Here is a 136693-nt window from a genome sequence, read left to right on the forward strand (position 1 = left end):
CCTGCAGCCTCATCTCCCCCGTTCCTTCTAAGGGGGTTGGGGGTGGGGCGTAGGAGCTGGAGTTGATGGCCGGGTGGCTCCCCTCCCCCTACCTCCAGGGGCCCTGACCTGATTATAGTCCCTCACGGGACCCCCTTCCTCAACCCCCTAAGTCCCTGCCTCACCCCCACCTAGCCTATTTTCGACCTCCTCATACCCTTCCCTCCCGAGGTGCTGACCCTACAGAAGCCCCTCTTAGAGAAGTGAGAGAGCCCTTTTTGCGGGGGGGGGGGGGTGCTCGGTTCCCCGGCCGCTGCGGACACTGCCCCCTCCTCTTCCCCTCCAGGTTTCAGGCCAGCCCCCTAGGCTCCGCCCCCTCCCTGGCCCTACGCAAGGCGGGACCCACTTGGGATGGGCGGGCATTCAGGCCAATGGGCGGACAGGGCGGTGGAGTGCAGGGGGCGGGGCGGAGTAGCGGCGGAGGGCTGGATGGGGGTCGAGGGCGGAGCTCGAGTTAAGGTGGACTGGGAGAGATAGGGGCTAGAAAGAGAGAGAGAAAGAGAAGAGGGAGGGGGAAAGGGACCGCGGCAGGTGAAGGGAGAAAGAGAGAGACAAGGAAAGAAGGAGGGAAAAGAGGAGGGTGGGAAAAGCTCAGAGTGCAAAGTAAGAGCTTGGAAGAACAGAGCGAAAAAGGAGGGAGGGATCCATCTGCGCCCTGCAGAGACTGGCTGGACCAAGGGGTTGAAGTTTATGTCCTTATTGGGCGGAGGGAGGGGGGCCTGGGGGGGGCGGGTGAAAAACCAGGAAGTGACAGAGGGTGTTGCTAAGGGTTGGGAGGGGGAGTTTGGGGGGTGGCAGGGGGCGGGGGGAGGGAGGGGAGGGATGGGGGGAAAGCAAGCAGGAGGACAGGTGAGACAGCAGGACAGGTGAGGCGGGCCCTGAGCGGGGGGGGGCGGGTGGGAGCCAGGTGAATGTACGGTTCTCGGCGGCCGAGGGGGGGGCGGGCGGCAGGAGGAGGCAGAGGGCTGCGGAGGAGGAGCCCCCCAGCAGAGAGCGGCGAGCCACTGACCGCGGCCTTCTGACCAGGACCGGAGCAGGGCCCCAAGCCCCCGGGCCTGGCGGGGGACGCGCTTCTCCCCACACCCGGAGCCTCAGCAGCTCCAGCCAGCGGACCCAAAGGCGGAGAGGTGAGTGTACCCCACTTTTGCCTCCTGGCTAGGGGTCCCCCATACTCGAGATTACTGCAGTGTCCTTCGTCTGTCCTGTAAGTGGGACCCCCCCACACACGCGCGCATGCAGACCAGATTCCCACCACTCCCCTTTCCTGTGCCTTCCCAACACTCCGGGTCTTGGGAATTGATTTTAACAGGGAGGAAAGGTAGAGAAGGAACCACAGCCTCCCCCAACCCAGGGCGGAGGGTCCCCAGAAACTTTCTATGCACTTCTGGGATCAGACGGATTGGCGGCTCCGGGATGGAGAGAGGGCGAGGCGGCGCTCAGCGCTCCCCTAGTCGCCTTCGTGACTTTAGAGGTAGACCCCCGACCCGACCGAGTTGAGGGAATGGAAACGCTGACGGACTCTAACTAGGACAACGCTCCCCCAACCTCCTCCGCGCCCCCTGGCGCGGTGGGTTGGACTCAGGCCAGTTGCATGGGGGGTGGGGGGAGCACAGGAGGAGCCGCGGCTTGGGGGAAAGTTACCGGCTGGACTATTTGGTTTCTTGCGCTTCCACAGCCGCGCTCTCTCGCCGGTAGTGGGGCTCAGCGACAACCTCCGAGCGATACAGAACGACCCCTCTCTCCGCCGCCCCTCAGTCCCACTCTCTTCGTTCGGGCTCCAGTACCGCCGCCACCTTTTCAAAGCCAGCTCCTGCCCCTAGAACCCAAGAGCGAGTGTGGGCGACTAGGAAGAATTCTACCTATCGTCCGTCCCCCACCGGCGCTGGCGCACCTGCCCCTACCCGGAGTGGGGGTCGCTACTGTGTTGTTGTAGGACCTAGTCTGAACGCGGCTGGCAGGGGGCTGCCATTCAAAGGGGTGGGGGGCGCTGCTTTCAATTTCCAGTTTTCCCTCTCTCCTCCCACCCCACCCGAAGTAAGAGAGCGACGTGTCCCGGCCAGAGCGAGGGGGGGCCGGGAGTGGGGGGGCGGCGTGGGCAGCGGGTTGTGCCCGGACACGTGCCTGCCCAGGCGCCCCGGCCCTGCTGGTGTTTGGAGAGAGGGCGGGTCCCCTGCCCCCCGCCCCGCACAACCCCCACGTATCAAAGGGCGGCTGAGACGTGGTGAGACCTCGGGGCGCCCTGGGGGGCGGGGGGCAGGGAGCCTGGGTCCGGAGCAGGGGAGGGGCAGAGGCGCGGGTGCTAGCTGACCCACAGGAAACGAGCGCTGCTGACCTAGTTTGGGACACCGGAAGTGGGTGCTGGGGAGAGGGGGAGACCAGCAGGCTGTCCTGGCTTCCGGGCCAGGTGGAAGGCGTTCTTGAATTGACCCCCACCCGAATGCAGTGAAGACCCCGAGCTGCAGCTGAGAAAGAGAATGAGTCAGCGCAGCTATTCCCGCTTCCCTCAACTTATTCCTGGAGGAGAGAGACAGTTTATCAAGGCGCAGGGGGAGCCAGATTGGGCAGTGAGGGGTTAAACTGGGATGGGAACTCTCTCTTTCCTGAGGGTGCATGTGTGTAGGGGGAATGAGGCCTGGAGGATTATGGGGTTGCCTCCTGCTGCCCCCACACACACCAACTGGTTTGGTCACCCCTGTACCCGTCTGGCACTGCTGGGAGAGCTGGCATGGAGTGGGCATCAGGTTGGGCAGAGACAGTGGGCATATGGAGTGTTGTGCTGGGCTGGAAAGGGACATATTTGTGACTGAATTTGGGTAGCAGTTAGTATTCCTCCTTAGTGGTGACTGGGGAGAAGGGCAGGGGGCTCCCCCTGGAGCAGCTGATGAAACAAGAAGAAATCTCTGTCAGTGCTGCCTGTCCTGGCCCCCGGGACCCCGGCTCCCCCAGCGTGCCTCTGTTACATGGTTGCTGTGGGCACGATGCAGCCTGCTCGCACCCCCAGACACCGTCCCCTCCCTTGGGTACCACACCCCTCAACCTTAGTACAGGGGTCGGGAAGGGGTTAATACCACCCAAAAGGGGCTCTAGGGAAGAAAGCAGGCAATGCCCACTAGGCTCAGGTGTCAAGGAGGCCTGCTCCACTGGGGCACTCTCATCCCTGCTCAGCTCTGGCTGACATGGACCCCAGTGACTGGGAGACAGGTGCTGACCTCTTCCCCCTTCCCCATGGTGCCCCCTGGCACCCAGGGCCCCCAGCTCCTCCTTGGCCTAGTGCCCGTCCTGGGAGGGCGCGGCGGGCAGCGGGGGCTGGGCTAACAATGCACCATCGGGCCCTTTGTGTGCTTGCACTTGGCACCCTGGGGAAGGGTGGGGGAGGGGGGCCCAGCGGGCATGGGGGGCGGAGCGCCTCTGGGGTGGGGACAGTGAAGGCTGGGGGAGAGAAGCAGAGAATGAAAGCAGGTGGGGAGGAAAGGGAAGTAGGTCAGCTAGGGTGCTGGCCCCCCATCCCAAGCCAGGGCAGAGAGAACCAGCCCCTGATCCTATGGCTGCCCAGATGGCATCATGCTGCCTGGGGCACAGCCTAGGACTGGGCATTTGGAGTCAGAAGTCACTGCCCAGGGGACTGCTCAGATAGAGGAGGCCTGGCCTGTACTGCCTCCTTCTTGGTGGCTAAGAGACCCAGTTCTGGCCCAAAGCCCAGGTCCCAAGACGGGTAGTGACTGGGCTCCAGGCAGGGCACTGCCCTCTGATAGAAGCCTCTGGGACTGCTTCGGGGCTTCCTGCCTCCAGCCTGCTTGGCTCCCTGACCTTCAGAGAGTTAAGACTGCCCTGCTACCAGGCCTTAGGGCCTATGCCTGTTTTGGCCTAGGGCTGAAGAGGAGGGTGGGGGAGGAAGGTGGGGACAGGCAGACGGATAGGACCCTGGCATGGGGTGTGCCCGCCCTGGCCTCTTCCCCCTCCTTCTGCTGAGTAAACTCGTGAGTAAACTTGACGTTTTGCCCGGACAGTTTGAAGTTGCCTCGCCGCCCCCCCACCACCACCAGTCCTGCCAACACATAGGCGGCCAGGCGCCAAGGCTGGCCTGGGGGACTAGGGGGAAGGGGTTAGAGCTACCGTTGTCCACCATCACGGACCCTGGAGAGGCAAAAATGATCCCCCACCCAGGCAGACCCAGGTCTTGGCAAGAGTCTTGGCTGGGACCTCTAAACATCTGTCCCAGAACCTTGGGGAGCCTACGGAAACTGGCCTGGAAGCAGGGCCTCTGCCCATTTCTGACTTCCACCCCCACTAAGTAAAGGCACCCAGCTGCCCTCTGGTCCCCTGAGTTGCCACTTTTAATGTTCACAGGCTACCGGACACAAGGGGAAAAGCTACCTTTAGCAAATTCCACAGGGACACCAGAAAATGGTTCCCTCTTCATTCTGTCCCACAGCCTGGGGTGGGTGGGAGGCTAGTGGCCTTCCTTGGCATCTTAGCCTTCTCTTCACTGAGGCCTCCCAGTTGCCATGGCCTCAGCCCTAGAGGGTGGAATCCACATTTACCAGCACAATTTCTTGACCTCACCCCTGGGCCTAACCCTATATATATCTCTCTCCACCATACTACCCAGCAGGCCCTGGCCCTAATCTTCCCCAACCCCTTCCTCTGCTTGCTAGCATCACAGAGCCGAGTCAGCTTTCAGAGCTCTCCAGCCAGAAATACTCGTGCCAGATCCAGGGGCTGACGGTGCCCCAGACAAAAGAGGGCTAGTGGCAGGTAAATGGAGCCAGTGACCCCCACAAACATGCCAACTGACTTTTTACTTGACATCACTAATTCCTCTTAGGCCTCCCCTAGGCCACCAGAATAGTCCCGAGGCCCGGCAGGGGGAAACGCCTTCCCAGTCCCTGCCGGCTTCGGAGTGGGGCTCCACCAGGCCCTTACTTTCGACCTCATGTCTCTGGCTTCAGTTTCCTTCCTGTTTCCACCGCCCCCCCACCCAGCTCCTCCCCACCCATATGCCCCTTTCAACAGACATCCTCTCCTCCTTCCTTCCTCCTTTCCTCCCGCTTTGCCTGGGAGCAGGGGTCCTCTCCCTCAGCCATAGACCTCCTGCCTTTTACCTCTTCTAAACACAGTCCCCCTGGAGATTCACGACCACCTCCCATCCCCTGCTCTGCTCTCCCCACCCCATCAGCAGCGAGGCTCTGGGGAAGGCAAGAGCACAGGGCTTCTCAAGGGAACTACAACTCCCAAGGTACATGCAAAGCAATTGTGGTGCATACTGGGAGTTGTAGTCCTCCTTGATCTCACAGTTTGGTTAGGTTGGAATTTTTCTGGATGGGACTAAAAGTGGACCGGGATGACTTGGAACCTGGGGATCCTCTGGATCCCCCCAGCTTGTCCTCATCACCTTGTTCCCCCATGACACCACGTATCCATGATTGTCATCCACCCCCCCTCACCCCCAGCTGAGATATGCTACCCATTCTCACCTTAGGGCTCCACCCAAGAGATGCCCACACCCTGCCCTGCTGCCCCTGGCAGGGGTGGAATGGAGGGGCCCCATGAACTCCCTCCCTGCCCTGTGCCCTCTAGGCTGGTTCCCTCCCTTTACAGGGATCAAAGGGCAGAGAGCAGCCCCACCCCACTCCCTGGCAGGCTGCGGGCACTAGGGCGATCAGGAATTGCAGGGACTCTGGTGCCCAAGCAAATGCTTGGGCAAGGGGTTGCCGGGAGGCCAGCACCTGGCGGCAGGAAGACACTGGCCCGCATCCTGGGGAGTGGAACCTTCGATAACTGTTCATCAAGCTGTCCGTAGCCCCCTTGGACTCTTTGTATAGGCCCTAACCCGTGTACTGCCTCTTGAGGAGATGGCTTGAGAACAGGGTCTCAGGCCTTATCTGTAGTACCTAGGGGCCTGGGCCCGCCTAGCTGGCACCAAGGCACAGGGGTGACCCTCCCCCACCCCAGGCCCACAGTTGGCATGGGTGCTGGGAGCCAGGGGGGTAGGAGGGAGAGGAGGGCAGGACTGCCAGCATCCTGGTGGGTAGGTGCCAACCGGGCCGGGAGCTGGTGAGGGGCAGCAGGCCAGCGGCATTGAGCCAGCAGCTGTTGGGGGGAAAGGGGAGGGGATATTTTAGGGGGCATTTCTGTGGTCCCCCCTCCCAGCCCAGCAGGACCTGGGATGGCCTAGTGGCTGGGGGACCTAGGGCCCGCCTCGTTACAGGAATAAGAGACCCCCAGAGTTGTTTAAGTGGAACTTTGTGGCCCACCCTCCTCTGGGCTCAGAGCCCTCCTGAGTTGCCCCTCAGGCCCAGGCGGGTCCCACCCAACCGGCCAGGGTGGCAGCAGCTTACGCAAGGGGTGGGGCTAGGCGCTTCCCAGCAGATGCCCCCTCCCGGCTCCTTCCTCTTTCGGTGCCCACAGCTCCCCCCATCTGTCCACCCCACCTCAGGCCAGCTCTATCCCCCTGATCCCCCTGGCCACTGGGGGCTGGCACAAGTGCTGCCCCCTGGCCTGGTTGGCAGGGGCTGGCACCCGGGCAAGGAACTGTGGTATGTGAGTGGGTTTGGGGTGAGGCATGGGGAGGGCGGGGTGCTGCCTTGCCCAGCCCCTGAGGGCCCCAGCCCAGTACGGGGTGGGGAGAATTCGGCCAGCTCCCAAGGGTGCTGAGGGCCCCACTGGGGGTCTGAAGTGCCTCCCTGTGGTCCCCTGTTAGTCCACATGCCCTGAGGGGCTGGGACCTGGGCACCTGTCACCCCTGGCACTGACTGTCCAGGCTTCCCCTCCTCCCTCTTCTGGCCACTGCCGCCTCCTGTCCCCTCCCCTCCCTTCTTCCTTCTCCTGGTCCCACCTCCAGCAGCCTCTCCCATTGCTCCTCCTCACCTCTGTCCTCCTGGACTGTCCCAGCTCCTACCTTTCCTACCGCTCACCTTTTTCCCCTTTTAGGACTGAGTCAGGACAGGCGGGGGTGGGTATAGCTGGAGGTTCGGGCACCACAGGCAGAGACTCTAGGCCCTCTCCCACGCTGCCAGGCCTCTGGTAACCCCTCCCTCCATCTGGGGGGAGGGGGGACAGCACCCAGAGGGTTAAGGCTGTAGGGGGGAGGGGCTGGGCCAAGTCGTGGGCGGCCCCTTTGAAGGAGGGAGCTGGAGCGGGGAACAGCCACCCTGCCTGCCCCCCAGCCAGGCCCTCCCCCACCCCTCCCAACCTGTTCCCCCCAGGGGCCAGGAGGAGTTGCCGGCAAGGCCCCTCAGCGTTCAGGTGAGTAGGCCCCGCTCTGGCTTGGGAGATCAGGCCCCAGGGGAGGCTCGGGAGGCCTAGAATTGGCCAAGGGTCAGAGAGGGGCTGAAAAACAGGCTAGGAAGAGGGTGTCCAAATTTTCACAGGGGTGGTTTAGGGACCTGAGGGCCCGAGGGGCTGGAGTGTGGGGGAGCCTGTGTGTCCAAGGGACGTAGGAGGGCAGGAGAGCAGAAGAAGGGGCCTACGGGAGCCGAGGGGCTGCTGGGCCAGGACAGGAGGTTGGACAGGCTGGCAGGGAGCCGGGCTCCGGGGATTGGGCTGGGGTGTCCTCTGGGGCTGGGGGGCTCAGGTTTCTGCCGGCGGCTTGGCGGGTGTGGGGTTACCAGCCGGCTCGGTTACGCAGCCGGGGACGCTAGGCTGGGGGGGAGGGGGTGGGCACAGGGCAGACCCTGGCACCTTGTGGGTCTCCTCAGGTCCTAAGGGGATCTGGCGCTGCTCCGGCAGACCCCTGCTGGGAGCACTGATGGCCAGGGTCTGTCCAGGCGCATGGTTGCCTGGCCTTGGGTGGGCAGCCTCTGGGGAAACTCCAGCTGCTCCAGGGCTGGAAACTCTGACGGGCAGAGAGGCCTAGGCTGTCCCCCCACCCTACCCCACATCCGCTCTCACTGTACACCCCCCACCCATCTTCGCCGAATGTTCCCCCCGATTTTGATCCTGTGCTTCATCCAGAATGGGGTCGTGGGTGCCTAAATGCAACCATCTCATCGCAAGACCAGGCCTTGGAGGGCAGGCCCGGTTTCTTAATTTAATTCCTCTGCCCCTCTCCACCCGCATCCATCCATCGGCCTGGGGAGAAGAGAAGAGATGCTTGGAGTAGGGCGAAATGGAGGAAGTGGGAGAGGCCTGAGTGAAAGAACCAAAAGCCAAAAGAAAGGAGAGGTAGGGATGGTTCCTTGGAGACCTAGGGACTTAAGGACGCAGTAGAGAGAGAGGAAGCAGGAGGCTTGCAAGGGCTGAAGGGAGGAAAGCAAAGGATGAGTCGCGGAGAGGGGAGACAAGGGTCCGAGAAGGCAGGAAGGAGACAGGAAGAGGCCAAGGCAAGGGGCCAAGAGTGGAGAGGGGCTGAGGGCAGGGGTCCCCAAAGGAAAAGAGGGGAAGACTAGGGAAGGTGGAGTTGCCCCATTCCTTCCCCCGCCATCTTTTATCTTCCTCAGATTTCCCCTGATGCGATCTCAGAGGCTGTGGACTAGGGCAGGTGTCATGGAAAGAAAGTGTAGGGGAGCACTGAGGTCTCCCTCCTGTCAAGAGCTGAAGCACCAGGAATTGGAGATTTTGAGGGAGGAGAGGCTTAACCCCCACAGCACCGGGAAGCAACCAACTCCCCTTGCCTCCTTCCCCCTTCGTGGCTTGCGGTCTCTCTTCCCCGCCTCGGCCCCCAGGAAGTGTGAGTGCTGGGGGTGGTGAGGTTAGGAGGGGGAAGCGACATATGGGGGATGGGGAAGGCATGTACTAGCTTGGAGGGGCTGGGTGGGGAGCGAAAGGCTCCATGCATGTCTGGGGCATCCTGGGCCAAGGGCCTCTCCTTCGAAGCCCTTCCAGTCCTCCAGGGGATTCACCTCCACCTCTCACCCCGCCTTTCCAACTGGGCAGCCCAGATGGCTTCAGCCCCTGGGCCCCAGAGGCCCTAAGAAAGGGTGGAAGAAGCTGGGGAGCTAGGATTCCTGGGTCCCTGAGGACTTTGGACTGGCTGTCCTATTTCCCCACCCCCACCCTTGGTCCAGCCACAGGCCAAAGCCCTGGCTTCGTGCAAACTTCGCTCCAAAAAAACAGGAAGAGAACCTGAGGCTGGAGTTGGGGTGGGGGTTGGGGGGGAGAAAGGAGAAAGAAGTAAGGGGGAAGGGTGGCCAGCCAAGGTGGGAAGAGCGTCAGGCCTCTCCATCACCCTGGCAGGAGGCATCACAGCCTGGCCCTCATCCTCACCCCAAGCTGCTACACCTGGAGAAGCTGGCCAGGTCCCTCTCGGGCTCTCTGGCAGAGCCCGGAGGTGGGGGCCTCTGAGCCTAAGGAGGGGGGGCTCTGTGTGCCTGAGTCTCAGGCCCATATCTATTTTCTCCGCCGCTAATCCTGTTTCCGCCTGCTGCCCCCCACACTAAGCCTCACTCCCCTAATCCCCAGGGTGTGGGGAAGGGGGGCCAGCTTTACTCAGCTGCCCCATTCAGGGCCTCGTATCCCAGCTCTTCAGCTGGCTCAAGCCGGCAGTGTTGGCCCTGGTATTCCCCTAGCCCTTCACTGGACACTGCCTGAGGTCAGCACCTGGAAAGACTTTCAGCCTCCTTTTCCTTCCCGTGCCAGGGCCAGTGCCCTCTACCTTTTGGTTTCTTGGTGGTGGACACACCTTGGGAGGTGCCTTCGGGCACTGAGGGGTAGGTGATAGGGGCTCCCACCTTTGCCCCCTCCCATACTGTTCTATCCCCAAAGTCTTCCCCCCACCAAAGATGGGGCAAGCTTGACTCAGGGCCCAGTTTCAAGAGAGCTGCCCACCGGCTTGGCCGGTCTAGCCGGCCTGACAGTGAGGGGAGCCTGGGGGGGGTGACGGGAAAGGGGGGAGAGATGGGGCGGGGCCCCTAGTTCTTCCCCCTACCAGGCAAACAGACCTTGCCTGGCTCCCTGGCACAGCTGCCCCCCCACCAACCACCACACACACCCATGCCCACAAGGTCTTAGCAAGAGGGGGCATGCCAGGCTGGGTGGGGATGGGCTGTCCTCATGGGCGTCGGGGGGCTGGGCCCTCTGGGATACAGAGGTGGGAAGGGTGCCCAAGTTGGGGTGGGCACCCTGGCATCAGTGCCCCACCCTGGCAGAAAGAAGGGGGGAGTTCCTCCCCATCAATCCCTCCCAGATGATGGGGCCTGGAGTGCCCCCTTGGCCTGGTTGGCACCAGCCTAGCTCCAGGTGGCACCTAAGTCAGCATGGGTGCCAGAGCCCTGGGTAAGGGCTAGGGGAGTTTCCCAGAAGCTAGAGACCCATAGGAACACCTCCCCTTCCCAAATGGGTCCTCTGCCTCTCTCTCCCTTCATTGCTACCGCATGGCGGTGGGCTTTGGAGTTAGGCCCTACGGGTTAAACACCTACCCTTGCCCAAGCCCCTTGTGATCTGCATCGTGAACCAGCCTGAGCCTGTGACCTGACAGCAGGGTCAGCCAATCAGCAACCCCACCACACCAAGTTGCCACGGAGATGGCCCTGGGGTGGGAGAAGGGAGGCGGGCTTAAGCAGCGGGAATGGGTGGGGTGTGGAGGGAAGAAGGGAGAGGGACAGGGTGAGCCACGTGCCTGTGGGTGCACAGCTCCGGGCCAATGGACAGCGAGGACAGCCCCACCCATCCCCCTCAGGAGGGACAGGATTCACTTGGGCTCGGGAGGGTGCCCACTGCTACTTGAGTGGCCACTGCTGCTGCCCACCTGGTTTTGTTTGTTCCTAAGTCCTGGGGCCATTTGCCACTTGTACTATTTGTAAAGTACAGGTAGGAAAACCCAAGGAAACTGGGAGTGCTCCCAGACTGCTTGGCCCCCAGGGAGAGAAGTGATTTGGGGACTTAAGGTGGGAAGGGGTGGGCTATCTGAGGGTGTCTGACTGTAGCTTATGAGCCAGCACATGGGTGCTGCTCACTCAAGGCTTCCACGCAGGCATCCGAATGCTATAGGGAAGACTGGGAGGCAGGCAGAGACGATGCAGTTCTTCGTGTCCTCAGAAGGAAACCTGTAGCCCTCGACTCCTCCGACCCCCTCAAAACCCTTCCCCATCAGTGGCCGAGACTGAGCGGTTGTTGGGAATGACAGAGAAGACACTGGCAAACTGTCAGTGAGACTTGCCCTACGGATCATCCGGGTCAGCCTTTAATTTTGCAGATGAGGAAACGGGAAAGAAAGTGACTGGTTCAAGGTCATGTAGCTAGTAGTAACCAGACTCCCCCTGGGTGATTTGACGGAGGGAGACAGACCTTTCTCCCAGCAGAGACCATCTGTCTAGTGCAGTCTGCCTCCGGGTGAGGCTTGGTTTCTCCCTCCCAAGGCCAAAACTTTTATTGAGCCCCTACTATGTGTTAGGCGTTGTGCCACCCACGGGCTCATTTAACCTTCACCACAGCCCTAGGAGTCAGGTGGAGTTATCCCATGTTATAGACAGAAAAGAAGGTTCAGAGATTAAACAACTTGTTTAAGGATCACAGAGCTAATCAGCCGCAGAGTGAGGATTCAAACTCAAGCCTGGACGACTCCAGAGCCCAGCTCTTTCCAGGCCTCAACTCTGTCTCCAGTTGCTCTAGACCACCAGATGTCAGGGTGGAAGGGCTGAGCCCCTGCAGCTTTCATCCCCACCCGCTCCTTGTGTACCATGAGGAGACAGAAGCATAGAGAGAAATGACTTGGCCAAGGTCATTCAGCAAGATAGTAGCAGAGCCAGGATTAGAAGCTGATCCCCTCACTTCCAGGCCAGACTCACTCTGCTAGCCGCCTCCCTTCACCAGCCTTGGGACTGCCGAAGTGCTGTGCCTTCTGTGGCTGTGTCTTGGAAAGGCTAGCACAGAGGGTGGAAGAAGGTCTTCCGGAGAAGGGGGCTCTCCTGCCTGGCCAGGAATGGAGAGGGAGAGCTGGCGGTGGCAGCCCGGTGGAGGAGGGGTAGGGCTGGAACTTGGCCTATTGGCAGGGGGAGGGGCGGGGACGATGCTTATCGGTGCGGGGCAGGAAGCACCCGCGCCAGCGCCAGCGACACCCCAGCAAAGGGTGGCTGCTCCTTGGCCCCATGGGGGAGGGGAGGATGTGGGGGAAGGTATGCTGGGAGCTGTGTTTCCCTTTTGGCCTCTACAAGGGGGAGATCTAGAAGGGGAGATGAACTTTTAGTGGGTGGGGAAGAAAGTCGGGTCCTGGGGAGCCACCTCCCAGGTTTGCATAGTGTTTTATAGTACACCAAATGTTTTAGGGAGATAATGTGAGCTAAAGCACCTGACCTTGCCTTGAACAGACCTTGGCCCAATGTGAATCTGAACTCTCTCATTGGCCTCTGGGCTGAGAAGAGGTTCCATCACAGAGACTGTCACCCCACTTTTCAGATGCCTGAGGCTGGCTGCGAGAGGCACCCGGAGTCCTTCAGCCAGTTCTTCATGAAGCCTGAACCAAAACACAGGCATCCTTTCTCCCAGACCAGTGCTTCTTCCAAAGGGATGGGAACGGGGCAGGTGAAGCAGATGGGTCTCCAGGAAAGGCCAGAAAGGCAGAGCGCCCGCGCTCACTGAGGCAGAACACTGCACAGTGGTTAGGACCAGGGCTCGGCCCGCCGCCTGGCTTTGAACCTGTTCCACACTTCACATAGAAAGTCACATCACAGGTTCCTGCCTGTGAAATGGATAATTGTTACTTTAGAAGGTCATGGAAGATGAAATGGGTGTAAAGTACTTGAAGGGCCTATGCTCATGGCCAGTGCTGGTATTTTGTCTCTGGGCGCCCTGGCAGGGCTGAGCGCTCCTAACCTCCCCTTCTCCTTCGCTCCGCAGGAGAAGATGGGGAGCCCTGAGGATGACCTGATCGGGATTCCATTCCCAGACCACAGCAGTGAGCTCCTGAGCTGCCTCAATGAGCAGCGCCAGCTGGGCCACCTCTGTGACCTCACCATCCGGACGCAGGGCCTGGAGTACCGCACCCACCGGGCTGTGCTGGCTGCCTGCAGCCACTACTTCAAGAAGCTCTTCACCGAGGGTGGTGGGGGTGCACTCTCGGGTGCTGGGGGCGGTGGGACAGCTGCCGGGGGTGCAGGGGCCGGCGTGTGCGAGTTGGACTTCGTGGGGCCGGAGGCACTGGGTGCCCTGCTCGAGTTTGCCTACACAGCCACCCTGACCACCAGCAGCGCCAACATGCCAGCCGTACTGCAGGCTGCACGGCTACTGGAGATTCCCTGTGTCATTGCGGCCTGCATGGAGATTCTGCAGGGCAGTGGACTAGAGGCGCCCAGCCCGGACGAGGATGACTGTGAGCGCGCGCGCCAGTACCTGGAAGCCTTCGCCTGTACAGCCACCACCTCAGCTTCGGGAGTCCCCAACGGTGACGACAGCCCTCCACAGGCACCCCTCCCGCCGCCGCCGCCTCCTCGGCCTGTTGCCCGCCGCAGCCGAAAGCCCCGCAAAGCTTTCCTGCAGACCAAGGGGGCCCGGGCCAACCACCTGGTGCCCGAGGTGCCCACAGTGCCCACCCATCCCTTCACCTACGAGGAGGAGGAGGAGGCGGGCAGAGTGGGCAGCGGGCTGGGAGACAGCTACAGCCCTCCCACAGGGGCTGCCTCACCCCCCGAGGGGCCCCTGAGCTACGAGGCCTGCGAGGGTGAGGAAGAAGAGGAGGAGCTGGTGTACCCCCCGCCCTATGGGCTAGCACAGGGCGGCGGGCCCCCACTGTCCCCAGAGGAGCTGGGCTCAGACGAGGATGCCATCGATCCCGACCTGATGGCCTACCTCAGTTCCCTGCACCAGGACACCCTGCCTCCAGGCCTGGACAGCCAGGACAAGCTAGTGCGCAAACGCCGCTCTCAGATGCCCCAGGAGTGCCCAGTCTGCCACAAGATCATCCACGGGGCGGGCAAACTGCCACGCCACATGAGGACCCATACGGGTGAGAAGCCCTTCGCCTGTGAAGTCTGCGGCGTCCGTTTCACCCGGTGAGCACCATGGGGAGGAGGCCCAGCAGGGGCCATGTGGGGGGGCGGTGCACAGGGGAGAAAGGGATTGTGAGACCCGGGGTGTGGAGGGAGAGGATCCTGGAGGGACTGTGGGGTGGTCCCCAGGCTGAGGCGAGAGACCAGGAGAAAGAAAGTCAAGGAAGGTGGATCTGGGACCTTAGAGATCTGACTGTGCTGGAGGCAGGTGGTTAACCTGGGGCTAAGTCAGCAAGGGTCTCCCGGAGCAGAAATAGGGAAAGGAGCGCTAGGGGACGGGAGTGGAGGAGGCCAGGGAACCTGGCCCAGACGATCCAGGGATCCCCTCCTGACCGGCTCCCTTCCCCCCGCACCCCTGCCTGTGCCAGGAATGACAAGCTGAAGATCCACATGCGGAAGCACACCGGAGAGCGCCCCTACTCGTGCTCGCACTGCCCAGCCCGCTTCCTGCACAGCTACGACCTCAAGAACCACATGCACCTGCACACAGGGGACCGGCCCTACGAGTGCCACCTGTGCCACAAGGCTTTCGCCAAGGAGGACCACCTGCAGCGCCACCTCAAGGGCCAGAACTGCCTGGAGGTGCGCACCCGGCGGCGCCGCAAGGACGATGCGCCCCCTCACTACCCCCCGCCCTCCGCCGCCACCTCGTCCCCTGCTGGCCTCGACCTCTCCAACGGTCACTTGGACACCTTCCGCCTGTCTCTGCCTCGATTCTGGGAGACGTCCGCCCCTACTGGGCCCCCAGACTCCACCCCAGGGCCCCCTGATGACGACGAGGAGGAGGGGGCACCCACCACACCTCAGGCTGAAGGTGCCATGGACACCTCTTAAAGAGGGACGAGTGGCCGAGCTGGAGCAGCACGGGGACCGGGACGGCCCATGCCAAGCAGTGGGCATGTATACAGCAGAGACGGCGCTGGGGGTTCAGGCACTGAGTCTCCCTGGCATCGGAAATAGGCTCCTTCCCTCAGAGCCCTCATTCCAGTTCCAAGCCGAGAAGGTTTTGGGGCAGAGTCTCCCCAGATTGGGGTGCTCTCCCAAGGAGTGATACATATGATATTATGTATATATTTACAGCTCCATTGTAAAGGTGGGGTCCCTGTCCCCAGCTGCTCCTGGGGAGTAGAAGCAATAATGTATTTCTGATTTGTGGGGTCCCTCTTCGGCTATGCGGGTTTCTAGGGGGTGGGGGGCTTGGGACCAAAGCCTTGCCCCGCCCCCATGCCCCTTGGGGTTTTGGCTGTGTAAGGGGGTGAAGGACTGCCCCTCCCTTTCGAGACCCCTCCTTCCTGGTTTCTGTTCCCTTTTCCTGGCAGTGAATTACGCAAAGGGGGGCGGCAAAGGATGGGTAAGTGGGGGAAAGCAAGGTAAAAGCTTGAAAGACGGGGACTGGGCCTGAAAGGAAGGAGCCATCCCAGTCCCCCTCCGCCCTTCTCCCAGCGCTGAGTCATGGGGTCCTGGAGAAGGGGGCGGGGTGGCCTGATTGGCTCGCCCGCCCCTGGGGGCAGCGGGAGGGCCCCGCCCAGCCAGGGGAGCCGCTGCCGGTTCTCCTCCCCTGCCCTCCCCTCCCGCGTCCCCGGGCAGGGAATGTCTTGTTCCCGCCGCTCCCTCCCCGGGGCCAGAGGGCAGGGCGGGCCGGGCGGTGTCCTACCCTCTTCTCCTCCCCACCTCCTCCCCGCCCAGGTGCGAGCGCCACCACCGCCGCTGCCGCCCCTGACTCACGCCGCCCCCGGGCTGGCGCGGTGCTGGGTGTGGGACCGGGTGAGGGGCTGGGGGGGAGCCTGGCGGAGAACGGGCCGGCCGGCGCCATCTGGCGGCTGTGCCCTGCGCGGGCGAGCGCCCCTGGCGGCCACTGCCAGGGAGCCGCCTTCTCCACCTCCACCACCCCAGCGGCTGAGCCGCGCCCCCTTGCCAAGGCCGGGGCGCCGAACTGCTCGCCCGCCCCCAGGGAAAGTGGGCTGCGGCCCTGTGGGAAAGGAGTCCTCCCCTCAGACCCTTGCCTGCCAGGGCTCCCTGTTGGGGTGGGGAGAATAATTCCCTCACTCTTCCCTTAGGATTGAATCCACCCCCGTTCTGTACATAGCCTTTTCTGTTGGTCTTGTTGAAATCTAGTTTCAGATTTTTAACTACCCAATTCTGCTGGGGGTGGGGGTATCTCCCCCCCTTCCTCGCTGGGTGCTGGACCCCGCTCGGGCCTGGGCTCTGCCTTGCACTATTTCCCCTCCCTGGCCTGGCGGCCCCCCCCTCCTTAAAAGGGGCAGGTTCAGGGGCCCGGTGCTCTCCCTCCCATGCACCCCCATGCCCATTTGCACAGCTGCCCAGGTACCCCCAATAGTGGGGGAGGTCACAGGGAGGGGGTAGCGGGACCAGTCCTTGTCTCTATTTAAAAAGTGATGATGTAATATATTGGGGTAGGGGGAGGCCGGGTTGCTCTGGGCCTCCTCTTTGCATTTCAGGTGATGGGGGGCCCAGCCCCGGGGAGTGAGGACAGTGTGGCCTCCCCCCCCCCTTGCGGCTTCTCCACTCAGTGCCTTAAGGGGGGAGGCGGTCCCCCCTCTCCTGTCCCCTCCCCTTCCCTTGCCCCCCACCTTGGGTGTAAGCGACAGGAAGAAATAATAATAATTTAAGATTCACGCTTGTGTCCACCTTTGGTTTCTTTATTTTGGAGGTTGGTGGGAGGGATGGGGAGGAGAGGGAAATGAGAGATGGGACTGCTTTGAGGGCAGAGGATTTCTGAGGTGGTCAGTGGGGCTGAGGGGGCTGCTGACAGATGGGGCCTCAGGTTGGAGTGGCTACCTGTGCCTTCTCTCCCGAAGCCCCTTCTCCTCATCCAGGTCACTAGTAAGGAGAGGAAGAGGGTGGCCCAGTCACCAGGATTCTGTTTTCACAGGTGACTTCCTGCCTCGTGCACCTGCCCTGTCTATTCAGATTTGGCTCCTGTTATCTTCCAGCCACTGCGGCTCTCACAGGCCCCTCCAAGGCAAGCCAGCGTGTGTCTGTAGATATCTTCTGACTTTAGGCTCAGAGATGAGTGGGCAATGATGTGCCCAAGGTCATGTGCTTTGCAAGGGCAGAACCAGTAGTGACCTCGGAAATAATACTCACTCAAGGCTGTAGTGTACCTCCCTGGCTGCCCAGCTTTTAACTTCATTGAGCCCTCTGGAACCGCTCAAAATAAAACTTTCCTTCCCCTTCAGCCTCTGAATTCATTACTAACTTCCGGTGCCCCATTCACACTGGAATGTGACCACTGGACAGTTTTCTCTTCAGTCCTCCCAAGTGGAGGTTACTTGTCTTTCTCAGACTTGGCCTGCCTGTGGCGTATTGCAAAGCCCCTGGCTGCCGTGGAAGCTACACTCCCGGGCTGTGCCTATCTCCCCAGGCCCTGCTGACATCCTGCCATACGCATCCAGGGTGCTGGTACCAGACTTGAGCCGCTCTTGTGGCCCAGCTGCTTTCTCGCTGGTGGGCACACTCTTCCAACACAACATTCCAGACACTTCCAATCCTCAACCTCCTTGGCCATAATGACCTTCCTCTCTGCTCCTACTCGGACATCACCCTCAATCTTGGCTACTCTCTGGATTTATCCCCTGGATTCTTCCTGGGCCTGGCCCATTGTCTGCATCCTTCCTGGCCTCTGCTTTAACACCCCAGCAACACATGGACCTTGGGCTGCCCACTGGGGTCTCAACCCCTTTCTCTTCCCCAGTCATCTTAGATACTCTGACTAAAACACCCCAATTCTCACCCCGTCATCTCCTGACCTGCCCAGAAAAAGCCTTTAACCCTGAAGCCCATTCATGGCTACCACATTTGCTGGGGAAAACCACGTAACAAGTCTCATTACACGTGATGATTTTCAACTTCATCTGAGCCTTTAACGCTCCCTGGAAATCTCTTAACCTCCCCAGTTGGCTCCTTTGCACACTCCCCAAGGCAGGCATTTCAACCTCCACCACCCACTCCTTGAAACCTTTATTCCACTCCCAACCCCATTCTTTACTGTTTCAGCAGGTGTGCATGCCTCCTATCCCCACCCCCAGTCCCCACCCCACCCCCTCACCCTGAGAAAAGCAAGCCACCAGACTGGAGCAGGCTCAGCTCTGCTGGGAGGAACATGCCCTCTCCCCTCCTGCCTCGGGCGAGCCCGGTCCTATTTGAGGCCACCCTGTTCACCTGGCCCTAGATCCCATCTCTCCGGCATCTCTCACTCTTCAACACTTTTTTCATCTCTGAAATCCTCAAATCTCCCCATACTTGGGTAAAGAACAAGCTTTTTCTTGGATAAAGAAAAATCTTTTAGGTTCCCTTCAAGCTACTCTCTTGTTCTATGAAGCTAACTGTCTCCTCTTTACCATCAAGCTTCCTTTTTTAAACTATAGCAGTTATATTAAAAAAAAAAAAAGAATTCCCAAACTTCTTGCAACAGTGACACAGAGCCAAGTACCCTGTTTCTGAGTCTTCTCTACTAGTCACCCACCTCAACCCACGAGGACTGGCTTTGGCCTTCCCCACACCATGAGAAATAGTCCCACAAGCCACTCCAAGGATCTCTCGACCACCAAATTCAATGGCCAGTCTTTAGGCTTCATCCTACTTGATCATCTCACAGCATTGGATCTGCTTGGCTCTCTGTTCTTGAGTCTCTCCCCTCCTTGGTTTGTGATAGAGCCCCTCAGGGTCCTGTCCCTGCCCCCTCCTCTGCTGCCCTGCCCTCCACCAGGGTGATCCAGCTCATCTCTCTCAGTCTCCAAGTCAACAACCCCCCAAAAGATACCTCTGGCCCAGAGCCCTGCCCTTTTCTAACTGTCCCCTGGGCATTCCCAGTGGATTCCCTACAGATACCAGAAAGGTCTAGAACTGGGCCATTGTTTCTGCAGAACCTGTTTCTCCTCTTGCCCTAACACTACCCAGTTCCAAACACAAGCTCCCTGTCATTCTCAGCACCTCAATCCTGAGGCCATCACCAACTTTTCCTGAGCTAAGACAGCCTCCTCTCTGGTCTCCCTGCTCCCACCCTGCCTCCACTCTGCCTTCTTAGCTTATTGTCCCCAAAGACAAATACAAATACATCACTTTCTGACTGAGGACCTTCAGATGGTAAACTGAGGCCCTCTCCCACCTCTCCCTGCCTTGATGGCCAACCTCATCTCCCAGTATGCTCTGCTGTCTCCACCCAGCCACAAATACACCTCTCCCTGACCCTCCCCCCACCTCTAAGTGTGCCATATTCTCCAGACTCACACAAGCCTCCCCCTGGAATGTTCTCTTGCACTCCTCAGCCTAACAAACCCTCTGGCTTCCAGGCTTCATCCTACTTGATAATCTCACAGCATTTGATATACTTGGCTCTCTGTGAGTGAAAATCAAGCCCACCAATTTTTTTGACTTCTTTCGTGAAGCCTCCATCCCAAACTGGGTGTTCAGTCCTCTGTGCTTCCCAGAGCCTGGTTCACTCCTCATTTGGGGCGCTGTCTACATTGTCCCTTAGCTACTTGATGTCACTCTCCCCCACTCACCCCGGGGCAGGGGTGCTGACACAGCAGGCATGGGGCAAACCTCCCCCCACCACCCCTTTTATCTCTCCAGCTCTAGCAGAGCGCCAGGCACCCAAGAAACCCTTGATAAATGTGACTGAACGTGCTTAGGCCTCCCAGCCCCCACTCCTGAAGTTTTCCGCTCACCTGGATTCCGACATGGAATCCCGTGAGAGGGTCCTGCCCAGCGCTTCCTGGAGCTGCTGCCGCAGTAGCGCCTCCTGCTCAGGACCCTTTCGGTGGGCGGCAGCCAGCCATAGGCGGGGGCCCTCCTCGTCACTGGAGTCCCTGGAGAAGCCTCCCATCTCAGTAGCCTACAGAGGTCCTGCAGGAGGGGTGGCCACTCCCACTGCCCCCACAGTCTCCAGCCACCCCATGTCGCCTGAGACTCACAGCTCTAGATCCAGCTCCTCCTGGTAGGAGAGGGGAGATGCACACACGGAGCAGGTGTTGCCCAGGAGACGGAAGCAGGTGAGACAGAAGAGACCTGGAGGAGGCCAGGAGGGAAGGAATTGAACTTGTTCCCCTACCCCAACCCCAGCACTGTGCTCCCGAGCTTTCAGCCCTTGCCTCCCCAACTCCACCCAAGGGGGAGACCATTCATCAAACCATGCACTCTGGGGAAGTGCTGCAATACCACTTGCATAGGAATTCTACTTGCACTGGAGGATTAAGGCACACAGAGAAAATGAGCTACCTGAGGGTTCTGTGTAAATGAGGACATGCGTCATAAGGAAGGGAGGGGTACAAAAGGTGAGGTACAAAAGTTATAAAAGCTGACTGTCACATACAAATGCTGAGAGCCCCAGCAGAGGCATCCTCCCCGGAACTCTCACCTCTGCAGCCTGGGGTACCGCAGGCCACCGAATTCTCTGTGTCTCCCTCGTCCTGTGGCTGCCCGCAGCCCAGGCAGTAGGTCTGATGCTGGCTGAAGTAGCTGATAAATGGAACCAGGCAGGAACACCTGAGGAGAAGGGTCCCAGACACTAAGCAGGTCAGCTCAATATATCTGGACAAAAATATAATTCAAAAAGATACATGCACCCCTATGCTCACAGCAGCACTATATGCAACAGCCAAGACGTGGAAGGAACCTAAACGTCCATGGACAGATGAACGGATAAAGATGTGGTGCATGTGTACTGTGGAGTACTACTCAGCCAGGAAAAGGACGAAATAATGCCACTTGCAGCAACATGGATGGACCTGAAGATTCTCATACCAAATTCTCACACCAGAAAGATAAATACTATATGATAACGCTTATTTGTGGAATCTAAAATATGACACAGATGAACTTTAATGAAACAGACTCACAGACATGGAGAAAGAGACTCACAGACATGGGGAAACAGACTCACAGACATGGGGAAACAGACTCAAAGACATGGAGGAACAGACTCACAGACATGGAGGAACAGACTCACAGACATGGGGAAACAGACTCACAGACATGGAGGAAGAGACTCACAGACATGGAGGAAGAGACTCACAGACATGGGGAAACAGACTCACAGACATGGAGAACAGACTTGTGGTTGCAAGGGGAGGGGGAAAGGCAGAGATGGAGTGGGAATTTTGGGTTTGCGCATGCAAACTAGTATATATAGAATGGTAAATAACAAAGCCCTACTGTATAACACAGGGAACCTTATTCTATATTCTGTGATAAACCATAACAAAAAAGAATTTTTTTAAAAAAGAGTGTATATGTGTGGATGGCTAAATCACTTTGCTATATAATACAGCAGAAATTAACACATAATTGTAAATCAACTATATTACACTTTTTAAATTAATTTTTTAAAAAGCAGGCCAGCCCAGCCGGCCTAACTAACCCTCATCCTCTCCAGTTCAGTTCAGTTCAGTCACTCAGTTGTGTCCGACTCTTTGCGACACGACTCTTTGCAACACATGAATCGCAGCAGGCCAGGCCTCCCTGTCCATCACCAACTCCCGGAGTTCACTTAGACTCACGTCCATCGAGTGGGTGATGCCATCCAGCCATCTCATCCTCTGTCATCCCCTTCTCCTCCTGCCCCCAATCCCTCCCAGCATCAGTCTTTTCCAATGAGTCAACTCTTCGCATGAGGTGGCCAAAGTACTGGAGTTTCAGCTTTAGCATCATTCCTTCCAAAGAAATCCCAGGGCTAATCTCCTTCAGAATGGACTGGTTGGATCTCCTTGCAGTCCAAGGGACTCTCAAGAGTCTTCTCCAACACCACAGTTCCAAAGCATCAATTCTTCGGCACTCAGCCTTCTTCACAGTCGAACTCTCACATCCATACATGACCACTGGAAAAACCAAAGCCTTGACTAAACGGACCTTTGTTGGCAAAGTCATGTCTCTGCTTTTGAATATGCTATCTAGGTTGGTCATAACTTTCCTTCCAAGGAGTAAGCGTTTTTTAATTTCATGGCTGCAGTCACCATCTGCAGTGGTTTTGGAGCCCCCAAAAATAAAGTCTGACACTGTTTCCACTGTTTCCCCATCTATTTCCCATGAAGTGATGAGACTGGATGCCATGATCTTCGTTTTCTGAATGTTGAGCTTTAAGCCAACTTTTTCACTCTCCACTTTCACTTTTATCAAGAGGCTTTTGAGTTCCTCTTCACTTTCTGCCATAAGGGTGGTGTCATCTGCATATCTGAGGTTACTGATATTTCTCCTGGCAATCTTGATTCCAGCTTGTGCTTCTTCCAGTCCAGCGTTTCTCATGATGTACTCTGCATATAAGTTAAATAAACAGGGTGACAATATACAGCCTTGACGAACTCCTTTTCCTATTTGAAACCAGTCTGTTGTTCCATGTCCAGTTCTAACTGTTGCTTCCTGACCTGCATACAAATTTCTCAAGAGGCAGGTCAGGTGGTCTGGTATTCCCATCTCTTTCAGAATTTTCCACAGTTGATTGTGATCCACACAATCAAAGGCTTTGGCATAGTCAATAAAGCAGAAATAGATGTTTTTCTGGAACTCTCTTGCTTTTTCCATGATCCAGCAGATGTTGGCAATTTGATCTCTGGTTCTTCTGCCTTTTCTAAAACCAGCTTGAACATCAGGAAGTTCACGGTTCACATATTGCTGAAGCCTGGCTTGGAGAATTTTGAGCATTACTTTACTAGCATGTGAGATGAGTGCAATTGTGCGGTAGTTTGAGCCTTCTTTGGCATTGCTTTTCCTTGGAATTGGAATGAAAACTGACCTTTTCCAGTCCTGTGGCGACTGCTGAGTTTTCCAAATTTGCTGGCATATTGAGTGCAGCACTTTCACAGCATCATCTTTCAGGATTTGAAAGAGCTCAACTGGAATTCCATCACCTCCACTAGCTTTGTTCGTAGTGATGCTTTCTAAGGCCCACTTGACTTCACATTCCAGGATGTCTGGCTCTAGGTCAGTGATCACACCATCGTGATTATCTGGGTCGTGAAGATCTTTTTTGTACAGTTCTTCTGTGTATTCTTGTCATCTCTTCTTAATGTCTTCTGCTTCTGTTAGGTCCATACCATTTCTGTCCTTTATCGAGCCCATCTTTGCATGAAATGTTCCCTTGGTATCTCTAATTTTATTGAAGAGATCTCTAGTCTTTCCCATTCTGTTGTTTCCCTCAATTTTTTTGCATTGATCGCTGAAGAAGGCTTTCTTATCTCTTCTTGCTATTCTTTGGAACTCTGCATTCAGATGCTTATATCTTTCCTTTTCTCCTTTGCTTTTCACTTCTCTTCTTTTCACAGCTATTTGTAAGGCCTCCCCAGACAGCCATTTTGCTTTTTTGCATTTCTTTTCCATGGGGATGGTCTTGATCCCTGTCTCCTGTACAATGTCACGAACCTCATTCCATAGTTCATCAGGCACTCTATCTATCAGATCTAGTCCCTTAAATCTATTTCTCACTTCCACTGTATAATCATAAGGGATTTGATTTAGGTCATACCTGAATGGTCTAGTGGTTTTCCCTACTTTCTTCAATTTAAGTCTGAATTTGGCAGTAAGGAGTTCATGGTCTGAGCCACAGTCAGCTCCTGGTCTTGTTTTTGCTGGCTGTATAGAGCTTCTCCATCTTTGGCTGCAAAGAATACCATCAATCTGATTTTGGTGTTGACCATCTGGTGATGTCCATGTATAGAGTCTTCTCTTGTGTTGTTGGAAGAGGGTGTTTGTTATGACCAGTGCATTTTCTTGGCAAAACTCTATTAGTCTTTGCCCTGCTTCATTCCGTATCACCCTCCAAATCAAAGGTAGGTCTCCCTACAGTCTAACCTCCATCCCTCCAACTATAGCAAGAACCTCCCTTCTTCCTGTCCTCCTCCTCCTTTGACTCCCCACCCCTACAGAGTCTCATCCCCAATCCATTCATGAATGAGCACCCTCTTCAACCAAATCTCTGGACACCTAGGAAGGACAGTGATCCGTTCTGACCTCTGGTTCTTTTTCTACTCCCTCTCACTCCACTTCTTATAAGGAAAGACAGTGGGCTTACCGTCCGGCCAGCACTAGGAGGATGCTCATGTGGCTGTGGTCAGCTGCCCGTCTCCTCACTGATCGGTGCAGGGCAGCCAGCAGCTTGGTTCGGCGGCTCAGAAGTACATTGTAGAGGTAGGAGATCCTCTCCTGGTGGAGGGGAAGTCAAGGATGGGGTCCCTTTGATCCTGTCTGCCTGGAATGCCCTCTGCACTCACCCCACCCCTTACCTTTACCTTGTCTCCATTTCCTATGACTCCTTGTAGGCTTGGCTCAATGCCCCTTCCTGGGGGAAGACTTCAGGGCTTCCCTAGGTGGACGCACCTATCCCCTCCTCTGGGTTTCCATAGCAGTTTATTTATCCCTTAATAAAAACACTTTTTTCTTTCTCTTTTTTTTTTGGCTGTGCTCCAAGGTTTGTGGGGTCTTAATTCTCCAACCAGGGATTGCTCCCTCACCCTGTCACCCCCTGCAGTGGGAGCTCGGAGTCCTAATCACTGGATGGCCAGGGAATTTCCTAAAAATACTTTTTCCATTGTAACTGTTTTGTTAAAACCTGCCTCGAGACTGTGTCTGGTTCATCTCTGCATCCCTGAAGCCGCCGGCATGGTGACCGGCATGGTGACCAGCATACAGTAGGTGCTCAATGAGTCACGAGTAAGTAAACAAATGGCAGGTTTTCATTCCCACCTCAACACCAGCATGGCTCCTGTCCCCCAGGGTTTTTATTTGTTTTGTTGTTAATTTATTTGGCTGCACCAGATCCTTAGTTTTGGCATGTGGGGTCTAGTTCCCTGACCAGGAATCAAACCTGGGCCTCCTGAGTTGGGAACATGGAGTCTGAGCCACTGCACCACCAGGGAAGTCCCCTTCCCCAGGGTTTTAACTAATCTTTGGAAGCAAGCTTTATCTCAAGAGGCACCGTTTCTCCCTTCTGTGGTCCAGGTCATTTGCTTTGGGGTTCAACCAGAGGGAGAGAGCTGGGCTGCAGAAGGCTTCTGAACTCCCCCAAACCAAGACAGCCAGCCAGGAGCTTAGCCCCCTTGAGGGGGAGCAGGAGCTGGCCTTGGCCCCTCACCTGCTCCCGAGATGGGTAGTAGGAGGCACAGATGAGCCGCCGCAGCCGACTGACATGGTTGCCGAACAAAGTGACAAAGAAGCAAAGGCCATACATGACGCCTGGGGGCACAGCAGACCCAGTAAGCTGCCGCTGGGGGGCACCAGGTGCCAGCCACACTCACCCTCAGCGGGCTGTGTCCCTCATGCCCTGAACTGTCTGTCCCCCCAGCTCCCTCGGAGGTGTGGATACCGATGACTATGTAACCAGTGGAGTTGGGCTCTGAGGGATGCAGCTGGCAGCGTCGGGACAGGACGGTGATGTTGCCTTGCTGGAGGACATCGAATGCCGATACTAGGTCGCGGTAAATCTTCCCCGTGGAGCCAGTGCCTTCCACAGTTATGGACATGAACACAGGGCCTGGGCAGCGAGACCCTGTGTGAGGGATGTTCTTCGAAGCTGCCCACTCCACCATGCACAAAAGACCACATCTTCTGGAGGGTGGCAGGTGGATGGTGCAAAGCATAGAGATGGCCCCCAGGCCCCACTAGAAGCCCCCCAGGGACCCCCAGGCACCCCCAGGCTCCCCTCATGGTGCTCCAGGCCCCGGCATCAGCTCTTGGAAACCAGGCCTGGCTCCGTGGTCCAGAACTGGCTGGCACTGGTACCTACGTGGTCTGCCTTCTCAGGCCACCAGATCTGAAATGACCTTGATAGCCTATGGGTCCATGCCCAGACTCCATGACCACCCAGAAACGTTTATTTTAAAGCATTTGTTGGGAGAGGGAGGGTTTGGGAGTGTGGGATTGGCAGATGCAAGCTGTTACATATAAGATGGATAAATAAGGTCCTACTGTGTGGCACAGGGAGCTGTAGTCAGTATCCTGTGATAAATCATAATAGAAAAGAATATGAAAAGGAATAGATATATATTTACATATAACTGAATCTCTTTGATGTACAGCAGAAATTAAAACATTGTAAGTCAACTGTATTTCAATCAAATTTTTAAAATTTTTTCAAAAGTAAAGCATTTGTTAAGCACTGACTGTGTAGCAGGTATTGAACTAAGGGCTTTATCGATCGTTTCGAGTTTTTGTGTTTTTTTTTACTTTTTCTGTTGGGCCTCTGGTATAAAGGATTAGATTAACTCTGTTCTCTGGTTTATGGCATGCTGTCAATCCAAGGTCCACCAGGCACTCACACATGTGGTCTCATCTATGCAGAGCCACCCAGAGAAGCTGCTTCCATTACCGTCCCATGGTTCAGATGAGGCAACTGAAGGTCCGGGAGGTTGAGCAAACTGCTCAAGGTCACCATCTGGTAAAGGACACTGCTGAGATTTAACCCCAGGCCAGTCTGACTTTAGAGCTTGTGTTTTCCTCTACTGTGTTATGGTGTAATCTTGAACTGGGCACAGGGGTTACCAGAGGATGGGGTTGGAGGACGGGCAATGTCATCGGCTGGTAAGTAGCAGCAACAGGGGGACATTCAGGCCATCCCCCAGGACTAAGGAAGCTAGGGAAATTTGGGCACTCACTTCGGGCCACAACCTCCCCCTGCAGGTGGTACCGAGCCAGGTCCAGGACCCAGAAGACGGCATAGTCCAGGAAGACCAGGAACAACACGAGGAGGAGGTGCCGGGCAAGGTGGAAGATTGCCAGGATGCAAAAAATCTGCTCCCACCGGGACAAGAAGATGGAGCCTGCATGGGGGAGGGCTGGTCAGGAGGACTCTCCGCAATTCTCCTTCCCACCAGACCCTAGCTCCTAGAGAGACCTCCCTCCTGGAGGCAGCTCCTGCCCCTCATCAGACTGGGTCATGTCTGCTCACCTGGAAGATGCGCAAGCTGTGAGGACCCCTGTGCAAGAGTGGGAAGGAAGCACCCTTCCTGGGCAGGGCCTCTGTGGCTCGAGATACACACCTAGTATCTCCACCTTGACCTGGTGGCCAGTTTTCAGTCTCCAGGAATCCCCACTTCTAAGGCATCCCTGATACCCTTATGTGGTTCCCTGCCCCCCACTTCAGAGACAGCACTGCTCCCCACCTCCTGCTGGCTGCTTCACCTCCATATCAGCACGCATGCACATTCTTGCTCACCACCTCCAAAAGCCTCCCCAGCTTCACTTCCCTTGCTCTACATCCACTCTCCACCTATCCTTCCCTCTGTCTTGACATCCGGGGTGCTACCAGAAGCATTACCTGCCCCTCTTCTCTTTGTTTGCATGCTCTGAGACATCCCCCCCTTTTAGGCTGAGGCTTCCCAAGGATAGGGTTGTGTCTCCCCCACCTCCCAAGCCTGAAATTTTCTTTTTCTCTGTCGTCCCCCATCTCTGGCCCTGCCCTGAGCCAGGCCTGTGCCCAGCACTTCTGGGCAGAGCAGTGGGGTTGGAGGGACCCTATCTCCGGGTCCTCAGGGCCCTTGCCTGGCTGGATGTAGTGTCTGGCCTCGTGGGCGGTGAGCGGCAGCACCGTGGGCAGTCCTGCCCTGGAGCGGACAGCCTCCATGCGCAGGAATCGGCTGGTGATGTAGACGTTGTTGAAACTGTCCCAGTTCAGGTAACCGTACCGGTAATACAGGGCTCTGGTGGGACACACGTGAGGCCCCTCAGCAGCCCCAACCAGACATCCCAGGCCACCACCCTCCCAACTCTCACCCCTGCCCACGAGCTCCAGCCTCCCAGGATGCCATGGGGACAAGCTGGCCCCCAACAGCCCTCTGTCCCACCCCTGCATTGGCGGGGCCCTCCAGCGCCTCACTGGAGGTAAAGAAGCAGGAGCAGCAGAGGTGTGGTGTAGCCCATCAGAGCCAAGGCCTCTCGGACGCGGTACAGCTTCATGCTGACGGCTTCCTGGAGGTCCAGAGCTACCTGGGACAGGCTCCGAGAGGCGTTGAGATCCACAGAGAAGTAATGGGTGGCTGTCATGTTGAACTCAAACTCTTGACGCACTCGGTTAATCAAATTCCTCACAGCTGAGGCCCCGTGTCCAGGGGAGATGTGAGCAAGGAGAGTTACAAGGGGGCAGGGCTGCACCCTGGAGGGGCCTGGCCAGCCCAGGGGTCCCATGGCTCCCAGGTCAGCTACAAACCCCCAGTGTGCGGACCTACAGTGGACTGAGGAGGGGACAGAGCCTCCACAGTCTATGCCATGGCCGATGCACGCTTAGCACCAGGCTTCTGCCTTCACAAGGAACAGGGGGCCCTGCTTCTCTCCCCAGCTCCTGCTCTCAAGTCAGGCTTTAATGAAGCACCCTCTCTTCACTGGGCCCCAATTTCCTAATCTGTACAACGTGGACATTGGCCTGGGTAACCTCTGGAGGTCTTTTCCTGAATTCTCATCTGTGGACTGGGAGCACTCCTGGGTTGGCACATGCTGATATGAGGGAGGGAGGCCTCCGGGGAGCACCGCATGAGTAGGGCTAGGCGGGGATCACTCACGGGTACTCATGGTCTCTCGCAGGAAGGTCTGGATATAGCCAGGGATGATGCAGAACACCTGGACCACTGAGAGCCAAGACTGAGTGTCAGCAGGGGCAAGGAGACGCAGCCTGTCTCTCCAATCTCCAGAGACCTTGCTCTCACAGGGCCTCCCAAATTTTCACTGTTCCTGCTGGCCTCCACATCAGCTCAAAACCTGTTGGCTTCTCCTTACTACCCCACCCTCCACACTGGTTTTCCCCCTACCTGCTCCCTAATCCTGCATGGCACCCAACATCCTTGTTGGCCCCATATTTATTGCCCCTCATTAGTCCCCTGGAAGGGGGCTTCCCAGGTGGCTCAGTGGTAAAGAATTTGCCTGCCAAAGCAGGAGATGTGGATTTGATCCCTGGATCAGGAAGATCCCCTGGAGCAGGAAATGGCAACCCACTCCAGTATTCTTGCCTGGGAAATCCCATGGACCGAGGAGCCTGGTGGGCTACAGTCCATGGAGTCGCAAAGAATCAGACACGACTAAGCACATACACGCTACGACTACACTACTGCTCACCTGGGACCGCTCACCCAGCTGACCCCTACATTTGCCGGGCCCCCATTCCCACCAGTAAGTCCACATTCTCTCACCACTGGCAAGTCCACAGAGCATCAGCTTGAAGGGCATGAGCACGAAGCACAGGTGGTAGGCTTGTGGTATGACCTTCATGCAGCTGTCCTTGGCGTCATCAAAGACCCGAGCACACTTCAAGTAGGGGTTGCCCAGCTCCGAGTTGCACACATCGCCGATGTGCAGGAGCCAGTACCACACGTTCCGCAGGGCCCTGGCTGGGAACGGCTACGGGGCTGGTACCCAGGAGTCCTGCAGCATCTTCTCAGGGGGGTTGGGGGGAACACCAGGGCAGCACCCGGGGCCGGAAAGGCCTGTGGTCAGGGGCCGGGCTGTGCTTTATCCAGTGGGGTCTAGTTAGCACTCTGGCAGGGCCCAAGAAGTCCTGGACAGGGGTGAGGGTAAGGAGACTGGGTAAATCCTGGCCCCCCAAAACAGACATGCTAACGTGCTGACCTACGTGCTTCACGCCATCCATGATTGACCGGAAGAACTTTCGGACCCGGTCAGCCACCTGCTTGGCTCTCTGGGCAATGGCTTTAATCTTGTTCAGAGCACCTGAGAGGCAGGGGCAGGGGTCCGGTTGGGTCTCCTCCTCTAGAGGCTGGTTCTACCCATTACCCTGGAGTAGGGAGTGGAGCAGGGGAGCTGTCCAGATGCTGGGGTCTGGGAGATAATCCATCTGGCAGTGGAGTGGGCCAGAGAGCGAGGGTCAGGGGGTCCTGCTGGATGCTTTGAAGTTAAGGCCCAGGACCAACAGAGAGGAATGGAGCCAGAGGACTGTGAACGCGCAGGTGGAGTGGAGTGCGGGGGCCCGTGGAGATGGGTGGCCTTACTGACGAGGGGCTGCTTGGCCCTCTCCAGCACTTTGGCGGTCTGGTTCAGGGCCAGTTCTGCCCCACAGGCCACAGCCTCACTGGCCTGGGTGAAGTTGCGCAGGGTGTTGGCACAAGGCCCTTGCAACACCAACCCAAAGGCAGCCACCAACAGCAGTGTCCGGCCCTGCTCTGGGGAGAGAGCACCGTGGGAACCAAGCCAGCAGCCTTGCCCATGGCAGCATGTACAAGCGCCGTACAGAAGGCAGCAGGGCTTCCCTCAACCTCCCTCTCCCGCAAGATCCCTCCTGCCCCAGGCCCTCCACTGGGCCCACCCCCTGCACTGGGTGCCAGACTCACTGGAGAAGGCCTGGGGCAGCAGCAAAAGGACAGTGACCCGGACCTGGCGGGAGAATCCCATGCCCAGACTAAGGAAGGCGGCCAAAGTGAAGGTGCCCACCAGGCAGCCCCAGGGGCTATGCCCTTCCACCAGCAGCTCCAGCAGCCCGTAGGCTGTGGCCAGGGACAAGCCCAGGATAAAGCCCCCCGTGCTGCGGACCACAGCCCGCGCCACGCTCGGCTCCTCTGCCTCCAAGGGCTGCACAGCATCCTTCGTGACCTTGGACATGGCTGAGGAGACTAAATGTTTGCCTGTCTCCAGGTGAGGCCCACCAGGTTCTGTGGCTCTTTAAAGGCCCTAGAATCTCTCACCATATTCTAAGGTTCCGGAGGGCTTTTACCGTGTATGTCTTAGAATTCTTTATCTAGTTGCAAAGGGATAGGTAAGGTCTCTAATCTCCACATTTCACAGCTGAGGAATTAAAAGACACAGCCCTCAGACAAGCTGTGGGTGAGGCAGAGGAGACAGAAGCCAAACCTCTGATCCAAAGACATCCTCGAGGAGCTTTCTGGAATGAGAGAGACTTCCCCATAGCAGACTCATGGCCATTAGACCTCATCAGAATCGAGCAAAAGGGCAAAGGAAACTACCCCACACCAGTGAGTCAGTCACCAGAGACCCCGACACTTCCCAGTGACTTGAAGCAACTCCTGGCCCCCACTCCTCTCACCCAGTCTCTCCTCCAGGACTCCTGCCCCTCCCCCACTTTGGGGGCCCACAGCCTCCACCCCTCTCCTCCAGCGCCCTCCCCTGGCCTAGCCCTTTGTTCTCTCCCTCGTGTCTGCCCCACTTCCCCAGGGTCCCTCGCGTCCCCGCCACCCTTATCCAAGTTCCCCCATCCTCCACCTGTCTGCCGCCCCTAATCCTAATGAACCATGTCCCAGCCAGAAGAGTGGTATGTTGGCCCTGCTGGGCTAAACCGTTTGACCCCTCAGCGGTGCAGGGGTTCCTGAACTGGGGGCTGCCCAGATCCTGTAACCAATTCCTATGGCGCCAGCCGGGTGAGTTTCCCGTCAGCGCTTTCCTGCTGGGGGCAGGCACCGGCGGGCTCCTGGCCATAGGTGAGTACAGAACAGAGGTCAGAGGTGGGGCGCACCTTTTGACCTTTGGCTGAACCCTGTATCTTTAGGTCTCTTTCAGCTTCTGGTGAACCCTATGAACATCTATGAAGATCAGAAGATGGTGACGTTATACAGCTTGGTGGGTTAGTGCTGGGCTAAGAGCAGGGATACAGTACAGCCCTGGGTGCCCAGGAAGGAATCTCCTCTTGTTTCTTCTGTTCCTAAGTGTCCCTTGTAATTTCAGCCTCATCTTGGGTTTTGAGGGGAGATCAGAGGGAAGAGGCCCCAGTCCACAGAAGACACAGTCCTTGCCTGCAAGAGTCTCCCCAGTCTGAGGGACTCCCTATTAACCCCTATGTGTGTGATCAGTCATGTCCAACTCTTCACAACCCCGCAGACTGTAGCCTGCCAGGCTTCTCTGTCCATGGGATTCTCCAGGCAAGAATACTGGAGTGGGTTGCCATTTCCTCCTCCAGAGATTAACTCCCATGATAAACCCCAAAACCATTCCTAATCCCCATCTCTCCTGACCTCTCTGATCTTGTTTCCTGCTGCTTCTGATAAATTCAATTCATTCATTCACTCATTCATTTAGCACTAACTAAGCACCTGCTGAGGATTCATTCAGCAGTGAACAAGGTTGACAAGCACTCAGCTCACTTTTTAAATTTTAGACCCATAGAGTTTATAATATATATAACATGCATTACATACACATACATACATTATGGTATATAGTGCATACATGTGTGTCTATATATGTATGTGCAGTGACTGCTATAAATTTATAATGATTTCTTTTTTAATTGACATATAGTTGATGTACAATATTATGTTAATTTCAGGCATACGATATAGTGATTTGACACTTGCATACATTATAAAATGATCACCACAATAAGTCTAAGAACCATCTTTCCCTGTACAAAGTTTTTACAATATTATTGAACATGTTGCTTTTAATTGAAATACAGTTAATTTGAAAAGTTATATTAGTTCCAGGTGTACAACCTTTTGATTCCGTATCCTTATAGATTATACTCCATTTAAAGTTATTATAAAATATTGGTCATATTTCCTATTGACCAAATTCCTTGTTATATATCTCTGACTTATTTGTTATATAACTGGAGGCTTGTACCTCTTAATTCCTTTCAACTATTCCCCACGACACACCCAGTTTTTTCTGAGTTTACACTCTCTTTCAAGTTTACATTCTAGCGGGAAGAGTTAGATAATAAATGAAGAAATAGACAAGAGCATTTTGGATGGTTCCAAGTGGTATGAAAAATGTAAACCAGGGGAATGTGATAGAAAGGGATTGGGAACTAGCTGGAGAGTAGTCAGGGAGGGCTTCTGAGAGAAGGTGACGTGAAGGGAGGCCTTGCATCAGGACATGTTGAGCCACAGGAACAGAAAACCCGCCTAAAAGTGGTTTAACCATCGAGGAAATTTAACATCTCATTTAACAAGTTTCAACGTAGAGTAGTTTGGGAATTTGGATAGTTCGGCAGCTCAGTAAACCCACCAAGAACCAAGCTTCCTTTTGACTTTTTTCTCTGCCATTTTTGGCCTGTAGATCATTTCTCTTCAGGTCACAAAATGGCTGCAGCAAATCCGGACGCCACGTCCCCACGTGACAATCTCAAAAGACCAGTGCATTCCTTCCTCGTGTCTCCTATAAGAACAAAGAGCTTCCTGTAACCCCCCAGCCGACTTCCCCCACACCTCTTTGGTCCAAACTGCAGCATGTGTCCTTTCTAACCCTCTCCCAGGCAAGGGGCACGGACGTGGCATCGTCCCCAGCTCACTGAATCAGCCGCCTCGATGTAGTCCAACAGGAAACTACTTTCTCTCTGACCACTGTTTTCCCACATTTCTCCCCACTGATGACCTCTCACACAGACCCTTAGCTTTCTGTGATTTAAATCTAGAAGATCTAGTCTTGCTTCAGTAATTATGACTATTTTCGGGGCTTAAAAGGTCCAGTCCAGTACATTCTACGTCAAGATTTCAATCTCACGTCGTTCTCAAACATCTTCCCTTCTGACCACGCCCTTGCCCCGAAGCGCAGGCCTGATCCGTGGAGTGGGGTCCTGCGGCGGACAAGAGGCACAGCCTGCTCACTCACTTTTTTTCTCCACTTCCTTCCCTTTCTGGCTCTTCTGATGTCAGAAAGGGGATTAGAAGAATTAGAGGAAAAGGGACAAAAGTCTGAAGTCATCGATACTGTTAGAATTCCCCCGCCTCTGTGCAGCACTCCCTCACACCCTGGTCGTCTCAGGGGGCCCTGTTCATGGTCTGGCTGGAGGCTCTGTGTGGACTGCGTGGGGCCCGGTTTCCTGCTGAGGGCAGTTCTCTTTGACTGACCTTGAACGAAGCTCCCTGTAGTTCCTACAGGCTACCTGCAGACTCTTATTTTTGGATGTCTCCCCCTAAACAGGCAGCCCTCTGAGATGGGACCCCCACAGATGGCTTTGAGGCTTGCTGCCCTCTCTATTTCCCAGGTGGCGCTGGTGGTAAAGAACCCACTTGCCAACGCAGGAGACATAAGAGATGCAGTTTCGATCCCTGGGTTGGGAAGATCCCCTGAAGGAGGGCATGGCAACCCACTCCAGTATTCATGCCTGCAGAATACCATGGACAGAGGAGCCTGGCGGGCTACAGTCCATGGGGTCGCAAAGAGTCTGGATGACGGAGGCGACTTAACATGCCCTCCATATGTATTCTTGTCCCAAAGGAAACGTCCTTGCCCTCCCAAACAGGGAACACAGGACCCCTTGAAGTCACCCCTCCCCTGTCATGATGAGAAGTACCACGCTCCATGTGCCTGCTTCCCCCGTACTCCTGGGAGGCCCTGTTGGCCTCCTCCATGAACGCTCTTCCCTTTCTGTGCTCTGGGGCAGCCCTGGGGTGGCCGTGCCAGTCTCTGCAGCTCAGCGGGTGTCCAGTTGGGAGGGGTCAGCCAGGTTCCCCTTCTTGCAACACCAGCCTCAGAAGGGTGCTCTCGGAGTCTGTCATGTGCCATGGGGAAGTGAACACCCATCCTCCCCTATGTCTGCCTGCTCTAACCACTTCCCTCCACTTCCAGATAATTCCGATTTCTGGCCCTGTCTTTGTCTAGGCTGGTTGGGGTAGAGGGGTGAGACACCTCTTTTGCTCTTTGGGGAATGCCCAGATAGCAAACTCCATGAGGCTCTCTTTAGAAGGTAGAGCAGCCCTCAGTCAACAATCACCCTCAGAAAGTAGGGCGACTATTTGTCCACTATCGTCCTCAGTTTGGCCAAAAGGCCAAGACCACAGAATCACCTCCCTTTCAATGCCCTACTATAGCATGCTTGGGTTAGACGGATCCAGATTTACCCCCAGGGGCCAGGGTAGGGACAGGCCATTGCCCTGAAACAAAACCCAAGTTGTGTTAGCAAGGAAGAAGGGAGAACAAACCATGAGGTGGCAGCTGACGGGGTTTGCAGCAAACCTGTATGGCAAGGTAGAGCCGCCAGGTGAAGGCTAGGGGAGGAGAGCTCCTGGCAGGGGAACAGCCAGGGCAAAGACCCGGGCGGACACGCGAGCTCGGCAAGTTCCAGAAACAGCAACATGGCCAGTGTGGGCGGACGCGGTGGGCGAAGGGCTGAATAGGATGAGGTCACCTCTGAAGGTGGGAAGGGGCCAGATCACGAGAGTCTGGTGATGGTGTTAGAGGAGTCCGGATTTGATCCCAAGCAGAGATGGGAAGTCATTGCACGGTTTCAGGCAGAGCGGGGAACAGGATCTGATTTTTGTTTTTGTAAGATCACTCTGGCTGCCTCAAGAAAATTGAAATCTAGGTTAGCAAGAGAGGAAGTAAGGGACGAGGCAGCTCCCAGGAGAGACGCTGGGGACTCCGTGAGGCCAGAGCAGATGGAGAGAAGGGTACGGACTAGGGGTCTGCCTTGGCCATCTTTGGGAGAACACTCCATCCACACAGGAATCTTCTGGGCTCCCTGACCAGTTTATGCTACTCCTTTGGCCTGGAATGCCTCACAACACTTACTCATCACCCAGGCCCAGCTGTCACCTCGAGCCTTTGTCCAGCCTTCCCAGCCCCACCCCTCCCCGCAGAAACGCCTGCCCCCTTCTGGGCTCCCACAGCTCTCCATAAGCACCTCCCTGTGCACTTGGCGTTGTAGTCATCTGTTTACCCGTCTGTCTCTCTCCCTGGATTATGAGCTTCAAGGAGCTCACTGTCTCGCTGCAGAGACCACAGGGAGACACATGTGAAGCTGCTGAAACACACCAGGAGGTACATGACCGAAGGCTAAAATTAGGGACAGAGCTGTAGGTGTCAGAGCGCAGGGATATCGAGGTGGCTATGACCTCTCTTCCGACTGCTCTGAGCACCAACACCTGTTTCCAGAATTCACCTCTTGCTCTCTCTGCCCGCTCAGTACCTAGGGTACCTGTGAGTCCAGCCTGGAAAGGGAAAATGTTGGCCCCCTTCCCTAACACAAATACGCACACTCACATACGCACCAAGTGAATCACTGACCCTGGCTTTTCAATCTCTGGCCTCCTCTCCAAGCCCTTCCAAGGACAGTACGGTGACGGTTCTAGAAAAGAGCTGTGGGAGGTGGGTCCTCTGCTAAACTTGGTGGGGGAGGCAGCTTTCTTACTCTGCCTCACCACTTCCTGGGCTCTCCTGACAGGCTTGGGGGTTATAGGCTGGGGGACCTCGCCTCACATTCGCTGTGCCAGCCTTCTGCTAATACCCAAGATGCTGGGCAAAGAGGGCAGGCTCTTTGTACTGGGATATGCCTTGGCCGCCATCTATGAGGGTGAGTGTGTGCCCCTGGGTACCAGTTAGTGACACTGAAGCAGTGACTCTGGGTGGGCTATCCATTGAGAGCCAGGCTTGGTGAAGAACAAAGAGTGGGGGGTCTAATCCCAGCTATTCTGACTTGTGTGTCCCCTAAGAGAGTTCCTCTGAGTCTCTGAGCCTCTTTCATTTACAAAAGGAAAAAAAAAAATCAGGGGTTGAATGAGATGACCTCTTACCAGCTTCTGGGCCCCATCAATGTACAGTTCTAGAAGGTGGTCACCGCCCGCAGAGTGGGAGCTCGGGATGGGCTGGAGAAAGTTAATTGGCTCTAGAGGGAGGTAATCTACCAGGGCATCTTCCCTCAGGACCAGTGGCCAACCTGCGGCACAACCTCAACGCGGTGATAGCATCGCTCGGCTGCACGGTGGAGCTGCAGATCAACAACACCCGCACAGCTTGGCGTATCTCCACAGCCCCGCTGCGGGCAGTGTTCAAGGACTTGCTGGTCAGGACCCTACACGGGCAGGGTCTCGGGGTCCCTCTCCCCACAGGGCCTAGATGACCTGAGCTGAGAGCAGGGACCTTGGACTTACAGTTTCACAACAGGGCAAGTGGTACTGGCATTTGGGCAGAACTGTTCCCAAGCATTGCCCTGGTCTCTGGGCACCAAATGGCAGAAGAGCTCCTACCCCTTGGCCCCTGGGGCACATCCCACACACATTCCCAAACACCCAAGTAGGTAGTGCTCTGGGCGGCTGAGCTAGAATGTCAGGAAACTGGGGGCCCGGGCCTTGAGGAGTTGGGAAATTTTGAGGGTCAGGGGATGAGGGAATAGGGTACTGGAAGACTGAAGATTGGGATCTGGAAAAATTGGAAAGTTGAGGAGTTGGGGAGACAAGGACCTTGGGGCTTTGGAGTTGGGATAGTGCAGATGGCACAGTGGCCTGAGTAGCGATGAGGGGTAAAGTCAAGGACCTGGGGAACCTTCCTTGACTAGCAAGGATCTGGAATGGGAGGCCTTGGGAGGAGCTGGGAGCCTGGGAGGTAAGTGGAGTAGCAGCACCTGGGGAGGGGAGAGGGCTCCCAAGGCCTACAAACAGTGGAGAATCTGAGATGAGAGCCCATCTCCAGGCCTCAGCTCCTTGTACCTGGAGGTAAGAGCCCGAGCCTGGGATGCTGGGGTCAGACAGGCTGTCGGGCACAGAAGCTCCAAGTTACCATGCCTGATCCCTTTCCTGCCTCCAACCCCAGAGCAGTAAAGAGTCGCTGAAAGCTGAGACCCAGAACATCACCAACTCCTTTGAGGAACTGGATGCCCAGGTGAACAGTGAGAGTGGATTCTCACCCAAGGATGCCGAGGGCTCAGAGACAGCCCCGGGTGAGGAGGCCCCTGCTGCCTCAGCCTTCAGACACCACCTCTCTACACAGAAGACGTATGAGCTGAAGACTAAGCTGCGCTGCTCCTGTGAGCGGGGGTCCCTGGGCAGGGCAGGGGCCCGGGCGTCGGCTCAGGGTGTGGGGACCTCAGACCCCCGTTGGCCCTTCCTGCAGATGTGGTGAACGAGGCCATGTTCAGCTGCCGCCGCTGGTTTGACCAGAAGCATGGAGTGTGTATGCAGCGCATCTGGGTGCCCCTCCTCAACCACCTACTCTGCCTGCCCATGAAGTTCAAGTTCTTCTGCAGCATTGCCAAGGGTGAGCACAGAGGCAGGAGGGTGGGGAGCACCAGGGTTAGGGATCTGAGTCCTGGGGGACCTTGGGAAGGTGTCGGGCAGGAAGGCAGTCAGGAGGGGAGGCTTTGGGCTCTGAGGACACGGCATCCTTAGGGCCCAGCGTCTCCAGCTGACCAGATTTGTGACTCAGGTAAGTTCCTGCTTTGTCTCTTCATCTGAAAGATGGGCATCATGATAGTACTTATCCCATTAGGGGTCTTGAGGATTTAAGGAGATAATACATGAAAAGCAGCTAACGGAGCCAGCACACAGAGGAACTGCTCTGTTAAGTGTTGGCTATCATAATTAGTGTTTGGTACGGTTATAGACAGGTGAAAAAAATGGGGGAAAGAATTCAAGGGGAGTGAAGAAGGGGAAAACTCATGGTGGTAGAAAGCCATGGGCAGGGAATTCTCTTTTAGTCCAGTTGTTAAGACTCCAACGATTAGGACTTCAAGCTGTCACTGCCAAGAGCCAAGGTTCAATCCCTGGCCTGGGAACTAAGATTCCATAAGTCGCACCAAAAAATGAAAAGAAAGAAAGGAAGTCACGGGCAGAGAGACAAAACACAGAGGATCACGGAAAGGGAAGACTGGAGGCCGGGCACAGGGAGGCCCCTGACCTGGTCCCACTGCCCAGCAGTGATGGAAGTTTGGTGCCGCAGTCGCATCCCAGTGGAAGGCAACTTTGGGCAGACCTATGACTCCCTCAACCAATCTATTCATGGCCTGGGGGAATTTTCAGCGACTATTAACCTCAAGGTAAGAGAGGGGCAGTGTGAGGTGGGGGGAGGTAGGGAGTGGGAGGAGGAGGCCACAGCGCACAGGATGCGAGGAAGAGTGGGGCGAGGACGCAGGAGAGGTGGCTGGCGAGGGAGGGGGCGAGGGGGGGAGCGGTTAAGGCACTGGATGATGGTGGGGGTGGGGGGCGGTGGTGTCCAGCCTGTGGGAAGGGGCAGCCAGGTGTGAGAGGGTGTCAGCTCACAGAGGTGCAAAGGAGCAAGACGGTGTCAAGGAGGGCGGTGAACAGAAAGCAGAGGCCCCCCTGAAGTTCCTGGGAGGAGGAGAGCACGAGGGAAGCACCCCAGGGGGAGAAGCCACAGCCAGCCTGGGAAGCTGGGTCTGGGCCTCTGAGGTGACGCCTGTGCCGTCCAACCAGGAGGAGAGGCGGGCTGGGGTGCTGGGCCTCAACACGAGCTGGAAACACGTGAGCACCGAGGTGCGGGACTACGTGAGGCGCCAGGAGGCCCAGCTCGAGCGGACCCTGGGGCTGCTGCACGTGTTGCTCTCCTGCACCTTCCTGCTGGTCCTCCACTCGTGAGTCCTCAACCTCTGCTCGGAGCTAGCCTCCCCGCCGGCCTCGCCCTGAGGGAGGGCCAGGAATGGGGCTGCAGAGCCCTCCTCGACTGAATCTGAACGCTCTTCGCCTTTGACTTTGCCTTTTTACAAAGCTGGGTTCGTTGTTTACACAAAGTTAAAGGAAATGTGGACATTTTGTCAGAAGAAACGTTACCCCATGTTCCCACCACCTTAAAAGGGCGACCGTCTTCATTTATCTACCTCCTTCCGGCCTTTATCCCGACGCTGACTTTTTTTTTTTTTTTTTTAACTTTTAGCTTTGACTTTTGATTTTTTTTTTCTTGCCCTTCATATTCCCCTTGGCTCTGACTTTGTGCCATTTTTGTCGTCCAATTCTGCTTTCATTTTCTCCCGCCTGCTGTGTTGGCAGCTACTTTCCCTCCATTTGGACCAAAGTCCTCAACCCCACCCAGCCTGGCGTCCAGCTGGACTGCGCTGGGCCTCACTCTGCTTCCCTGCCGACCTCTGGACCCTCTGTTTCCTGTCTGTAGCCCCATGTGCCTGAGATGGGCAGGGGCTGGACAAGGGCAGCCGCAGGGGTTCTTGCTCCTTCTGCCCCTGTCCGTGGGGCCTAGACTGCAAGTGAGTGTTTATGTGTGTGTCCAGAGCCCTGTGGGAGGACAGAGATGAATGAGCCATGGTTCTGCCCGCAAGACGCTCATGGTTGAGGGGAGGTAGAAGAGGCGTCCCCAAGACAGAGATGATTCAAAGGCTGTACTATGGACAGATATGGGAGCTGAGGAAGTGCCGCTGAAAGGGCCATAACTGAGCTTCAAAAGGCTGCAGATGGGGAGCCACAGCCAAGAAGAGGAAAAGTATTCTCTTGGGTCAGGAATCCAGCATTTGTGGGATGTGGAAGGCAGAGGCTGTGGTTGAGGACCGGGCATAGTCAGAACAGTCTGGAAATCCCTGCAGGAGGGTCCTGAACTGCCCCCCAGTGGCAAGGTTGCAGGCCGTACTGGAGCAGCCTGGAGACAGGGAGGCCAAGGTGGGTCAGAGGTTAGGGAGCCAGGCTGGAATGGAGGTGGGGGTGGGGGGCGTGGCAGGAAGTTGGCCTGAAATGGAGGGAGGTGGGGGAAGGTGCAGAGCCAGCTTGCGGAGGGAAGGAAGGAGGTACAGAGTCAAAAGCCACTTCCAGGCTTTCAACCTGGGTGAGGTCACTCATTGGAGGGGCTGAGCCGGGGAGGGGCGGAGACCCGGCTCCGCAGGCCCAGACCAGCAGTGGTAGTGCTTCCCACAAGGGGGCGCTCACAGTCTTTCTTTGCACTTGTAGACATTTCTATCTGAAAGGCAAAGATTTTTACAGGGTCCCAGAACCAATAGCATTGGAAATCATGTTTCACAGTTTACAGAGCTTATTTAATGTACTTTTACAGTTTTAAACACATTTCCAACAATTAACATTTTTCCTCAGGAAACTGAAGCATTATGTGGGACTTTGAGAGATACACAGAAAAGCTAGGTTTGCGCGTGCACACACGCTCACACAGAAAACATCGCTTTACTCAGGGGTGTATCAGAGGAGAAGGGAAATGATGGTTGAAATGAGTTTTGCTTCAAGTGAGCTCCCAGGAGATGTTTTGAGGGCTCAGCCAAGAGGCAGGGGCATGCGAGGTGGACGTGGGAGTCAATGCATCGGGCGATTTCTGCATCCTTGAGGGATTTTCCTTGTCTCCCTCCTTTGCTCCTAATGTTTCCTCTGCTTGATATTCTTCCTGAAAGTTCCATGCCTAGGAAACCTTCCCCTACCTCCCAGGCACACACTTACACAGCACCCCCTCCCCTCCTCACCTTTGTTATGTCTCAGCAGAATGTGCATGCGTGTTTTTCTCTGGACTGTGGGGGTGCTGGAGGGCAGGGCAGGGCCTTCTCCTAGGACATAGACGGTGCTTGGTGCATGCTGGGTGGTCAGCTGACTGACCACAGCAGGGAAGCCCAGGGTTGGGGGTGAGTAAACCTGGAGGCGATGGAGACACCCTCACCCACAGGTGCTTCTCCTACATGGACAGCTATAACGGGGACATCCGCTTTGACAACATCTATATCAGCACCTACTTCTGTCAGATCGATGAACGCAGGAAGAAGCTAGTGAGTGTGCGCAGCCTTGCCCAGGAGTGCCCTGTCCCGTTCCCTGGGTGCCTTCCTGCTCTAGGAGGGCAGAAGGGAAGAGGAGAGGGTGCTCAGTGTTTCTCACCGTGGGGACGTTTTTCCCAGGGCAAGCAGACGCTGCTGCCACTCCGCAAAGCCGAGAAGAAAACCGTCATCTTCCCCTGGGACCCCACGATCCAGGCCGCAGAAATGAGAAATGTGGTGAGGATGGCACGAGGGCAGGACCCCAGATCCTACTAGAGCAGGGGTCTGAGGGGTGGAGGGCAGAGGGGGCTCAGAGGAGGCCCCAGGCCTGGACCAGCGGCACTGCCCAGCTCCGCCCCTCCTGCCCCCTGGCCAGTTAAGGGAGCTCATGGAGACACTGCCGGTGCTGCTGCTGCTGCTGCTGCTCTGTGGCCTGGACTGGGCTCTCTACTCCATCTTCGACACTATCCGCCACCACTCCTTCGTGCAGTACTCCTTCCGCAGTGAGCCCAGCCCCCACTCCAGGCTCCAGGCCCAAGGAGACAACCCCCTGGAGAACTCCCACCCTGTGCAGCCACCCCACCCCAATTCTTCCAATTTTTAAACATTTATTTTATTTGGCGGCATTAGGTCTTAGTTGTGGCTCATGGGCTTCTCTCTAGTTGTGGCGCATGGCTTCCAGAGCACGGGCTCAGTAGCTGTAGCTCTCAGGCTCAGTTACTTCACGGCGTGTGGGAGCTTAGGTCCCCAACCAGGGATGGAACCCTGCACTGGAAGGCAGACTCTTAACAGCTGGACCACAAAGGAAGTCCCTAGTTCTGTCATTTCCTTCTGCTTCTCAGCCCCTACCTGCCCACCTTAGGGTCAAATATCAGCCCTGCAACTTGACAGCTGTCACTGGGAGCCTCAGTTTCCACTCCCCTTTGTATCTGTCAAAAGGAGGCATTAGTAATCAGTGAAGGGATGGAAAGTCCTGTGCGGTTGAGAAGTATTGCTATGCCTTGACCTCTCCCCTCCACCCAGTCCCCATCCTGCCCTTAACTCCAACTCTCTCCTGACTCCCCCACTCCCTCCACACACCACGACCTCTATCCTGGCATCAGGCAGTCATAAACTGGAAGTGAAAGTTGGGGGAGACTCCATGCTTGCCCGGCTTCTTCGGAATACCATTGGAGCCCTGAACACCTCCTCTGAGATGGTGGTGGACTCAAACAACATGCGTGAGTGATGCTGAAAGTTTGGATCAGAGGAATTGATGGCTGGGGGCCGGGGAGAGGAGACAGGCGGGGTGTTTCCAAGACAAAGAGTTAGGGGACTGGGCCTTGGCTATGGTGAAATGGGGGTCGGTGTGTTTGCATTAGAGAATCAGAGTAGGAAACATCAGGTCAAGCTTGAAGGATTGGAGGATAACAGGTTTAGGTCAGAGGAGTCCAGAGGGTCCCCCAAGGTCCCAGCCCTCTGGAGCAATGTCATTCAGTAGAACTTTCTGCCATGATGGAAAATTTCTACATCTGTGCCATGTTGAACAAATAGCTTCCTGGGCCTAATGGCTACAATACTGACAACACAGCTCTGCAGGGTGAGGGGCAGGCAGGAAGATAACAGGGTAATCAGAGACCTAACCCACACCCCATGAACATGGGGAGTTCAGTGCAGAGTTGCGGCCAGCTGGTCCGGGCCATGCCCCTGACAGGCCCGCCTCCTCCCGCAGCCTGCCTGCCCCAGCCCGTGCCCCTGAACACCAGGGCCTATTTGAAAGCAGCTCTACCGAGCGGCCTCCTAGCATGCCTCTGTCTGCTCCAGGCTTTCGGCTACCGGCTCCGGAGGGTCATCGCAGCCTTCTACTTCCCCAAGGTGTGCCCCCCAGCCTCCCCACCCTCAGGTGGGCACACACCAGCCTGCACCCAGCCCCCCATCGGCCCCACCTTGGGGGATGTCTTCCTCCTCTGTGCTGTCTCCTTGGCCCCAGAGAGAGAAGAAGCGGATCTTGTTCCTCTACAACGATCTCTTAAGGAAGAGAGCAGCCTTCACCCAGCTGAGGAGGGCTACCATCGTGAGGCGGGCAAGACAGCAGAGGGCTCCCGTAAGTCCAGACCTGTGCCTCTAGGTCTCAGAACCGGAGTGGGGGGGCATCTCCCCTTAGTCCATCCAGCCCCTACCAAGGTCCCAAGTCTACTGACACTCAGTGAGTTCTCATGGGATGCATGCAAAGGCCTTGGTCATCCAGTGCCTGGAGGTCAAGGCTGTGTCCATATCTGCACCCAGTATTCAGCCTAGCCTGAGATCCTAAGTGGACCATAGGGCTGTGATGTGCTTAGTCGCTCAGCTGTGTCCGACTCTTTGCAACTCCATGGACTGTAGCCTGCCAGGCTGCTCTATACATGGAATTCTCGAGGCAAGAATACTGGAATGGGTTGCTATGCCCTCCTCCAGGGGATCTTCCCAACCCAGGGATCAAACCCAGGTCTCCTGCATTGCAGGAGGATTCTTTACTATCTGAGCCACCAGGAAAGCCCACGAATACTGGAGTGGGTAACCTATCCCTTCTCCAGGGAATTTTCCTGACCCAGGAATCGAACTGGGGTCTCCTGCATTGCAGGTGGATTCTTTACCAACTGAGCCACCTGGACCATAGGGAAGCAGGCAAAAAGGAGGAATCAGATTTGATATAGTCGGGTCAAAGAAAAGCAAGACGGGTTCATCAGAAACAAGGGGCCCAAGGCAAAGCCACAGGTTCTTCTGAGAGGACTTCAGAATAGAAGCTCAGTGCAGTTCCAGCAGAGGGGTGGGGGGTGTGTGGCGGGTGTGAGGAGGTGCCATAGGTGAGGGGACTCAGGTGGGCTGGGGATCAGGGAGGCCTCATGAAGAGGGATGTGGTATACAGAAAGGCCACACTGTCCGCAGAACCAGGCTCCAATCCACACGCCCTCAGTGAGCTTTGTAACCTTGGCCATGGTCTTCACTGGACCTCAGTTTTTCCCTCTGCAGAATGGGGAGGTTGGACAAATCTATGAGGCCTGCTCACTAGAGATCAGTAATAGAGTGGTGGTTGGCTATGAGGCTCTGGTGCCAGAGAGCTTGTTTTTTTTTTTTAAGATAAAGATATCGTTTTTTAAAAAAGATATTTACTTATCTGGCTGTGCCCGGTCTTAGTTGAGGCATGCAGCATCTTTAGTTGCGGAATGTGAACTCTTAGTTGCAGCAGGTGGGATCTAGTTCCCTGACCAGGGGTGGAACCCAGGCCTCCTGCATTTGGAGTCTTAGCCACTGGACCACCAGGGAAATCCCTAGAGAGCTGAGGTTTGAATCCTGGCCCCTCCCATCATTACTGCGACAACTGTGTGATCTTGACCACTGACTTAAATGCTGAGCCTTGGTTTTTCCCTTCTGTAAAATGGACTTAACTACTCCATCTGTTTGTAGTAAGGATTAAATGAGTTCACAGTGCAGGTACATAGCAAGTTCTATATACGTGTTAGTTGTCATTGTGTGAAAATGATCACCTCTCCAAGCCATCAGTTTTTTCCGCTAAAAAGAGATCTGCCTTACATAGTTATTGTTTGAATTGAATTAATTCACTTACAGTTTCTTGGTACGGGGCCCAATATCATTTAAAAACACAAGGAGCAGCCACTCTTATTTAATCAGCCCTAAAAAAGCTCATAAAAGTGAGAGACCATGTTTGCTTAAATTTTCCCTCCAGCTCCTAGACCTCCCCAACTCCCATGACATGCAGTACGGGCTGGATGAATGTCTGATGAACATACTGATACTATGGGAGGAGGTGAGCTCCATGTGCTTCTAGCCCATCATCTTGATCCAGATCTCCTAAGAAACTCACTCAAAATGAACATAATGTGATTCCATGACCAAATCATGGAGTTAACTGGATTTTGATGGGCAGGTGGAAATGTGAAGGGCATTCATTCCCAGTTGAGGAAGCAGAATGTGCAAGGATTCAGAATCCAAAGGAAATGCCAACCAAGTGCCAGGGCTTGAAGTCTAAGGAGAAACTGGCACAGAACATGTAAAGTTCAGGGAGAGGTAAGTTGGAGCAGAGGCTAGAAAGGGACCAGATTGTGGAAGGCTCAGAAGGCCAAGGCCAGGAGTCCTGCCTTTGCTTGGCAGGCAGTGGGGCCCCTGGAGTTTCTTGAGCAAAGAGTGACCTGATAAGGTGGCCTGAGAATTCCTGGAAAACGTGTGGAGAGAGGCTGGGAGACAGAAGGAGCATAATGAGCCAGACTTGTGATTTGAAATCAGGGTACCTGGATCCAGACAGGTTTTACTGTTCAGTCTGCCTTTGGGAGTCTTTTAACATTTATGAGATTCAGCTTTCTCATCTGTAGAGTAGGAGAACACAGTAGTGATAGTCTTATCTGCCCTACTCACTTCTCAGCCTCACGGTGAGAATCAAATAAAACGATTTACGATTTACGGGAGAGTACATGTGATGATGGTTGTTGCTATTACCGGCTGCATCTTCTCACTCTCCATCACGAAGTGAGGGAGGCTCTCCAGGACCGACTTCCATAGAACCCTTGCCCTCCAAGGCTCTTCTTTGCCAAATCCAGCTTCCTCAAACATATGGGCATAGTCAGGTTTTGAGACTTCAGATAAGAAGCGCTTCTCCAAAAAGAAGCGCTGTTCTGCAGCTCCCCATCTTTCTCGCCTGCTGCCCAACCGGCTCTAAACCCGCCTTGTCTCTCAACAGCGCCGCCATCTGGTTGACATCCTGCACCGCCGCTGCCCGCTCTTGCGCCCCTTGCTGCGCCGCCGATGCGTGGTGTGCCAAGCACCCGAGACGCCCGAGTCCTACGTGTGCCCTACACCGAACTGCGAGGCAGTGTACTGCCGCTCGTGCTGGAATGACATGCGGCAGCGGTGCCCGGTCTGCACACCCCGCGAGGAGCTCTCCTCCTCCGCCTACAGCGACAGCAACGATGATGCTACCTACGCGGAGTGAAGGGGCGTCTTGCTCCCTCTCCCATCCGCTCCTTCCTGTTTAATAAAATGCTTCATACACTCCTGCTGCCCGCGCCTCGCAGGCGTCCGGTACCGGAGGGTGAGCTGGGCAGTTGGGAGAACCAGCCCACCTGATCCGGCAAAGCCCGGCTGCGGTCGTGAGAGCGGAGAGCAGTGAAGCTGTTACGAAGGCGTCCTGACCCAGGGCCGGGTGGAGGCGCGACTCCCAAACCGGTCGGACAGGGCCTCGGCTCCCATCCTGCACAGCAGCCTGAAGTGGCTGTGCAGAGCAGGGTGAGCAGTGCGGCAGTCGCAGTCAAGGGCTGGATCCACACTTCTTTGGGACCCGGCGCACTGTGCGGGTGGAGCCTTTCCAGGGGCGGGGCCTCGGGGCGGGGCCTGGCTCTGGCCGAGTGGGAGGAGCCTGGGAGGGGCCTGTGGCTGCGCCTGGCTGCGAGGTGCGAGAAGCCGACCCGGCAGCCGCGGCTTCTCGGCGCCCGGCCCAGCACCTGCTGCCCTCGCCCGGCCCCGGGCGGCGCTGCCATGCGCCTGGCGCTGCTCTGGGCCCTGGGGCTCCTGGGTGCGGGCAGCCCATTGCCCTCCCGGCCGCTCCCAGATATAGGTGAGTGCCTGGCCAGAAGTGGGCCGGGGGTCGCCCTGGGAGGACGCGCGGGGAAGTCGGGAGGCCCTGGGGTCCTGGGGTCGGTCGGAGACCCCGAGAGACCCCATTCAGAGCACAGCCTGCCCTCGTCTGATGTTCTGGGCCGAGGACCCGGCGACAGGGAGATGGAGTGGGGAGGGAAGGTGGAGGGATGCCGGCGCCCCCGGGCCGGTCATCCTCTGCAGGATCCCCGAGGACACTTTCAGGCTCCGGGACTGGGCACCGCGGGGCCTCGCCCAGCACCCCCTCAGGATCGCGATAGTGGGGCTCTGCTCCCCGGGACTGACGTCTTCGCTCCTCTGGGGCCTAGCTGATCGTTCCACCCGGTGCCAGGGCGCCGAGAAGGCACGGCTCCTAGGGTTTGGCGAAGAGGGTAATTCCTGGCCCCTCATCCCAGGCCCAAGACGCCGGCACCCCTCACCCTGGTGCTGATCCCACCAGAAAGCTCGCCGAGCGGGAGGGGCCCGGGAGGAGCCAGGAATGGGAGAATTGGCCAGGAAAGAGGCTGGGACACCAACTCCTCCTTGGAACTTTCACTTCCCGCTGCTGTCTTGGGCTGGGGGCCGAGAGGGCAGGCGGGGGTGGAGTGTCCGGAGGAGAGCGGACTATTGGGGGCGGGGGGCGGACTCCTGGAGGAAGCAGAGGCTGTGGGCAGCGGGTGTGCCTAACTGGGCATGAGGGGTGTTTAGGGAGGGGGGTGTTTGCAATGCTCACCCAGAAATGGGCGTTCCCGGCATCTCTGATGTGAGGAAAGGGAGGGTGAGTGGGCACTGGGCCACAAGGCTTCGCCCAGTCCTGAGAGGGGGCGTTCCAGGGGAGGAGGGGGTTGGGAGGGAGTGGGAACAGGGGGAGGGTCCCTGTGAGAACCTGGGATTGGTCTGAGGGGGACAGGGAAGGACAACAGGCTGGGCAAGCTGAACTTCTTTCTCTGGGAACTTGTGGATGGGTTGGTGGGATGAAAGGGAAACACTGGAGAGAAGCCCCCACCCATCCCCAGTATTCTCCTTTAAGTCCCAGAATGCAATGTAGGAGTCCTTCAAGCAGAAAAGAGCCTTGATGGGTTGGGAGCCAGGTGGGTCAGAGGGCAGCAGCCACCTCCAGCCTGGCGCTGATTCTCTCAGCACTCTTTTGGGGTGTCCTGGGAACCCTGCAGGTGTCACTGAGGAGATGCAGGCAAGGCCAGAGAGGGCCCAGAATGGACCTCTGGAGCCCCAGATCCTTCAGGACAACCCCACACTCAGCCTAGCAGAGGCGCTTCAGGTGAGCCTCTCTCTCCCCTCAAAGAAATACATTCACACCCCCCACCACCCTGAGTAGTCAGGTGTCTCCAGACAGAGACAGGCTGAGAGCAGGTGAGTGGACTCCACAGCAGCATGGCCATCCCAGGTCTGCCGCCTCTCCCTGCACACCCCAGCACCTGGCTTCACTTATCCCCCCTACTCCCATCTACACACACATCTGTCTGCCTCAGCCCCACCCAAGTCGTCCATCTCCACTGAGGCCAAACTTGCTCTCTTGGTCTCATGTTGTCGGTTCTCTCAGTGGGGGGACTTGGAGAGGGTCGGGCCCCACCAGATACCCTCCCCTCCCAATTCTAAAGCTGAGTCAGAGGAAGGGCTGGGGCCTGCACTGGGCCCTCCATGATGCTTCCTCTCTGGGCAGGAAGCCGAGAAGGGGCGGCTCAGATACCTTCCTTGACCTCCCCACACAACCCCCCAGAACAATGCCCCAGGCCAGGCAGGGCTTCCTGGCCCCTCCCTCGGGATCCCCCCACCAATGATCTAATCGTCGGTGCTCTCCTAAGGGCCTGAGGTTTTCTGGTTAGAGAAGATAGGAGTTACAGACAGGGCCAGGGAGGTGACATGCCCTCTGGTACCCACAGACCAGTCTGCCTGAGGCTTTGCGGATCAAACTGGAATTGGATGGTGAGAGTCATATCCTGGAGCTGCTGCAGAATAGGTAATAATGATAGCAGTAATGTTACTAATAACACGACTAACAACTCATATAGCATCTATGATGTGGTACTACAATGTGGTACTTACGTACTAAGAGCCTGAACTCACTAAATCTTCGTAACAACCTCTATAAAGTAGATACTGTTTGTATTATTATTGGCCTCATAGATGAAGAAGTCAAGGCACAGAGAGGTTAAATAACTCCCCCAAGGTCACACAGCTGGTGGGTGCTAAAAACTAGATTGGAACCCAGATAGCCTGGGTTTGTAGCCAGTCTATGGCCCAACCATCATATTCTGCTACTTGAGGGGAAGCAGGAAGGTCAGGGGGATTGCCTGGCCTCCAGCCGCCCCTCTACCACCTCCAGCCCTCAAGCTGTCACTGCACCATCCTAAGAGGCAGCTGACCCTGCCCTCCTTTTTCTTCATTCCGCAGGGAGCTAGTCTCAGGCCGCCCAACTCTGGTGTGGTACCAGCCTGATGGCACCCGGGTGGTCGGTGAGGGACATACTCTGGTGAGTCAGGCCATCTTGTGCCCTGTTTCTGGCCTGAGGGGATTAAGGGAAGGGGCAACTAGAAGGTGGCATTCCTAGAGGTTGGGAGGACACTGCATATCCTCGCCAACAAGCTAGCCGCCTGGCTCAGATCTGGCCTGGCCTTCAGGTCAGCACTCATGCTTCTCTGCTGTAGGAGAACTGCTGCTACGAGGGGAGAGCGTGGCCACGCGCACTCCTGGGTCTCTCTCTGCACCTGCTCCGGGCTCAGGTACAAGCGGTCGATTCCATGAAGGTGGAGAGAGTGAGGGTAAACGAGGCATGGAGCTTGTAAGCTTTCTGACTTCCTGCATCTTTGCTTAGGGGCTTAGTGATCCTGTCCCCAGAGAGAAGCTACTCTGTGGAGCTGGGGCCCGGGGACCTTCAGGGTCCCCCAGTTGTCTCCCGGATTCAAGACCTCCTCCTGCCACGCCACACTTGTGCCCTGAGCTGGCCCACATCTGTGCTCCCTCAGGCTCTACCGGAGCCCTCCCTGGGACAGCGTCACACTCACCGGGTGAGGAGGGAAGGCAGGAGGGCTGGGCTTCTGTTGTTCCCGGGGTTGGCCCCCTGGCCCTCAGAACTATTGGCTCATAGTAACGATAGTTCCTGCTCACGGAGCGATTTTGCAGCACCAGGCGCTGTGTAAACATTAACTCCTTCACTCACCCCAGCAACCCTGGGGCATAGGTGCTATCCAGAGCTCTGTTTTAGTGAGAAAACTGGCTCTAAGAGGTTAAGCGACTTGGTCAAGGCCATTCAACTAATACATGGTATTTCCAGGATTTGGATGCAGGCACTTGACTCAAACCCTTCATCTGTCTTATGATCCAAACACAGAGAGCTCTCACTTGGATATAGCAAATACATAGTTACTGATCATCAAGCAGTAAGAATCCAATTTATTCAATGGGGATAATGGAACTACCTACCTTATAGGATTACTGTGAAAATTAAATGAACCTACATACATATATATATGTATGTAAATGCTTAGAACTCCAATCTGTCTGGCATATGTTAAGTATTTCATGGTGTCAGCTATTTTTTTTTTTTTTCCTAATTTGGAAAAAGCACAGAATTTGAAGCCAGAAAACCAGGGCTCTACTCCCAGCTTCATAACCTATTCTTAGTCCACTTGGGCAAGTCCCCGGCCTCCCAGGCTCTCAGTGGTTCTCTGTAAAATGGACTCTTCACTCTCTTCGCTTTGACCACACAGGGTGGGTGTGGACACAGCCTGGCCAGGTGGGCGTGGCTGCGGGTGGTGACTGGTGGGTGTGCCTGATGCTCCTTCCTCTTGTCCACAGTGGAGGCGGGACGTGGTGACAGAGACCAAGATTGTTGAGCTGGTGATTGTGGCTGACCATGCCGAGGTGAGCTGGCCGGGCCCTGGCTGCCCTCCCCTGGCCTCTGACAGCCGTGCTACCTTTCCTGGCCACTTGTCTTAACCCGCAGGTCAAGAGGCACCGGGACTTCCAGAGCCTCCTGAACCGCACCCTGGAAGTGGCCCTCCTCCTGGACACAGTGAGTGTCAGGCCTGACAGCATCCCTATGGCCCCCAACCTCGGGAAGCCCTCTCCTGAGTCCCATTCTCTTTCAGTTCTTCAGGCCTATGAACGTCCGGGTGGCACTAGTGGGCCTGGAGGCCTGGACCCAGCACAACCTGATAGAGATAAGCCAGAACCCAGGTCTCACACTAGACAGCTTCCTCCACTGGCGCAGGACGAACCTGCTGCCTCGGTTGCCCCACGACAGCGCCCAGCTGGTGACGTAAGGCTTCCCCCAGGGCCAGCCAGCAGGGTCTGGCTCTGCCTTGGCCTGGCCAATTTCACACCCCAACTCCCTCCCCGAGGGCCTGATGCTCTGGCCACTTTTACTTTGACGCCCTAACCTTTGACCTCTCGATCCCACAGGGCCACTTCATTCTCTGGGCCCATGGTCGGCATGGCCATTCAGAACTCCATCTGTTCTCCTGAGTTTTCAGGAGGCGTGAACATGGTGAGCTATGACCACATCTCCTCCCCGTTCCCCATCTAGGTCCTGCCAGCTGTGGCGCCATATATTCACGGAAACCCCCAGCAAAGTTGCCAGCCCAAGCTGAGATTATAGAGGGCAGGGGTACGTGAAAGGTGCCCCTCGCCTGTGGCCAGCTCATCATGTCTTCACCTAGAAGCTCTGCCCATTTCAAGGGGGCGGGGGGACAGCTGAGGCCCAAAGAACAGTGGTGCTCTCCCAGGGCCATACAGTGAGATATGGGGAACAGAGCTGAGCCAGAGCCCAGGTTCCCTACCACCCAGGCCTGGGCTCTCCTCCTGGCTTAGAAGCACTTAAGGAGGGAGGCAGGACCTGCTCAGGGCCCAAGAGGCCAGATGAAGGGAGAACAGGAGCAATCAGGCTGGTGCTCGACCTGGGCTTTCCCCTCCCCAATGACAGGACCACTCCACGAGCATCCTGGGAGTCGCCTCCTCAATAGCCCACGAGCTGGGACACAGCCTGGGCCTGGGCCATGACTCCCCTGGGAACAGCTGCCCCTGCCCGGGTCCAGCCCCAGCCAAGAGCTGCATCATGCAGGCCTCCACAGAGTGAGTAACTGCAGGGTGGAGACAGAAGGGGCAGGGGCAGGTCCGCAGCCCCAACCTCCTTGCTCTCATCCCCAGCTTCCTGCCAGGCTTGAACTTCAGCAACTGCAGCCGACAGGCCCTGGAAGAAGCCCTCCTGGGCGGGATGGGCAGCTGCCTCTTTGAACGGCTGTCTGGTCTGCCTTCTATGGCCAGTGTCTGCGGAAATATGTTGGTGGAGCCCGGGGAGCAGTGTGACTGTGGCTTCCCAGATGTAAGCGCCTCCCCCAGAGCCTTGCCCCTGCAGCTCTGTGCCCTCACCCTGGCTCATCGGCTGTCTCAAGCCCCCAGAGCCCCTCTCCCCGCCTGCCCATCTGTGGGGACAGCAGGCAGACTGTGGGGCTCCAGCTCTCATCTGCCATGCAAATGCCTAGGGTTCAGGCTCCAGGAGGCAGTTGGGGTGGGGTCCCAGGCCCAGCCTGCTCTGATGCCTGGCCGTCTGTGGTCTGTGCCCTTCCCTACAGGAATGCACCGATCCCTGCTGTGACTACTTCACCTGCCAGCTGAGGCCAGGGGCCCAGTGCGCATCTGATGGACTCTGCTGTCACAATTGCCAGGTGGGCACAGACTGGACCGGCCACCCAGAGCCCACCTGCCAGGGGCCAGGGTGGAAAAGGTCACCCCAACTCCCAGGGCCTGGCTGGATTTGCCCCACCCCCACAACTGACATTCACGCACCCTCCACAGCTGCGTCCAGCTGGCTGGAAGTGTCGCCCCACCAGAGGTGACTGCGACTTGCCTGAGTTCTGCCCAGGAGACAGCTCCCAGTGCCCCCCGGATGTCAGCATGGGGGACGGTGAGCCATGTGCCAGTGGACAGGCTGTGTGCATGCAAGGACGTTGTGCCTCGTATGCCCAGCAGTGCCAGGCTCTCTGGGGGCCTGGGGCCAAGCCCGCCGCACCGCTCTGCCTCCTTACTGCCAATACTAGAGGGGACGCCTTTGGGAGCTGTGGGCGCAACCCTGATGGCAGTTATGTGTCCTGTGCCCCTCGGTAAGTGAGGGAACCTGGCTTCTCCTCTAGGTCTGTGGGCATCTTGGCTCCACCACACTGACCCTGCACCTCCTCCCTCACCCCAGAGATGCTATGTGTGGGCAACTCCAGTGCCAGGGCGGGAGGGCCCAGCCTCTGCTGGGCTCAGCCCGAGATCTTCGCTGGGAGATGCTGGAAGCCAACGGGACCCAGCTGAGGTTGAACTGCAGCTGGGTACACCTGGACCTGGGCAATGACGTGGCCCAGCCCCTCTTGACTCTGCCTGGCACAGCCTGTGGCCCCGGCCTGGTGAGCAGCCTCGGTGGGCAGGGCCAGGTGGGGAGGGATGTCTGAACTGCTGTGAGCAGTGCCCAGGCCTCGTTAGCCACCAGTGCAAACAGCGCAGTCTCTGAGGGGAGCTCAGATCCTCACTTCAGATGGAGCAGAGTCCTGTTGTCCTGTGAGCCTTGGTGTCCCCATCTGTAAATGTGTGGCGGGCCTCAGCCTCCCAGTGCCAGTAAAGTGTGTTAGAGGGTGATCTTTGCTCTTCTCTCCCCACTGGGCAGGTGTGTGTTGAGCAGCAGTGCCAGCCAATAGAGGTCCTGGGAGCACAGGAATGTCAAAGGAGATGCCACGGGCATGGGGTGAGCTGGCATGGGGGGAGATGAAGGGGAAGCAGGGGAGCCTCTGGGAAGGAAAATAATGGTGGGCTTTGCAAACAGACACACCTGGGTTCTAATCCTTGCTCTACTGTGTCTTAACTGTGGGACCCGGGCAGGTTATTCACCTCTCTGAGCTCAGTTTCCTCATCTAACGGGCATAATAGTAGTACCCACTTCCTGGGCACATGAGATGAGTACAGCACTAGCTCTGGCACAGTGGCTGGCAGATAGAAGGCACTCACAGCGTGAGTTCAGTCTAATTTCCTCCGCCGCTGGCGCCGATAGAGTCCCTCTCTCCAGAGCGGTGGCACTTCCACCCCCTCATCCTCAGCACACCTCCCAGCCGTGCTGGGAGGAGACAGGACATCTGAGATCCTGAAAAGCTGGGGACAGGGAAACACGGCCCCAGAGAGCCCAGCTCCTCACTGTCCCACCTGTGCATCCTAGGTCTGCGACAGCAACAGACGCTGCCACTGTGAGGAGGGCTGGGCACCGCCAGACTGCACCACCCACGTCAGAGGTAGCACGGGGCAGGGGCAGGGGCAGCTGAGAGGGCATCCTTCATCGCCCCTCTTTTCCTGATCCCTTCACTGCTGGTTCCCTGTGACCCCTGACTCTTTCACCTTCGCTGATCACCTAACCTCACCCACAGCAACCAGCTCCCTGACCACAGGGCTGCCCCTGAGCCTCCTGTTGTTGCTGGTCCTGGTGCTCCTTGGTGCCAGCTACTGGCACCGTGCCCGCCTGCACCAACGACTCTGCCAGCTCAAAGGACCCAGCTGCCAATACAGGTACCAGCCTCCCTGTTACCAACTCTCTCAACATCTCTGTTAAGGACAGCAGCTCTGGAGCCCTGCTCCCACCCCCTGGGCAGCCCCCAGGCCACACCCCATACAGCCCCTTCCCTATTTGTGCCCCATAACTCTTCACCTCGCGTGTAGACCCAGGTGGGGCCACTGCGGTGCTAGGACCATTTCTCTCCAGGAGCCCCAGGGCTGGATGAGTGGGGCCCTCCCTCAGGCTGATCAGCTTCCCCTCCTCACCTCTGATTTGGCCTAAACCATGCTCCAAAGGGCCACAAAGGATTAACCCCACTCCAGGGCTGCCTATGGGCACAAAATGGTCTGAGGCTGAGCCCTTGCCCTCCTTGTCTTTCTCCACGCTCAGGGCAGCCCAGTCTGGTCCCCCAGAACGCCCAGGACCCCCACAGAGGGCCCTCGTGATGCCAGGTGCCAAGGTAAGTCTGTATGACAGAGCAGAGAGGGCCCCGATCCAGCCAGGAATCCAGCCTGGGCCCTGGGGTGGGGGTGTCCAAGGCTCTGAACTCAGAGATAAGACTTGCATCGCCCATGAGTCAGTCACTGGAGTCAGGGCCAGCCCTCCCGCCACCTCCCCTGCCGCAGGCTGAGAAGCAGAGTCCAGTCTGGACTGGGAGGGGCAATCACCTAGAGGAAGGGGCGCTGAGCTCTGTGAGCTGGCCAAGCCAGTGGCTTTCAAAGGCGGGTCTACCTGTGCTCCCAGCAGTGGCGCCCCAGGAGGGCATGAGGGGGTGCTCAGAGTGGTCTTCAGTGTGCCAGGACCTGATGAGGCCCTGGTCACCAGGTGTAGAAGGGCCGGTGAGTGCCTCTGCCCTGAGCCCCCCGGATCTGATGACAGGAGTGCGTGTGTGGAGGTGGTCTGCATGCCTACCCCACCACTTGTCACCCCCTCTGCATGCAACTGAATAACCGCACGCATGCACAGCCCCCACTGCCCCTGGGGCCCTGGCTGCCCATCCCTGAGCACTAACACCTCTCTGCCCACATCTGTCTTTCTGCTCCCTCCCCCGTCCCCTGCCTGTCTGCTCCTCCTGCTCTCTCAGCAGGCTAGTGCTCTTGGCTTCCCGGCCCCTCCTTCCAGGCCGCTGCCTCCTGACCCTGTGCCCAAGAGACTCCAGGTAAATCTGGGCCAGGCCCGGTCCTGGCCCAGGGCAGGTGGGAGGCTTGGTGCCCAACCGCAGCTCTCATCCCTGTTCCCTGCCAGTAGCACTCGTCATTAGGGGACCAGGGTGCCCTCAGCCTTCAGACACTCTGAGCCCCAGAAGCAGCAAAGGGTGAGCCTCCTGCCTTGGTTTCTACCACCATCTAGTGGTCAGTGGCGGGACTGCAGTTGGCCAGGGACAACCCCCCAGTGACCCCCACCTTTCTCCCCTGAGGCCTCTCCTGGCATGCGCTCAAGCCCCATGCGCATGCCCCAGTTCTCTCCTGCCCCCTGGCTGACTTTGCATGTTGACCTGAACCCTTGGGGAGACCCATCGCATGTCTACTGCCCCTGGCTGTGCTCTCATAGTCACTGCCCCTCTTTCTGTTCAGGCTGAGCTGGCAGACCGACCCAATCCCCCCACCCGCCCTCTGCCCGCTGACCCGGTGGTGAGGCGCCCAAAGGTAACCGTGGGGGGAGAGAAGGGCACAGCCTCTCCCCCCACCCAGGGCTGTGGTGCTGGTGGCCTTGGCAGTGGTGCTGGTGGCAAGACGCCCTCTGTGCCTGAGGCCACATACCCCAGTGGCATCTTTAATGGTGACAGGTTCGTTTGGAGACACAGGTGACCTATGGTGCCACCTCTCAAGCTGGTGCTCCCCAGCATCAGTGTGTCAGAGGTGAACAACATGATATGCTCTCCCAAGCTGCCTTCTCTCTCTCAGTCACAGGGGCCCACCAAGCCCCCACCCCCGAGAAAGCCACTGCCTGCTGACCCTCACGGCCGGCGCCCTTCTGGTGACCTGCCTGGCCCTGGAGCTGGAATCCCGCCCCCAGTGGTACCCTCCAGGTAGGAGAGGAGAGGAGAGGCGTGGAGAATGGGTGGATTGGGCGAGTGGTCTGGGAAAATAGCACCTCTGACCTTTTTTCTTGGCTTTCCACATCCCAGGCCTGCGCCGCCGCCCCCAGCAGCGTCCTCGCCCTACCTCTAACTTCTCCTGAGGTTCTGCTGCCTCCAGCCTGAATTTAGGACGCCAATAGGCAGACCTGACCCCTGAAGCCCGCCACGGTGACTGAAGGAGCCAGAGCCTGGACGCTGTGGAGCAGGAGTCTTAAGACACCGGGTATCTCCACTTGCTGTCAAACAGCACTCTGGGGACTGGCCCACGCCGCGGCATCTGGGGGTTGGGGAGGGTCTGGGAGCTGGACGGAGATAAAGGAAGTGCGCACAGCCTGTCTGCTGAGTTACAATAAAAGCGAGGTCTTGGGAGCGCGCCTTTAAGTTTGTCTGCTTTGGGAAGGAGGGTCTCCCCAATTGCGATTCCAGGTCTGGCCGCCAGGAGACGCTGCCGCCTCAGACGAAGACAGGATAGGGAGGGCTAGAGTCCCAGGCTGGGTGAGAGGATCCCTGGGATGCTCGCGGCTTGTTTCTGCCTGGCCTGTGATGTCTCTGCATAATCCAGCACCACAAAGAACGCTGTATGCCCTCTACCACCCCCAGTCGCCAAGTTCTCGCCCCCAACGCTGCGCGGCCCTTTAGCGGCGGCCACTGACAAACCCGTCAAGCTGTTGGACTCGCCTTCCCCACCCTCTGACCAGTGGCTGGGGAAAATGGAACTAGCTGGTGTTCTCAGAGCCCCGGAGCTGGGACAGGGCGGGGCAGCGGCTCCCACGATTCCGAGGCCGCACACCTGCCTCCCCCCTCCCCCACCCCACCGGAGGGTTTGGGAACAAAGGTGCTTTGTACCAGCCCGCAACCACCTCATTGCTTCGTCTTGGAGACTGTGGCCTTCGTTCTCCCAGAACGAAGGTGTGGGGTGGAAAGGGACAGGTGCCAATCCCAAGGCAAGCATCAAGCTTGCCGCTTGAGGCTCTGTAAAGGGTGGGGTGAGGGGTCCCCGGGAGGCGATTTGTCCCTTCCTCTCGCTGTATCTCTAGACGTCCAAAAAAAAAAAAAAAAAAAAAAAGGAGCAATGTGCCTAAGATGGCTGGATAAACTTCATGGATCCTAGCCCCACACCTCTCTTGCCTCTTTCTGGGTGAGAGGCGTGGGCCCGTATTTAAATCTTCCAAAGATTTAATCAGGCTTTCTACCCTGTATTATGGCTTTCCAGGTGGTGCAGTGGCAAAGAATCCACTTGCCAATGCAGGAGACGCAAGAGACGCGGGTTCAATCCCTGGGTCGGGATGATTCCTTGAAGAAGGAAATGACAACCCACTCCAGTATTCTTGCCGAGATAATCCCAAGAACAGAAGAACCTGGCGGGTTACAGTCCATGGGGTCACAAAGAGTCAGACACGACTGAGCAACTGAACACACACACACACACACACCCTATATTAATTGTTTTTGTTTAGTCGCTCAGTCCTATTCTTTGCGACCCCCATGGACTCTAGCCCGCCAGGTGCCTAGCGATCGAACCTAGGGATCGAACCCGCGTCTCCCGCACTGCAGGCGGATTCTTTACCGCTGAGCCACCAGGGAAGCACCCTGTACTAACACAAGCACGAAAGACAAGACCTCTCTAAAACAACTCCTAGACAGGGGACTGTGTCCCTCCTCGCCGCCTCCTTGAAATGGGCCCAACTTCAGCAACAGCTTGCCGAAACTGGAGAGCGCTGCGGCACCCAGAAGGTTAATAAGAGTTGGCTTTGAATGAAGAGGCGGAGACGCGACCCCATTGGTGAAAAGTTATCCAGGGGCGTGGCCTGTGAGTCTCTGCACCCCACCCCACTTCTCGCAAGCCCCACCCCAAACCTCCTCTGCACTTTGTACCTTTCTCGTCGCGACTGCGAAGCGGACCGGGACGGGCCGGGCCAGACCACACCAGACCTAGGGGGCGATGCGGCTGCAGCCCCTGCTGCAGACTGTCCTCTGGGCTGTGCTCCTCAGCTCCCCTCTGCGAGGGGGCTGTGGCCTCCGCCTTGCGGTCTACTGGAACTCCAGTAACCCCAGGTAGCCGGGCCGAAACCGGCGGGCGGCGAGCCGGGCCTGCACGCTCCCGGGCCGGGCGCGCGCCCGACACTCGCTCTGTGCGCGGCGCCGCCTGGACCCGGCCGCGCGCCGGGGATCCTTTGTTTGAGCCGGCGGGGGAGGAGGGAGGGGCGAGGCGCGCCTGGGGTCCCCTATGCCAGCCCGCACGTGTTGGAGGCGAGCGGAGGACCCCAGCCCGAAAGGCAATCGGTGGGGTCTCAGAGCCGGGAGCTGGGGGAACCTCAGCCTGCACTCCGAGCCCCGCCCCCCTCGCTTCTGTCTTGGGGATCCCCAGCGTTCCTCCGGCCGAAGCTTGGGCGAGCGGACTTGCGGAGCGCCGGAGGGGGGGTGGTTACTCTTGTGAAAGAGGGTTACTCTCCTGCTCGCTTGGCCTCCTCTTTGGCGCTCGGTCTTTCTCCTGAGCTCATTCTAGAACGCTTTCATCTCAGTCATTATTAGCCCTTCTATTTCTGTGCAGTCTCGGCCCTGCCCTTGTAGAGTTAAATCACCTTTAGGCAAGTCATCTGACCTCCCTAACCTCAGTTATCTCATCTGTAAAATGGGGTAATAATGACTAGTACCCTGGGAAGTCAGGTAGACTGAGGTCATGTGTGTCCAAGAGGTAAAGGCTGTACAGATATGAACGACTATTTTCTGTTTCCTGATCTGCCTGCCTTGGAACCTGTATGTATTTTCCCTGTTTCCATGCTCCTCCCCAATTTTCCTTGCCTCTCTCTTTCTCCATGTTTTCCCTTCTGATTTTCTACTTAAAACAATCTGTGACTGTTCGTTTGTTCACTCACTAACATTTATTAAGCGTGTACCGTATGCCCGGACTTGTGCTAGGCCGCTGGGGGTTAGAAATAAGACCTAGGCTCTGCCCTCTGGGATCCCGAAGGATCCCTGGGTGAGCAGGCTTCAGAACAGGTCATTACAATACCAATGCTGTATGGTGAGAGCTGTTGTTGTCTTCCACCTCTGAATTCCTCTCTGTGTTCCAGACCACTGCCTCTGAATGACTTGGAAGATTGGTTAAAAATTCAGGTTTCTACCCCCTAACCCTGAGGTTTCTGACTCATTCATTCTATTCCCAAATATTTATTAAGCATTTTCCTTGTGCCTGACACTTTTCCAGGCACTAGGGATGCCGCGGAACTAAACAAAGGCCCAGCTTGTGTTCCAGCGGGTCTGAGCTGAGCCCAGGAATCTGCAGGAATCTGCATTCCTAATCACAACTCCAGATGCAGGTGGTCTTGAGACCACCCATTGAGAGAGAGTTGGGGGCCTTTCATAAGTCAAGTTGGGCTCTGTGTATGATGAGCATGGGGGTGGGAGTAGTTCATGCTTTACTTGATGCGGGAGGGGTTGACGTGTCCTAGGTCCTCCCACCCATACTGGCTCCCCCGGCGTCTCCCAAGAGGTGGAAGGGAGTCCTGAGGAGGCCAAAGATTGGGAGATATGTGGAGGGGGCTCCAAGTCTGGCACTTTGTTGTCCTGGCAAAAAAAGGAGGGGGAGGGGAGGTTCTCACCATCCACTCTTTTTCTTTCTTACTATGGCATTCTTTCAGCATCGAATTGACATCTTAAAAAGGCAGCCTTCCTCTTTGTGAATCAGTTAAAGAGGATACTGTTCCCAGACTCCATCTCTAGTCTGTGACTGCACTGTGGGCCCAGATCTGTGCCCTTTGCCTCTGTGCCCCAGCTTCTTCACAGCAGCCATCCACCTAACATTTGTCAAGCACAGGCACTACACCAAGGCCTTGTGTTGGGCATTAGAGCTAGAGAGGGGTGGCAGCTCCCACCCAAAAGCTAGGGTGTGGGAGTGCCTTCTCACATTTGAGCCATGTGGTTATAGGCCCTGCAGTCCCTTAACCTCTCGGAAACTGTGCATCCGTTACCTCATCCGTTTCTTGCACTCTCTTTGTCTCTCAAGAGTTGTCAGTCTGGGGAACTCAAACACCTTCCCAAGCTGCTCCCGCTCCAGTGGGTGGGGGACTGGCTGGCAGGGACCATTGGGAAGGGGTATCTCTGACCCTCGTGCCCCCAGTGTGCTATGCCAAGGAGCCCCTCTGCCCTCATCTACCTTGTGCCTGCAGGCTGCTTCGAGGAGACGCCGTGGTGGAGCTGGGCTTCAAGGATTACCTAGACATCATCTGCCCACACTATGAGAGTCCAGGGCCCCCTGAGGGCCCCGAGACATTCGCATTATACGTAGTGGACTGGGCGGGCTACAAGGCCTGCCGGGCTGAGGGGCCGAGTGCCTTCAAACGCTGGGAGTGCTCCCGCCCCTTCGCTCCCTTTGGCCCTGTTCGATTTCCAGAGAAGATTCAGCGCTTCACACCCTTCTCCCTTGGCATGGAGTTCTTGCCCGGAGAGACCTACTACTACATCTGTGAGTGAGGATGGGCACCCTGGCCACCTCCTGGGGAAGGCAGGGAGGGGAGTGGGGCTACCTGCCATTGCCAGCAGTCAAGGCAGAGAGCCTGAGGGGTGGGGAAAGGAGAGGAAGGAAGGCCAGGCCTCAGAGTGGGGAGCGGGCAAGGGTCCAGGACATGGTAGGGGGACATCTAGAGTGAGCTGATAAAGAGACGGGGCAAGGAAAAGGAGCCGGGAAAGGCGACATGAGGAGGGACACGGTGGGCACCTAGATGTAGCCCCAAAATAAGGAAAAGCTTTCCAGGGAATTGGAGAGGGGAGAAGTTGGGAGGGTTTTAAAGTGACTCTGAAGCATCCAAACTAGCCCATGCTAACTTCTTCCTCCCAATTTCCCACCACCCAGCAGTGCCAACTCCGGGGAGTCCTGGCCAGTGCTTGAGGCTCCAGGTGTCTATCTGCTGCAAGGAGGACAGTGAGTGGGTTGGGGCAGGGGAGCAACCCTTCTGGCTAGTGTTGGCCCTTGGGAATGGGGGGAGCAGGGGGAAGAATCTGGGAGCATTAGACTCTGGGGGGCCTCTTCTTCCCCCTTTAGCCTGTGGGAGCCCCCGCTGCACAGTGGGAATGGCATCTCCAGGGGCAAGGCCCTCCGAGGCCTTCACTGAACTGGTAGCCTCTAATGGCACCTGGGAGGAGACCTGCAGGTCGGGGCTTAGAGGTGGCAGATTATGGGAGGGATTGGCTAGTTCGGGAGACCCTGAAGAAAGGGGTGGGAGTGCCCAACTAACGGGCAGAGCAAGAAGGAGGCTGTGGAAGCAGGAGGACCCATCAGTGCTACCCCTCCCCTCACAGAACCTGAGTCAGCCCATCCTGTCGGGAGCCATGGAGAGAGTGGCACGTCAGGGTGGCAAGGAGGGGCCGCTCCCACTCCCCTCTGTCTCTTGCTGCTGCTGCTGTTCCCAATTCTGCGACTCCTGAGAGTTCTCTGAGCCAAGCGGACCCTTCCTGGCACCCTCAGGAACCAGGGCCCTCCCAAGACTCCTTGGAGAGGGGCCCCTGCCCCCTACCTGAGCTGGGAGTGCCAGGCCAGACAGACAAGATGGAAGAGTGATCTGAGGTGACCCTTCCAGGTATTGGCCTCCTCATCACAGGCTGAGGAGCCACAGGGGAGCAGCGGACAGCCCTGGGCACCTTGGGGCAGAGGCAACACAAACATAAGGTCTCCATCAGCGGCTTTGATGCTCAAATCCCTGCCCTCAGGAAGGCTGGGACTTGATGGGATGGCATCCTGGAGCCTGCTGGGGGCCAAGGCGAAGACCTGGGGACAGGCGGATTGCTGGACCAGGTCAGGCAAGAAGCCCAGGCCTGCCATCTGTCCCGGTGCCCTGTGGGCCTCTTCCCTGGGGCAGCACCTCACCTCCCCAGAGGATCACTCACTTGTCTTCTGTGAAGACGGACTTACCATGAGGTTGAATTTCATGCCAGTTTGTATTTTTGTAAGTGTCTGGACTTCAATAAACCAACTACCCATCTTTTTGTTGCTTTTTGCAACCTACTGCCCTCTGCCCTCTAGCTCCTTGCCTGACACTGGGCCCGGGAGGTGGGGGGGTAGAGCGGGGTGCGGGGGGAGGGGAGGGAGTGGTACAGCAGCAGAGCTCCCTGAAGTCTCTGCTCTCAGCATGGCTTGGCCTGACCCCCATGCCAGCTGTGCCCAAGCCATCCATGCCAGGCCGCAGTGGGCACCCCTCTGGGCAGTGTGGGGCGGGTGTCAGCAGCAGCTGTGGAGCCTGGCACCCTCTACCACCTCTCTAGCTGGTTTCCTGATAGCCCCCACATACACACTCAGGGCACTGCTCAAGCTTCGGCAGCACCAAGCAGGATGTTGGGGCAAAGGCAAGGGGTAGTAGAAAGAGAGCATCTGGGTTTCAGAATGTCTGGGTCCCTGAGAGCTGGATGTCCCCCCACTCCGTAAGGGCAGCCTGGGCGGTGCCTGGCCTAGAACTGAGAAGGTGGGGTCAGATCAAAGCCTCCTTCCCCAGCGGCCTCTTTGTTCTTCGCTTTTATAAGGAGGAGGGGGTGGGGCCGAGGAGGGAGGGCCCCCTTTGCTCTCAGCCCCACTCTGTCTCTATCACCTCTGGCAGGCAAAGCTATGACGCCTCCCCCCCGCAAGACTAACCAGTGACCAGTGACCAGTGACCTGGGGGGAGCCAAAGAAGGGGTGCCCCTTCCCCCGGTGCTATGCTCTACTCGCCCCGGTGCCCCACAGCTTCCCCTGGCACGGTGCCGGCCCGCCTGGCACCCAGCCAACGATCGATAGGTGGATGTTGTGCTGATTAGCTCGGCGGGGCTGCGGCGGCAAGAGGCGGCGTGTGAACATGCGCGTGGAGGGGGCGGCGGGCGGAGGGTGCTAGAGGTCCAGAGACTGATGACCAGGCCGAAATGCTGGAGGTTTTCGAACCCCTGCCCCACCCCTTTGCACACCTGGCTCACACCCCGTCCTTCTGGGTTGTTCCATCGCTCAGGCTGAGGCCTGGGGCAGAGGACAGCACCCAGGACGAAGCCTACATGAGTTGACCCGCCCCCTGATTCAAGGCCACTTTCAAAATGCCGTATCTGTAGGTGCATGTGCTTGCGTATTCGTGTCAGGGCCCTCCCCGCAAAACACGATTCTTAGGGGGGGCGAGAGGCCAGAGAGAAGAGGGTGAAGTCTGAGCTGAGGCCTGAGCTATGGGCTCGGTCTTCGGTCCTGTGTTCGAGTTCAGTCTCTACTGCCAACCAGAAGGTGTCTATCCGTCGCCGTGGAAACCGACTGTACTGCTACCTCCGCCCCTCTCCAGTGAAGCCAGAGGCGACGCAGGCCGGGGATGACTGGTTCGACCAGCACTAAGGACTGCGGGCTTCTCATCCTGCTCCCAGCGGCCGCAGACACCCTCCCTTCGCGGACCAAGCCCGGCGCGCTCGCTCCCGAGCCCGTAGCCGGCGCGCGGATCTCGCCGCTGATAACGCATGTGCGAAAAGAGACGCGGGGCCAAACCGGCTTTCCCCACACTCAAGACACACGCCCTCTCTCTCAGGCAGACGCGCACACTTGACACAGACACAGGCAGGCCCTCGCCGGCTCCTAGCTCCCTGCAGGTGTGAGGGTGGACACCTGGGCCACCACGCACTTGGGCTGGGGAGGGAGAGGAGGCGGCGGGGGAGACGCAGGCCCGCCGGCCGCAGGCCTCTAACCAGCCCCTCCCTACACTCACTTTCCGCCCAGCCCGGGCCTTGTGTGGACAACTGATTCAGTTGCGGGGCGCGTCTCCAAGGAAAGTGAGGGCCAAGTCCGCTCATGGGGCCTAGACAGGTCGAAGACTCTGGGCGGTCTTCCGGGACTGGGCCCTACCCATGAGAAGTCCTCGAGGCGTGTTCCCGGGCGTGGTTCCAGGAGGATCGGCAGACCTGCAGGTTTTGAGGCGTCACCGATCTCCCCTAAACTCAGCGGCGCTAGATGGCCGAGGGTGGGGCCCTCAATTTGCTGGGCTTGCCCTAGTCTCACCAGAATGATGCAAAAACCCCTCATCTTCGCATCAAGCTATGTCGCTGTTCCGAGAACCTGAGAGCCCCAGTCTCCGACCTCGATCCTGCTCCCCACTTTCTGGGGTTACAAGTCTTTCACCAGAGGCTAAACCCTAAAGTTTTGGTCTTTTTTATGTAACCCCACCGTTTTTTCTTCTTCCTTTTCAGTAATTCCTTCCTTTCCTTATTCATTCGGCAAGTTGTGAGCTCCCAGCGCGTTCTTCTTTCAGTCGGCCACACCAGCTGGGGTCGTCGGGGGATCCCCAGCGGTGACGCAGTTGGAGAGGGGCACGCTGACTTCCAAATAACCAATAGAATCCTTGCGCCTGGGGCATGAGGTCATCAGCGGTGATGCCCATTGGTTCAGGCCTGGACGTGGAGGGGGTCCCCATAGCAACCGACGGTGCGTCCGAGCGTAACCTGGAGAGTGGTCTTTGCTTGTGCTTCAATGGCCGCTTGGGTGGTGCTTGGGTTGGGGGCGGGGAGGCGAGAGCGGAGCCCTGTTTCCCAGGTCATGCAGTTGTAGCCCAACCAAGCTCTTATTTTTCTTGAGATCCTTTTACTCACTCAGCCGAGGAAGTTAGGAGGGAAGTATTGGCAAAAGCGTGGGGGTCCTGGGTACAGAGCTTACGCCACCCGCCACCCGGAATGTTAATTCTGAGATCTTCGCGTTCATCGGCATATCGTCTGCATCTCATTTGCATTCTCTTCATTTAAGGTCAAATTGGGCAGACATCTCCACATCCCCAGCTCTGTCGCTTGTCTGTATCCCAGATCTCTCCCTCACTGGCTCTCTAATCTACCTCTCAGTGATCCAGTTCCTTACCCCATCTCTGCTCCCAGCCTCCAGTCTCTCCAGGGGAGGGAGAAGGCACAGCCTAGCTAAAGGAGAAAGGATAAGAAGTCTGCCTCTCCCTCTGGATGTTTGGTGACAGATGGGGAGGGCTGGTCTGTACTGCCTGGAGACTACATTGGCAAAGCAAATGGTTGGGGGAGGTGCCCTGGGCTGAGTTGAGGGTCTCCAGGGCCAAATCACCCACGTGCCCGGCAGGGTGCTGGAACTAGGGATGCCTGCTTCCAGCTGAGGGGCAGGCCTGCCCACCTGTCTGGTGCCAGGGCAGCTTCCTTTCTCCAATTAAGCACTAATGATGTGTCATTAACCCTTACCTTGCCTACCAGCCCTCAGGTGGTACTCAAATTCATGGTCTCACACTGAGCAAAGAGGAAAAAAGGAGGGCCTTTGAGGAAGCTAAGAGGCAGTAAGGTCAGGGGAGCTGGAGACAAGAAGGCGGGACCAGAGGCCCGAGTAGCATGTACTTAGTTATGCTGTGTGCTTCTGAGGGATTCTCGGCATGGGTGTCTCACTATCAGAATCCATCTATTCTTCTGTTCATCAATTCAACAATTATTTATTAAGCACCTCACCTATGCCTATTAACTAAATACCGCTTCGTGCTAGTTGCTGAGGATATACACTTGCCTAAGTCAGGATCCCTTCCCTTAAGGAATCTTCGGATTACTTGAGGAGAAAGAACTGGCCAACAAATAATTACAATGCCAAGTGCAAATGCCATTATGGAGCTGTGCAGAATGTGCTATGGGAACACAGGGAAAATGAACTGTCAGAGAAGGCTTGGGTTTTGAAGGACAAAGTTTATGGCATGGAGGGGAAGTGTAGAGCTAATCATGCTTTTGATTCAGTGTAGAGGTCCATGTTTAGCTGTGTTTTCAGGACCGCTGGTGTCTGCACTCCTCAGAGCTGTGTTTTGCATCCATGTGTATGTGTGTGAGTGTGTATGTATGTCTGGATTTTTCTGTGTCTGGAATCCCTTCTCCCGAACACACATTGTGGTTTTATTACAGATCAATGTTTGCCGTGAAGCTCTGGCGCAGATTAGCCTGAACCTGCCCAGCCCAGGGGAGGGGAAGTGGAGAACCAGTGTTGGCTCTCTGGGAAGAGGTGGGCAGGCACCACCTTCACCACCTGGGGGCCCAGACCCTTGACACCCCAAGTAGCGGCAGGCTAGCCAAGGGAGACAAGGGCTTGGCCCCTAGGCTATGGTAAGCTGTGACCAGGCCACAGTCCCTTCTGCCCCAGCTCCCCATAGATGTGGGGGTTATAGCCACCACTCCCCACCAAGATCTCAGGCCCCCTCCCCCAGCCTGTTCTTCTTCTGTCTGTGGAGGAGCAGGCCAGCTCAGACCTGTCTGCTGGCTCTCTCCCACTGGAAGCAGATCCTTTCCAGGGGACACGAGAGGGCTGGGGAATGCTAGGACCTACTAGGAGGCCCTAGGTACTCCACCCTTGCCCTCTGCAGCTCTCTCCAGCCTGGATTCTCCCCACCCACTATGGGGTGCCACTTCTCTGGGTTTTGCCCAGACATAGCCATCTTTGCCAGGGAAATGCTCAACCAGTAGGTAGAGGGTAGAGGCTAGAGCTATGGCAGTGGGGACTGGCCTGGGGATGGGTGGGGTGAGGAGACTGCAATGCTCCTCTGAGACTCTATCCCAGTTCCTTCTGTCCCCTTGCAGCCGCTTACTAGAAAGCTCAATTTTGGTGGCAGGAAAGAGGAGACTGGATTGAAGGAGAGATTTAGGGGCTAAAGAGAGGCTCTGGGGTCTGAGGAAAAGGTCAAGGACCTCTCTTTTCACACTCTCAAGGATGTGAATGTCTCTTTGGCTGTAACTTCTACTCCGCCTCATTCTATCTGAGCTTTTCCTATCCCATCACTATTCCCCAAGTCCAAGGTCACCTCTCCCACTATGATGGCTATTAGAGAAGTTTGGAAATGGCTAGGAAGAAAGATGAAAAAAAGAGTCTGGAGCTAGTCTAGGTTGGCAGACCTCAGGATAATAATAATGATGCGGTCTCCATCAATCAAGCACCTTGTGGGTCCTAAATTATGTGTCCAATGCTTCCCAGGCACGGATCTTTATCCTCATAACAACCAGCTCTTCAAGGAAGGGTATTATTATCCCCAGTTTACAGATAAGGAAACAGTCTCAGAGAACTAAGGTGACCAGCACAGCCTATGAATGGTGGAAATGGAATTTGAACCCAATCCCATCCTGTTAACTGCCAAGCCCAACTGCCTCCCTCTCAGCTTTTCTAGAAAGAAGCACATTCAGAGGACATACTCAAACCTCCAGTGTAACACCCCAAAGATGCCTTTCCACTTCAGGGTTCTTACTTGCTGGACTCATCTGAGGGGTCAGGGCATAACTAGCATCAGAGGTTATGATGCTCTGACCCCACCCATCAAGCCCTGAATCCTAGCTTCCTGGGTCCTGTGCACCAAGTTCCCCACTCTCAGTCATGCGTGTTGTTCCACGTCAACTCAAGGGCATTAGAGAACCATGTAGCCATGCTGACGCACACATCACACTTGGAAGTCACAAGACACATGCATCACCCTCCTTGCTGGCACCCAGGGTCCCATGTTAGGACCATGCCAACAGGCTGCCCGCACCAGGACACACACATGGGCCCTAAGCAAGGTGTGGAACCTGTGAATATTTCATGTCTGGAGCCGGCGGCTGCCTCTCCTGCTCACACGCGTGCCCCATCCTCCCTCTTACAGGCTCCTTGTTTGTTTGTTTAATGAATTATTTATCCACGGCCCCCCTTTCCTCCTGGCCTCCCCCTCCCCCAGGCCCTAGCCTCCATGATTTATTGAACATAGCTCGGCTCTGTGGTTGCCACCCGGTGTCCCAGGAGCCGCCTTGGGCCACACAGCCTGAGTACTCCCTCTGCCCCCGACCTGTTCAGCTCCCTGCTTCCTTGGCCCCAGGGGGCAGGGGGGTGCACGGCGTGAGGCACCACGTTCAGAGAACTCCCAGGGGCCTGAGCTCAGTGCCCCTGGAGAGAACATGGCAGTCAGCAGTGTACGGGCAAGCTGAGGGCAGAGGGAAATGTAGGCAGAGCCTGCAGAAGAGGAGAAGGCAGCCCAAGGCCCTAGAGAGAGAGGATCAGCCCCATGGAGAGAACCTCGGCTTTCACAGAGGCCCTCAGCCAACAGAGAGGTGGCAGTCACGGCCCAGGCCTTAGAGCATTTCAAACTGTGGACTGTAACCCATTAGGGGTGATACAATCAAGAAATCAATTTTCTGGGGCTGAACGAGCTTCATATTTTTGTTTTTTAAAGAGTAGAACAGAAGAAAAATATCAGAGTGCAGCCTCTGTAATAAGGCTAAGTATTGTTTCACGAAACTTGTTGTTTCAATTACATGTGAATGTGTGTGTGTTTGCTGTATGGCAAATGCAAACTATACATCTTATTGTGGGTCACAGGAAAGATTTGAGTCACAGTTATAAACAGAGGCCCTACGCCCCATTGATGGAGGCCTGGGTTCGTCAATGACCCAGATGTCACATAAAGAGGCATAAGCTTCAGATCAGATCCCAGCTTGTAGACAGTGGCCCAGATCTTATACACAGAGACCCCATCCCTAGAGAAGCCCAGACCCCATGAATAGAGGCCTATCAACAGGCCTAAGAATGAAAGCTGGAAGCACATATCCTATATTCAGAACTGCCACATTATGGATGTGCTGTTTGTTCTTGGCACAAAGGAGCCCTGCAATGAGTAGTAGAGACGATCAGTCCAAGCTCCCTCACTAAGATGGGGAGACACATGGGGCCACTTCCCACTGAGAGGAGCGGCACCTTTGTTTTTGCACAAAGGTACCACTTGCCAAGAGATGCACCCTAAGGACTGGGTCTGCAGAGAGGGGTGGTTTGCTAATTCACACAAAAACCCAAATCAGCCAGCAGCTGATTTAGAGGCCTAGATAGAGAGGGCACCAGATCCCATGGTCAGAGGCCTAGGCTCTTTAAAGAGTGTCTCAGAACTTAAAAGCCAGAGGTTTAGACCCCATAGAGAGAGCTGCTTAAATCCAGAAGAGAGGGCTCCAAATTCTAGAGAAGAGAGCTCAGTTATTATTGGGGGGCTGGGAGGGAGTGTGCTAGATTCTAAAGAGGAGTATCTGAGCCCTACAGAAAAGAGCCCAAATCCTTAAGTGGGACCCAGATTCTATAAACAGGGCTTCTAAAATGGAATTTAAAGTCCTAGGCCAAACCAGCAAGCTCCCACTCCCTATGAATACGGGCAGCCTCTCTGCCAACTGTGGGACCTACAGAGAGAGGCTTCTTCTGCAGAATAGGAATGTGGGTAGGCGGGGAGGAGGCTGCGATGCGTGGCACCTGGAGTAGGCAGGTTAGCATCATTTGGGTGAAACAAATCTCCCTCGGGCTGAGGTGTCTGAGGGGAGAGAGAGCTGTTTGCAATGTCCCCCATTCCCACCTCAAGGGGCCTAATTTATTTTCTGGCTCCTGAGAAGGGAGAGGAGATCTCCTGGGGGTGGAGAAGAGCCCAGGGAGGACACAGACTGCTCTCTCCTGACAGCAGCTAGGCACAGGGCTTTTTCTGGATGGTACTGCCCCTCCCCCAAAACCCAGCATCTGAGGCCAAATTGTGGTCAGGACCCTTGTCCTGCCAACAATAAGCAGATAAAGGGTGCTTGTATGTCCTCTGTCCTACAGTAAGAAGAAAAGCACATCATTCCTCAACCCTGGGCTCGGGTGGTTGGACTGGGTTCTGAGAGTCTGGGCTGAGACCTGGTCCTCCTGATCACTCTTAATCTGAGCCTCCCCAACAAAAGGAGATGAGGGGTAGACAATCCCTAGGTCTGGATTTGAGACCCTTTCCCTCAATCTCTGGGGTTTCCCAGGTGGCGCAGATGGTAAAGAATCTACCTACAATGTGGGAGACCAGGGTTCGATCCCTGGGTCAGGAAGATTCCCTGGAGAGGGATGGCCACCCACTCTGGTATTCTTGTCTGGAGAATCACATGGACAGAGGAGCCTGGCGGGGGTCACAGAGAGTCGGACACAACTGAGCGACTAACACTTTCTAGATTCTAGATTTTTCTTTCCCTGAATTTCTAATTCATAGGACGAGAGAGAAGAGGAGAGTGCAGAATTGTGTGTATGTCAGAGGGTGTGCATGGGCTTGTGGGTGTCACGATGTGTGTGTCTAGGTGTGTGCTCCAATGTCTCTGTGTCCTGAATCTCTGTGTTTCTACCGATCTTTAGGTACCTAGTGGTACCTATACTTGTATGTCTCTGAAGGGTCATCTGTGTGTCTATATGGCTGTGTCAAATGCCTGTATTTCAATGTTCTCTGCTTCTGAGTGTCTGTGCCTCTTCTAAATGTGTGGATGTAATGTCTGTGCTTGGGTGTCACTGTGAGGATAATGACTGTGATGAGAACTGGAGTACAGGGTGCTCTGCCTGTACACCCTCTCCTCAACGTCTGTGAGAGTAGGAGTGAGACTGCCTAGGGACGCCACTGGCTGTGTTGGGAGGGGTCTCTGGTTGAGAGTGAGTGAAGCATCCTTTGTCAGTGTCCCAGGACCGGATGCCATGATCTTCCTTTTCTGAATGAGCTTTAAGCCAACTTTTTCACTCTCCACTTTCACTTTCATCAAGAGGCTTTTGAGTTCCTCTTCACTTTATGCGATAAGGGTGGTGTCATCTGCATATCTGAGGTTACTGATATTTCTCCTGGCAATCTTGATTCCAGCTTGTGCTTCTTCCAGTCCAGCGTTTCTCATGATGTACTCTGCATATAAGTTAAATAAACAGGGTGACAATATACAGCCTTGACGAACTCCTTTTCCTATTTGAAACCAGTCTGTTGTTCCATGTCCAGTTCTAACTATTGCTTCCTGACCTGCATACAAATTTCTCAAGAGGCAGGTCAGGTGGTCTGGTATTCCCATCTCTTTCAGAATTTTCCACAGTTGATTGTGATCCACACAATCAAAGGCTTTGGCATAGTCAATAAAGCAGAAATAGATGTTTTTCTGGAACTCTCTTGCTTTTTCCATGATCCAGCAGATGTTGGCAATTTGATCTCTGGTTCCTCTGCCTTTTCTAAAACCAGCTTGAACATCAGGAAGTTCACGGTTCACATATTGCTGAAGCCTGGCTTGGAGAATTTTGAGCATTACTTTACTAGCGTGTGAGATGAGTGCAATTGTGCGGTAGTTTGAACATTCTTTGGCATTGCCTTTCTTTGGGATGGAATGAAAACTGCCCTTTTCCAGTCCTGTGGCCACTGCTGAGTTTTCGAAATTTGCTGGCATTTTGGACCTAACAGAAGCAGAAGATATTAAGAAGAGATGGCAAGAATACACAGAACTGTACAAAAAAGATCTTCATGACCCAGATAATCATGATGGTGTGATCACTGACCTAGAGCCAGACATCCTGGAATGTGAAGTCAAGTGGGCCTTAGAAAGCATCACTACGAACAAAGCTAGTGGAGGTGATGGAATTCCAGTTGAGCTCTTTCAAATCCTGAAAGATGATGCTGTGAAAGTGCTGCACTCAATATGCCAGCAAATTTGGAAAACTCAGCAGTGGCCACAGGACTGGAAAAGGGCAGTTTTCATTCCAATCCCAAAGAAAGGCAATGCCAAAGAATGTTCAAACTACCACACAATTGCACTCATCTCACATGCTAGTAAAGTAATGCTCAAAATTCTCCAAGCCAGGCTTCAGCAATATGTGAACCGTGAACTTCCTGATGTTCAAGCTGGTTTTAGAAAAGGCAGAGGAACCAGAGATCAAATTGCCAACATCTGCTGAATCATGGAAAAAGCAAGAGAGTTCCAGAAAAACATCTATTTCTGCTTTATTGACTATGCCAAAGCTTTTGACTGTGTGGATCACAACCAACTGTGGAAAATTCTGAGAAAGATGGGAATACCAGACCACCTGACCTGCCTCTTGAGAAATTTGTATGCAAGTCAGGAAGCAACAGTGAGAACTGGACATGGAACAACAGACTGGTTCCAAATACGAAAAGGAGGCTGTATATTGTCACCCTGTTTATTTAACTTATATGCAGAGTACATCATGAGAAACTCTGGGCTGGAAGAAACACAAGCTGGAATCAAGATTGCCAGGAGAAATATCAATAACCTCAGATATGCAGATGACACCACCCTTATGGCAGAAAGTGAAGAGGAACTAAAAAGCCTCTTGATGAAAGTGAAAGTGGAGAGTGAAAAAGTTGGCTTAAAGCTCAACGTTCAGAAAACGAAGATCATGGCATCCAATCCAACCACTTCATGGGAAATAGATGGGGAAACAGTGGAAACAGTGTCAGACTTTATTTTTGGGGGCTCCAAAACCACTGCAGATGGTGACTGCAGCCATGAAATTAAAAGACGCTTACTCCTTGGAAGGAAAGTTATGACAACCTAGATAGCATATTCAAAAGCAGAGACATTACTTTGCCAATAAAGATTCGTCTAGTCAAGGCTATGGTTTTTCCTGTGGTCATGTATGGATGTGAGAGTTGGACTGTGAAGAAGGCTGAGTGCGGAAGAAGTGATGCTTTTGAACTGTGGTGTTGGAGAAGACTCTTGAGAGTCCCTTGGACTGCAAGGAGATCCAACCAGTCCATTCTGAAGGAGATCAGCCCTGGGATTTCTTTGGAAGGAATGATGCTAAAGCTGAAACTCCAGTACTTTGGCCACCTCATGCGAAGAGTTGACTCATTGGAAAAGACTCTGATGGTGGGAGGGATTGGGGGCAGGAGGAGAAGGGGACGACAGAGGATGAGATGGCTGGATGGCATCACTGACTCGATGGACGTGAGTCTGAGTGAATTCCGGGAGTTGGTGATGGACAGGGAGGCCTGGCATGCTGTGATTCATGGGGTCGCAAAGAGTCGGACACGACTGAGCACACGACTGAGCGACTGAACTGAACTGAACTGACTCTCCTCAGTCCCTCCTCTGCCTTGGGCCCTGGACTGCTGAAGGCCCTCCCAGCACCCAGCCTTGACACTCTCCGGCCGAACTCCTCTACACTACCGCCAAGAAAAACAAGCCTCCTGCCCAGCTGGGGGGTTCAGAGCAACATCAGTAAGGTCCTTGGTGGCAGCTAATGGCTTCTCAGCCACCCTCTAGACCCCATCTGGCTCCTCACGCACGTGGGAAGAGGGATGTGAAGGGAGTAGAGGACCTGACTGTTCAGAAAGGAGGGAGGTCTAGTTTTACTTATTAAAGGATCCTGGACCCCAAGCTTCTTCTCAAGTCTCCCATCCCAGAAATGAATGTTGACAAGAGATTGAGATCCCTGTCTTGGCCTCCCTAGCCTTCTTATCCAGACTGGGGAGCAAAAGATACGGGACCGGCGGTAGCAAATTAAACCTACGAGGGAGAGGCGAGGAGCGCTCGGGTTGTTCCCGAGGGGGCAGCACGGTTCTCACCTCCCACGCGCCGCGCGCGCTCCGGGCCCGAGCGGGGCGGGGCCTGACGGGAGCGCGCCAGGGGCGGGGCCTTGGGGGCGCGCCCGGGAGGGCGGAGGGAAGGGCTGGGGGCGTGGCCTAAGGCTCAGGGGCTGGCGGCGGCGGCAGCAGGGAGCTGGGAAGCGAGAAGCCGGGAGCGCGGGGCTCAGTCGGGGGGCGGCGGCGGCGGCGGCTCCGGGGATGGCGGCGGCTCCGCTGCTGCTGCTGCTGCTGCTCGTGCCCGTGCCGCTGCTGCCGCTGCTGGCCCAGGGGCCCGGGGGGGCGCTGGGAAACCGGCATGCGGTGTACTGGAACAGCTCCAACCAGCAGTGAGTCGGGGGCCCAGGGAGCCCATGCGTCTCGCGTCAGTGAGAGGGGGAGGCCTGGGAAGTCCTGGGGGAACCTGGGGTGGCAGTCCTGGGAAACCACAGTTGGGGGCTATAAGGCGAGGGAGAGAGGGACACACTCTGTGGGCGTCTATGAAACTCAGCGGGTGTCTGAAAGAGGCTGTTAAGGTAGAGTAACCAGGGCTTGGGCCGAGCGGAGGAGGCTGCTTGGGAACACCCCACCCCACCTTGGCTTCTCTCCACACCCGCCTCTGGAATAGCTTACCCCCCACTCGACAGTTCCCCCATCTTCATCCCCTTCGGCCGGCCTGGGGTTTGGGAGCACCAGCATGCTGGGGATAGGCCGCCGCACTTGGGGAGCCCAGGGATGACCTGTTTTCAGTGGCGAGCGTTTCTAGGGGTTCTGGGCATGACTCCTGCTTTAACAAGTGAGGTCCAAAGCTGAGGCAAGGAGTCCGGACGAGCACCTCCTCAGAAGGAAGGTGAATGGATTGCCCTGGTTGTATAGATAAGCGGGGCTGGAATGAGCTGGGGCTGGGTCGCCAAGTTGCGGGGTTCTGGAGGTGCCGCTTGGATAGGATAGGAACGTGGGGTACCGGCGAAAGGGAGAAAGGCAAGGAGATATCGGCGTGTCACACACACACCCGGGCTGGGGACAGCGTGTGGCTCCAAGTGTGAGCGGGCGTGCGCGGCTGTCAGTGTGCGTGTGTGTCTGAGTGTGTGATTTGTGTGTCTGCGTCGGCGATCGTCTGGGGGTGGGAGCGGGCGACGGGTCGAGGAGGGGGCTGCGGTCGCTGTCCGCGTGGCCGGCGCGTCTGGGCTAGGGTGGCTGTCGGCGCCGCTGCGGTCTGGGCGGGTGTCAGGGCGGCCGTATGGTTTCCCGGGGTGTGTGGAGCGGCGGCTGGGTGCCGGCTGCGGGGCCAGTTTCTCATTCTGCTCAGTCCTTGCTGCCCTTGTCTTCTCCTCCCCGCCGAGCCGCTGTGTGTATCACCCCTGCCGCTTCCGTGTGTGTCTGTGTGTTGGGGGGATCCCTGGGGACACGGGGGTCACTGTCACACCTGCCCAGGCGGCGGCGGCGCACTGTCTCTGGCTCCCCATCCCAGGGGGCGACTCGGGAGCAAATGGCGAGGCCCCTCGAGAGGGGACCAGAGGGCCGGGCGGCCGCGACCCCCAACCTCCCGGGGGAGGGGCTGCCGCTCGCGGCTCCTGCTCTTTGTTGTTTGGGGCTCTGCGCCTCCCCCTCTCTCCCTCCTCGCGCCCGGAGTGTCAGACTGGGGGTGGGGATGAGGCAACGACGCCCCCCTCTCGCTTCCCATGGAAACCTCGGGGGTGGGGATACGGCCCCTCCCCCCCCCCAGCGGGACTCGGAGAACTCCGGGGGCCGCTAGGGGCTGACTCCCCTTCTCTATCTAGCTCGTTCCCTCCCCCAGACTCACACGTCCGCCCCCCGCCCCGCTAGAGTCTGGCAGGGAGTGGAGAGCACGCAGGTGAGGGTCTCCGGGTTCCCCACCACGGTCAGGGCACCCTCACGTTCTTAGGATAAGCCGGAGCCAGGGGATGCGGGAATGGCGGGGATAGGGCTGAAGGGGGGATGTTGTTGATCAGGTTCCCCTCCCCCGCATACACCTGGGCGCAGGTGAAAGCCCTGGGAGGGGGTGGGGGAGCCCAGGTTCCGAGAGCCTCCTTTCTGTCTTCCCTGCTCCTCCGCAGGTCTGGACCAGTAGAGATGGGAGGGGGCGCGTACCGGGCCGGGAGGCCGCCGCCGCCCCCGCCTCGCTTCCTCCGCCTTTGTTGCCGCTGCGCCCGGGCTCCCCGGCTCCCTCACTGCGGCAGCCGCGGCCCCATAAATCGTGAGAGCGACGTGCTCCGGAGCCGGGAGTGGAGAGGGCCAGGGAGCTGGGGGCGGGGCCGGGCCGAGCCACAGGCTCCCGTGTCCCCTCCCCCCGGTCACGTGAGCTGGGCTCCTGGCTCCCACCCCCCCATCACGTGCCAAGGGTCTCTGCCCCCTGGGGTCACGTGAAGAGGGTCTTGCGACCCCGCCTCCTGGGGGTCACGTGGGAGGGTACTGGTGGGACACGTGCGGTGGCCTCTTTGACAGACCTGGGGGCAGTACCCTGCACAGCGACCGTGATCTTGCCCCTATCCCGCACTCAGTCCCTCCGTTTGGTCCTCTGGAATAGAGGAAACCTGTTCCCAGTCTGGCCCAGAAACCGAGCATGGGGGAACCTTACTGGAAGAAAGCATGAGAGTGTGAGGTCGAGGGGTCCCATGAGCCCGGAACTGAATGGCGGGGGGCGGGACCGGCCAGTGGCCAAATGGAAGCGCCCAGGTCTGTGCTTCATTTCTTTGCAGAACTGTCCAAGGGTGCTGGCATTCGCCCCAATCTCAAAAAGCGTCAGAATATCTTTCTCTAGCTGTCTCCCTACCTGTCTCTTTATCTCTTAAATGTTTCTGTTGCTTATCTTTCATTCATACATTCATTCAACAAATATTTATTGAGGCTCTACTACGTCCCTGTTTGGTCTTCCTCTCTCTTTTCTTCCTGTCACCGAGTCTCTGCCCTGAACCGGTTCCCTGTCCCTGATACTCTCTCCTTTGCGTCCCTGTCTCCGTCTTTGCTGTCTGTGGGCCTCTCTGGAGCGGCCTCTATGGCTCTCCCTTTCTCCAAGCCTCTCTCCCGTCTCATTCTAACATCTCTTTCTCGGTTTCTGGATTCCTCTCTTTGTCACTGCCTCACTCCCTTTCACCTCTCGGTGAATCCAGTCTCCTGTTCATCCCCCCTCTCGGTGTGCGTCTCCCTCTCACTCCATTTCTGTGTGTCTCGCTTTCGGCGGGTCTCTCGCGCTTCTCCGCCGCTGCAGATCAATAAACCTTCGCCGCCGCCGCCGCCGCTGTCGCAGGGAGGAGGGGCGGGGATGTGGGGCGCGCTGATTTTCTCCCACCCGACGCCGGCCGGAGAAGCCCGGAGCCGAATCCCGAGCTGGCGAGACCCAGTCCGGTGGGGCGCGGAGGCACGGGGCGCCGGAGGTGTGCGGGGGTGTCAGCGTGCACGCGCCGCCCCGCGAGCGTTCTCGCCAACCACCCATCCCAGCCCGGGCGCGCGGACCCCACGCCGCGCACACGTGGTCCGGCTTCGCCTGCTGGGGTGAGTGGCGCGCAGCCTCGGGGGCGCGCGCTAGAGGGAAGGAGAACAGGGGTCCGGTGTCTTTTTCCCTCCTCCACTTCCGTAGCTCTGCATCTTGGCGTTTAGAGGTGGGGGGCAGGGATTTAACAAGTTCAGGATCTCTTGGGATCCTTTCCTTACTCCCTGGTCTTGTTAGACACCCTGTTTACCAGCCCCTAATTGCCCCGGGGGGAGAGGTTTGCTCCTTCCCGGTTCCCCCGCCGCCCAGCCCACGAGGCTCGGGCAGACAGGGCATTGAAGGAGTGAAAGAGAGGGGTCGGAATGTGCACCGGGGGCGGCGAAAGCCGGGGTGAGGGGGCACCCCTCCAGGTGAGGTGTGTTGACCCTCGCCTTTCTGCGAGGGAAGTGGGAGGCTAGTAGGAGATGAAGTGAGGAAGAGTAGAGAACTGTTTGAAGGGGCAGGCACGTCCCAGTCCCCAGAGCCCAGCCTGCCCTCCTCTCCCGCGGGGGCGGGGTGGGGCGGGGTGTGGCTCGAGGTTAGAGAGGCGCGGCCCTGAAGGAGGGGTTAGCTGTGAAGCTAAGCCGGGGCCTAGCGGCACCTCCCTCTTTACTGCCAAAACTGGGAGGATGACAGATTCAATTAAAGCGCCCAAGCCAAGCAGACACCTCAGATCTCCCAGGAGTTGTGGCTGGGTTTTCCTGGCAGCCAACCTTTTGCCCCCTGTCCACCACCTACCAACTGGGCACAGTCATTCCCCCAGCAGTTCTTTCTCCCACATGCCCAGCAGGGAGGGTAGGGGCGTTTCAGGGGCGATTCATGCCACTCAGCCCAGAGTGTGTTGCAGGGAAACTACGCAGTGCCCTAGTGAGGCACTGCTTCAGGGCTGGAAACCCAGTGAGGCTCAAGGACAGAGGCCTCGAGTGCTGTGCAGCTGCTCCAGGTCTGGCACTGGGGGCCCCCTCCTCAAAGCCTGTGGGCGAGGAACAGTAGACTTTGAGCTTGTGGATAGAGAGGTAAAGCTGGGGTGGCAGCTGGGAGCTAGGCCTGGTCTAACCCGTTTTCCTGCTCCCAGTGCCCCAGGCCGAGACTCCTGCCCACCTGGGTGCCAGGGCCAGGGAGGAGCCAGAGTGACCCATCACTCCCATGGGAACCGAGTGGGGCTGGTGGCATTCTTGATGACTCAAGGAGGCTGAGCCCATTCTTACTGGAGTGCCTAAACACCAGCTCTTACCTGTCTTCCTTACTGCTAGGCTTGAAAGGGAGTGTTTGGGGAGGGGGTGGCACAGGCAAGGCCAAGGATGTAAGGTGAGGTGGGGAGGGACCCTCAAGGCCCCACCCCATCCAAAGGCCTCCAAGCTCACTTCACTAATGGATCTAATTACTGTTTGTGGAACTGGGAGGTGCCTGGTGACAAGGGGAGCGAGTCCTTCCCCTCAGGGAGTTCCCAAGAACCAGAGACCCCAGTGGTTTGACATTTTGCCAAGTATCCCATGCCTTCCTGTGTCCACTATACGCCCTTCTCACTGCCAAGATGTGTGCATTCCTACGAAAAGAAAATTAGGGGAAACTCCTGCCTACTTCTCTGAGTTTCTTTCTCCATTCAGATGTTTCTCCCATCCCCACACCACTCAATACCACCATCGAGAGAGCATTAAGACCAACACTTTGATGATAACTAGCAAGGCAGGTGGGGATTACAAGGGACCCAGCATCTGCTTCTCTGCCCATAGAAGGATCAGGGAAGTAAGAGGCACAGCCATCTTGTCTGGGCACTATGCCCACTACTTTGTTCAGCATCATTAAGGGGGAGTTAGTGTCAGGTTGAGGAGAGAGGGGTATAGAGATACCAGTTTTGGCATGACACCACATGGAGCCTTGGTGTTGAGTCCCTTAGCTCCCTAATCTGTTGTGTCACATTGGCATATGTGTTAGTCGCTCAGTCGTGTTGGACTTTTTGCAACCTATAGACTGTAGCCTACCAGGCTCCTCTGTTCATGGAATTCTCCAGGGAAGAATACTGAACTGGGTAGCCAGTCCCTTCTCCAGGGGATCTTCCCAACCCAGGGATCAAACCTGGCTCTCCTACACTGTAGGCAGATTTTTTACCATCTGAGCCACCAGGGAAGTCCTGGTGTGTCACATTATTGGAGACCTAATTGTCCATACCCTCAGGGTGGAGGTCAGTGAGACTCAAGGTACAGAGACCAGTCATACTGTAGAAAGAGCATGTGCCAGTGTGTGTGTCTGTATAGGAAGGGCAGAGAAAGAGCTGAAGATTGCTGGGTCAACCAATACTGGCATGCCAGTCCGGCACACATATCACCTAGTTTTTCTATGTGTACGCTGCCTGTGAGTGGGCGGTGGACATATTTGTGTGTGTGCCACAGAACTTGTGCATGTATATGCATGAAGCCTGCATACATATGTCTGTGAGGGCAGGTCTTGTCGGACTCGCCATGGGGGTGGACTGGCAGCATCAGGAAAGCATGCTGGGAGAGGCGATGGAGGGTGCACATCCCTCCAAGGGATCCCTCCCACTTTCGCACTTCCATTCCTTCTATCCCTCCTCCCCACTAGTGAATTATGGGGAATGGACGGAGGAAATCCGGGCCTGGGTCTGGGAGTCACAGGGACCTGCGCCGTTTCTGTGGTAACCAAAGCATACGTTCCCTACTTCCCTCCACCCTTCTCCCCCGCCTCTTTTCCTTTGGAGGCCGGCCGGGCTTCCCTGCGTCTCTGCTACCCTCTGGTGGCTACCAGGAGAAGGGCAGAACCAGGAGTGGGCCTGGAAAGATAGCGCGGGGATTGGAGGCACTAGGGCCCTGGGGATAGAGAAAGGGACTGAGAGGAGAGGAAGCTCAGAAGGAAAGCCTGGAGACTCTAAGGACCCTAGGGAAGGTCTGCGGAGAGGTGAGGTGGAAAGCGGGTTGGCTTTGGGTTTCTTCTCTCTGACCCGCTTCCTTCCCCCACAGCCTGCGGCGAGAGGGCTACACGGTGCAGGTGAACGTGAACGATTATCTGGATATTTACTGCCCGCACTACAACAGCTCAGGGGTGGGCCCCGGGGCGGGGCCAGGGCCCGGAGGCGGGGCGGAGCAGTACGTGCTGTATATGGTGAGCCGGGACGGCTACCGCACCTGCAACGCCAGCCAAGGCTCCAAGCGCTGGGAGTGCAACCGACCGCACGCCCCCCACAGCCCCATCAAGTTCTCGGAGAAGTTCCAGCGCTACAGCGCCTTCTCTCTGGGCTACGAGTTCCACGCCGGCCACGAGTACTACTACATCTGTAAGTGACGGCCTGGAGGCGGGCCGGGGCGGGGCCTAAGTGCCAGGGGGTGGAGTCCCGAGGGGCCGGGGCCCGGCCAGCGCTGCTGGCACTAGGTCTCTGTCGCTCCAAGTGATACCCCGGGATGAGGCGTGGGAGCTGGGGCCCTCAGGGTTCCAGCTCAGGGTCGTGAGGCTAAGAAAAGAGGTCTAGTGGCATTCCCAAGGTCACAGAGTCACTGTTTCTGTGAGGGGCATTTCGGAGGCGGGACCTCAGGGTTCAGTTTATCGAGGGATAGGACCCCAGGAGCTTCTAGGGCTAACGGCAGAGCCACCACGACCAATGCCCAAAGGGTGGAGGAGGTACTGAAGGACACTGCGCAAGAGGGGCAGTCTGGAGGGAGTGAGGAGAGTTTCTGATCGAGGAGGGCACGGGGTAGAACATCTGGAGAAAAAGGGACTCAGGCCCAGTCTCCTCCCCAGCCACGCCCACCCACAACCTGCACTGGAAGTGTCTGAGGATGAAGGTGTTCGTCTGCTGCGCCTCCAGTGAGTATAATCGGCTCCCAGCCGCGACCCCAATCCTTGGCTCCCCTGCTTTGGGGCTCCCCTGGCTTCCTGGGGGTGGAGGTGGAGGGCACAGGCGAGGGGGACTCGCGCCCCAGCTGTAGCAGGGGGAGGGGATCCTGGCCCTGACTCTCCCCTCCTCTCTCCCCACCCGCACCCCACCCCGCAGCATCGCACTCCGGGGAGAAGCCGGTCCCCACTCTCCCCCAGTTCACCATGGGCCCCCATGTGAAGATCAACGTGCTGGGTGAGTCTGCGCAGCGCCCTCTGGTGGCCACTGCTGGAACCGCAGCCCCCTCCCCGGTGCCTGCTCCTCTTGCATGTCTTTCCCCCGGGGGCACCGATCCTTACCACCCCTGTGGTGCTCACGTCCCCCGCTCCACTGCTGCTACCGCTGCCGCGTGTTCCCGCCCCAGCGCGCAGCCCGGCTCTCACCAGTCTGTCTCTTCATCTATCCACAGAAGACTTTGAGGGAGAGAACCCCCAGGTGCCCAAGCTTGAGAAGAGCATCAGCGGTACCAGCCCCAAGCGGGAACATCTGCCCCTGGCGGTGGGCATCGCCTTCTTCCTGATGACACTCTTGGCCTCCTAGCTCTGCCCCCTCCCTTGGAGGGGAGAGATGGGGCGGGGCTGGGACAGAGCAGGGAGCCTTTGGCCTCTCCAGGGAAGCCTAGCCGTGGGGCCTAGACCCCTCCTCTGACGGCTGGAAGTGGGGTCTGCAGCATACATCTGTGCTCACCCCTCCTGTCCCCTCTCCACCAAGTAGGGCACTGTAGTGGACCAGGTACAGGGACAGCCACGGGTCCCAAGTGGCCTTGTGGCTCTGGTAATGTTTGGTACCAAACCCGGGAGCTGTAAAGGGCGGTGCTCAGGACTCCCTGCCCCCTGGTACCTTTCTGTGACCCCTGGTGCCCTCCCCCTTTTTCCCCCCACCCCCGAGAGACAAATGTGCCCCAGAGAGAGCAAATCGAAGTGTGGGAGACACCCCCAGTCACTCTCTTCCAGGGCCAGAACACAGGGAGGGGACTAGATGGGTGAGGGGGTGGCACCACCTGCTGCCCCTCCCCTGTTTACAGCAATAAGCACGTCCTCTTCCCATTCCCACTCCCAGGATTGTGGTTTGGATTGAATCCAAGTTTACAAGCAGACACCACTGCGGGGGGCTGCCGACAGTGGACAAGGGTGACAAGGGGTGGGCATTGGGGTGCCAGGCAGGCATGTACAGACTCTATATATCTATATATAATGTACAGACGGACAGAGTCCCTCCCCCTCCTTAACCCCCTGACCTTCCTTGACTTCCCCCTCCAGCTTCAGATCCTTTCCCCACCAGGTTAGCCCCCCGCAACCCCGGGGGACCCCCTGGCCCCTCTTTTGTCTTCTGTGAAGACAGGACCTATGCAACGCACAGACACTTTTGGAGACCGTGAGACAACAATGCCCCCTCCCCTCCAGCCCTGAGCCGGGGCCCAGCTCCCAGGACCTTGCTCTGCCCATCCTCTGTGGTCCCCACCCATCCTCCTGGGCCTTTTTCAAGTGCTTTGGCTGTGACTTTCATACTCTGCTCTTAGTCTAAAAAAAATAAACTGGAGATAAAAATAACTGAGTGTGTGTGATTTCCAGGGGCCATCACTCTTCTGTACACTGGTTAAATAAACCCCACAGGTCACAAGGCCTGGGGAGGAGACAGGACTCTAGGGCCAAAGGGTCAACTGAATATCTTGCTGTGTAGCTCATCTCCCCTAAGGAGACACCTCTGTGTGGAGGAGCAATAAAGGCTTCTGAGCAGGGCCTGGATGACTTTGGGCAACACACTCAACCTCTCTGAGCCGCAAGTATCTCATCAGAAAATCTAGTTATAATACATCTCTCACCGGATTGGTGTAAAGATTAAATGGCAGAGGGAATATAAGGCTCAATGATGATGGTTTTCTCCTTTCCTTCCCATTCTATTCTGTAACCAGAAGTTCTTGACTGGGGTCTATGGATTTCAGGGGGTTGTGAAACTAGATAGGAAAAGATTATATCTTTACTTTTACTCACCTGTAACTGAAATTTACCATTCTCCTATGTACGGGCAATAAGCCACAGTAGTTTTAAGAGTGCCTGTGACTTTGTAACCAACAGAAATCACAGATGTGTTCAGAATGTGTTATAGTTTTTGAAGATATTGCAAAATATCATTTACTCTCATCACTACTTTGAAATAACCGTAGTTGTTAGATCTTGTTTTTAATGTGTTAATAAAGAAGCATATATATTACTATACCAAAAAATGTAGATGTTTTATAACTGTGTTTCAATATAATTGGTTTCCTTTATAATCCTTTGCAATTTTTTTTTCCATTTAAAAAGTTATGGCTGGACTTCCCTGGTGGTCTGGTGGTTAAGAATCCACCTGCCAATGCAGGGGATATGGGTTAGATCTATGGTCTGGGAAGATTCCATGTGCCATGGGGCAACTGAACCCATGTGAGACAACTATTGAGCCCGCACTCTATAGAGTCCATGCTCTGCAAACAAGAGAAGCCACTGCAATGAAAAGCCCACACACGACTAGAGAGGAGTCCTCTCTCATTGCAACTAGAGAAAGCCCGCACACAGCAATGAAGTCCCAGCGCAGCCAAAAATAAAGAAATATTAAACAACAAAAACAAACAGAAAACATTATGGCCAAAAGGCAGAGAGTTTGCTGGTGCTGGGGCAGCACGTAACTACAGCCTCCTGTGTCCATCAGGAGAGTGAGGGGACAGAAGGTGAAAGCTGGGACAGGGCCTTCCCTGGCAGTCCAGGGAATGCATTCCATTGCATAAGAATCTGCATTCCAATACAGGAGGCATGAGTTCAATCCCTGTTCAGGGAAATAGGATCCCACATACTGTATGGTGTGGCCGAATAATAATAATAAAAAAGATGGGACCACGGTGGAAGCAGTCAAAGGTCATAGCCCCTCCCAAGCCAGGTGAGGTCAGGGTTGTTCAGGTGGGCACTTTGGGAGGGCAGTGAAGGGTTGCTGATAGGGGCTAAAGTCTATCCAGGTGGCCCTTGCCCAGCCAAGCTCCCTGGCCTGAGAGTGGGTGTCTTTTTCTTCATTGTCTAGCTATGACTCCAGCCCAACCAGGGCACTGTGTGGGCAGGCTGGTCCTGGGTGAGGGCCCCTCCTGTGTGTCCTGTGGCTCTTACCAGCTACATTGTGACTCTCTGGGCAGCAGGGACTGTGTCTTCTCCCCCTCTGTACTCCTGCAACACAGGAAATGGAATTTCAACTGGACCCTGGAGAGTGGGTAGATTTTCCACCAGCAGAGCTGTGGGAATGGGGGTGCGGGGGCAGGTGGGGAAAGGACCAGGGAAGGTCAGCGCAGTAGCCTGAGGCTCCCAATGTGAAGACAAGACTTGAAAAGTTAAGGCTCATCAATCCAGTTGTTCATGGATTCAATAGACATTTATTGGTACCTGCTGAGTGCTAGGCCCTATCCTGGGGACTGAGGATACAAAGAAGACACAGTTTTTAGCCTCAGGATCATAATTCATCATGGGTTATATGTGTGTGATGATAGGTGAAGAGGAATTAGTAACACACACACATATGAACATACAATCAGGTGTTACACTGGTAGATGCCAGGAGGCTACACGAACCCGGAGGAAAAACCACACCCTACCCCGGGGACACAGCAGGAGGAGATACACAGAGCTGGGGCCCTACTGGGACCTTGAAGGCTGAGGAGAATGGGTTTGTCCCATAAAGGAGCCGCAGCTGTGGGACCCAGGCTGCAGGCTCCCTCCAATCCCAGGGCCACATGGGGCAGGAGCTGGCCAGCTTGGGATGGGGAGGGCCTAGTGGGTTTAAAAAAATCCGAGAATGGGGGACTTGCCTGGTGGTCCAGTGGTTAGCGTGTTCCCAATGCAGGGGGCCCAGGTTCGATCCCTGGTTGAAGTACTAAATCCTGCATGCCAAAACTCAAGATCCCACGTGCTGCAACTAAGACCCGGAGCAGTCAAGTAAATAAATAAAAATTAAATAAAAAAAAAAAAGTCTAAGAATGGGAAGGCTGTAAAAAGGCCAGTCAGTGGAGCAGGAGCTAGACCAAGCCAGCTTTCATTCACTCAGTACCTACTATGGGCCCGACTCCCTGCCCATTGCTTCACACGCATTGCGGGCACCACGCCTTTGGAAGTCTTGCTCAACCAATAGCACTGATGAGAAAACTTGAGGGTCTAAGAGGCCATGTCCCTCAAGGTTGGCATTCAAAGTGGATCTGCCTGTCACTGTGCTCTGAATACTGGACCCTGAACCACCACCCGGAGCCCTTCCCCACAAATCCTGATTGCCTCCTGCCACCTCATCCACCAAAGTCACTCAGAGTTCTTGGGGAAAGACATCAAAGGACCTCAGACCCGGACTGGAGGAGCCAATCAAAAGCCCACATTTTACATACATTAAAACCAAGGCTCTGAGAGAGCAAGTGAGTTGCCCACAGTCACTTCGATATCCATGGCAGACCCAGGACTGAAACTCAGGTGTCCTGAGCCCCCATTTTTCCTACCAGATTGTGATGCCCCAGAAGAGAAGATCTGCGTCTTCCCAGGAATTGCAGCCTGGTCTTTGAAACCTCTTAAATCCCCACAGGCAGGGATTAAGGAGGAAGCACCACACACATCAATATCTCTTCATTTTCCCCCAGGCTGGGGCTTCAGGAAGCTCTGGGATGCTGCTGGGATACCCTTCAGGCAAGGCTTTAGTTTCCAGAGCATGTAAAAGGGAGTAGGGTGAGGACTCAGCACTTAGATACACAGATACCATGACCCTGAGCCTGCAGGGCACAGGGCCTCTGCCTTGGGGCCTAAAAGTCTGCATAGCCCAGCACTTCCTGGCCCAGGCCGAGGTGAGATGAAGCCTGTGGTGGGCCAGCCTGAAAGCAAAGGCTGGAGGTGAGAGTGAGGGCAGGGGTAGCAGGCAGGCAGGAAAGGGGCCTACGATCCAGACTCAATACCTGCTGATGGAGAAGATAAAGCAGGAAAGGGGTGCGCAGAACCACATGCACAGCTGGGCTACAGGACTGAGCAGGATACTGGGGGGAAGGGGAAGGATGCAGCAGGGCGCGGGGAAGCCAGGCTAAGACACTTCCTTCCTGCTGCCAACCCCCAGCACCTGGGATGCCCCTAAATTCTACTCATGGCTACCAGACAGTGCCCCCGGGACCTGACATACTGCTGGTGTCCTGGCCACATCCCCGAAGAACATGGCCCTAAGGCCAGGGAAGTTCAATTTAGTGAGCGGTGCTGGCTTTAGACTGGCAAAGGCAGCTCCAGATGGCAGGGCATCACCCCACCCCCACCCCCTGCCCCGGTAGGGTCCTCTCACCCTTGATGTCTAGTTCTGGTCACCTCCACACAGGCCTCAAGAGGGGTCATATCAACACACGCTGGGATTCCCAGAAGGTCCTCAAAGGGGCATCCCAGGACATGGACAGACAGAAACGCTCACACATCCTTTCCTTCCTACCCTCCCCAGGGTGAGAAACAGCAGCCACAACTAACAACTCTACACAGATTTTGGCTGGAGGAGCGAGGTTAGAGAGCCAGCCACATCCTCCCCTTCTGGATGCGAGGTCAGCAGGGCTATTGGCAATCCAGGCTGGGCTCAAAGCCTTGTCCCCGGGGTTGGGGGCCTGCAAGGGTGGGTGTTGGCTCTTGAGGGGGCCTGAGGGCTGCCCTGGGGGGTGCTTTGGGCTCAGCATGTTTTGGAGCCTGGGGCAGGGTGGAGACCTCCCCTCCCATCTTCCATCTCAGAATTTCTCTGACCCTTGACCCCCTTCTCTCCCTCCCTTCAGTTCTAGAAGCTTTGGGGTTGAAAGAGGACTTGGGCCCCGTCCACACCTGTCCAGCTTAGAGCTACTCAGCTCCGAAACCTTCCGTGGTCTCCCTTACCCTCCCTGTTCTGCCCAGTTGGCAAACCCAGGAGCATGGGCTGAGCAGGGGTACACCGGTCATGGGGTAGATGTGGGGGTGACATGGGCTGGGCTGGGGCAGAGGTTGAAATGGAGGGACATGAGCTAGGACCAGGAGATATGACCCGGATGGGGGTCACAGGGGTGGATGAAGGACATGAGCTAGGTAGGGGCGAGGGCTAGCAGGAGGGACAGAGGTGGGAAGTGCTGGGGACCCACAGGCTGGGTAGCTCATCCTGGATGTCCTACTGGCAAGCGTGATGCTGACACAGAGAAACAGCCCAGATGTGTTAGGGCCGAGCCAGCCGGGACACCATGGGTCCAGAGCAGGAAGAGCAGCTGCAGGCAGAGCCAGTGACCTGAGATGTGAGCCAGGAGGCCTGGGCTCCGGTTTCCACAGAGGCTGAAGAGAGGAGGGGCAGATGCAGCCCCTCCTCCAGAAGGCCAGTATCACACTCTTGGCTTTCACCACAGCGTCTGGCCACGGGTAATTAGGGGGCTGTTACCATACTTGGCTACAAAACTGCGGACGGACCGGCCTGGGGACCGGAGAGAGTTCAGTTCAAGTGGCCTTGGAGTCTCCCGACCTGCCCCTGAGAGGCTGCTGTTGGCCAGGGGGGACGCTCTGGCCTTGTGTTCAGGCTCACACACAATTTTGCACACTTCAATTCACACCGAGTCATATAACTTCACAAACTGGCGACCCCACACAGTCAATGAAATTCCCTGCTCCAGGAGGGGGCGGCGGTGGGGGATGACAACCTGCAGGGGCCTCAGAAAGGAAGGCAGGGCCTCTGTTTACACAGCTGAAGTGGAAGGGGCCTCCCTGGGCCGAGGGAACAGCCCAGGCACTGCAAGCCCAGCGGCACCCCCGCCTCGGCCCCCGCCCGTGGGCAGACCCCTGACACACACTCCTTCGCCCCTTCCACACACATTCAGGCGTGTGTGCTCAACACACTTCCAAGTCACACTCCCACCTTTCACAGGCACCCAGCACACACAGGAAGGTCACACTGTCTAACACACTCAGCGAACTCAAGCCCACACACGGGTGGAGGGGCTCCCTGGCACTCAGACCGCACGTGCATCCAGGGACACACTTGAGGACCGGGATCCGACTGATGACAGTTGCCAACACAGACCGTTCTGACGTCCCACCTAAACAAACAGTGTTTCCTGCCGGGAAGGGAAGCAGCCCAACCGACTGGACCAAGTCTGGAGTCCGGGGACATCTACAGGAGGGACCAGTGCCACATTCACTCCCTCCGGAACCCACAGGTCGCGTCAACAGCTACACAGGACACAAAAACAAACCCCAGGACCCCCAGGATATGCCCAGACACACTCGCAGACGCAGAGTGAGGGGCTTCTCACCCACTGCCGTATGTACAGACTCGCATCCACGTGGGCGTTAGACACAGATGCCCACCACAGCTCCTCCCAGGGGGCCCTGGGCAACACCCCCATTCCTGCCATAGGCTGCTCAACAGGGAGTCAACAATGAAACGGACCCGCCTCTGCACACCACAGACATCCTTGCGTGCTCACACACACACCAGACCCTGAGCTGGGGGACCGACAGGGGGATGGACCCACAGAGCCTGTCCCACTCTGTGTGGGGCCATGTCCCCACATCCACCTCTCTGGGCACCAGCAATTTCCACTCTGGGCACAGACGCCCCAGACCAAGCCTGGAGGGTGATCCTGGCACCTCTCTGTGTACTGAGGCCTGCCAGGACCTGGTCTGACCCCTAGGAAGGGCTCACAACCCGCCTTGGGAGCATTCCTCACTCCTTGAGGGCTGAGCACGCCCTGGCCCTGTGCTAAGGTATACTCTTACACCTTGTACAAGGTATACAACCCTTCACTCTGGTTGGTATACAACCCACAGTGAAAGGGCAGTTTGGCTGGGCCTGTAGGCAAGGCCTGTCAGAGAAGGCTTTTGGGGAGGCAAGAGGCTTGAGGGATGGGTGGCAGATTGCCAGCTAGCGTGTGGGAGTTGGCTGGCGGACTAGGAGGGAAGACAGGCCAGGCAGAGGGGGCGGCTACCCAAAGGGCAGAGGCTGTTGTTTACGTTTCATAGCATAAGCAGTCACAAAAACATTCACATTCGCAGTGGAGCACATCCTTTTCACACAGAGCGTCTTCATGCGCGGGCGCGCGCACACACACACACACACACACACACACACGCCCCTCTCCAGCACGAGTTTGCGGTCCCTTTCCCTCCCAGGACTACCCTGCGGGCTCTGTTCCCATCGTCTCCGTGTGCATGGTGCCCCCTAGAGGTTTTCCTCGCACATCTGCGCCCGGGCTGAGGGGCCGCCTGCCGTGGGTGTTGGCAGCGACACCCGCAGCGAGTAAGGGCCGGTGGCGGGGCAGCTGGGCGTATCTCAGCAGCCCGTGAGCCTCCGGGGGCTGGGGACAGCGAGGGAGCCAGAAGCGGCCGGTTCCCTTTTAGCCAAAAGCACTTAAGCAGAGGCCTGAGTTAAAAATAGGCTGGATTTACTGCCAGAAGGTGGCAGGAGAGGAAGCTCTTTTCTGACAGTACTTACTCCGTCCTAAACAGCTGGAGGCTCAGTGGGACACCCCCGCCTCCCTTCCCGCCCCTCTGGCGTGAGGAACCCAACCCAAGAGCTCAGTCTGCAGAGCGGGCAGCCAGCGAGGCCCTGTGGGTGCCTGTGACCGTGACTCCATTTTATCTTCTTTACTATTTTATTAAGTTATACTTTAAAACGTTGGGGTTTTTTTTTGTTTTTTTTGGCATGGTTCCTCTAGGATTACAGAATACATCTTTAATATATCATAGACTATCTTCGTTAAGTAATATCAGACCATTTATTTATAGTGCACTTTATCATATAAGCACCTCACTTTTGCCTGTTTCCCACCTCCTAGCCTGTGCTATTGTTGTCCTGCACTTTATTTCTTCTACATATCCCATAAATCCCACCCATATTACTATTTTTTTAATCCCTCCACCATCATTTAAAGAGAAATTTAAAGCAAGAAAATAGTCTTTTATATTTACCCGTATATTTATCATTTCTGGAGCTCTTCATTCCTTTGTGTAGACAGAGATTTCCATCTGGTATCATTTTTCTTCTGCTTGAAGGACTTAAAAATTTTTCTTATAGTGCAGATCTGCTGGTGATGAATTCTTTCAGCTTTTGAATGTCTGGATGCATCTTTTTTCCCTCTTCAGTTTAGAAAGACATCTCCCCTGAATTCTCGGTTGACAGCTTCATCTTTTAGAATTTTAAAGACGTTGCTCCATTGTCTCAGGTGTGTGTTGTTTCTGACGAGAAGTCTGCTTCTCTTTTTCCTCTTAATGTGTTTTTTGCTCTAGCTGCTCTTAAGATTTTCTCTTCATCAGTGGTGTTCGGCAGTGATTAGGCAGATTATGCTGTGCTTTCATATTTCTTATGGGTTTGCTGAGATTCTTAGATATATACATTTATAGTTTTTGTCAAAAGTGCAAAATCTCTTGACCATTATTTCTTCAAATATTTTTCTGTCACCCCTCTCCCCACTTTTCTGGCTCTTCAAACAGGTATATGTGCTACTTGATATTATTCCAGGGCTCTCTGATCATTGCTTCTACAACTACTGCTTCCTTCTCTCCTTCTTCTTTTTCTGTCTTTTTCCTCTCTGTGTTTCATTTTAGCTACTTTCTATTGCTAAGTCTTCAAGTTCACCCAGCTTTTCTCTGTGGTGTCTAATCTGCTTTAAATTCCATCCAGGCCACACTCACCCTTTGTGATGGCCCACACTCTGTCTGTGGAGTGTGCTTCTCTCTGAATCTGAATAAATCCACTTCTTAGCTAAAATATATATATATATATATATATATATCCAGTGTATTTTTCATCCCAGTCCTTGTAATTTTCATTTCCAGAAGTTCAACTGATGTCTAATTTTCTTTTTCATATTTTCCTTATCATGTTTCTGTATTTCTTCATCTTCCCAAACACATGGAAAATATTTATTAATAGTTACTTAAAATCCTTTGACTACTAATTCTATCATCTGTGTTATTTCTGGATCTATTTTGGTGGGTTGATTTTTCTCATTTTGGGTCTTATTTCCCCTCTTCTTTGCATGTGTGGTAATTATCAGTTGGATGTCAGACACTTAATTTTATGATGTTTGGTACTGAACTTTTTTGTTTAAATTGCTTTGAATATTTTTGAGCCTCATTCAGGGACACAGCTAGGTTACTTGAAAACAGATTGACCTTTTAAAACTTGATTTTAAGTGCGATTTGTCAAGACCAAAACAGCATTTCATTTAGGGCTAATTTGGCCTGGTCACTGAGGTAATACTCTTCTGAGAAGTCTACCTGATGCCCATGTATCAGCCAGGAACATAACTGTAACAAGACATTCACTAGTAAGAAATAAACGGAACTCTAAAGGCATATGCTGCTGCTGCTGCTAAGTCACTTCAGTCGTGTCCAACTCTGTGAGACCCCATAGACAGCAGCCTACCAGGCTCCCCCGTCCCTGGGATTCTCCAGGCAAGAACACTGGAGTGGGTTGCCATTTCCTTCTCCAATGCATGAAAGTGAAGTCGTTCAGTCGTGTCTAACTCGTAGGGACCCCATGGGCTGCAGCCTACCAGGCTCCTCCGTCCATGGGATTTTTCAGGCAAGAGTACTGGAGTGGGGTGCCATTGCCTTCTCCAAAAGGCATACGAGAATAGAAGATAACAGGAACAGCCACTACTTCTAGGGCTGAGAGAAAGTTTCCAAGGATGAGCCCTCCCCCAGCTGCGTCTGAGAAGCTGCATTAACTACAGAAGCCTGTGGAGACAGCACACCAGAATCCAGAAGGAAAAATTCTTCCTCCCACATCGTCTCTCCAGCTCCTCCACTGACATAACTTACATCATTCCCAAGCTTCCCAGGTGGTGCAGTGGTAAAGAACCCACCTGCCAAAACAGGAGACATAGAAGATGTGGGTTTGATCCCTGGGTCCGGAAGATCCTCTGGAGGAGGAAATGGCAACCTACTCCAGTACTTTTGCCTGGAAAATTCCATGGACAGAGGAGCCTGGCGGGCTACAGTCCACAGGGTGGCAAAGAGCTACACACGACTGAGCACAGTACACATGCACAACATCATGCCCAAAGCAAAGATGACCATTACGGACTGTGTAGGAATATCAGGGCTTCCCTGGTGGTCTAATGGTTAAGAGTCCACCTGCTAACACAGGGGACACAGGTTCAATCCCTGGTCCAGGAAGATTCCATATGCCATGAGGCAACTAAGCCCACGCACCGTAACTACTGAGCCTGTGCTCTATAACCCTTGAGCAGCAACCACTGAAGCCCACACAACTAGAGCTGGTGCTCTGCGACAAAAGAAGCCACCACAGTGAGAGTCCCACGCACTGCAATGAGAGAGTAGCCCCCCATCAACACAACTAGAGAGAAAGCCTATGGGCAGCAACGAAGACCCAGCACAGCCAAAAATAAGTAAATCTTAACCAAAAAAGAAATATCGAATCACTGTAACATGCACCTGTTTTGCTGAAAGTTTCACTTTTTAAAGTTAATTAATTTATTTGGTCACCTCAGGTCTTAGTTGCAGCCTGCAGGATCTTCACTGCATCGTGTGGAGCCTTCACTGCAGTATATGGACTCTAGTTGCAGCGCATGGGCTCAGGAGTTGCAGCGCACAGGCTTAGTTACCCCACAATATATGTAGGATCTTAGTTCCCCAACCAAGGATCGAACCTGCATTCCCTGCATCATAAAAATGCAGCTCTGGTTATTCTTTAACTTTCTGTTTAGGCAACATATTTTCTTTTTTAAAACACTTTTCGTATTTTTTTTATTTTGGATTGCGTTGGGTCTTCGTTCCTGCATTAGGACTTTTCTCTAGTGTGGGAGTGAGGGCTACTCTTCATTGCAGCGCACAGGCTTCTCATTGCAGGGGCTTCTCTCGTTGCAGAGCATGGGCTCCAGGTCAGAGGCTTCAGCAGTCGCAGGACAAAGGCTCTAGAGCACAGGCTTAGTAGTTGCGGCCCACGAGCGTAGTTGCTCCATGGTATGCGGAATCTTCCCTAACCAAGGAATGAACCCCTGTCCCCTGCATTGGCAGGCAGATTCTCATCCACTGTACCACCAGGGAAGTCCTTTTTTTAACTTTTACGGTGTTGTTTGTTTCACCTTGTGAGTCATAAGATTCCTTAGGCCCTGGGGGACTGAGCAGGCCTCCAGGAGCTTAAGATTAGGGACATAATGTACAAGATGATTAATCTATTTAATGCTGCTGCTAAGTCACTTCAGTCGTGTCCAACTCTGTGCGACCCCATAGACGGCAGCCCACCAGGCTCCTCCGTCCATGGGATTCTCCAGGCAAGAGTGCTGGAGTGGGTTGCTATTTCCTTCTCCAATGCATGAAAGTGAAAAGTGACAGTGAAGTCACTCAGTTGTATCGGACTCTTAGCAACCGCATGGACTGCAGCCCACCAGGCTCCTCTGTCCATGGGATTTGCCAGGCAAGAATACTGGAGTGGGGTGCCATTGCCTTCTCCGAATCTAATTAATACTGTTATATATTATATATGAAAGTTGTTAAGACAGTAAATCCTGAGTTCTTATCACAAGGAAAAAATATTTTTCTTTCTTTTTTTTTAGTTTGTACCTGTATGAGACGATGGAATTCCACTAAACTCATTGTGGCAATCGTTTCATAATGTATGTAAGTCAAATCATTATGCTGCTACTGCTACTACTAAGTCACTTCAGTCGTGTCTGACTCTGTGTAACCCCAGAGATGGCAGCCCACCAGGCTCCCCTGTCCCTGGGATTCTCCAGGCAAGAACACTGGAGTGGGTTGCCATTTCCTTCTCCAATGCATGAAAGTGAAAAGTGCAAGTGAAGTCGCTCAGTCGTGTCCGACCCTTAGCGACCCCATGGACTGCGGCCTACCAGGCTCCTCCATCCATGGGATTTTCCAGGCAAGAGTGCTGGAGTGGGGTGCCATTGCCTTCTCCGAATCATTATGCTATACACCTTAAACTGATACAATGCTGTATGTCAATTATATCTCAAAACTGGAAGAAAAAATAATTTTGAAATAACAAAATATATTTAAAGAGTTCATCTCTACTGTCCCAGAGCAGGAAATGAAGAATCAATTTAGAGCTTGAGGCAGTAGATGAATGCCTGGCACAGAATGGTAACTGTTCGGCATTCTGTTCACTTGGGCTGGTGGGACTATCACCAAGCAGGATGCTCTGGAGCTTACCCAGGACAAACGTGCCCCACGAGCTCCACTTGCCTTCTTGTTTGTAGAAAAACAACATTAGCCTCCTAGGCCTTCCTAGAGTTCCAAAGAATAAAGTTAACCAGAGAAGTGAGGAAATGTAGAAACAAAGGAAAACAGTCAAGCAAGACAAAATAACAATAGTTTAGCCAATAAATGAAGTTCAGGACTTTTAGTTCCTCCTCTAGGGCTAGGGACAATATCTTGAGCCATATCCTTTGATCTGTTTTGCAGATACTGAAATCCCCACAGGTAGAAGATGTTAACTATATGCTGTCCCCGACCAGCTGGAACCAGAAGGTTCATGATGTTGACTCCAGATTACCCCACCACCCACCAAGCAGAAGAATGTCCATGAGTTGATTACGTACCCTACAACCCTCCTCCCTCACCTTGTCTGGAAAAACCTTTCTCAGAAAAGCACCCAGGAGTGCAGGTCTTTTAAGAACTAGATGCCTGGACTCCTTGCTTGGCACCCTACAATAAACTCGGCCCCCTCTTTCACCACAGCTTGGTGTCAGTCAACTGGCTTTACATTGCGTAGGCAAGCAGACCCAAGTTTGGTTCTGTTAACAGGAACACAAAGTACGCCCGGCATTGTCTGAGCTCAAGGGATGGCCACCTTCCCCGTGGTTCTACCCCTGCACGCATACACTGCTCAGCACGCAACTGAAGGCCTGGAGCGAACGCTCTGCGGATCTCCAGAACTCTGTCTCCACGCAGCTGCCTCCTCTTCAGTGTCCTGCCCTGTGAACCGCTCACCGTGGCCTCCCCACATGCCCAACTCCCTCTCCTCAACTCTGGGAGGCCGCCAGGCTCAGCCTGGCCGCCGCCCCCACCACCACACACACACATCACCGCCTGGAAATTCTCTTTAGGCAGTAATCTCGGGAAATCTTAGAGTTCATCCTCTTTGTTTTCTGTCTCTCAGGGATCACCAGCCTGTTCTGCCTGTTGTCTGTTGTCTGAATATCATTGTTTCATGTGGATTGTCCATTTTTTAGTTGTTTAATGCAGGAACGTAGGAGGATAGTCCTTATTATCCCACTGTGAATGGAAACAGAAGTTGGCCTGACTTTGGAGGGCTTCCCTGGTGGCTCAGTGGTAAATTCCTGCCAATTGGGGAGATGTGAGTTTGATCTCTGGGTTGGGAAGATCCCCTGAGAAGGAAATGGCAACCCACTCCAGTATTCTTACCTGGAAAATCCCACGGACAGAGGAGCCTGGTGGGCTATGGTCCATGGGTCAAAAAACTTCAGACACAATTTGGCGACTGAGCACATATGCTCTGACTTTGGAGGAGCCAGTCAGTCAGTCAGTTCCGTCGCTCAGTCCTATCCGACTCTGTGACCCCATGGACTGCAGCACGCCAGGCTTCCCTGTTCATCGCCAACTCCCGGAGCTTGCTCAAACTCATGTCCACCGAGCTGGTGATGCCATTCAACCATCTCATCCTCTGCTGTCCCCTTCTCCTCCTGCCTTCAATCTTTCCCAGCATCAGGGTCTTTTCCAAGGAGTCAGTTCTTCACATCAGGTGGCCAAAGTATTGGAGCTTCAGCTTCAGCATCAGTTGAGTCTGTAAACATGACTTTGTTTGCTTCTTGGGTCTTCTTCAGTCTCCTTTAACCCTTCTGGCTGCAATAACCAGCATAAACACTCCTGTGTATCACACTCCATTGTATCTTCCTACTGAAAAGGGGGAGACTTTATATTGTAATGTACATACCACCTATTTTAATTGTGTATAATTTTGAAAGAGATGGGAATACCAGACCACCTGACCTGCCTCTTGAGAAATCTGTATGCAGGTCAGGAAGCAACAGTTAGAACTGGACATGGAACAACAGACTGGTTCCAAATAGGAAAAGGAGTACGTCAAGGCTGTATATTGTCACCCTGCTTATTTAACTTCTATGCAGAGTACATCATGAGAAACGCTGGGCTGAAACACAAGCTGGAATCAAGATTGCCAGGAGAAATATCAATAACCACAGATATGCAGATGACACCACCCTTACGGCAGAAAATGAAGAGGAACTCAAAAGCCTCTTGATGAAAGTGAAAGTGGAGAGTGAAAAAGTTGGCTTAAAGCTCAACGTTCAGAAAACGAAGATCATGGCATCCGATCCAACCACTTCATGGGAAATAGATGGGGAAACAGTGGAAACAGTGTCAGACTTTACTTTTCTGGGCTCCAAAATCACTGCAGATGGTGACTGCAGCCATGAAATTAAAAGACGCTTACTCCTTGGAAGGAAAGTTATGACCAACCTAGATAGCATATTCAAAAGCAGAGACATTACTTTGCCAACAAAGGTCCATCTAGTCAAGGCTATGGTTTTTCCAGTGGTCATGTATGGATGTGAGAGTTGGACTGTGAAGAAGGCTGAGTGCCGAAGAATTGATGCTTTTGAACTGTGGTGTTGGAGAAGACTCTTGAGAGTCCCTTGGACTGCAAGGAGATCCAACCAGTCCATTCTGAAGGAGATCAGCCCTGGGATTTCTTTGGAAGGAATGATGCTAAAGCTGAAACTCCAGTACTTTGGCCACCTCATGCGAAGAGTTGACTCATTGGAAAAGACTCTGAGGCTGGGAGGGATTGGGGGCAGGAGGAGAAGGGGACAACACAGGATGAGATGGCTGGATGGCATCACTGACTCGATGGACATGAGTTTGAGTAAACTCTGGGAGTTGGTGATGGACAGGGAGGCCTGGCATGCTGCCATTCATGGTGTCGCAAAGAGTCGGACACGACTGAGCGACTGAACTGAATTGAACTGAATTTTGTCTTATCACAGGAATGCATTACGTAGTTTAGAAAGTCAAATAGGACTAAATAACTTTGTTGAAAAACAATAGCCCCTGTCACACTCCTCCCTAATTCCCAGTCCCTACTCCCAGAGGCAACCACCCTCAAAATTTCTAGTTGCTTTCTCTGATATTTACCTTCATATTTCTAAACAATCTGACTTAGCAAGTACTGCTGTTTGCGCTTTCTTTTTTTTAATCTTTCTCTATGACTTTCTCGTCTGAAAGGTGAGGATTTAGTTCTCCGTGTCTTAACCCTCAGTGCACAAACACATGCATGGTGCTGCTACTTTCCCAATATCGTTAAATCCCAACTTAAAGTTCATTCAATATTTAGCATTTAGATAGATGCTAAGTATTTAGATAGTTATGAAACTGTAGTAATTATTCACAGTTGAGCCAAGTAATATACTATGGTCCATTCTATTTCTTCAAAAACTGTTTATTTTCTTTGTAGTTAATAATTATCTGGAAAGACCAACAACCCAGAAGAGAAATGGCCAAAGAACATAAATATTTCACAGAAAAGAAATGCAAATGGCTCTTAAATTATTAAAAAGATGTTCAATCTCACACATAAGATAAATGAAAATTAAAACTACATTGAGATAGCATTTCTCATTTATCAGCTTGGCAAAAATCCAAGAGTTTACAACACAGTCTGTGAATGAGGCTTCAGGGAACAGGCATTTTCATATATTGCCAGTGGGATGGCAAAACAGCACAGCTCACATGGAGCGGGATTTGGAGATATCAAGCAAAATTACAAATGCATTTACCCTCTCACCCAGCAATCCCACTTCAGGGAATTTGTCCTGGAGCTATAGCAGCACACACTTGAAACGATGTATGTATATAGTTATTCATTGTGGCATTCATTTACAACAGTAAAGTACTGGAAAAAACCAAGGGTCTTTCTAAAGAGGCTGGTCACATAAACTACGGTACACCCACACAATGGAACACTAAGCCACTTGACAAAAGAATGAGGAAGCTTTCCATGGAAAGATCCCCAGGACATAATGGAAAATTAAAAAAAAGCAAAGTGTAGAACAATGTATATAGAGTATTGAAAAAAATAAGATAGTATCAGGACTTCCCCAGGGTCTAGTAGTTAAAACTCCACCTTCCAACGCAGGGAGCGCAGGTTCGTGGAATTAAGATCCAACATGCTGCGTTGCACCCCCAAAAATTAAATAAAATAAGAGTCTATTCCTATTGACACATAACCTTATTTTAAAAATACTGGAACTTAATATGAATATAATTAACATACTGAACTGCACACTTGAAAATGATTATGATAATAATTTTATTTGTTTTTTTGTGCATGCTCAGTCACTCAGTTATCTGACTCTTTGCCGCCCCATGGGCTATAGCTTGCCAGGCTCCTCTGCCCATGGAATTTTCCAGGAAAGAATACTGGAGTGAGTTACCATTTCATCCTCCGGGGAATCTTCTTAACCCAAGGACTGAACCCACATCTTCTGTGTCTCTTGCACTGCAGGCAGATTCTTCATGTGTTTTTTTACCACAACTGAAAAAAAAAAAATCAGAAGCGTCTGTGAGAAGTTAACATAATATGGGTGCTTATTTGGGAGGAAACCATGTGCATAAAGTCACTAATTTTGCTTTTTTTTTTGGCTGTGCTGGGACTTCATTGCTGGGAGGGCTTTTCTCTAGTTGCGGTGCAAGGGCTCTCACTGCAGTGGCTTCTCGTTGCAGAGGATGGGCTCTCAGGCACACAGGCTCCACTAGTCGCAGCACATGGGCTCAGTACTTGTGGCTCCTGGGCTCTACAGCATAGGCTCAGTAGTTGCGGCAAACAGACTTAACTTCTCCCATCATGTGGGATCTTCCCGGATCAGGGATTGAACCCAGGTCTCCTGGGTTGGCAGGCAGATTCCTATCTGCCTGTGCCACCAGGGAAGCCCATTTATTTTGCTTTTGATATCATTTTGATTTTTCCTCCATGTGAATGTGTGACTTGTTAAAAAATGAACGTCAATTTAAAATATTGTCTGGACTTATTTTTATTTTCTTTTTCTGATTACTCACTTATCCCCAAACCCTCTTCCTCTCAATGTGGTCGTACTCACCCAGTAGCTTGGCAGCACCCTTTTTCCTGGAGACAGCCTTCTGGAGTCCTTCACTCTGCTACTCTAATCTGGGTTGGTTGGCCCTTGGTTCTGCTGCACAGCTACACCTTTGGGTTTACCTTCACCGACAGTCTGAGAATTCCCTTCCCCTTTTTCCTGTGTTAGAGCCCTGTTTCCTGGATCCCATGTCCCGTTCTCTCTGTTTACTTCTTCTTTGTGGACATATTTCCAAGAACTTCCTGAGAAACGTTTGTTTTGCTTTATGTGTTTAAGTGTCTTGAAGTGCTCGTGATCCTAATCCCATCCTTAATTGCTAGCTTGCCTGGAGTAGAATTTTATGTTGGGAAACATTTTCCCTTAGGATATCAAGGTCTCCTAGTTTCTAGCATTGCTACTGTGAAATCTAAGACTAATTCCTGATCCTTTGTGTGAATGCAAATCTTTTATCACTCTCCCTCTAAAATTTTGGGGCTTCCCTGGTGGCTCAGATGGTAAAGAATCTGCCTGCAATGCAGTTCGATCCCTGGGTCAGGAAGACCCCCTGGAGGAGGGCATGGCAACCCATTCCAGTATTCTTGCCTGGAGAATCCCATGGACAGAGGAGCCTGATGGGCTACAGTCCATGTGGTCACAAACAGTCGTATGTGACTGAGAGATTAACGCTTTCAGTTTTCTAAAATTTTGGTTCTTACGAAGTTTCTAGTATTATTTCTTTGATAGAATGTGCTCAGTCGCTTCTGTCTGTGGCCCCATGGACTCTAGCCCATCAGGCTCCTTTGTCCATGGAATTTTCCAGGCAAGAATACTGAAGCAAGTTGCCATTTTCTAGTCTAGAGGATCTTCCTGACCCAGGGATAGAACCTGCCTCTCTTGGGTCTCCTGCATCGGTAGGCAGATTCTTTATCACTAGCTCCACCTGGGAAGCCCTCATTATTTCTTTGATAGCTTCCTCCCATCTCCTTTCCCTTATTAGTTGGATATATTAGTCTCCTGGGTTGTCGCTCTAATTTTTATATTTCCTCCCCTACTGCCCAATGCCTTGTTTTCTTTTGCTTTTGTAGAGATTTCCTCAGCTAGACTTTCCATTCCTTTGGTTAATTGTTTTCACTATATCTAATTTCTGATTACATTTCTAATTGCTTTTTAATATGATCTTGTTATTTCATGTATCTTCTCTTCTTGAAAAATATTAGTTACCATTTTTGAAACATTTCTTATTTTCTTTGTGATTTCTTTTTCTCCATGTGCTTTCTCTCTTTCTTTTTCCCACTGTTTCTGTTTCCCTCTTCAAATGCCTGCTGATCCTTGGCTATCCATTCATACTATCCATCCAGTCAAAGATATGGTTTTTCCAGTAGTCATGTATGGATGTGAGAGTTGAACCATAAAGAAGGCTAAGCGCCAAAGAATTGATGCTTTTGAACTGTGGTGTTGGAGAAGACTCTTGAGAGTCTCTTGGACAGCAAGGAGATCAAACTAGTCAAACATAAAGGAAATCAGTTCTGAATATTCATTGGAAGGACTGATGCTGAAGCCGAAGCTCCAATACTTTGACCACCTGATGTGAAGAGCCGACTTGTTGGAAAAGACCCTGCTGCTGGGAAAGATTGAAGGCAGGAGAAGAAGAGGACCACAGAGGATGAGATGTTTGGATGGCATCACCGACTCAATGGACATGAGTTTGAACAAGCTCTGGGAGATGGTGAAGGACAGGGAAGCCTGGCATGCTGTAGTCCATGGGGTCACAAAGAGTAGGACATGACTGAGCAGCTGAACAACAACATGTGCTTTATCTCTATTTCCCACTGGGTCCCTCCTCAAACGCCTGCTGATCCTTGGATATCCATTCATACTTCAACATGAGGCACAAAAATATCTGTTGGGTACCTGTATGTACTAGCTGGGTCCTGATTGCACCCCAACAGAATACTAGCTCTTCAAGGCAAAGATCTTGTTGACCTAAAAAAAAAAAAAAAGCACAATGTGAATGTTGTAAGATAAATTTTATTTGGGGAAAAATGAGGACTGCATCTCAGATTTAGCCCTGAGAAACTACTCCAAAGAGGCAGCGGAGGGGAAAGGTCAGTATATACGTGATTTTGGTGAAGGGGGAGTACGTGGAACCAAGCAAATATTTTTCCAGAAGGTTTCTACTAGTCTTGTGAAGCTTTTTCTAGTCACGAGGAACAGTCATCACCATGAAGGATTTTAGTGTTTTTCTAGATATAGGGAGATACCAGAATTGGGCTCATAAAACAGGCTCCTGAAAATATCTAACTGTCCGAAGACCTGTCTTGCCAGTGCCCCTCCCCCACCGCCACCCTCACCAGCAGACTGCCTCATTTCTGCTCTCCACCTTGAACTCCTTCCAGCGGGTGCTGAAGGTCCGCAGCTGCAGCAGCACATGATTTAGTCCTTGTAGAGGAGATGGCAAGTGCCCATGGCGAGTGCCAATTTGTACTGACAGTCTACATCAGCTTTGTTTACAAATAGAGCACCTCGTAGATTGGCACCTAGTAGATGCTCAACAAATATTTGTAGAAGGAAGAAAGGGAGGGGAAAATGGAAGGAGTGAAGGACAGAAGCAAAGAGGGAGGGAAAGAAGGACATCTAGAGCTTCCCTGGTGGCTCAGATGGTAAAGAAAGAAAAGAAAGTGAAGTCGCTCAGTCGTGTCCAATGCTTTGCAACCCCATGGATCGTAGCCTACCAGGCTCCTCTGTCCATGGGATTCTCCAGGCAAGAATACTGGAGTGGGTTGCCATTTCCTTTTCCAGGGGATCTTCCCAACCCAGGATTGAACCCAGGTTTCCCACACTGGAGGCAGACGCTTTAACCTCTGAGCCACCAGGGAAGCCCCAAAGAATCTGCCTGCAATGCAGGAGACCTGGGTTTGATCTCTGGGTCAGGAAAATCCTCTGAAGAAGAGAACGGCAAGCCACTCCAGTATTCTTGCCTGGGAAATCCTATGAACAGAGGAGCCTGGCGGGCTACAGTTCATGGGGTTACGAAGAGTCAGACATGACTGAGTGACTAACAGCCCTGAGTAGAGGCTTTCTTGTCTTTTCTGAAAGGTTAGCCTTTTCTTTGGGACCATTCTCTGGAACTTTTTCCAGAAAAGAATGCTCTAATTTTGTTCCTGGGAGTGCAACCTTAGCTTTCAGGAAGCAGGTAGGGAAAGACGCAAGGGGTTGCATCATTCAGTACACAGATTATTTTTATTCATATGCTTCTTTTACCTATTTTTGCCTGGTGTTCCTAAGGCTAGATTATTTTTTCAAATTCTATCTTCCCAGCAATGTTCCCTGCAGTAGGGGGAAAGAGTCCTTGACTCATGAAACTTCAAATCTACTGAGAAGAAACATAAACAGAAAAGAATATATATATTAATATATACATGCTTGCTCAGTCTCTACATCATATCTGACTCTTTGTGACCCCATGAACTGTAGTCCGCCAGGCTCCTCTGTCCATGGGATTTCCCAGGCATGAATACTGGAGTTGAGTTGCTATTTCCTTCTCCAGCAGATCTTCCCAATCCAGGGAAGATCCATATATATGTGTGTGTGTGTGTGTGTGTGTGTGCAAAATCACTGCAGATGGTGACTGCAGCCATGAAATTAAAAGACGCTTACTCCTTGGAAGGAAAGTTATGACCAACCTAGATAGCATATTCAAAAGCAGAGACATTACTTTGCCAACAAAGGTCCATCTAGTCAGGCTATGGTTTTTCCAGTGGTCATGTATGGATGTCAGAGTTGGACTGTGAAGAAAGCTGAGCGCCGAAGAATTGATGCTTTTGAACTGTAGTGTTGGAGAAGACTCTTGAGAGTCCCTTGGACTGCAAGGAGATCCAACCAGTCCATTCTGAAGCAGATCAGGCCTGGGTGATCTTTGGGAGGAATGATGCTAAAGCTGAAACTCCAGTACTTTGGCCACCTCATGAGTTGACTCATTGGAAAAGACTCTGATGCTGGGAGGGATTGGGGGCAGGAGAAGGGGATGACAGAGGATGAGATGGCTGGATGGTGTCACCGACTCGATGGACGTGAGTCTGAGTGAACTCCGGGAGCTGGTGATGGACAGGGAGGCCTGGCGTGCTGCGATTCATGGGGTTGCAGAGAGTCAGACACAACTGAGTGACTGAACTGAACCAAACTGATATGTGTATATATAAATGTCAAATAATGACAGGTGCTATGAGGAAAAATAAAGCAAAATAAGAGGATGAAGATGAGTAGGAGTGCATGTATGTGACCTTTCTAGCTCATGCAGGTTAGTTATCATAAAAGACATCTCAATGGAGGCAACATAGTGACTGACTAAGTGTATATCTTGGGGAAAAGTCTTCCAGCCTGACGTTCAAAGTACAAATTCTCTGAGGCAACAGTATAGTTAAGGAGGTCAAAGAGCATCAAGAAAGCCAGTGTGGCTGGACAATGGTGAGTAAGGAGGAAAACAGTTTGAGATAAGATGGAGGAAGGAGCCAGGGGCCAGATTAATGAAGAGGCTGATAGACCACAGTGAGAACCTGAATTGTACTGTGTGACTGGGGCCACAGGAGGGTTTGGCCAGGGAGCCCAGGATAAAATCGAAAAGGATCTCTTGGTGGTCGTGTACAGAACAGGATTATAGGAGTGAGAGTGGAAGCTGGGAGCCCCTAGGGGAGGCTATGACCTAGATCCAGGTGAGAGGTGATGGTGGCCCTGCCCAAGTGGTTGAGGTCAGATTCTGGAAGGCAGACCTGACAAGATTCGACGAGGACTGGGAGAGACACGACAGTCAAAGACAACTCCTCTTTCACTTTGTTTCGGTTTTGGCAATTAGGTGGTGCCATTTGCTGAGGAAGGAGTTGCTGGGTGAGGACTGGGTTTAGGGGTAGAAATTAAGAGTGTGTTTTGGCCATCCCAAGTGTATGAGATGCCAATCAGATTCCCTGATGGAGTTGTCACATAAGCAGTAGACCTGCAAGTGTGATGATTAAGATGAGCTTTGGGTTAGATATAAATGTGTGAGTAGGGAGTCCCTGGCTGTCTACGGGTAGGGCTTGCAGGGGTATAGTTGTTTAACTTATGAGGATGCAGGAAAGAGCTGGGTGCCTAACTGCCCCCTTCTCTAAAGCCATCTCCATTACCAGCCCTGGGCCAGACTGTGCCTTGAGAGATGCCATACTCTTCCAAAACCCTTTGGCAAGAGTTCATTCTGCAGGCACCCGCCTTAGAGCTTTTTCATTTCTCAAAAAATCAGTTCCCACTCCTTCACCTGTTGCTTATCTTTCAAAATGTGCTAAACCTCTCATACTTGAAGGAGCTATGTAATTATTATTATATAATGATTCACAGTCATTCTAGTATGGTTTTAAGAAACAGACATGTGTGATTAACCCCTTATGTTTCCCCAAGTCTTTTTGAAGGACAGGATTTGTGCATCACTACAGAAAAAGCTGAGGATTCAAGGTCAGACAGAGTTCCAGTCCCAGCTCCACCATCTACAGATTTGCCAGACTGGAAAGGCTTTTAACCCCAAGACTCTTGAGAGTCCCTTGGACTGCAAGGAGATCCAACCAGTCCATTCTGAAGGAGATCAGCCCTGGGATTTCTTTGGAAGGAATGATGCTAAAGCTGAAACTCCAGTACTTTGGCCACCTCATGAGAAGTGTTGACTCATTGGAAAAGACTCTGATGCTGGGAGGGGTTGGGGGCAAGAGGAGAAGGGGATGACAGAGGATGAGATGGCTGGATGGCATCACTGACTCGATGGACATGAGTCTGGGTGAACTCCAGGAGTTGGTGATGGACAGGGAGGCCTGGCGTGCTGCGATTCATGGGGTCGCAAAGAGTCGGACACGACTGAGTGACTGAACTGAACTGAACTGAACTGATCCCCACTCTGGTGGCTCAGATGGTAAAGAATCTAACTGCAACATAGGAGACCCGGATTCGATCCCTGGTCAGGAAGACCCCTTGGAGAAGGGAATGGCCACCCACTCTAGTATTCCTGCCTGGAGAATTCCATGGACAGAGGAGCCTGGTGGGCTACAGTCCATGGGGTGGCAAAGACTCGACTGAGCGAACACTTTCACTTTCTTCCCACTCTAGTATGGAGATGATACCTACTCTTTGGTAATCATGAGGAAAGATTGGTACCTTCACTCTCCCATCCACTTATAGAACAGTTCCCCAACATGGAACTCTGTTCAATGTTATGTGCCAGCCTGGATGGGAGGGGAGTTTGGGGGAGAATGGATACATGTATGTGTATGGCTGAGTCCCTTCACTGTTCACCTCAAACTGTCACAACATTGTTAATCAGCTAGCTATACCACAATACAAAATATTTTTGGTGTTAGAAAAATTGTATTAAAAAAAAGCAGCTCCCCAGAATACATATGTTAGAATGGGAATGAAAATAGACAAAAAGGGAATAAGAAGAAAGCAGCAGCCAGCCTATGAAGGTGAAGGTCCACCCCCTTGCTCAGATGTATTCACAGCTATAACCATCCACGCTTATCAGTCACTTCTTTCTACCCTGGGAACAAAATGTGCTTGACCATGATGCATTTGTCTATCTTCGGAGCACAAGCAAGGAAGTAACATTAATATGATAATTGAGGTCCAAACCACAAAGGAGCTGCATTTCCATTTGGTGATCATAAATCTATCTGCCCTCACCCCCACTCCCAGATCCTCTGTGCCTGGGTGAAGAACACCCGTGGAGATTGGAGATTGGAAAAGGCTGCTCAGTTATGCCTAACATCTTTGCAAAAAGGACCATAGCTTCCTATAGTTGCTTCCTGAGCTTAAACCAAAAACAAAAACCCCAGAGGAGTATGGGTATCCTCGGTCCGGGCCAGCCCCAGGTCTCTGCCACATGCTAGGCAGACACTAAGCATCCTACACCAGGCTCTACAGCAGGTGGTGTCAGAGAAGATTTTGCTTGGTGATGAGTTTCACAGTATTGGAATGAACAAAGCTAAGTTATCCACACACTAAAGCAAACGGCACTTGAGACGTTTCTACAAGTCTAGAAACTTCCTTGATCTTGTCTGAAAACCCATGTCTCTATCTTGATGTTGTTTAGGACTCTTTTTTTTGGTGTGGCTCTTGGAAATCTTAGTTCCCCAAGCAGGGATCGAACCCACACTCCATCCAGTGGAAGGAAACATGGAGTCTTAACCACTGCACTTGCAAGGAAGTCCAGCCCCAAATCAATTCTGATACTGCTTGGTGCTCCTTTGGGGCACCACCATCCATAACAATAAATGTGGGCAGCTGCCGCTGTGGGCCAGGCACTGGCAGAAACCTAGGGAGCGGCAGCATGGGCATGGCTTCATTCCTGCCCACATGGACTGAAAGGATGGTGCCACCGTGTACCAGCTGGGTGGTATTCATGCCCCTTAGGCCTCTCTGATGATGTTAATTCCAGCCATGCAAGGTTAGTGTGAGGGCTAATCTGGCAGGTTGTGTAACCCTACATGCCTGACACATTACAGATGCTCAGCAAGAGGTCACTGTTATTACTGATAATAAGTAAAAGTGGTACTGTTTCCTAGATGTCAAACAAATATCAAAGTCATGAAAGTTTACAGGAGTTCAAAGGGTGAGGCTCACTAAGTTGACCCGGGAGACTTTGCGAAGGAAATTGCAACTTGACATAGAGTTGTTAGATAAACTACAGAACCCCTAGTTGGACTGGAATTTCAGATAAGCAATGAATACTTTCTTAGTGTACGTATGTCCCAAATATTACACAGGACATACTTATACTGAAATATTCTTCATTGTTTATCTGAAATTCCAATTTAATTTGGCATGCCCCATTTTTATTTGCTAAATCAGGTAAGCCTAATCTGGAAGAAAAGGTAGCATAGATGGGCTGGAAGAAGAAGATGGGGGATCCCCCACAAGTTAAGTGGAAGAGCTACCACACATGTATTTACATCTGTCAGGTGCTGTGCTGAGCAATTTACAGGAGTATCCCGAACTCTTGTAAAGAAAGTGAAAGTGTTAGTTACTCGGTCATGTCTGACTCTACGACCCCATGGACTGTAGCCCACCTCTGACCATGGAATTCTCCAGGAAAGAATACTGGAATAGGTAGCCGTCCCCTCCTCCAGGGGATCTTCCTGACTCAGGGATCGAACCCAGGTCTCCTGCATTGCAGGCAGATTCTATTACGGCTGCAGATGAGGGAACTGAGACTCAAGACTCAAGAATTGAGACTTGAGACCCCTTAAATCCCCACCCCACCCCCACCCCGTCTGCCTGGCTCCTAAGCACCTGTCTCTTTGCAAGCACCACATCCTCCCAGGGGGCAGCCAGGAAGCAAAGGAAAAAAGCGTGAATACCCACCTTCATGAGAGAGCCCACCCCACGCATCTGTTCCAGCTCTGTTCCAACACAGCCTCACTTCTGAACACTCAGGAGCCTTCAATTTTTGTTTTTCATAATTTTTTTTTTTTTTGAGAGCTGAATACAGCAGCTAGGCTTATAGATTGCCCCTCCCTTTAACATTTCTATTTAACCAGGATACATTTGGGGGTGCCTTTCAATTATTCATACAAATCAAGTGTTTTTTCCATTCTCAGTTTTGAGTTCCATGTTATCCATCCCAGAAACCACAGCAGGGAACGGTGCCCAGTTGCCAGAGTGTCAGCATCCTTCATCAGTCAGATGCCAGGAAATTTCATTATAAAGACAAATTTACCACAGGTCATCTTGCCCTCCCACAAAAGCTATCCCAAAACAAAGGATTGATTCCCTAAGAAGATAAACGTTATATATCAGAACTACAATAACCTAATACCACATTTTCTTCAAATCAGATTTTGAATTCCACTGGTTCCATATGCAGTGTAATTACAGCAACACTCTAAATGAGGCAAAGTTCAAAGAGTATGAAATAAAGATATCCTAAAGTGTGATGGCTTTTATCAAATTAGTTCTGTGCCAATGCAGGGTCTTTATTTGCTGCAAAGTAATCTTCTTTAAAAAAAAAACAAAAAAAACACGCAGCTTAATTCCGCAAACACTATCCAAGAGCCCACTCTGGGCACAGACTGCAAGGAAGACTCTGAGAGCCAAGTCAGTTCTGCCCTCCAAGGATGTGTGACAGGGAACGGACACATATTCAGCTAAATTTCAGAAAGGAAGGAACGAAGTAAACATTGTAAAAGACAAAATGTCATGGGGGCCTAGAAGAGGGAGTGATTAATTCACACTGCGGGGAGGTGGTACCGAGCCAGCTGGGAAGGATGACTAGGACTCTGACAGCTGGTGAAGGCATCCAGGCAGAGGGAACAGCTTAAGCAAAGGTAGAAGGCCATGGTGTGCAGGAGGACCGATCAGCATCTAATTGATCAAAATGTGTATGGCGACACTCTAATTATTCTATGTTGTCAAATATCATCACACCTACTCGCTTCAGAAGTAAAAAATCACATACCTGCATGATTACCCCTCTAGGCCTTTTAACTAATGACGCACAAGCAGGGTGGTTTTTTAAAAAGATACTAATTTCCCAGACTAAACCACCCTCCCGGGTCCCCGGGCCCTTTACACACATTCCATCGAGAGAAACACATACCCTGGCCAACAACAGACTCCTTTCTTGCCCCTGATTCTCGTGGGCTCCTCGGCATCACTACCTCTAAACGCCCTCATTAACACATACTCCAGGCCACACAGGCACACATATTACCGAGTCCCCATACGCAGTGCCAGACAGGAAACACATTTGGAGGATTTTAAACAATTTTAAAATGTGCCTTCAAATTTTACAACTTGCTTTACTCGCCTGAGGGAGGAACCAAGACCCTTATATAAATATCACCCCAAACAGGCCTGCTCTACATCCCACCCAGCTCGGGGATCTTGCTTGTTCTATGTGAGGCTCAGGGGGGATGTAGGGGGTTTTGTTTATTTTGATTTTTCTTTTTTTCATTTCATCTGTGTCTTCTGTGAACACTGGCTTTTTCAGTCGTGTTTATTTTATAGGCACTCCCAGTAGCCGATGGGACAGAAGCAGCGTTCCTTGTTCAGGACGTGAGCCACACAAGCATCCCAGGACAAAACTATTTATCAGGCTCCTGGTAGACTTATGAGGAAACTTCTCAAGGATATAGTTTCCTACCATGAGTTGGACAGTTCCTAGAATGAATGAGGGTGGCTGTGGGCAAAGGAAAGGACCTCAGAGCAGAGGCTGGGGCACCTGGAGGGTGCTGGCTGAGATGAACCCCTCTCAGTCCCCCAGCTTCTGGCCCAGTGTCTTTATCTGCAGGAGACCCTCAGGAGCCCCCCTGGCTGCTTCATTTACTGTCCCTCTCACTGGTTCACAAACCAGAGTCTCCAGTTAACTTGGCTGTTATTTGTTGTATTTTTTAATCACCCTTGTTGTTGTCTTTATTCAGTCACTCAATCATGTCTGACTCTTTGTGACCCCATGGACTGTAGCCTGCCAGGTTCCTCTGTCCATGAGATTACCCCAGCAAGAATATGGGAGTGGGTTGTCATTTCCTTCTCCAGGGGACCGTCCCAACCCAGTGATCAAACCAACATCCCTTGCATTGGCAAGTGGATTCTTTACCACTGAGCCAGCAGAGAAGCCCTTTTAATCACCTTTAGAGAAGTATAATTTGCACACAATAATAGTCATATGATTGACTTTAAGTCAATCCCTGTAATCACCACCCAGTCAAGATAAAGAACATTTCTATCTCCCAAGAGAGTTCCTTCATGCCTCTCTTCCAGTCAGTATCCCCAGCCCTGCCCTCAGCCCCTATCCCAGGAAACCACAGAGCTACTTTCCGTCCCTGTAGAGTACCTACCGGTTCTAAAGTCAATTAGAAAAGACCTTGATTCATTGGAAAAGACCCTGATCCTAGGAAAGATTGAAGGCAGGAGGAGAAGGGGACGACAGAGCATGAGATGGTTGGGTGGCATCACCGACTCAATGGACATGAGTTTGAGCAAGCTCCAGGAGTTGGTGATGGACAGAGAGGCCTGGGGGTGCAGTCCATGATGTCACAAAGAGTGGGACGTGACTGAGCAACTAAACTGAGCTGAAGGTTAATTAACCTTTTCTGGAGGGGCACTGTCACCGGCTGGGTGGTGTCAGGCACTGCCTCCCTCCCAGCACCCTCCCCTTCTCCACGTCTACAGAGGACCCAGGTACACCTAATGACACGTGGGGATTTTTTTTTTTTCTTTTTTGGAAGGACGAGGAGAGAGTTCTGTTTAAAACAGGAGTGTGGGAAGAGACAGAGACTAGGCGGAGGGAGGAGGAGGTCTCGGATCTGTCCTTGCCTAGTAGAAGGGTGGGGGCAGAAGGCAGATAACTGGGTTTGATAAGGGCCTTTGATAAGGGAGATAGTGAGGGACAGGGAAGCCTGGTGTGCTTCTGACACAGACACTTAGTGACCGAACAACAACAAAGGGCCTTGGTGCCTCGGGGCTGATTCCAGGCCTCTGGAGACTAAGCTGAGCACAGAACTGGAGACAGGGCCCACCCCCACCCGCCTTGCCAGGGGCCCAGCTCTGCCTGGTGCCGGAGATTGACAGCTGTGTCCTCGGCCCCCTCACCCTTATCCTTGGCTGCCCTGGCCTGGGGCAGAGCTCTTTGCCTGAGCTTTCTGCTGAGGGGCTGGGCTGGGCTGCTGTGGCAGGAGGGGCTGCAGGAGGTCACTCACCAAGAACCTTGTGTGTGCACGGGGGCTGGCAATCACCAAGCAGCCGGGAGAGAACACCTCACAGGAGGGCCCTTGCTGGAGGGGCTGAACAAGCTCCCCAAAGGCTTCGTGGCAAAGCTGCTGTCCTCAGAGAGGCGTATGGCAAGGTGGCGAATATGCCAACCATCCTCAGTCTAGCCCCAGGGAAGCCTGTCGGGCCTCATAGACGGAAGTAGTTGCGGAATGAAAACTGAAGAACTGACTCACCAAACATCACGTGGAGACGCCAGCGGCCTTTCTCAGGGACCTTCCCGATCCCCTGATGGAGGTGACACTGGAGAGGAGAGGGAGATGCCTGCCGCCCCACACCCCACCAGCAGAAAAACCCTGCACCCAGCAGAACATCTGCCGCGCAGCGCGCACAGACACGATGATGAGCCCACGTGCAACGGCCTGTGGGGACCATCAGCAATATTTGAGGGGGACTTGGCAGGGGGCTGGAGGTCCAATGTCAGCAGGTAGGAGCCAGAGCCAGTTGTGCTGGAATTCATTACTGTCACTGTGAGCCCTCTGTAATAGAAATCATAATAATTACCATCATAATAGCTAATCCTGAGGTTTTTCCATATGCCAGACACACCAGCTTTTCTAAGTACTTTGCATACATTATCTCATTTAATCCTCTCCGTGATCCTGTGGGTGGGCCCTGTTATTATCATCCTCATTGAATTAAAAGAGGAAACTGAGGCACCAGGGTCACATCCTACTAAGTGACAGAGTTAGAATTTGAATCTCTATAATCAGCCTCCAAAGCCCAAGCTCTTAGCCTGGGTGAGGCCTGGGAACAGGATCTCACAACTTCCTTCCAATACCTCTCAGCCTCTTCCCACCGTTATCTCCCTACCTGCCTCCACTCACAAATAGCTGTTCCTCCCTTGGCCAAGACGAACTCCTACCCTCCTTCCTGAACCCCATCCCCACACATCCTTCCTGGGGCCTGCTTCTTCAGTTTCCACAATGTATTTCCAGGCCCTCTCCAATAGTTTTCTTCTCTTTATCTATAACCGGGCCCAGATTTCTTCATCCAAAAAAGATCCTTCCCTCCATTCTGAAAACCTCTCAAGCTACCAAGCTCCTCTTGAGGACATCTGCCTGTATGCTTGCCCAGCTTCCATTTTCCCTTCTGGGAACAGAAGCCCAGTTTTCCTGTGGGACCCCGCGCTTCATCCTCAGTCCACCTCCCAGGTCTGTTAGCCAGCCAGTGTTTTGAGCCTGTCCCAGCCTGTCCCAGCCTGCCGCAGCACGTAGCCCCCAGCCACAGGGATTGGTCTGGGGATGGGAATGTGACCCAATGAAGACAATGCGAGTTCTCCTTGTGCTCTTACTGAAACATTAAAGATGTTCTCCTTCTTCGGGGATGACTACAGTGATGGGATGCTCGCCTGAAGCCTGTATTTGGCCTTCCTGACAAATAAACCTGGGCTCCCTCACTCTTTCATGATTCCTGCCTGGCTCCCTGCAGGCACTGTTCAAGTCAGCTCTCCCACATCAATTCCAGGGCTTCAAACCCTAATCCTCTGCTTCATCACCACATTTCTAGCTCAAAGCACTGTCCTCAGGCTCAGTCCCTAGTAAGAAACTTCTTCTCAATCCATTCTCCAGGCTTTTCCAAGCACTTTAAACTTAACCTCCTGAAACAGAACGTCCCCCAAAGCACACAACAGCAAATGACCCTTCTAGTCTCCCAGGCTTTAGACCCTGTTATCATCAGCAACTCGCTCTGTACCCATCCAGGTTCTGGCTTGCCAGTGACAGAAACTGACTGTACTTAAAGCAGAAAAAATGATTTATTGGAAGGAATTCCAGTAGTTCACACAATGGACGGAAAGGCTGGGAACCTACCTTGGGAGATGGGCAGGGATCAAAGTACGTGGGGCAGCCCAACGTAGAGAACTACAGCCAGGATCAAAAGAAGGGTCTAAGAAAAAATGAATTCTAACTCCTCACATCTCTGGGTCCTTCCTTTATACATAGCAAGAGGCCTGGGTTGAAGCACCTCATTGACCGAGCTCTAACAGAAAAGACTGGGAGAGCAAGGGTTTTATCTGGAGGCTTTCATGGCCCTGCCTCCCACCTGGGCTCCACATGAACTAACAACTCTGTCTTTCTGCCGCCTCCACACAGCTGCTATGTCGTGCAGAGCTAATTTCCAGAGTGGTCTTGCCTCTCTCTGTGCCCCCAGTGAGCTGCACTAATGGCCTCTCTCTAGAAACAGTGGGACAGTATGGTGCAGTGGTTAAATCGGGACCGACCGGCCGGACTGCCTTGATTCAGATTCTGGCTTCACCACTCACTAGCTGTGTGACCTGGGGAAGTTAGGAACTTCTCTGCGCTTTCACTTCGCTCATTTGTAAAATGAAGGGATGATAATACTCCTGATCTCTTATGATGATTGTGAGGTGTAAGGGTTTAATGTATGCAAAGTGCTTCCAATGAGCCTGGGATGGAAAACATGTTCATAAACGCGAGCTGATGTTACTCTTCCCAGGGCAACCTGCCCACTATCCACTCTCAGGTCTCCAAACCTCCCCTCTCTCTCTGCCTTCCCTCAGGCTAGGGTGGATTCCCCAAGGAAATACAACCCCCTCCGCTTGTCTCTGAGGCCATACTGGGTTCGCCTGCTCCAGCCCAGTCTGGACTGTCCTAAGTCCAGTTAAAAGCAGTTTCCCTGTGAGCCACACCACCACAGGCCCTCCTCCAGGATGTCTGTCCAGACTCCTCCCGACACGGGGACTCACACCCACGTGAGGAGCTCTTTCTTCAGTCACACAGCACTGGGTCAGAGGGCACCAGAAGCACACCCTGAGGTATTTACCACTTTCCGCCTATATTCCCGAGATGTGCCCACTCCTGCCCCTCCTCTCCGCGTGGTTCCAGCCGCCTTCCCTGTGCCCAGCCCCGAGCTGTGTCACCCTCCCATGCTGCGTGCCTTTCCCCCATCAATCCCTACACCTCTTTAAGACCCAGCTCAGGATCCCTAGGACCCAGCAGTGACTGACCCACAGTCAGTGGATGAAGAGGGTGAAGGAGGGGACAAGATGGAGCCGGAGGAGCAATAAAGAACATGGAAGGGGACAGATTCTCTCCCCGTCTCCTTCCCCTTGCCCCTGCAGATCAGGGGAGAGGGGCCCGTATTGTCTCCCTGGGCATGGAATGCCCTTGCCCACCATCTCTACCTGGGGAACCCTCAAAAGGATTTTTTCCCCCATTCACCTCTGTCCCCCTGCACCTCAGAGCTCTTGGCTGCTGTGTCCCTCGGGCATTTGTCAAGTACTGCCTGGCAGAACAAATATTTGTGTTCCTAAGACTCCTCCCACCTTGCCTTTCCTGGATCCTGAAGGCTCCTGCTCTTCACCGCCATCTCTTCACAGCACATTTCTCCCCAGTCAGCCCAGGTAAAGAAAAACACACACCAGTCCTTACTGACAGTCTGGTCCCCACCAGGCCCCTCACAGCTGTTATTTCCTTTGATCCAAATGATAATTCCAGGGAAAAAAAGCACTCCTGCCCCCATTTTACAGATGAAAACAATGGAGGCTCTGTGTCATCAAACATCTTTTCCAGGTTTTCACAGCTAGGACTCAGACCCAGCTCTCGAGGGCACTGCTCCCCTGCTCACAGGTTGCCTTATCCAGCTTTCCCTGCAGTACCTCACTGCTTAGTCACTCAGTCATGTCTGACTCTTTGCCACCCCATGGACTGTAGCCCGCCAGGCTCCTCTGTCCATGGGATTCTCCAAGCAAGAATACTGGAGGGGTTAGCCATTCCCTTCTCCAGGGGATCTTTCCGACTGAGAGATCAAACCCACATCTTCTGTCTCCTGCATTGGCAGGCGAGTTCTTTACCACTGAGCTACCTCGGAAGCCCCTGCAGTGCCCAACAGAGTACCTGATAAACAAACACCTGACCTTAAAAAATGTTTGGTGAAGTGAAAAGTGAGCCATTATCTGGACATCTACTGCCTGCAGGGACAGGCCAGGGCGGGCTGCAGACCCGGAAGACTGATCCCGTCAGCCCGACCTGGGCCCCTCCCCTCTCACCTCCCTCTCCCCAAGGGCTGTGGGGAGGGAAGGAGCTGCCCTTCTCCACCCTCTTCCTTTCCCTTCTCCATACACACTCCCCTCCATTTGCCCACAGCAAATTCAGCACTTTGGGCCCAGGGCTTTTCCTTTATACCCAGGACAGTTGGACAATGAGGTGTGGGGAAGGAATAAGGTGGTGTGAACCCAGCCCTACTGAGGCTACCCCTGCCCTCTGGATGCTGAATACCATCATCTTTCCGAGCCTCAGTTTCCTCAACTAGTCAGTGATGGCCTTTGCCTGCCTTAAAATGTGTAGGAGTCTATAAAGGTGAAACAGTACGTGATAAAACACACAGCTGAAAACACTGGAAGATCGTAAAATGTTACACAAACGTAAGGGGTTCCGAGCTGGCCGTCACACGGGCATTAAACTATAACCTCTCCAACATATTTACCATAAAAATTTCCAGAGCCATGGGGGAAAGAACTGTGAAGTGTGCTTGCTCCTAAGACTTAACTTCTATGAGTGATTTTGTTTTTCATTTGTGCTTCTCCAAGTTTTCTGCATTGATCATGTATTTCTTCCATAATTAGAAAAAAAAAAGTTACATAAAAATAATACGTCTGGGGAAAGAGAAAAGTAATACCTCTGAAATAAAAGTGTCTAAACTCCTGCTTTTACACTATGCTGTAGTGAAAGACTGGGGAGAAGGGAGGTATAGGCGGGCAGAGGAGTAGAAATGAGGTTTATCATCAGCTGCGTTGGGGGTGAATATCTTCCTGCCCACCCTCACCTGGCTTTTCTACCCCGGAAAACCCAGGCTGAGTAGCTGGGAAGGAAGAATTTCTTTCCAGTTAGGATCACAGGGCAAGGATTCCTGGCTCCCATCCCCCACTGCTGCCCTTAGACACCTCCACCTGGAAATTCCAATGACCCCTCAAATGCAACATGAGCACTGTTGAGTGCTCATCCCTGCTCCCAGGCTAACAAGACCCCTGTTTCTTCGGGGAACAGAGCAGATTCCATTTGGGGGAGGGGCCCCAGGCTTAGCCCCAGCCCTTCAGAACAGTCGCTTCTCCTTCACAGATGCTGGTGTAGCCATGGACACAGCTCTGTCCCCTGAGAGTAAATTGTCTAGAAAGCTGCTAGATTTTCTTATCAGATAAAAAGAGCTCCTTAGGAAGAGAAACTCTCTTGCTCCCACCCCTTCATCCTGTGGCTCCTGCAGCTCAAATGTAGCTCTAATATAGTCATCCCGTAACCAGAGTCATGAGGACAGCCAAGCAGAGAGGCAGAGAGCACTGCGTCTTTAATGACACTGTTGAGCTGCTGACCCACATCAGAAGACTTTGGTGTGGGGGAAACATAAACCATCTTTTTATTATTATTTTTGGCCACGCCATGCAGCTTGTGAAATTTTAGTTTCTGGATCAGAGAACAAATCTGGGCCATGGCAGTGAAAGCGCCAAATTCTAATGACTGGACCTGCAGAGATGTCCCAAAACCTCTTGTTTAAACCACTAGAAGTTGGGCGTTCCGTTATGCAGCCAAAATCACTCCTAAAGATACAATGTCCAAAACATTGCTCTTCATTTGTCCCTCCCAGGTCTGCCCCTGGCCTCCATGTCCTTTATGTCAGCGGCACTTCCACCCGCCAGCCATCCCAGACTCCTCCCTGTCTCCCGCCCGTGGCTCCTCCAACTCTGTCTAGTCTGCCCTCTGCTCTCCCCTCTCTGCCCCTCCTCGCTCCCGCCGGAACTCCCGCAGCTTGGGCCTAACCAGCACCCCTGCCTCTGAGCTTCCTCTTCTACCCACAGTCTGTTATCTGCAGTGATTTTCCTCAAATACAAATCTGATTATGTTTCCTACTTGAGCATCTATGGACTACAGAATAATGCTCACAATCCTGGGCATGGCATTTAAGGCCCTTGGCAGCATGGCCCCAAACCACTTTCTGCTTCCATCTCCTGCCACACTGCCCCAGACCCATTCTGTAATTTTAGCTATACCTGAGTATTCACTGCACAACTCTCACCTCTCTACTTATGCTTCTTGTTCCCTTATCCCTGAATGTGAATGCCTACTTATCTTTCAAAACCCATTTCAAATATCTCCTCCGGAATCAGCCAGGTTGGCAAAGACTCAAAGGCAGGCAGAGGAAAAAACATATATATCCCCTTCCTTGTGAAGCACTCCTGACCCCAAAGAAACATCCTCCTCTGTAATCCCACGGCCTGTTGTTCCATTTATACCTCTACTATAATCCTTATTTTATATTCTCAGTATATATCTGCAAGTAGATTAGATTCCTTTAGGACAAAGATATGTTTCAGAGCCCCCAGGACTTCCCAGTACAGAAGTTGATGTAAGTGACTAATTAATTTTTGGTGGAAGAGGCAGCATTTAAAAAAAACTTCCTGTTGCTTTCTAGGCAGAAATTCTGGTCCTATCTTCCTTAACACTGCTCCTCCCATCTCCCTCCCACTCCCCATCCTGCCCAATCTCCTTTTCCCTGCAGGGGACTCCGGAGGGGAGAATTCCATCTTCTCCCACAGAGTTTGGCCCCCTTTTGAGTTGGATGTAGAGGAGAATAGATCCATTAGGTTCTGGCCCTCAGTTAAGAGAACTAGACTAGTAGCCAAAAGAATCTGGTTTGGTTTGGCAATATCAAAAGTATTTCCCAAGAGTTCTATCCCTGGGTTGGAAAGGTCCCCTGGAGGAGGGCACAGCAACCCACTCCAATACTCTTCCTGGAGAATCCCATGGAGAGAGGAGCCTGGAAGGCTGCAGTCCACAGGGTTGTTTAGAGTTGGACACAATTGAAGTGATGTAGCACACACACATATCCATGAAATTCTCCAAAATCCAGATAATCTTATGCCCAGGTATCATCTGAAACTGTAAGCTCCAGTAGAGGAGGGCCCTCACCTACTGTCCTCCACTGAGGATTCAGCCCCAGTTCAGAGTCTGGTCCAGAGCAGATGTGCCAGAAGAACTTGTTGAATGAAAGTCAACCTCAGAGTTATTTGCAAGTTCTAGGAAACAATCAACTCAATTGCTCAGTGGCTGAGGAGTACTTGAATGTGGGGATGTGTTTATTTATCTCTACTCTGCCCCATTACAACAGCAATCTCTGAACCATTCAAAGAAACACTATGCTGTGGTTAAAAATACTGTTTATAAAGAGGTTATACATGAAAATATCTTCTGTCATAAAGTTAAAGGGCAGAAAAAGAATTACACAATAGAAATGAATCATATTTAACACAATTCCTAAAGACAAAGAAACAAAACCTCACAGACTAAAGGCTGGCAGGGAAGGGTTGAAGATATTCACAGTAGCTGGTAGCTCCCCTTATTCTCCTGTTCTCTTTTTCAACTTTTGAAAAACACACACACATATCACTAATAAAATGGGAAACATACAGTTTGTTTTTCTTTAAAGATGTGGGGAGTGGGGCAGAGGCTGCTCCAAGCTCAGGATCACCTTCCCTGCACCCTCCCCATCACCCCACTGCCCAGTGATGCTCTTAGAGGTTGGGCCAGGTTAGCTGTGCCCCAGGGCCTTGTGGTTTGGTCCTTCCCTATCCCAAACCACAGGGTGCTCAGCAAGGGAGTAGCAATCAAGTAGCTCTGCCTGTTCCACACTGGAAATGGTACCTCCAGGCCAACAGTGCCCCCACAGGTGGACAGCACCTCCCTCCAGAGGCCAGGCCTCCCCCAGGGCACTCAGAGAGTTAATCTTGTCTCTGAGGAATTCCCAGAAAGGACTCATAAGGGGAATTTCCCAGACAGGCAGGCAGACAGACAGACACCTCAGACAGCTCCCGCCACTGAGCCCAGATGTTCGCCTGAGGGTGGCGGTGCTGAGAGCCAACACAGGCGCACGACTTTGTGGTGAGAGGTAACCCAAAGCAAGAACCAAGACTAGACCCGCCTGGGCAGGCTGGGGGCTGCGACGAGGGAGGGCACCGGGCTAACTTGGTCTGCAGGTCTGTCTCCGAGCCAAAGTCCTTTCTGCCGTCTCGGTCTGGATCGCTCAGTGCCTGCAACTTTCCTCCCAGCCCACCAGGTGTCGCAGCGGCTCTCGAAGTGTCCAGGCAGCACAAGTGCGCATTGTGGCTCTGCAATCTCGGCTTTTCCACTTAGCAAGTTTGCTGATAAATGGTGGCTTGTCTGTTTCCCCTAGTGGCCTAAGAATTAACCAAGGGCAACGGTTTTATCCTAAACGCACCCTTATCCTCTGTGTTCATCACAACAGCCAGGATCTAGAGGCGCCCCATTAGTTCGCATGAAAGATCCCCGTACCCACAAACCCAGGAATAGAAGAGTGATGAGCTCCAACCCTTAAGAGAGAATGTTGGGGGGCAGTGCCAAGCTGGGGAAAGAGGGCTCCGCGTTCCGTTCGTGTGCCCAGAATTTCCCCCCACCTCTTCTCCACCCGGGTTGCTCCAGTCCTAGACGCAGGCAGGGCGGGAACGGACGTGGCCCCGCCGGGCTGGGCCGAGCGAGCCCGAACCTGCCCGGTCTGAGCTGCGCAGCCCAGGGACCCCACACGTTCCCGCCCAGAAATCCCAGTCAAAAAAACTGGGGACGGGGGATGTGCCCCAAACCTCCTCCTCCAGGGGGCAGTTGTGGACCACCCTCTCTGAAGAATCACCATCACCCCTTCCTTCTCTAACCTTTCTGGTTTCTTTTCAGAGAAGTACGTCTTGCAGAAGTAATACTGAATAGTGATTTCACTTACTCAACAAATATTTCTTGACCGCCTACTACGTGTGCTAGGGGCTATGCCGGGCGCTGGCAATACAGCAGTGAACAAGCAAAAACCCCTGCCCTCGTGGGACTTCGAGCCTACGGGACAAGAGCGGGGGGGGGGGGTAGTATCTCGCCGGGGACACGTGAGTGGACGACACCCAGGTGTCCTCCCAAGTGAGCAAAACGCGCGTGAGGTGCATTGCCCTGGGGCTGGTCGGCGGGTAGACTTCGGCCCCGGCGGGAGGGGTGGCTGCACTTGGGATAAACGCGTGGCCGGGCACGTCGCCTGGGGCAGGTGCGTGCGAGGGGGTGGGGGCCTTGCGCAAAGCCTGCCCCGGACCTGGCCGTAGGGTTACCCGGCCAAATACCTAATCCGCGCGGAGGTAAATATTTATCCTACGCGCGACGAATCGAAATGAGTCGGGCCTCTAGCAGCCTGAGCCCCACGCGGGGTGGGATCCGCCCGGGCCCTCCCTCAACCCCAGGCTCCTCCCCGGCAGGGGTCAGCGCCGGACTAGCCGCGGCGTCCCGGCACCAACCCCCCCACACACACACAGCCCCAGTAATTACAGGCGTTGTGGCCAGGCCTGGCCGTAAAAGAAGAGGATGAAACAGCTTGGGAACTGGGGAAGCTGGGCCCGAGCATCTCTGGGAAGAGCGGGGAGAGGCGGAGGGGGGGGGGCGGGTCTGCAGCTTCCCGCTTTGCGCAGCCTCGTGGAAGGGCTGGCCAGGGGTGCACACAGACTCTCAAAATCAACTCTGGGCGGGCATATAAAGAGTCACACAATCGCACACAGGAACCACCAAAGGCACGCAGGCACACAGCACTGGGACCTCCAGCTCCAGATTCTCTCTCTCTCTCTCACACACACCCCCCTAATCAAACACCTGCCCGCCCTCTCCGCCCCGAGAGCTGTGAGGCAGACACCCACCCCCCAATCCCCAGCTCCAGACGGCAGCAGACCCCGGCGGAGAGAGGAGCCCCGAGAGGCGAATTCCAGCGGGTTTGTTTACACGGCTCGGGGGGAGGGGGCCGAGTTGGATACTGGGGCCCGACGGACTGGAAGACCCAGCCCAAACTGGGCCAGACACAGCCGCCGCCCAGCCTGGGACGCCGCGCACAAACACCGTTTCCGGGCCTTCAACCCGCAGCCCCGGCTCGCTAGTGCACGTTTCCCCCTCCTCTTCACACACTGTTCACAGACATTAGCATACGTTCGTCAAAGTTTCACACGCTTCCCCACACGCGGCTGTGATACTACTCACAAACGCTTTCACGCTTGCGCGCCATCACACGTATTTACACATGCCAGATGCACATGTGTGGTTTCAGTTTGTCACCCTTCAGGCCGAGATTCTCAGTCCATGTTCAAAGTCTGTTCTCATGGTACACACGTGTTGGCGCGCACACACACACACAGGTCACTAGTGCCCTTTGGAGCCCTAGGAACAAGAGCGAACCCCCTCGGGGGCCCACGATCCCTTGTTCCTCCTTCTCACAGGCACTGACGGTCAGAGGCGCCCTTAGCCCTAGCCGCACACGTTACACACTTGATCACACACAGGGTCGCACTTTATTCCCGGCATCTAGGCGATGACACAATCTCCCGAACAAAGACAACATTGACAAACCCAACAAAAACAAACAGCCTCGTGTGTGGGGAGGGGCAGCCGAGCACAGAGTCCGGGAAGGGGGTGGGTAGGAGGAAAGTGTGGGAACGCGGGCGCCCAAGCCCGGGCGTACAAGGCTCGGGAAAAGCGCGGGACCTGTCCACAACCTCGCACCCGCCAAGATCGGCGCGCCGCGTCGCCAGCCAGGCACCCGCAAGTTCGCAGACCCGCATGTGGAATGCGTTCCCTTCTCCCGCACGCGACTGCGCCCGGGACACAGACCCACAAAGCTTCACGCGGACCCACGAGTGAGCAAACACAGCGCCGAGCAGATTTACCGAGCAGAGGTGCGCGCTCCGCTCCCCTCCCCCTGCCCTCCCTTCCTCCACCTCCCCAGCCCCCAAGCCCCGGGCAGCCTCGCGCCGGGCGGGGCGGGGGCGGGGCGGGGTGTCGGGCGGCGCCTGCCCAAAAGGCGGAGTCGCGCGGCGGAGGGGCCAGAGCTGCGAGCGCCGTGCTGACTGCGCTGCCGAGAAACCCTGCAGGAATCCAGACTCGGAGGACCCCCTCGTCCCCGCCCGGCCTGGCCAGGCCCCGCGCTATGGAGTTCTTCTGGGCCTCTCTCTTGGGTCTGTGCTGCAGTCTGGCCGCTGCTAACCGCCACACCGTCTTCTGGAACAGTTCAAACCCCAAGTAAGCCCGAGTCACCGGCCGACAGCCTGGACGCCCGGTTGGCACCGCTCCCCCTCTCCAGGTTAACTGTCCCGCCCGGCCCCTAACCTGAGTCTTGGGGAGGTGACCAGCGGCGGGAGGGCTCCCATAGATTTTCTTCTCGCCCATAACCGGGAGTTCCACCCCAGGGCAGGGCCCTGCCCGCATCTGCTTGCACCGTACGGTCTCTGCCCCTCTTTTCCTTCCCTCTGCTACAGCTGTTACTTCTGTTAGGTGGGAAGTTAGACATGAGCAACACCGGGAGGCGTCGCTGAAAGGGATGCAAGCTGATCTCTAAAATCCATCCCAGACACACCCAGGAGAGCTCACTGCTACAAAAAAACCACAGAGACCTTTCAACGCCTGCACATGCGCCCTAGGCACACAGTGGATACAAAATAACCACAGGGGCTTCTCCAAGTAACCTTAGGCAGTTAGGAGCCCAGTAAGAGCTTATGAATATTCTACATCTAAGTGTAACAGACCAAATTACGGGAAGACAAAAACAACACAGCCTGCTGTTATATGACTTACAATTGTCAATCGGCCTCGGAGTGTATGCCCGTTTGCATTCCCTTTCATTCATTGGTGGTGGGTACAAGCTCTGCTTTGGACCCGCCATAACCAAAGGGAGGAGACTGGACGTATGCAAGGGGGAAGCCAAGAGGGATTAACTGGAAGGGTAAGGAAGGCTCTTGAGGATTAGTCTGCTCCCATGTCTTAGGAGTGTCTGTGTAGTAAAAGATCTGTCTGCTTGAGCTAAACTGAGCTGTAACTTGTCTGTTACTCTACATCCTTTAGACTGTTAGTCCTTTCGATGCTGAACACTTCCTGCCTCTGGCAGGGGCACTCTCTCTGACCTTCAGGGCTCTTATTCTAAGCCCTTCCACCACAAAGACCTCTATGTATTTGGGCATATACCTACACTGACAGGTCTTGACATCCGGAGTAAGAACAATTCTTACAGTAATCCTGGAAAGACCCTTCAGGAGGGACCTGGGCTTGCCTGAATTCAGTGTTTATTCTGATTTTAAGGTGTCCCTGGAATGCCCCCCCTAAGGATCTTCTGAGGTGGCAGGAGTGAGGCATAGGCTGTGTGTGGGTAGGCTTGAAGGAGTCACCTGTGTCTGAGGTTCAGGTAGTAAAACTGAAAAGAAGGGGAGAGGCAGAGGTCATAGGGATGGTTCCGGAGGACAAGAAGGGGTTAAAAGGGTTACAAAGGGCTCTGGGCAGGAAGGAGTTAATTTCTCCTGGGCAGATTTAGGGCTGTGAGGCAAATGGTACTGGGAGGAAGAAGCTCCCATCAGATTCTTTGTTCTTGAGTTTTCTGAAGTTAGGGGAACAATATCTGTGGGAAAACAGGAGAGGTGGGTAGGGTGGAGTAAGGAGAGGAGAGCTGGGCAACTTGGGATCAGGGAAAACACTCCACTCAGCTGGGCCACCCCCAGCCCCAGCAGCCTACCCCCAACTCCCCTTGAGAAATAGATTGTGCCAGTTTCCTCTGACCTTGGGGCAGCATTGCCTGGTGGGGGGTCTGTTGGGGAGGGAGGGAACAGACAGCTACCTGCCAAGCCAAGGGGGCAATGCCCTCTTGCCCATGGGTCTGATAGGACTGTAGTCAGCGCTCCCCCATCTCACCCCTTGCGGTCTGTTCTTTGCTTCTTTGACCCAGTCTTGTCCTAGAGGGAGAGAGCAAAGTCCCTGTTTATGCCCATCCCAGGTGTTGGCTGCAGGAGGAGGAGGGGACAGGAAGCCGTGAGTAGGGGGAGGACCCTGGCCTTTTCCGTTCCCAAGCTCCCAGGTTTCCTCTCTTTCAGGAAGGAGCCTCTTCCTTGCCCCCCCTCTCCGCCTTCCCTGACGCCGCTGCCCCCCTTTCCCAGATAGTGAGCAAGAGTCAAAGGAGTGCTAAGTGAAGCAGATTGTACCCCCAGGAGGAGGGTGATGGGTGCACCCACCCAACTCAGCTTCTGCCCTGTCCATCTGGACACACACACTACTCTGCCCAGGACTAAAGGAAAACCAGCCCAGAGCAGCCCACAAGCAGCCAAGCCAGGCCCAGCCCGAGGGTAAAGATGAGGTGGCAGTGAGCTGGGCGGGTGTGAGGCTGGCAGGGGTGACTCAGGGCGGTGGGCATCAGCCCTGGGATCTCCAGGCCCCAGGCAGGGGGCAGCGTGGGAAGAAGGGCAGTGCCGCCTGAACTGTGTGCTGGCCTCCTTAGTACTCCAGGGACAGGAACACCCCCTCCGATTCAGACCTGTCAGCTCCCTTTGCCTGAAGTGGGCACTGGGCCATCCTGGGGTCCTGGGGGCTGACCACATTTGATGAGGGAAATTTTTACAGGTTCTCATGAATACTGGGGCGGGTGGCAGAGGTAGATGAGGAATGAGTCAGTGCCCGTCACGGGGAATGGAGGAAAGACGCCAGGCCCAGAGCTGAAATACCTGTTCTGAAATGGCTTCTATGTTTATCTCTCCAGAGAGGAATTTTAAAAGCCTCTCTCTGCTCCTCTTTCTCTCTCTCTCTTTTCCCCAGAGTGGGGGAAGGGCCTTGGTAAGCCTAGCCAGTGCGCTAGCATGCTCCTGTAGGGCCAGGCCTCTTAAGGGTCATGCTGACTGGGCAGTGGGTGCCCACCTCAGAGGCCTCTTGGCCTAACCCCCGCCCCGCCCCCCCCCTCCATGCCCCTGGCTTTGGTTTGAAGCAAGTTGGCAGCCAACTCTGCTGAGTCTCTAGCTGGCAGTGTTTGGGGGGATTCGGAGAAGCTGACCGGCTTGGAAGCAGGAGGTGGGGAGGCCCTTTTCCCCCAGGACCCCACCCAGACTGGAGCCAGGTGTCTAGAGCTGGGTGGGGGAGGGGCCTGTGGGCAGTCAGGCTGGAGCCTGTGGACCCTGGGGGGAATGGGCTGGGGGAGGGGAGCTGGCTCCACCTTGGCAAGAAGGAGGGCCTTCTCTAAAGCTCATTTCACAGGAGGTGAATGTATGGCTTTTGGAGACAAAAGGACAAGAGAGGTTTTGGGGTGCTTTGAGAGAAGTGGACCAAGAGAGCTGAGCACTGATTTGAGAAGGGGGGATTTGAGGGGACTGGAAGAATTGATGAAAGCAGTTTAACTTAAAAGGACTGGGCATTATCTGTGGGCGCGGATGTCCTGGGTATTGGGAGAAAAGTTAAGTTGAACAATACGAGATACAGTCAGTGGGTCAAGGGGAAAATGAGAGGAGTAAGAAAAGTGAGAACAGATCGTTGGGTGCCAAGCACTAGCATGGGAAAGAGAAAAGATTACGTGGATTTTGATTACTGAATGGGCCAGTAGGGTCTCAGATTGAAGCCTAACAGCATTTAAAGGAACAAGTGGAAGAACAGAGTTGGAGAAATATTGCTGAGGAAATATTTAGAAGCCCATCCTTGGGTAAATATCAGGGAGGTTATGGGAAGTGCTTTGGTACCTGAAAGATACCAAGTGGATGCTATTTAGAGGATTAGTGGCAGACAGTGATGGTGGGGGGAATGTTTGGAGATAGTGGAAAGATATATCAGAGATCAAGATCAGTAAATACTAGGAGTTGAGACTTTTTAAGAAATCTTTGGGGTAGGGTCCAGTGTGAAATGTGAGGGGTCATGTAAGTATTCGGAAGCTCAAAGGCTCTGGCCTGGCTTCTGAGTGACCGCCCACTCTCTCCACCTTTGCGCATGCCCAGGTTTTGGAATGAGGACTACACAGTACATGTGCGGATAGATGACTACCTGGACATCATCTGTCCTCATTACGAGGATAACTCTGTGCCAGATGCGGCCATGGAGCAGTACACACTGTACCTGGTGGAGCACGAGCAGTACCAGCTGTGCCAACCCCAACCCAAGGACCATGCCCGCTGGTTCTGCAAGAGTCCCAAAGCCAAGCATGGCCCGGAGAAGCTGTCTGAGAAGTTCCACCGCTTCACAGGGTTTACCCTCAGCAAGGATTTCAAAGAGGGACACAGCTACTACTACATCTGTGAGTGCCCGGGAGGCATGCACACAGGTCCACGTACTCGGGGACACACCTGACATGACGTACACGCTTCAGTACATGCTTAGTGCGGGGGCAAGCAGCAGACAGCCCCTTCCAATCCTGAATTCTGTTTTTCTTCATTCCCATTACAAATGCAGAGTGAGCTACTGTGTCCTGGGCACTCTGCTTGGCACTATAGTCACAGAGATAAATAAAACACTGCAGGGTCTCTGTCCTCCGGAATCTAGAAAGGGACATACATCTATTAATACCATTAGAACAGGGCGATATGGTAGCTATGAGCTCAGGGGCCCTGAGAAAATGACTTGAACACCTGCCAGTCTAGGGGAGGGGGGTGCACCTCATAGAAGGCTTCCTGGGGAAGATGACCCAAGAGCTTAGGGCAAGCAGAGGAGCTGCAGACAAGAGGTCATGTACAAAGACAGCATGACATCCTCAGGGAACTCCAAATGGTTCAGACTGACTGGAGCAGGAGGGACACTTGGAAATGGGGAGACAGGAGCCTCGAGAAGTACACAGGTTAGGGCATGGGGACCCAAGAAGTGCTAAGAACTTTATCCTGAGGGCAGATTTTAGGAACTGTAAGATCAACTTTGTGTAGAATGGATCCAGGCCTCACCCTATCGGGGGCTTAGGGAGAGCAAGGACATGGTGGCTGGGGAAGTGGAGCATATTGTTCCGGTCACCCCAACTTCAGGCTAGGAGGAGTGGAGAACGGACTGTGGGGAAGGGACAGTGTCTATGTTCTTTATATCATCACTTCGAAAGTCAAGAGTTATTCCCAAGAATGGGAATTTGGATTGAACTTGGGGCAGAAAGTGGGCAAAAACTTTCTGGGGAAGTGGGGAAGGTGAGAATCAAAGATCAGAGTGAGGAGAGGGATTAAAATGAGTAAGGACCAAGAGAAAGCAGGGCCAGAGGCATTTGTGCTTATATTTTCTTCCAACAAAGTTTCCCTTCCTTAAAACTCTCTGGATTTATTTTGTAGCCAAGCCCATCCACCACCAGGAAGACCGTTGCTTGAGGCTGAAGGTGATGATCGCTGGCAAAATCAGTGAGTGTCAGGGTCCTGTGGGCCTTCTTTCTCCATCCTGTCATGGGCCAGGTCGAGAGATCTAGGATGGTTGGGAAATCCCGTTGCGCAGTCCAGCCAGCACTCCCACTCCTTTGCTTCCTGTGTGTACCAAGTTACCTGACCTATGACCACCCTTATCTTTCAGCTCACAGCCCTCAGGCTCATCCCAATGCACAAGAGAAGAGACTTCCAGCAGGTAGGTGGCTGGAGCAAATTGGGCCTGGGGCACAAAACGGGGTCTGCTTGAAGAGGCTGGGTATAAAAAGTGACTCCTGTGCCAGGCAGGGGCAGAGGGAACCTCGCTGGACTGTGGGCCAGTGCCAGCAATAGGGCCACTCACCTGGGAGGCCTTTGCCCTCTCGTCTTGCAGATGACCCGGAGGTGCAGGTTCTGCATAGCATCGGGCACAGCGCCGCTCCTCGCCTCTTCCCACTAGCCTGGGCTGTGCTGCTCCTGCCATTCCTGCTGCTGCAAATCCCGTGAGGGTGTGCACCACATCTGTTGTAAAGACTGGAACCAGGCTGAGGAGGCAGGCGGGCCTCCCTCACCTACATGGGGCCCCTCCCAAGGCCCCAGTCCTGGGAACCACTCCCACCACATGCTCAAGCTGCCCCCCAGCAGCCGCAAAACGGGTCGATATTTAGGGTTTCAACCCTAAGGAGGTCAGAGAGCCTGACAGTGCCATTCCCACGTCCGCGTCAGAGGGATGGACAAAGAAGTGGAGACAGTCTTCTCTCTGCCATTCCTGCCCTTAAGCCAAAGAAACAAGCTGGACAGACATGGCCTCCTAAGGGCACCGTGGGAGCCGAACTGGAAGGGGCTTGGGGGTCACAAGATGGACACTGAGCTTGGCAAAGATGCCCCTCCCATGGAGAGCCAGGATGGCTCTGAAGGAAGAGCAAGAGACAGTTTCCTGCTTGGGAGCCAGGGACAGAAGCAGCATGCTTGCTTGGGTTGACCCAGCATCTCCCCCAGAACTTGCCTCTGTGGAGCTGCCACAGGGAGGTCTGTAGTCAGACACTGCATCCTCTCTCATCCTGGGACGTCACTCCGCAGAGCTGCACCAGCAGGGGGGCTGTGCCAACCTGTTCTTAAGAGTGTAACTGTAAAAAAAAAAAAAAAAAAAAAAAGTGTAACTGTAAGGGCAGTGCCCATGTGCAGAGTCTATGCCTAGTCTGTAGCCTGAAGGGCAGGGCCCACAAGTACGGAATGTATATGAACTTGATGTGTGTCTATGCTGATTTCTACAACTGGAGTTTTTTTATACAGTGTTCTTTGTCTCAAAATAAAGGAATGTGTTTGTTTTTTTGGACATGATTTTCTGCCCCTCCTTCCTAATTTATGACCATTGAGTCCTGCTACTTGCCAGGCTCTGCACTGTATCAGTAGCAAGAGGGTTTGAAGTTTTTTTCCTCTCTCCAGAAATAATGCGTTTCACCAGCCCATAAGGGTGGGTGTTTTCCTTCTCTGAGGTTTGTCCAGGACAGGAGTGCTCCCTACAGCAGTTCCAGGCTGCACCCCACTCTGGAAGTTCCTTCTGTCCAACCGCTGCCCCACTCCCACCCTCTCAGCGCTGGGCTTCGGCATACTTACTCTTCAGGTACTCACGCTGTTGGGTGAGTCAAGGCAGCCGCTTGGAACGCCAGCTGAGGCATGCGGCCCGCCTCACAGCCCCACCAGCAAAGACGTGTGGGAGGCTGGGAGGGAAAGTTCCCAGCAGCAAGCTGGTTGGACTGGCGAGAGGCGGGCGGGGGGGCTCAGTGATACATTTGGCCAGTGGATTCGCCAAGTCACAGAAAGTTGGCAGTGTTGGCTGCAGGGGGAGGGCATTTCACAAAGACTCGGTGATTCCTGGCAGTTCCAGTTATTTAGGAAAGAAACCGGAAACAGGCTTCAGCAAACGGGGGAAAATCTCCCAAACTCTGGCCAACTTGAAGCTGTGAGCTGGGGTCCTGCATCAGAAGCATGTTGAAGTCTGCCTAGCAAGCTTTTGTTTCGAGTTCTACCACGTAGGCTCGCGGGCCAGGGGGAAAAAGTTGAAGCTGGGGGTCTAGGTGATCCAAGGAGTAAGCAGAGAGTGTGGAGCGGCTGATGCCGGGACAAACCCGCGGAGCCTTAGGAAGGGGGCCTTACGGAAAACGGCAACGTGAAGACCCTAAACGCTGCGCAGGGTCGGGACAAGCCCTCGGAGAGGCGGGGCCTGAGCTCGTGCTTGACGTTCTAGGGGTGGGCCAGGTTCCGGTTCAGTTTCCGGGGGGACCGCCGAGCGCGCAGGGGCGGAGCCAGGGGCGCGAAGGGGCGGGGCTCCGGCGTCGGGGGCTCCGGATCCTGCTAGCTGGCCCTGGGCGCGGAGAGCGGGATCTGCGACTCGGGGAGGGATGGAGGCGGGCGGATTGGCCGACTCGCTTCTTTCTGGAGCTTGCGTGCTCTTCACCCTCGGCATGTTCTCCACCGGCCTGTGAGAGAGCGGACGGGCTGGGCTGGGGCAGGACCAGGAAGTCAGGAAAGGAGAGAGAGGGGACAGAGACGTGGCCGCTCTGTCAGGTTACATCTGGAACCTAGGATCAAAGTGGAATCGGGTCGAGGGGAACGGGGTACAAGGGCAAGGCTGGTCATTTGACCTGAGAGAGAAGGCCAGGGAGTTGAGGGTAGGGCTGGGGATCTGCGGTTGTCTGGAAAGGATGACAGGCATCGGGGATTTCGACTCCCCAGCAGCCTGGCTCTCCCTTTCCACCTCTCCCCCCCTGCCTTCGGGGGCCCCGTTACAGCTCGGACCTCAAGCACATGCGGATGACCCGGAGCGTGGACAGTGTCCAGTTCCTGCCCTTTCTCACCACGGATGTCAAGTGAGAGGGGGCGATGCCTGCTGGGGGGTAAAGGCTATCTGAGGGAGGCTGGGGAGGGGTGAAGAGGAATGTGGACGAGCCCCCTTGGGTACCCCCCCCCCGCCGCCGCCCCCGTTCACACTCAACCCCGCGGGACAATGTCCCTCCCCTGCACCCTGCAGCAACCTGAGCTGGCTGAGTTATGGGGCCTTGAAGGGAAACTGGACGCTAATCATCGTCAACGCCGTGGGTGCTGTGCTTCAGACTCTGTATATCTTGGTGTATCTGCACTACTGCCATCGGAAGGTAGAGGCCCTTCCTCTGCTGCACGCCCTGCCCTGCCTTGCTGGCAAGGCAAACACTGTTTTTCCTAGAAGACTATAACAGGCTGGCACTGTCACCTTTTCCCGGAAGACCCCTTCAGCCTTGCAGTCCTCCTTCCACCATAAAGTCAGCCTTCTGAGATTCACATATTGTCCCCATTCTGGCAAAGCTGATAGCTCTGCCAAGCCTGAAAGTGCCTTGCTGCCCAACAGAGTGAAAAGAGATTTTTGTCTCCACAGTTCCTTCAAAGTCAGTGCCAGTGGCTGGGAGTGAGATGATTAGCTCTGCTTCCCCATTCACACAAGCATTAAGCTCCTACTCTGTAGCAAACTCACCCCCAAAAAGATAACTTTCCCTCTCTTAGAAACCTCCAGGGTTTGGGTAGATCAGACCCGTTCTGAAGTCACTTGTGGGAAAGAGGCTGTGGCAAGTGCCATACTGGAGGCTTAGGCAAAGGCTGGCTCCCCAGGAGCATGGGTGAGGGCAGGATGAATTAATTCCAGCAGCAGAGTCAGAGGGCTCCCGGCACATCCAGAAGTACGGCTACTCTCTCTTCTGTAGCGTGCCGTGCTCCTTCAGACTACAACCCTGCTGGGGGTCCTTGTCCTGGGTTTTGCCTACTTTTGGCTCCTGGTGCCCGACCCTGAGATGCGGCTTCAGCACCTGGGCCTCTTCTGCAGTGTCTTCACCATCAGTATGTACCTCTCACCACTAGCTGACTTGGTGAGTGGGGGTGTCCGGGGAGGTAAGGGAGATAAATCTCCCACAGACAGAGACTGTTGCTTTCAGTCTAGAGGAAGGGAAGACCCAAATCCTGGAAGGAGAAAGGGCAGTGGGGCTGGGTGAGTGGGAGACAGGAGGGAAAGGTTGGGTAACAGAAGATCATGGGGGCTGTTTGACCTTTTTTTTTGAGGAAATTCTGGGCAAAGTGGGAGATTTACCATGTGCCTGGTTAGGAGTATCTTTCATCCTTTCCCATAGGCCAAGGTCATTCGTACTAAATCAACCCAGCGTCTCTCCTTTTCACTCACCATTGCCACCCTCCTCACCTCTGCCTCCTGGACACTCTATGGGTTTCGACTAAGAGATCCCTACATTGTGGTAAGCAGAACAAGGGCAGGGTGACAGGTGTGTATGAGGTGGAGAAGCAGCTCCTCTCCTCACAGCAGCCCTTGTGATTTCAGGTGCCCAACCTTCCAGGAATTCTCACCAGCTTCATTCGCTTCTGGCTTTTTTGGAAGTACTCCCCAGGAACGAGACAGGAACTATCAGCTTCTACAAACCTGAGGGAGTTCACCTGACCACTGGGCACCTATAATACCAACCTATTACCAAAGAAACTTCCTTGTTTCAGCCGCTCCTGCTGGTTAGCTCCACAGGGGCAGTGGTTTGTGGTAAAGGAAAAGAGAATGCTTTGAGAATCCGGGGACTAAAGAAAGAGCTTTAGTTAGAAGATTGGATGGAACCTGGGAGATGAATTCACTTTTTTTTTTTCCCTAAGATTTTATTTTTTACTTTTGGAGGTGGGGGGGAAATCTTTAGAATGTGCCTTAAAATAAACTGTTCCCTACCCCTGCCCATCAAGGCTCCTTCTATATTCAGGGATAATCAATCCACCTAGTTTGGTAAAGGGTAGAGCACCTGTCTGATTCACAGTTGCTCTTGGACTAGTAGGGTTAGGCTTGGGTGTTATGAAGAACAGACTTCAACAGATCTCTCCTAACAGGGCTAAAAAGACCAGGAAAGTGAAATGACTTTTCCATTCTGAGAGATCTTGAGAAAGGGGGTCTGTGCCTCCTTCATAGCAAAAAGGAAGAAGCACCAGCAAAATACAAAAGATAAAGGCTGAGAGAGCCTCAAGGAGCCTCTCAACATTAGTACACATCTGTTCCCAGCATCCATACTCAAACCAAACAAGCTTAGAAAATAAACTGGCCCTTTAATGGGGAATGGGAGAATAGGCTGTCCGGGAGGGAATCAGACTTAGGGTGTCAGAAGCGAAGTCCCCTGCGGGTCAAGTCGGCTCTGGCCTCTTGGATCTGGCTCTGCAGCTCGCGGGCGGCGTCCTCGCAGTCGTGAAAAGTAGCGACGCGGTAGCCCACGGTGCCCAGGGCATAGCAGCCGGCAGATACCAGCAAGTAGGCGGGCAGTGGCCACAGGACCTCCCGGCAAGACGAAGGCAGCTCCAGGCCCAGGGCTCCCATGGTCAGGGCCGCCCAGGTGGAGCCCAGGAGAGCCAGCGCCCACAGCCACTGCGCTAATTTCGTCATGGACACTGTGGGAAGAGGAAGCAGAGCTCGAGGTCCCTGACACCCCGCGACCTGCTCTTCATCCGAGACCACTCCCTGTCCTTCTCCCTCACCCACCTTCCATACCACCTAACCTCAGGGCCACTGCCCCATCGCTCCCGCCCTCCCTAATCGGCCCTCCACCTACACTTACCTAGCCGCCCGGCGTCTTCCCGGCTCCACACAGCGCCGACGTCAGCTTCCGGAATCCTCCGCGGCTCGCGCTCCGCCGCCGCGCTGTCTTCTGGGAGTTGTAGTCCTTGAGGGGTGCCCGGCCACGGTGTTGACCTAAGCTGCACTCAGCAGGCTCTGCTGCTGCAGGTGCAGCCTGGGCCGGAAGATCTTTCAGTGCTGCTTCTCTCCCTTGAGACCCCGCTCAAAGCTGGCTTGGGGCTTGTAGACAACCTAAAGACACCCTTAAGTCTTGCAACAAGGTGGGGATGTGATATCGTTCCTCTTAAACTCACTTCGGAGAAGGCAATGGCACCCCACTCCAGTACTCTTGCCTGGAAAATCCCATGGATGGAGGAGCCTAGTAGGCTGCAGTCCATGGGGTCGCTAAGAGTCGGACACGACTGAAGAGACTTAGCAGCAGCAGCAGACTCACTTCAGTACTCTTGCCTGGAAAATCCCATGGATGAAGGAGCCTGGTAGGCTGCAGTCCGTGGGGTCGCGAAGAGTCGGACCCGGCTCAGCGACTTCACTTTCACTTTTCACTTCCATGCATTGGAGAAGGAAATGGCAACCCACTCCAGTGTTCTTGCCTGGAGAATCCCGGGGACGGGGGAGCCTGGTGGGCTGCCATCTATGGGTCGCACAGAGTCGGACATGACTGAAGTGACTTAGCAGCAGCAGCAAACTCACTTCTCTTGCTCAAAAATTCCACTCATTCATTCATTCATTCACTTATTTACGCTTTTTATTCATTCATTCAGTGGAACGTTTCTCGAGCGTCACGTTAGGCTTTGGAGAAATAGAGATGTCAGGCCCCTTCTCTGGTGGTGGGAAGAAAGCAGGAATTAAGAAAACAGATGCATTGACAACTAAACGTGGTGCTCTGAGATAGGTGTTAGAACAGGGTTGTCATACTTTAAAAGAGAAAGTCAAAGGAGCAACCAGTAGGACTTGGAGCCAGAGGACGAAGTGCTCCAGGAAGGTGTCTTCAAGGGAAAACACTTGTGGGGACAGAGCAATCACCTGGTGTGTTTAGAGTATTAAGAGAAGGTGTGTATACAGCTTTCAGAATCTGAGGGATGAATTCATGGCAGGTATATAGAAAACCAAGTAAAAGAAAACATCACTCATTATCAGAGAAATGCAAATCAAAACCACAATGAGGTACTATCTCACCCTGGTCAGAATGGCTGCGATCCAAAAGTCTACAAGCAATAAATGCTGGAGAGGGTGTGGAGAAAAGGGAACCCTCTTACACTGTTGGTGGGAATGCAAACTAGTTCAGCCACTATGGACAACAGTGTGGAGATTCCTTAAAAAACTGGAAATAGAACTGCCATATGACCCAGCGATCCCACTGCTGGGCATACACACTGAGGAAACCAGAATTGAAAGAGACACATGTACCCCAATGTTCATCGCAGCACTGTTTATAATAGCCAGTACATGGAAGCAACCTAGATGTCCATCAGCAGACGAATGGATAAGAAAGCTGTGGTACATGTACACAATGGAGTATTACTCAGCCATTAAAAAGAACACATTTGAATCAGTTCTAATGAGGTGGATGAAACTGGAGCCTATTATACAGAGTGAAGTAAGCCAGAAAGAAAAACACAAATACAGTATATTAACACATATATATGGAATTTAGAAAGATGGTAATGATAACCCTATATGCAAGACAGAAAAAGAGACACAGATGTATAGAACAGTCTTTTGGACTCTGTGGGAGAAGGCGAGGGTGAGATGATCTGAGAGAACAGCATTGAAACATGTATATTATCATACGTGAAACAGATCACCAGTCCAGGTTCAATGCATGAGACAGGGTGCTCAGGGCTGGTGCACTGGGATGACCCTGGGCAATGGGATGGGGAGGGAGGTGGGCGGGGGGTTCAGGATGGGGAACACATGTAAACCCATGGCTGATTCATATCAATGTATGGCAAAAGCCACTACAATATTGTAAAGTAATTTAGCCTCCAACTAAAATAAATAAATTTTTTAAAAAAGTGATCCAGTTATACAATAAAAAAAAACAAAAGGTCAGGCATGGAGTTCCCTGGTAGTCCAGTGGCTAAGACTCTGTGCTCCCATGGCAGGGGGCCTCAGGATAGATCCCTGGTCAGGAAACTAGAGCCCATTTGCTGCAACTAAGACCCAGTGAAGCCAAATAAATGAATAAATATTAAGAAAAAGAAAAGAAAAGGTCAGGCAATTATCAACTTCAGGGAAAACAAAGAGTTATAAAAGGAAAGAAAGAGAATGCCTGTCTGATAAAGACCACTAAGAACATAACTGTAATTGGACAGTTGGGTTTATTCACTTGCTGCTACAAGAGAGAGCACAAACCAGAGGAACTGTGGAGCCACTCATCAAACAAAGGAAAAAGCCAAATCATTACAGAATATGGGAAACAGTTGAGTTCAGATGATATTTAAATGAAGTAGTATTTTGATAGGTTCAAGTCAGATGTAAGTGAAGGAGTTAACAATGGCCTGGACTGAGAAGTAAACTGTGGGCCCACTTGGAAATTACAAAGTTAAGTTAAATAAGTTTAGATAATTATGTAATAGATAACTACATAATTAAGATAAGTGTGGGATGATATGTCCAAAACCCCGATATCTGAAGCTTAGCACCTAGGTTGGAAATTGAGGCTGCTTCTCTGTATCAAAGTAATCACCACAGGTTAAACCTCCAGCAAGAGCCAGATATGTCCCATTCTCACTTTCTGATTTCAAATAGAAAAGTTGTGACTGTATGATTTTAGAGAATGGAGTTTCTCAGCCCCACGTCCCCAAGGTTAATTAACAAAATCAGTTTTTACAGATTCACAGTCTTAGTACAAACACTGAGTGTTTGTGTGTGACTCAGTGTGTAGAATATTTTCACAGCCATAATAATGTAAACACAAGCATTGATTTAACTAAAATTTTGGAATATATTTAAATTGAGAGGGTGGGGGAGGGGAGTATATGAGGAATCAGGATTAGAGAGAACTATATCTTCATTTTCCATGGCAGGCAATTGATTGATTATATCTAAAATAGAAAAAAAGAAATAATAGCATGAGTGTGTTATTTAGAAATACAGAGGGAAGTACAAAAGAAAAGCATCCTAGAAACTTGAGAGCAGTTTATGGAGAAGTGTATGTATAGAGATAGGAAAATGGAGCAGGGGACTGTTGTTTTTCTCTCCTTTATTTTTTAAAAGATATTCATTGATTTATTTGGCTGTGCCGAGTCTTAGTTGTGGCATGTGGGATCTAGTTCCCTGACCAGGCACTGAACCCAGGCTCCCTGCATTATGAGATTGTAGTCTTAGCCTCTGGCCCACCAGAGAAATCCCTGCTATTTTTCACTGACTATCTTATAGAACTAGATGGCCTTTGAAAATATGCAAATTCCTTTGTTAAAGTAAAAATTAAGGCAAAATTAAAATATTTTCAGAAACCTGCCATATGAGCTTCAAAGGCCCACTGCAACTCCCTTCTCCATTCTTCCCAAAATCCTACTGGTTTCATGACCTCACTAGTCACACTGACTTTCAACACAGTTCAAGAGGCAGGCATCAGCCTTGCAGATCCAGAAATTCTATCTTGTTCACCCATAGTAGATCTGGCCTTGAAAGATTGCCACTCCCCAGAAAATTTGGAGGGGGAAGATAATGAGAAGGAGCTTGCCTTACAACACATGAAAACAGCTAATAAATTATAATGCCATAATAATAACCAGCAGAAGAGTAAACATTCATTGAGGGGCTATTATGTATCATGTCCTATCTGACATTGCATGTTTGGTTTTCACAGCAGGCTGCAATAGGTACTTTTATTAATATATCCCCAGGGATGAATGAGGAAACCAAAGCAGAGAAGGTAAAAGGTAAGTAACTTGCCTGAGGTCACGCAGGTAGTAAGTAGCAGA

At 53.9% G+C, this 136693-nt stretch overlaps 9 protein-coding genes and 1 long non-coding RNA gene across 26 annotated transcripts; 7 read left to right on the plus strand and 3 right to left on the minus strand.

The window, feature by feature from the left end:
* Positions 1-781: 781 nt before the first annotated feature.
* On the plus strand, positions 782-16594 carry ZBTB7B (zinc finger and BTB domain containing 7B). Of its 4 annotated transcripts, none has more exons than XM_070367279.1 (4): positions 782-905; positions 1066-1166; positions 12811-13961; positions 14327-16594. In XM_070367279.1, exons 3-4 carry the CDS (start codon positions 12817-12819, stop codon positions 14790-14792), a joined length of 1611 nt encoding a protein of 536 aa, XP_070223380.1. In that variant the 5' UTR covers positions 782-905; positions 1066-1166; positions 12811-12816; the 3' UTR covers positions 14793-16594. The 4 variants fall into 4 exon arrangements, with proteins under 4 accessions (XP_070223380.1, XP_070223382.1, XP_070223379.1 ...); XM_070367281.1 differs by having other exon boundaries at positions 870-888; XM_070367278.1 differs by lacking the exons at positions 782-905; positions 1066-1166 and adding an exon at positions 7245-7284.
* Positions 16595-16731: 137 nt separating this feature from the next.
* DCST2 (DC-STAMP domain containing 2) lies at positions 16732-30506 on the minus strand. Its single transcript, XM_070367282.1, has 15 exons — positions 30239-30506; positions 29900-30070; positions 29520-29621; positions 29084-29281; positions 28460-28525; positions 27781-27994; positions 27447-27604; positions 26561-26725; positions 25273-25440; positions 25042-25142; positions 23983-24113; positions 20338-20465; positions 19895-19988; positions 19649-19789; positions 16732-16799 (listed from the first exon to the last, which is right to left on the minus strand). Exons 1-15 carry the CDS (start codon positions 30504-30506, stop codon positions 16754-16756), a joined length of 2151 nt encoding a protein of 716 aa, XP_070223383.1. The 3' UTR covers positions 16732-16753.
* A 310-nt stretch (positions 30507-30816) lies between these two features.
* Positions 30817-46243, plus strand: DCST1 (DC-STAMP domain containing 1). The gene is made up of 16 exons (XM_005898670.2): positions 30817-30877; positions 31214-31339; positions 31408-31482; positions 36025-36153; positions 36503-36642; positions 37389-37602; positions 37689-37832; positions 38492-38610; positions 39008-39165; positions 41196-41295; positions 41422-41517; positions 41657-41783; positions 42384-42500; positions 42992-43134; positions 43250-43363; positions 45992-46243. Exons 1-16 carry the CDS (start codon positions 30820-30822, stop codon positions 46241-46243), a joined length of 2112 nt encoding a protein of 703 aa, XP_005898732.2. The 5' UTR covers positions 30817-30819.
* Positions 46244-46677: 434 nt separating this feature from the next.
* ADAM15 (ADAM metallopeptidase domain 15) lies at positions 46678-56870 on the plus strand. Its single transcript, XM_005898672.3, is given in 24 exon segments — positions 46678-46864; positions 48057-48163; positions 48786-48862; positions 49297-49375; positions 49551-49573; positions 49575-49625; positions 49718-49910; positions 50701-50766; positions 50849-50917; positions 50994-51163; positions 51307-51391; positions 51827-51975; positions 52051-52225; positions 52476-52568; positions 52699-53003; positions 53090-53291; positions 53549-53626; positions 54092-54164; positions 54297-54435; positions 54812-54881; positions 55509-55580; positions 55996-56067; positions 56326-56450; positions 56550-56870. Coding segments are annotated over 24 exon segments (2595 nt in total). The 5' UTR covers positions 46678-46785; the 3' UTR covers positions 56593-56870.
* A 1456-nt stretch (positions 56871-58326) lies between these two features.
* Positions 58327-62488, plus strand: EFNA4 (ephrin A4). Of its 7 annotated transcripts, none has more exons than XM_014479108.2 (4): positions 58327-58556; positions 60671-60966; positions 61354-61422; positions 61943-62488. In XM_014479108.2, exons 1-4 carry the CDS (start codon positions 58444-58446, stop codon positions 62056-62058), a joined length of 594 nt encoding a protein of 197 aa, XP_014334594.2. In that variant the 5' UTR covers positions 58327-58443; the 3' UTR covers positions 62059-62488. The 7 variants fall into 7 exon arrangements, with proteins under 7 accessions (XP_014334594.2, XP_014334596.1, XP_070223396.1 ...); XM_014479110.2 differs by having other exon boundaries at positions 62078-62488; XM_070367295.1 differs by having other exon boundaries at positions 61357-61422; positions 62078-62488.
* Positions 62489-73938: 11450 nt separating this feature from the next.
* EFNA3 (ephrin A3) lies at positions 73939-83322 on the plus strand. 2 transcript variants are annotated; one of them, XM_005898761.2, is made up of 5 exons: positions 73939-74142; positions 80258-80571; positions 81033-81098; positions 81286-81363; positions 81578-83322. In XM_005898761.2, the coding sequence occupies exons 1-5, from the start codon at positions 74015-74017 to the stop codon at positions 81706-81708; spliced, it is 717 nt and encodes a 238-aa protein (XP_005898823.2). In that variant the 5' UTR covers positions 73939-74014; the 3' UTR covers positions 81709-83322. The 2 variants fall into 2 exon arrangements, with proteins under 2 accessions (XP_005898823.2, XP_070223394.1); XM_070367293.1 differs by lacking the exon at positions 81286-81363.
* Positions 83323-97612: 14290 nt separating this feature from the next.
* LOC138987200 (uncharacterized) lies at positions 97613-129386 on the minus strand. 7 transcript variants are annotated; one of them, XR_011463610.1, is made up of 8 exons: positions 128747-129386; positions 128136-128256; positions 127494-127621; positions 126110-126301; positions 123637-123751; positions 122142-123420; positions 101137-101208; positions 97613-98687 (listed from the first exon to the last, which is right to left on the minus strand). It is a non-coding gene; the product is annotated as an uncharacterized lncRNA (long non-coding RNA). The 7 variants fall into 7 exon arrangements; XR_011463607.1 differs by lacking the exons at positions 122142-123420; positions 126110-126301 and adding an exon at positions 111180-111482; XR_011463608.1 differs by lacking the exon at positions 126110-126301 and having other exon boundaries at positions 122142-122299.
* EFNA1 (ephrin A1) lies at positions 121304-128470 on the plus strand. Its single transcript, XM_070367296.1, has 5 exons — positions 121304-122054; positions 125765-126060; positions 127067-127132; positions 127299-127349; positions 127524-128470. Exons 1-5 carry the CDS (start codon positions 121603-121605, stop codon positions 127634-127636), a joined length of 978 nt encoding a protein of 325 aa, XP_070223397.1. The 5' UTR covers positions 121304-121602; the 3' UTR covers positions 127637-128470.
* A 27-nt stretch (positions 129387-129413) lies between the features above and the next one.
* Positions 129414-131882, plus strand: SLC50A1 (solute carrier family 50 member 1). Its single transcript, XM_005898677.3, is given in 7 exon segments — positions 129414-129611; positions 129922-129999; positions 130161-130284; positions 130864-131025; positions 131284-131403; positions 131487-131546; positions 131548-131882. Coding segments are annotated over 7 exon segments (666 nt in total). The 5' UTR covers positions 129414-129531; the 3' UTR covers positions 131590-131882.
* A 339-nt stretch (positions 131883-132221) lies between these two features.
* DPM3 (dolichyl-phosphate mannosyltransferase subunit 3, regulatory) lies at positions 132222-132867 on the minus strand. Its single transcript, XM_005898678.3, has 2 exons — positions 132745-132867; positions 132222-132577 (listed from the first exon to the last, which is right to left on the minus strand). Exon 2 carries the CDS (start codon positions 132570-132572, stop codon positions 132294-132296), a length of 279 nt encoding a protein of 92 aa, XP_005898740.1. The 5' UTR covers positions 132573-132577; positions 132745-132867; the 3' UTR covers positions 132222-132293.
* Positions 132868-136693: the final 3826 nt, after the last annotated feature.

The sequence above is a fragment of the Bos mutus genome, chromosome 3 (assembly GCF_027580195.1).
Source record: "Bos mutus isolate GX-2022 chromosome 3, NWIPB_WYAK_1.1, whole genome shotgun sequence".
NCBI lineage: Eukaryota > Metazoa > Chordata > Mammalia > Artiodactyla > Bovidae > Bos > Bos mutus.

Excerpts from the sequence above, each read along its gene's own strand:
- ZBTB7B (XM_070367279.1), top strand. The coding sequence starts at position 12,817 with ATGGGGAGCCCTGAGGATGACCTGATCGGGATTCCATTCCCAGACCAC. Across the intron at positions 13,962-14,326 it reads TGCGGCGTCCGTTTCACCCG|GAATGACAAGCTGAAGATCC; the intron begins GTGAGCACCATG and ends TGCCTGTGCCAG.
- DCST2 (XM_070367282.1), bottom strand. The coding sequence starts at position 30,506 with ATGTCCAAGGTCACGAAGGATGCTGTGCAGCCCTTGGAGGCAGAGGAG. Across the intron at positions 29,282-29,519 it reads GGATGGCGTGAAGCACGTAG|CCAGGGCCCTGCGGAACGTG; the intron begins GTCAGCACGTTA and ends AGCCGTTCCCAG. Across the intron at positions 28,526-29,083 it reads GCTCTGTGGACTTGCCAGTG|TGGTCCAGGTGTTCTGCATC; the intron begins GTGAGAGAATGT and ends CTTGGCTCTCAG.
- DCST1 (XM_005898670.2), top strand. The coding sequence starts at position 30,820 with ATGGCCATTAGACCTCATCAGAATCGAGCAAAAGGGCAAAGGAAACTA. Across the intron at positions 31,340-31,407 it reads CGGCGGGCTCCTGGCCATAG|GTCTCTTTCAGCTTCTGGTG; the intron begins GTGAGTACAGAA and ends CTGTATCTTTAG. Across the intron at positions 38,611-39,007 it reads CAGCGACTATTAACCTCAAG|GAGGAGAGGCGGGCTGGGGT; the intron begins GTAAGAGAGGGG and ends CCGTCCAACCAG.
- EFNA4 (XM_005898676.2), top strand. The coding sequence starts at position 58,444 with ATGCGGCTGCAGCCCCTGCTGCAGACTGTCCTCTGGGCTGTGCTCCTC. Across the intron at positions 60,967-61,353 it reads AGAGACCTACTACTACATCT|CAGTGCCAACTCCGGGGAGT; the intron begins GTGAGTGAGGAT and ends CCCACCACCCAG. Across the intron at positions 61,423-61,799 it reads TATCTGCTGCAAGGAGGACA|AACCTGAGTCAGCCCATCCT; the intron begins GTGAGTGGGTTG and ends CTCCCCTCACAG.
- EFNA3 (XM_005898761.2), top strand. The coding sequence starts at position 74,015 with ATGGCGGCGGCTCCGCTGCTGCTGCTGCTGCTGCTCGTGCCCGTGCCG. Across the intron at positions 80,572-81,032 it reads CCACGAGTACTACTACATCT|CCACGCCCACCCACAACCTG; the intron begins GTAAGTGACGGC and ends TCTCCTCCCCAG. Across the intron at positions 81,099-81,285 it reads GTTCGTCTGCTGCGCCTCCA|CATCGCACTCCGGGGAGAAG; the intron begins GTGAGTATAATC and ends CCCACCCCGCAG.
- EFNA1 (XM_070367296.1), top strand. The coding sequence starts at position 121,603 with ATGCGTTCCCTTCTCCCGCACGCGACTGCGCCCGGGACACAGACCCAC. Across the intron at positions 126,061-127,066 it reads ACACAGCTACTACTACATCT|CCAAGCCCATCCACCACCAG; the intron begins GTGAGTGCCCGG and ends TTTATTTTGTAG. Across the intron at positions 127,350-127,523 it reads AGAGAAGAGACTTCCAGCAG|ATGACCCGGAGGTGCAGGTT; the intron begins GTAGGTGGCTGG and ends CTCGTCTTGCAG.
- DPM3 (XM_005898678.3), bottom strand. The coding sequence starts at position 132,572 with ATGACGAAATTAGCGCAGTGGCTGTGGGCGCTGGCTCTCCTGGGCTCC.